Genomic DNA, 144,179 nt, shown 5'->3' on the forward strand with positions numbered 1-144,179 from the left:
GAACAGTGGCATAATGTGAAAAGTGTTGGTAATGGAAATTCACCTTGAGATTAAGAGTTAGAAGAGAAAAATATGCAGATTACCTAAATTCCCCCACATAGTATGTTAGGTAACACTCTTTTTACTATAGGTTTTACCAAAACAGACACAGAGCATGGCCAATAGAACCAGACTGTAGGACTGTAGAGCTCTTATGTGATAATTGCGTCTCTCAAAATATTATGAGTGCATACATTTTTGTTTTCAATCTGTAAACTGACGCTGGCTCAGACATCTCTTTGTTCAGAGTAGTGTGCAGGCAGGAAATCCCGGCTGTGTGGGTTGTAGCTGCTGAGGTAGTGGGCCCATCACACATCGCATTAAATCAAAGAACGCTTGCAGTGATTGGCGGCAAGCAAAACCATACAAACAGTCGGTTTTTTTCTAGATGTGGGCACAAAAAAAATCAATTGCAGCTATTCTTCGAATTGAAAAGTTTTCATATTACTTGGTACTGTTTTCATTTCGGTCGATATCTTAAAACTATACCCAGCCCTATACTGTGAAATTACACAAACCACACTAATACAACTATATGTGCTTATTAAACGGTGTTAGGTAAATGGAATCCTTAATTCACAGATCATCAATTTATTTTAATCCTATTTTAGCCATATTGAAAGACAAATATTTCCCTTTGAATGAATTTATGTCTAAAACATGTCTGTATCTTTACTACATAGCATACATTCTTTGTTAAGGGTACTGTTACAGTACTCTATAGTAGTATTTGTATTGTTATTTGTCATTGAATAAAACACATTTTCAAAAAGGCTTGGTGTTTTATGCATGTTTGTAAGAAATCTGAGTCCAAAAATGACAAACCAAATACCTATCAACAAACGAGTAGTCAAACAGTTGGGTCCAGCCCTAATAGTTTCTGAATCATCTCCATACATTGTTACATTATTACATTCTCTGCTCGTGGTATATAGGATTTGTATTCTCCCGTCATGCACATGAACACAAAATGTCAGTCAAGCCTCCAGAATGGAAATTTGAGGTAGTAAAAGTAGCTCTCCCTGAGTGTGCATGAAAAGCAATGAGGATACTTTAATTTGCTCCTTATCTTCTTGAATCTCACTCTCTCCTCTCCCTCTCTTTGCAGGTGCAGGTGTGCAGACTGGGAAAAGGATAGATTCATTAGAAGTTTCTAACCTGGAGGTCGAATCCAGGGATGTAATTTGAAAGATTTGTCACAGTTTTTTTGACACCACAGATAAAGAATGTATCCTCTTCTGGATATTTCTAGCACACTGTTCTAAGCAGGGTTGGATGGTGTACTAATATTGTACTCAAGTAAAAAAAGAAAAAGTACTCAAATATAAGTACAAATTGTAAAAATGTAATCAGAAGTAAAACAAATAGGTAAGTTAAACTGTAAACTGCTAACATAAAAAAAGGAAATGGGGAGAATATATATATATATATATATATATATATATATATATATACATATATATATATAAACACACACACACACACACACACACACAAATACGTCCTCCTTTAACTCCTTTATACAGCTGGGTCATGACACAAACGGGTCACACTAAAACACTAAAACAGACAATGCTGTCAAAGTAACTAAGTGATTTCATAGCTGTTTTGTTATTTCAGTTATTTTTGGCATAGGTTTGTTTTATTAATTACTTAATTCAAAACCAATCAAGGCTATTAGGACACAGGATTAAAAACAAGTCCCCCCTTAAAATAAACTTGTTTACTTCCGTTGAATAACAGTGCATTTTAGTTTATAGTAAAACAATACATTAATCACCATTGGGACATGTCTTGATAAATCTTACACTGTCAATAAATAAGGTCTAAGGATCTAAATTACTAAAGTTCTGATTAGTCAGGTATAGGCTTGGTTTTAAATATTACTTGATCTGTAAAGACTATGACTAAAATGCAAGCAAAATTATCCTAATATTTCACTACAAACAGCTTTACAATCAGGTAGGCAAGCTCATTAAATTATGCACAAATTAAGAACAGTTTATATGATGGGATAGTTGCATTAGAATGTGACACCAAATGTGGGTGTTTACAGCCAATATTACAGGCGCTATTCTTTATAGATGGCTAAAGAGCATAACATCACAATAAAGAAAACTACAAATACAAGCAAATGAAAAATATTCAATATATCAAATTAAAATGATTTGTTGATTGTTGTTCTGCTAAAATAATGGTATATGGTCGCAGAGAGAGATAGAGAGGAGAGGGCGAGACTACTGGAAAAGTCATAACTTTACTTCTAATTGGTGGGCGTGTTTAAAGTCAGTAACGTTAAAGCGCCAGTTAACGTTAGCGTGTTGCTGCAACGTACCTGTCTGCACTTGATTCTGTGAGCCTCCTCAGTCTGCTCCAGGTTCAGCTTCTGTGCAGGTTTACTCTCAAAGCATCACGTAAACAACACAACCAGTCCGGTCAGCCTGTCTGTCCCTCACAAAGGCCCCGCACTCCTCACTGAAGGCATAAGTCACCCAGTGAACCGCAGAAGTCTCCCCACCGTGAGCACGTTAGCATTTGACCATACTGTTGGCTAGACCCAGAATGCACCTGTTGGGTGTGTTTGATTTGGGTCACCTAGCATGCTTGTCAGGTGGTGCTTAAAATCACTGATAACGTAAAATATACTTCTATTCTATTCAATAATGTGCAGTGGTAGCATGTACATTTACATATACTCAAGTACTGTACTTAAGTACAATTCGGAGGTACTTGGAGGATACTTTTTTTACAACTATTTTAGATTATTTTATAGCCTACTTCTACTCCATTACATCTCAGAGGCAAATAGCCTATTGTTCATTTTGTCTGACAGCTTTAGTTACTTTTCAGCCTACAATTGTCCTGTCCAGTGAAAACCATGTATGTCAGAACTTGGCGCTTTTTTTTTTTACTGAATTTAATGAAGTGTTTATTTGTGCGTTTAGAAAATGCCCCAACTGTAGGCTAGGTTGCTTCTTAAAAATTGCTTCCACTACTAAAAAATGCATCTTCACAAAGCTGTAAACAGGGCTGTTTGCTTACTTTTATATAAGTAAGGTGTTAAATGCAGGACTTTTACTTGTAGTGGAGTATTTTCACAGTAAGGTTTTTGTACTATCTGAATACTTTCTCCACCACTGACAATGCGAACCATAAACCATAATGACATAATTCTTCATTATATTGCATTGTTGTACTTTTTTCAACTTGCTAGACCGAAGCTTTATGAGTACTTTTTAAACTTTTTATTTTTACTCAGTAAGGTTAATACCTACTTTAAGATTAGACTACTTTAGGGTTAGCCTACTTCAGAAAATCTACTTGTACTTCAAAAACTACAAGTAGACTACACAAAAAACAACTTTGTGACAGTAACAAGAGCAAGATGTAACATGCTACTTCTACCCTTCCGTGATAATTGGATTTATGCCTCATAAATTCAGTTTTAAGCTGTCAGTTTCCCCCAGAGTGACCCTCTAGACGTGTTAGGCACTCCTTGCATTACATCAGGACGCAAGATGTCAAAGTGTCAATGTTATACAAACACAGTGATATTTGATCGTGTAATCTCATTTGCTAATACAAAGTCTGTCCCTAGCATCCATAATGCATCAAGTACAATTATTCCACAAGGTAGAAAACCCAACACCCCAGAGGAAGAGAACATCAAGACAGAGCTAACACCTCCTCTTACATCATGTTCTCTGTGCTCACGACATTGGGTGATCATTAGCATTCACATGTAAAACCTGAAAACCACGTGTGCTGACAGAGTATGTAAAATAACCAACTGTGAAATGTTTGTACAGTAGATGTGAGATTGTTATTTTCATATGTGATGCATTCAATTCACAGGAGATTTGCCACATTTTCCTATATGGAGAACTTGATCACATATGAAAAGTCTGATAAACACATGCATGACATTATATACACTTAAAATGTATATACACTTGAAACAAATCTATTTATATATATATATATATATATATATATATATATACTGTATATATATATATGTATATATATATATATATATATATATATACTGTATATATATATATATACTGTATATATATATATCATCAGAACATTTGAATCCTCTGTAGCAGGATCTTGGCCTCTTCTCCCATGAAAAGGTTAGGATCAGCTATTAGGAGCGATTCTTCGGTATGGACGAGACTTGCTGTGATGGAGGCTTAAAGCTTGATCCATCCACTGAAGGGAAATCTCTCTAATCACTCCAACCGCCTTCTGCTCCAATTTAAGGGAACAGGCAATCAACAGAACTGGTAATGTGTCTGACTTCTGTTACTACCAGGCAATCCAGTGAAAAGATTATATTGTGTTGTTCACTCTCTGGGCAGAGTGAAAGGTCTGCAGAATTTTACATCAATCTGTGTGTATTAATTGCAAGTTATAAGCTCAGTAAGGTGGGTGGCTGGTGATGTACACAAGAGAGATTCATTCATTATAATGATGTGTTTTGATAAACAAAAGGAAAATGATGAAAAGGGAGAGAGACGTGGTTGCAGATAAATCGTGTATCACTTCCCCACTCTGTGCAAAATATTACTGTATGAGAGTTTATGATTTATGTATACCTAGTCTGCTCCCAGTCTGCTTTCTGTGTTGTATATTACAGATGGGCTATAAGAGATCACAGATATATCTATAAAGCATCATAAATGATGATGCTGCCACCGGGGGAAAGTCTTACTCTCTGTATTCACGAGCCAATGCATGCTAGCTGCTGTGATTAAACAGGCCATTATTTGATAATGGAGATCTCAAATAAATGATTTTATGTAATGTCCCACAATATATCACAAGAACAGCAGATATTGTGGCTTTACCCATATGTGGGCAGTTTGTGTCCTCCCGTTTAGCATTGTTGAACAAATGTCAGTGAATTAGTCTGTAAATGCTCAAGATATTTGTTGTTTTGCTTTGAAAAACGGTTAAATGGTAGATGGGTTAAGACCTCTGTTACCAACAGACATACAATAAAACATTGTAATCTTTTCAGGCGAGTCAAATTTATTGATCTATGTTTGTAAGCACATTATCCAGGTTTTTTTTTTTAGAAAACAAAGGACAAATAGAAGTGTTGTACTTCGCTTCTATTTGTCCTTTAGGGACCACCACACATTAGGTTATGGCTCTCAAAATCTATCAGACAGAACAGGTAATGTTTCATCACAAAGACATTTTTATCCAGCGCCCCAACATTGCCAATGGTGATTCTGATCACCGTTCTTGAAAACTTCTTTTCCTTAAAGTCCTACTTTTACCCGTCCAAAGTTGTGGTGTGGCTGGTCATCGTGTTAATTTGGGAGTTACATTTCTATCATTTTTGGGTGTGTGTTTTTCCTCCCTTTACCATTAAATATTGTACAATGTTGTCATTTTATGCTATATCCCCCTAAATTGTTAAGTTTTATTAAGCTTTTGTTTGTATTGTTTTTAGGGATTTCTTTGACAACTTTGTTACTCTGCTCCCTGTAAAAGTTGTTTTCATATTGTATCATATACCAAACAGCTAATCAATGCTGATACTGTATGTTGAAGATACAGTACATGCTTTGAATTCCTTAGATATAGTGTTCTGAGTAGTCCAGATGGCATGCAGCACATCATAAAACACGCATTGCACCCATAAGAGACTTGACTTGGACTCTAACTCAAAGACTGACTTGACTTGGACTTGCAAAAAAGGACTTGTGAACATCTCTGCTGTGGGGGGAAGGTCTCTTTTTTTTAGAAACAAACATTAGTAGTCTATTTGTATGCGCTGTGGCACCTTATTTACATTCAAAGTACAAAAAAAGTGAATTTTTTTTTTCATTGTGAATTAGAAAATGGTCTGCAGACCACCCCGGGCACTCGATCCAGATTTGTCCCGTAGGCCGTATATTGAGTATCACTGCTGTAGCTCCTGTGGGACAAGGGAGGCCAGCAACAGTTCTGTGACCCAATTTTGCCTCACTTTGGCTCCCTTGTGGAATACTGAGTGAGAATGAGAGCTGAAATGACAAAGCTCAGTTTTAACTTCAGCATGGTTGGCAGATTATTAAGTGAGAGAGAGAGAGAGAGAGAGAGAGAGAGAGAGAGATGAAAAATAGGGAGACTGGAGACTCATGTTCCTCTTCTCATCCCAGAAATAGGCATTAGATGGCTGATGGGACTTTTTGACCAGGCTGCTGATAAGCCACACAGCCATTCAGTCTGCTTTTTAGTTTAGAGTGTGAGGCTATCTAACATAATAAGACAAAATAATGGAAATGCCAGCACAAAGATAGGTACAGCGGCATGGATAGTGTGGCTGTAATGGTCTGGGGTTGCTTGTTCTGGCATGACTTTGGGCCACCGACACCTTAGAGGATGTGGTCAGTGCTTTCAACTGCTAACACTGATTTTGATCGAGCATCTCTGCCTTGCAGCATACGGATAGTGGTGAAAAAGAAAATGTCGGCAGCCACTGCAGAACAGCCTAGGTTCAGCTCATATCTGAACTTAACTTTGTTACTAAATTGTTTTCAAAAAGGTAAATTGGTAACTCCACCTACAGCCATCTGCAAACACAAGTAAAATCAAAAATGATGTGGTTACTATTGTTTTATGTTAGCGTGTAATGGATTGATGTAATCCTGGTACAATAGATGCTGATGTCACGGACAAAACTGCAGATGATTATTAAGCGTGGAAAACTATTAATGTACAACAGTTTACTATTAGGGTAATATTTAATTCCTTTTCTGTTAAATTATCCTGAAATGGCACGCTACGAAACATTGTGGTTGATTGCAGTTGTAATGACTAGGAATTATGCAGCGTGTTGCATTTGTTTTTATTGTCACGTTTCATTTCATTTTCAAGCTGGGATCACACAAACTAACATTCCTAACCTACTGTGAAAACACATCAACCATTTAAGGAATGACTTTCACACATTACAGTCACAGACGTTGTGGTTAGAATTAAGATGCTGATCCAAATACCAGGGGCATTTAGATTTGTCCAGATTACTGCCATAAAAATTTAAAATTATAAGATGACGCTTCTGGCTGATCTGAGGCTTGGTGAAGAGGCAAGAGAAGGAATCCTTAACTGCAAGAGAACATAAGGTTGCTGTCTGACCTTCACTACCTTTAATTCAACTTTATTTCCAGACACATGAGTCCATATATTTTATAGAGTTGCTTGGTTTAATCATCGTCATCATCATTGTGGACATTTCGGGGTTAAGCTGATATGGTAATCCTGTGTTAATACCCCAATACAAAAAAACAACAACTTTCAAACAGCAGTTGCTGGATAAAATAAAAAGAGGCATTGATTAATTACGTGTTTTATTTCATTCATATACCAAAACTGTGTGGGTAAAAATTTGAAAACAAATAACTTGAGAATGAGATTATTAATTAAAAAATTACCCAAAGTCAATATTTTGTATTTAAAATGTGGCTTTATAAAGTGTGTAAGTTATTTCCTCACTAACACCATTAGCTTAAAACTCAAAATGCCAAAGACTGCTATTGTGTCATCATATCACCCTCCTTAAAGGAAGAGTGCATTTCACAATTATTGGGGGTGTAATGCACTGGAATCGTTGATCAAACAAGTTATTTTGTTACCTTTTATGCAACTGTCTCCTTTTGAATCACTTACTCATCTTTCATGCTGGCTGTACTATTCTCTCTTTCCATCTCCCAGTCTCTTTTTACCCCCATTTTGAAAAAAAAGAAAGCATCAGTTACCCTCTAACAATACAACATGTTGGGATATACAATCTGTTATTCTCTCTGGTGAATAGAGAGGGGAGATATGAACAGGGCAGCATTCCCAGTAGATAAAACTAAAAGGCAAAATGTTTGCATCATTTTAATAAAACTGATAACTGCCATGGAACGCGGTTTTATCAGGAAGAAGGCCATAGATGCGAAATAATGTAACAACACAAAAGTGATTATGTGTTTGTGTTATCGCGAGCCATGTTCACTGCACACAGTAATTGTATTTTATAATTTTGTGCCCGCTGCACAGTTCATAATTCCCCTTTCCAATGATGGCTTATGTTTCCTAGTAGTGCCTCGAAACACCCCACCAAGAACACTTTGGATTATAGCAATATTGCCGCTGAGACAATTGTGACAAACCCACAGCACACCGGGCCTACACTCACTCACAGCTACACACTCTCATTCACTCACTCACTCACTCACTCACTCACTCACTCACTCACTCTCTCTCAGCCAGACATGGGTGTCAGCCAAACGGTGCTATTTGCTGGAGCAGGACTGGCACTTCTCCAGACCATGGGGGTAGCAGGCTTGGCAACGCAGATCACTGATGGACTCATTGAAGCGGTTCGCCAGCATGGACAGCTTGCTGCCGTGACACAGAGAGCAGGGAGCGCAGCCCGAACCGCGACAATGCTGGCAGCTGTCGGCCTCCTGGAGACAGAAGAAACACATTAGCGGCGAGAAGAGGAGGAGCGAGAGGAGGTGAAACCGAGGAACTGTAATAGGCAAAGGGTAAAGAAAAGGGAGACAGAGGTTGGAAAAGGTGAGAAAGACAAGGAACATATGGATAGAGAATTAACTGAAAAAGAAAGTTTTTTTTATTTGTATATAAAAAACTGATTCGTATAATTTATCTAAATGTGTCACATGCATCAATATTTAGAATAAACCACAATCTTACATTAAAACATATTACTAATATTTACACTGCAACTGTTTAAAAGCGTATTATCTTGCAACACCTTTAGCCAGTTCATAAACAGCGACAATCAACACAGCTATCTAGTTTAACTGGCTGGCCTACTGGCAAACACTAAACAACCTTAACGACATTCCGATATTATTTATAATTAAATGCCTATGGTAAGTAGCTGTGTCATTTATACAGCCAGCTGGTCATTACAATTAAATGCTTAATAACAAGCAGCTGCCTGCAGATTATAGGTGACATGAGGCAGGATACTAACAGAAGACGTAAATCTATACAAACTACTGCCTGTCGTAAATCAGTAGAAATTGTTTTTAGTGACAACTTTGCACAATGAGGGCTGCTGGGAATTGTCCCGTGCAACCAGGATGTTATTGCTATGGAGGTTTCAAATGTATTTAAAAGAACAGCATGTAGGATTCAGGGGGATTTATTGGCAGAATTGGAATATAATATTCCTAGCTCCTGAAACTAAGAGTCGTATTTTTTTTACCTTCGAATGAGCCGTTAATAAAATCTACATACGGAGCTGTCGTCTTCACAGAGTTGCACCGACATGTTTCTACAGTAGCCCTGAATAGATAAACCAAACACCTGCTCTAGGAAGCTTTTTTACAATACCTGAAGGGCACCGTAGTTCTCTGATACACTTGAGAGGGGTGAGCGGATGGATATTCACTTGGTTGCAGTCTGTAATGTCACTACTAGATACCACTAAATCCTACACACTGCTCCTTTACGTATTTAAGTGCCACAAACTAGATGCCATTCACATCTGACCCTTTAGGGGGGTTTTTTTGGGACTCCTGAAGTAAAGTAAAACAAATAGATAGATGGCTTAGCAATGTATGCTAGAGTGGCCAGGAAAATGCCCCCATTAATCTAAAAATCATAAACATTTTTCTAACAATTTTATTTTCAAAAAGTAAAATAAAAAATTGTGGAAAGTAAGGAAGATATTATTGAGTTGATAACCCTTTAGCTACACTACTGGTTATACTTTGAATCAGATCATCAGTAACCAATGTACCATCATTGCAGTAATAATCTACCCAACGAGCAAATGTTTGCGGTTGAAATGCACAACAAACTATTTTTCTTTTAACAAAGGTTTATTTCACGTAAGAGCTTTGGTGCATATAAATAGTTTAAGCTGCATGCACATAGCATTTAGTGGTATATTTCATGCATTGCACTGGGATGATCAGCTGTTGTAGCGGTAGTGAAATCTGCGCCCAGATTGTGTAAACAGTTGCAAAATTGCGGGTACAGTGTATAAATCTAAGCCTGTGTAGAAATACAGAAACAAAGACAGTGAAACATTAACTACCTTTGAGGCAGGGCTACAAAGACAAAGATGATAAAGAAAAGAAATTAACATAGAGGAGTGAGAGTGCCAAATAATGGAGAAAAAAAAGCTGAGAGTGAACTTTTTCTCTTACAGAGGCAGAGAAAATGAGAAAATAACGAGATCGGTGAGAAAACAATGGAGGGAGTGAGGGGAAAAGAGCAGTAATCAGCCAAGGAGGTGAGAGAAGGGGGGGGAATAATAGCAAGTTAGGTATCCTTGCGGGCTGGCAAGTGGCAAGCAAATGCTGCAAGGGCAGAGTGAAACTGTGGACTCATCAGTATGTGTTCACAGTTGACAGATAGCACTAGGACAATGGGGTGGTGATTGTTGCAGCGGGAGAGAGGGGGGGAGAGAGAGAGAAAGGGGGCAAAATTTGGTGGCAGTTACAAGGAAAAAGAGAAGATTGTAGGATGAGAATGAACAGCCCTCTGTGAACAGTTTCAAATTCAAACAATATGGCTGCACAGACAATCCCACAGTTACACTCTTGAAATTGCTGATAAAGTGAAGAAAGGGTGCTGAAGACATATGCAGAGATGGAGGGGGGGGGGTATGGATAAGTACATGGTGAGACAGAATACCAAGAAACAGAAGCAGGGTGATAAAACCCCTACCACACCGCTGAGAATAATTTAGCCAAGGATCATTACCTTGGTCTCTGTGTCGCTGGTCCGTTTCTCCTCCTTCTCCTCCCCGTCCAGTGTACAAAGAGCTTTAGCCCTCCTCCTGCTCCCCCTCTCCCTGGCCTTTGGGTATCCCTCCAAGTCCACAGGAGGCACTGTGTGCCGCAACGCTTCAGGCTTCCTCTGTGGTGCTCTGATGATGCGCAGATTGCTGGTGTAGATGATTATCTTGCCAAAGTCCAACACTGAGGACTGACGAAAACAGAAAACGCCAGATATAATCCTACATCAGTTACAACAACTGGTGCATCCTATGATTAAATATTTGCATTAGCATGTTGTGTTAGAGATTTCTGACAACTCCCAGATTCCACCCTTGGAACTGAGAGAGAGTGCCCACATTTAGCTGTGGGCTTTATGTGTGGGTGAGAAGAGGTTTTCTAGTTGAATGCAGATGAAGAGTCACACCCCTTGTGCAAAGCACAACATGCTTTGTAGCTGTGTTCTGGCTTCTGGTGGGGGAGAAATTGGAGACTACAGTTCTTTCTCTTTTAACACAGATTTTCTTCTGAGTATTATCTAAATCTGGAGAGAAATATTTGATAGTGGCAATATATGTATTGCATTAAACTCAAACTATATAAACTACACTTGGAAACATATATCACTGCAACATACTGTACATTTCAATTGAAGGATGCAGAATGTGCTGACCATGAAGTTGCTTAGATTGAAGAGTTGCTAGTTGCCCATTTTGTATTACCATTTTATATACTTTCTCTAAACAACATCTTCAATTCTACTTGACATATAAACACTGGAGTCTCCTGGATAGTGTAATGAGCCGATAGGTTTATGTAATGATATATGTCAGTTTGGCATGATGGACAGCTAACAATACTACAATGCCCATGAGCTTCAGCTGCCATTGCCATGGAGAAAAAGTCAGTCAGAGGTGCGAAATATAGCAAATTCAGAATGCAAAACACAACAACACGGTTGTTGAATTAATCCAAAATTGAGCCAGAACATAACAGAATTGGATGCTCTGTGACTGGATGTTTCTTGCCAAAATGCACTGTGCATGAGTGTCTTGGTTAACTACAGTCTATGTCCACATGCTTGTTCCTTCAACTTTATTTCAAAGAACCAGATATTCTTTAGAACAGTTTGTGTATCTTTTGCATTGTTGATTTAACTGGAAGAGTTTCATATCGATCCAAGCCGTGGAAGTGCTCCAATGGTGGATCAATTAATATCGTCCAGAAAAATGAATGCTTATGGAAAAAATGAATCAGATTGTTACTTCCACATCCATATCAGCACGGCTCCATTGTTGATTACCAATCACTCAGTGATTACTTTGCTAAGTCCTGATATTTCTGACTTTCCAAACTCACTTTTTTGGCCCACTTTAAAAAAAAAAAAGAATCGGATAGGTTTTATTTTTTCAAACATTCAGAAATTAAAATCAGATAAAGACCTTTTTTTTGTCAGTGAATCTCCCTTATTATGAAACACAGAGAGAAAGCATTGGAGTCATATACATTAGGGAGGAACTCATTAGACTTTGCACAGGGTGCTCCTCTGACCACCGTGCCATTCTTTCAATAATGGCCTAAAAGGATAAACTAAATCCAGATTGCTGTTTTCAACTGATAAATGTGATAAATACTGGCCTTGGTCACCAGGGCCAGGCATGCCTTTGTTTAGAGGATAAAAGAATGAAACTGACACTAAGCCAGCAGGCGATGTAGCTGACCTCCGCCTGCTGCACTAATGAAGCCGCTGCCACAGCAGCTCAGCAAGGCTTTTTCCTTTCAGATGAACAATTTTGTAGTTCAACTTAAATTGCTGTACAATTTTATCACAGAAAAGCAAACAGTTGGTGCTTTAATTACCCAAGGATTCTTCTCATATTCTATTTTAAAGTGTTGATTGCTTGTTCTGTTCTAAAGATGCATGAATTAATTATTAAATTACTTTGCGTCAGCTGGTAATTGCATATGTGTTTATTTTGTCGTGTTTGTTTGATTTTCAGAATATGTACCATTCAAAGCTCTGTGGGGTTTAAAAAAAAAAAAAAACTCTTCCAAGGAGCTGCGATACTTTCTTATTATAATTCCCTCTATACAAGTATACCCACAGAGACGTCGCATAGTGATCATGCTTCACAATTAGTAACTTACCATTGTGTCAGAACACAAAATCATAATTTGAAAGGTGTTAACCGGCTTTTTCTGTAGGTGTTGTTTGAAATAGCAGACAATTGTAAACATCACATCCATAAATAATATGTTGAACTGACAATTTTTCGGGTTCTACATCACAATCTCCAATACCAAACTGTGGGTTTTTTTAAGATCACAATTAAGTAAACTGTTGTCATGATGAACATTGTAATCAGCATCAACAGAATCGTTTCTGATTTCTGCTTTACTGTACTGGCGAATGAATTAGGACTATAAAGATAGGTCTCACTACTTGACATTCAGACAAAACACTGCTAGTGGGAAATCTAATCTAAGATAATCTTAATTAATATATATATTTTTTAAATCAGTATTATTGCTTACTTTAGCATCTCCCTCTACTCCCTCAGTCTGGCCTGCAGCAGGCTTGTAGATTCCCATTCCTCTGTACACGTTTATTCTCTGGGCAATGAGCCCCGTTGGAGGGTACACACCTGGGTATACAGAACAAAACATGTTGTCAGGATAGAGCGATAACTTGTTCTAGAAATTTGAGACTAGGGTCCAGGTTTCATCCACAAACAGCATGCATTTCCCATACTTTTGATATGCTGAGAGAGAACAGCCTCTCAATTCTACTAACTGTGACCATCAAGGCTAGCTGTGTTAGCATAGCATCCTAGCCTTACCAAATCCTCCAGTTTAACAACATTCAATGTCCAATCATGTATTTGAGTAAGTGGTGCATTCTCACTAGAAATTACTAAATATAATTATTACACTTCAGTTAGATATCTTAACTAGTGAGCTTTAGAGGTGCTGGTAGGCTGATTGTGTTGCCTTTGGAAAGCAGTTTCCCCATTTTTAGTCTCTATGCTAAGCTAAGCTAAGTGGCTGCTGTCTGCTGCTGTACAAATATGAGGGTGGTATCAAACGTCTCATCTAACTCTCTGCAACAAAGCAAATAAGCTTACCCTTAATGTCAAACTAAACTATTAACTATACACTATTTCTAACAATGTTTTGAATATGTGCATTCTCACTACAGTATAAACTTACTAAAATAGCTCAGCATTTCATCTTTGAAATTGGTAGTGTTCCAACTGACAAAGTGGTGATCTGTTGTATCATTTCCACTCAGGAATCAGCTAGATATTATATTTGGCTAGATTTACTCCATCATCAAAGCAGAGAAAATGTCTTTCTTGTACAACTGGGTGAGAAAAACAACAGGTTTCAGCTCAGTATGTAATTCTTCGCCCATAGAACATGCCTTACTGATTGCAGATCACAATATGATAAGTGCACGCAGGTGGGCTATTGAGCCTTTAATTGCGTGGCTTTTGAGATGTGTCCCATCATCATCACAAAGATTGCTGCAACACTTTGTACTTGAGATGTTTGTAAGCATACTGACAGTTCTACTGTGCACACATGATTACAAACCCACTGTACAGCAAAGTCTCAATCACAAACAGCCATCATATTACTATGAAAGCAAAAACATGCCAGAACAATTTTATAGAAACCCCTCCAACACATAGGCTGAAGTACCATACACAAATGGAATATACACATCTTGTTGGTCTCCCTGGTTACAGGCTTACAGCCCACACAGACAAACCTCAGTGCAGTCACGCATATACAATCAGACACAGTGGTAGTGTGTTACACAAATGAGAAAAACCCACCCGGTTGGTCCCCATGAGCCTCCTCAAACCCACAGAGCTGCTCCACCTCCAAGTGGCTGGGAGGGATCTTGCGGTGAACGAAGCTGTGAGGGTATTTCTCCTCTGGACTGTCCAGCTCTTGACCGTCCTCATACACGTGCTTCAGCACCCGACCGCTGTAGGATGACGCCAGCTTGAACCTCACCTGTTGTTTTGAGTTGAAGGTGACATGTTTATACTCCAAGGTTTTACGTGCTGAAAAGATGCAGTGGCATGTAAACTGCTGTTAAGATACTTATTTGCATAGCTTGCTAGCATACAAAAGAATATTTATGGGTAGAAAAAAAGCAGCTGGGGGGTGCATACATTTACAGCATGTCAACATACAAGCTACCATCCTGCTTTATTCAGTTTGCAGTTTGACAGCAGGTGCAATTAGAAGCTGATAAACATCTTCAAGCACACCAGCCACATGCCTCTGATATTAAAGCAAAAATAATTTAACAAGAAAGCTCGGTAAAGACCTCAATGTGCAGAAAGTGTTGCTGTAAATAACTCACCTTTTTGGGCTTGGCGCCTTCATAGCGTTGATTCAGTTTTCTCTGGAGTTCCTCCATGGTGGCTGATTGAGGAGGGGACGTCGAGAGAGATTGTCAGTCTATCCAAGGAGTTCCTTACCTGGGGTGGACACCGTGGTCCCTGGTGCGATGAAAGAATGTGAGGATGGATGGATGAAAGAATGGATTGATATACAGCTTGATTGAAGCACGGTGTACAAGAGCACGACAGAAGAGCTGCGTGTAAGGAGTGGGTGGACGACTAGATGAGATAAAGCTCTCTCCGTGTGCCCTGCCTCCTGAGTTTGGAAGTACCTGCTGTTTTAAGGGACCACCTTTTCTAACTCCCTGTGCTAAATTATTCAAAGATGGATCGTGTGTACAAAAGGGGGGTTGAGAAACCAGAAGCTCCGGCATCAAATAATTATGATCCCCAGAATAGAAGGTAGTTGGAACTGTGTGTGTGTGTGTGAATAGAAGGTAGTTGGAACTGTGTGTGTGTGTGTGTGTGTGTGTGTGTGTGTGTGTGTGTGTGTGTGTGTGTGTGTGTGTGGGGGAGTTGTTGTTAGATGTTGTAGGAATGCTTGTTATTGGACTGGAGCCGAGTGCATCAGTGTGGAGAAGTAAACACAACATTTGATGTCTTTTGCCGTCAAACTGAAAACCTTCACCAAAATATATTTATGATTACTGTGTTTACAGTTGTATCACATTGACTTAACACCTTGCTTTTAGTGTATTTCTCTGTTTTGTCTGTACATGGGTTTCTGTACTGGATGTGTTTGGGTAGGGTAGGGTAAGGTGAGCAGTCTAGTTCTTAGTTGAGCATGAAAACTTCCGTGTTTCATATAGAGCATTACTTTATGACTCAGTCTGAGTCGGCCTCTTTAAAAGTCTAATCTAAAGAAGCATCTCAGGTGAAACTGAAAAAAAGTTTTCTCCAGCAGGTAACGCTCAGGGACATCATCTAGAATCTAATATATATATATATATATATATATATATATATATATATATATATATATATATATATATATATATATATATATACACACATCAAACAGACTTATATCAAGTACAAGTCCTTCAGACAAAACATGAGAAGGTTTCTTCAATCCAAACATTAAACTGAAGTGAACCATATCAAAACGTATGTTACTTACATTATATTCTACCTCTGCTTCTGGAGAAGATGCTCTCAAAAAATGTAAAAGTAGCATGATTGATATTTGCTATATCTCCCCTTAAAACCAAAGTACTTGGTGAGAATAAGACTAGATAGATGGAAAGAATAGATAGAAATAATTGAATTGCTTGACTTTGAAGAAAAAATACAATTTAATCTATTATTTTAATTTAAGGAAAAGCCTTGGAAGTATACGATTAAACAGTTTTTCCCTCCTAATCCTACATTGTAATTACTCGAACTGATGAGTCATACAATTAGTTTAGAACAAAATCACCATGTGCTAAGTGTTTTCCTGTCTAGTGTAATGGCTTCAATTATTTGGTATTTGTGTTTAACTTTAAATTACCCACTACTTAGTGTGACTAATAGAAAGGGTTACCATGCATTAGACACTGTAAAGACTCACATTCACCATTTTCCAATATAGATTGTAAGAAATTTCAGACTTGAAAAAATGCGAACCAAATTTTTAACTTACCTTTCATCATTACTAAATTACATACGAAGTTCCAGTAAGTAATCATCATCATATTCATACTAAAATTATGAAATTTCTGTCTCTTATCACTATACTTTCCCTGCACTTTATTATACTATGTTTAAGAAAGCCAAAGGATAGAGGCAGTTCATGTACGTATATATTTTAGTACTTTAGGACAAAACCAGAGATAACAAGTAATACCAGGACCCCTGAAACTGAAGCAGCTAAATGGAATTCAGCCATTGATTACAGGAGTTTACTTTATCAGTGAGCTGTACATTAATAGAATTCATCATTTTGACTCACATCTTGTATATTACAGTCAAATGAACCATGTTGGGGAATCTTTTATTTTGAAAATGTAATCAAGGAGTGACTCACTGCCCCAATGTACGACCTTATACTGAGTAATGAGCAGCTCCCTGAATTGAAAGTTTATACAGAATGTGAAGCAGGACAAACAAAGTTTTACAATATTGCCAAAATAAAAAAAAGTTTCAAATAGTGGCTGAGATTGGTTATCTATATTCAAAATAAAGCAACAGTAGTCTAATAATAAGCCTTTGTTTCTTTTTATTTAATGTCCCCTTCATATCAAAGTATTGCCAACATCTCATCTAATTTAGCTCTTTGTCATTTCCAGAATTGTCCTGTCTGACTCTTATTAAGCCTAATAGGGTATAACTTATGCTGTCAGCTTCCTTTAACATTCATTTCATCACCAGTTTGGAGAATAATTCAAGATTTCAATCACATCCGAGTGCCAGTACTGCAATCTGCATCACTTTCTCCTGAGTCAGTGTCGGGTCACATTCTGGCATCATGTGTTGTACCTTGGTGTGCAGGCAATGCCCAATGCATAAATGCATACATACGGGATTTGAATGATTCACTTTACAGGTTTGGAAAGTGGTATCTATATTTTGAAACTGCTGATGGCAGTGGCAACTGTTTCTGCAAATAAACAGACACTAATCTAACAAATGGATGCCATTAGCCCCAGGCATGTCGCGATCAATCTTACAGTTATCCTTATAGATGACTGTTATTAAGCGGCGAGTGGACGGATGGTTGAAAAAGAGAGAGAGAAGACAGAGAACCTCCCTTGTCTCTTCTCCGACCGAGAGTCAGCTTAATCAGATTGCAGAACAAGCAAGTACGGTCACTCGAGCGAGAAATTGTTTTGGGTGCATCGCAGTCAAGGAATCGTTTAATGTGCCAGGATTCTTGCTGCTTTCAGTTTAAATGATTGCCACTGTAAATCTGTCTCCCTGTGTCTCCACATTAACAGTTCATGTACATTCCATCATCCCCATTATCGTTCGTAAATACAATAAGCAATATGAGCTGCAATGTTCAGGTACGGTACACACACTCTGCTAGCCATAGATCCTCATCTAATCCATTTTCAGTGCTCTGATGGTACAGATTGAAACTGAGAAATAATAGTTTTGGTTTCACCATGCGGGTTGATAATGCATTTGGACCCGAGTGCGCAAAGACAAGCCTCATTGAGCCACAAATTTAAACACAAACGGAAGTCTGTTCCCCAGATGGCCTGATGCTACCTCTACGTGCTAACTGTGTAGATGAGTGAATTATAATCACAATGCTGTATCCATGAACCAGGTATGAGCATGATGAGTGCATGCTGCTCCTCTCTGAATCATTTTAATCTGGTTGTGCTTCCAGTTGTTTATGCCTCAAACCCTCCGGAGTTACCGTACCACATCATACCTTACCCTGGCACCAGTGGATGTTCATTATTACAGTTGTTTTGCCTTCATAGGAGCATATGGGTGTTGATTATGCCCCCCCCCCCCCCCCTGGAGGTGTGTGTGTGTCATACTTGGCAAGTCTCGCTGTGTGGGCCTGGGGGCAACATATATATTCTTGCCACCCATTTCTGTAATGTACTCCGTTGTACTTCCCCCCTGTTCTCTCTGAACTTTTTCCCTGTATAGGTAAATTTAAAAAAAGGAAGGTGAAAGTTTCACTTTTAAAAAAGACACTTACTCATTATTTCTGCACTACTATTTCTGACTCCCTCCCGAGGGGAATAGTATTGACTGACTCATATCGGCAGCACCTATTTTTAGGCCACAACGGAGCAGAGATTGTTCGGAAACACTGGTTTAAATTTCTCCATAGCGGTCATTAATCTGATGTCACACGGGACCTAGATATTTGGGGAAAGGTGGAATTACTCAGCCTGTCATACAAAGGGTTTCTAACGAACTGTCCCCTCAGGTCAGCAGACTTTGGCGAGGAGTTAATGATCACTTGTTGTTTTGCTGTTTTAAATGGAAGCCACAATTATTCGACACCTTCTCTTTCTCTCTCTCTGTCTCTCTCTGTCTCTCTCTCTCTCTCTCTCTCTCTCTCTCTCTCTCTGCCCATTTCAGCACCAAACTCACATTGTATTTCTTTCACTCCCTTGCTCTGCCCTCAGGTGGCTGACAGGCAGGAGGGAGGAGGAACATGGGAGGAAGACAGAGATGGAGGGAGGGCGAAAGTGAAAGGCTGGAAATCAGAGATGGATGAGACTATGAGAGGGAACCGATGAGGGATGAGCGAGGAGCCGCGAAGCTACTGATGAATGTCAAAGACCATATTTGTCTTAAATCATATCTGAAGACACTAATGTCACATCCTCTCTAAAGGTTACAGACGAAAAAGAGAAACGATTGGCAGCTCAGACAAAGGCTGTGGTCCATCGTACTCACAAGTGTCTTTCTCACTGTAGTTTTATTACCTCTGTTCCAGCTAAAACCAAATGGAATAGAATTATCCAGATGTTCTTCATGGACAGGGCCCAAGTTACAAGCAGTTCATAGGGGTTGATATAAGATGCTGTATAAGAGAGAGCTTGATTTATTGTTTTGAGTATATTTAACTTGTTTCCTTTTTGCTTTGGATTAAAAATTACATATTTGTTTTTACATTGGTATGTAGTGTTGGACCCCATGAAGACTAGTTTTTACCTTGGTAGTAACTAGTAGAGATTCCAGGTAATTAAATAAATAAATAGTACCATGTTGGGCAACATTCAACTTCAAATTAAATAACAAATGATGTTGTTTGCATCCCCCAAATTAAGATTTGCTTTTACCACTAAAGACTATAACATGATGTGTGCAGCACGGTTTAAACATGGGGAGACTTTTTTTCTGAAACACAAATGAGCTATTAAAAGTGCAGGTTATAAATTTATCACAATTATTTAATTAAGTAAATTGTGTTTATTTATTTAAATGTGTTCCCCCAATGTTGAAATGAAACCTACGCCCTTGTACGAGAGAACCCAAGCTGATGCAGCTTCGAAGTGGTTTTCTGTTTAGCCTTGATTATACAAGGATCCAACATGTCTAGTTTAAAAACATTTTAACACTACACTAAGAAGAATGTGACTATCAGGTGATGTGGCTTCAATCTTTTAAGTGGTTTGACTTTGACAAGTTACTTTATTTGCCTACATGCCCAGGACTAGATCAAAAAGCATGTAGCTTAATTAAAATACAAACTGATACAGCACAAGTTCACTTAAATGATGACAAAGCACACACCTCCAACACTGACTTAGATTAGATTTTTAAAAAAGAATTGTGCAAAAGCAGCTTTGGAACAAATGTTTGAAATAGCATTTAAACATCCTTATCTTAATTGCAGTGTCTATCAAATGATAGATATTGCATGTCACAGTCAAGTTAATATTTAATATTTCACTGGGACCAGTTTTCTCTCTTTTCTTTTTAATTAGCTGTATGGTGGTGGTGATGTGTTCGGCTCTCATGAATCCTTAAGCACATGCAGCAACTTGTGGCTGGGATGCTACACAAGCTTCTACCTGTGACTTCTCCACCACACCACAAAAGGTCCCTCTCTCAAAGATGATGCATGAGTGTTTCCTCCAACTACGATCACAGACAAAATGAGAACAGCAGCAAGGGAATCAGCGCAGCAAACTGGCAGGAATCAGCATGTACTCCAACTGTAGTTACATTATCTAAATAATAAATCCAAGTTGGGGTGCTAACAAACACAATTCTACTGTTGAGTTTTAAAGGTCATATTGTCAGCATTTTTATGTAGACAAATCATTAAAAAAAAACATCCTCAGAGCTTTTATAAAGCTGCCGAATAAACTATGAATTAATCATTACAATTTGTTTTGACAGGGCCAAAATCAATGTTTTTTTGTATCCCTGTGGAAGATGCCTGATGTTTGGTTGCCATTTTTAAAAAGGCTAGTGAGCCAATAGTATAATGATGTTGGTCAGTAATCAAGTTGTATGGAGTAGTTAGTATGGAAAAAAAACTTCCCTTCACTTGGTACCAAAGTGCTCAGCGACAAAAGGAGGCTGCCTCTGCTATGCCGGGCCACACTGGTGTCTGACTCCTCTCCATCACACCGCAGAATGTCAGAATTCTTAAGGTGCATGAGCACATATTAGCTATCAGAGCTTCATCTTCTATACATACACACACACACACACACACATATATATATATATATGAAGTATATTTAATACTGACAGGAAATATTTGTATCTTTTCATTCCAATCCGCTGTGCCGGTCATGTCACAATGTATCAGGCAAACTAGAGACAGGCAAACCTGTCCTATTAGCATAATAAAGGTTATCATAGACAAACGCATAATCAATCATTGTTGAACCCAGGTATTAAAAATGTCACACTACTTCTGTAGGCCAATTATGACAATTTTTGGAAGCAATGTTAATGTGCAGTGACATACTTCTGAATTGACATTGGACTACTTGACGGTTCTAATCGATTCAGGCAGAAAATTTAGGCAGAGCCAACAATCTATTCAAATAATTGAAAAATTGTTTGATTAAAGGATGAATGGCATTCCTTGCAAGACCCACTATACTACAGTCTTACTGAATATATTAGTGTATTATAGCGTGTGTGTTTTTTACTTTAAATTGGACTAAATAACTATGGGCTAACTAACAATATTGTTACAAACAGTAACCTGAGCTGAAGTTCAATGAGGTGAAGCTCAAGTTTTAGATTTTTTCAGAATTTTGAATGTCAGTGTGCTCTTGTTTGTTTTGGGCTGTGCCATATTCCAGAGTTTTACTGTTTGTTTCCAAAAATAACCACAGGAGAAAAGGAAATTGAGGCAGCCAAATGCTCTACATCTCTTTTTCTTTTTCTTGGCTTGTATAGGAGGCCCTTATTTCAAGAGGGTCTGGCTGCATTTCAAAGAGAGAAACGGCCGTGGCAGATGTCACTCGAGAAAGAGTTTACTCTGGAGTGAAATCAAGTGAACAGACAATTGTTAATCCGATATAATCACAATGGCAGCCCACACAGAGCTGATGATTAGAATGGAGGATGTCCAGTACCACAAAGGCATTAATTCGAAATACCAGAGGAGATGTCTGCATTTGTACATATTTTGATATAATGACGTCAATAAATACTTTTTGTATGATATTACTGGATTAACATTTTTTGCATCATGTCGTGTTTGTCTCCTATTTCTAATGTGCATTTTGGCAGCTGGTGAAAACTCTACATCCATGTTTTGAAGTGGCTTGAAAACAGTCCTCAGAAGCTTAGTATCATGTATGAACATGAGTCATTCTGTTTCAAAGAGAATGTTTCACATTCATTTGTGAATTCATCTCTAAACGTGTGCGCAAAGTCCTTTTTCTTGAAACCGAGAAACACCAGATAAGGACATGTTCAATAATTGCTACCCCAATGTCTTTACATTTTTCAGTTGATTCGCCCACGCTCCCCTTTGGATGAAAACCAAGCAGTAAAAATGACTGGAACCCTATGACATTGTTAGCTAACATATACCGGTTGGTAACTTTTAATTCAAACCTGAGTCAAAACCAATGAAATGTTTAACCCCTTCCAAATTTGATGGTTAAACCAATCAAATCATGGTGGTTGGGATTAAACGTTTAACGTTGAACACCGCCCCGTTTTGCAGGCTGGAGATTGGTACTCCTTAACAAATGAATCCTAACACCTGTGTCTCGAACTCAATGTTTTTTTGGTTAGATGCCTGCAAAAAGTTCTGTGGTTAACACAAGCTTGAGAGATTTTAACAAATTATCTTCAATATGTATCAAATATGTACAATAGGTCAGTAAATTCCCCACTCGTGAAGGTTTTATGGGTCCTAAAAAAGGTGGTTGAGCAAGTGACTAAATGATCACACCTACTAGTTTGCCTTTACAGCCTCGTTGTGTATACTCCTATGCACATACTACCATACTATTCAGTACAGTTATTTAGTATGTCCCAATACATGGCATGTCAAATGCAGTAAGCCAAAAATACCAGGATGGCCTACTGCATCTGGTCGCATTTTGCAGTCTGCAAGCCAGTTTGCCTTTGTGGCTATTCTGTCTCACAATCCTATGCACTGGATATATGAAAGTTCATGGTGCAATGTTATGATAAAGTAGAATGTCCCAGTTGAATCAAAAGTGCATTCGACAGTACTTAAATAAAATTAAGAGTTTTACAGTTGCCGGAGAAAAAATATCAAAAGGCATAGATGGTACCCAAATGTACCCAAACGGCCAATTTGAGATTCCACCAAAACATGCCTCTACTTAAACCTCTCCATCTTTGCTCTGCTTCACTTTATTAGCATCAGTCTGTACAGGTTGTTCAGATAATGTGATATGGTCCATTAGAGGTTTTGGGCTGCAACTGCATTATTCCAAAGGAACATTCAGTCTAAAAGTGTACAGTTTTGTAAGGCGGTGTATGCATCTCCTTTTTATCATCATAATACCCAGTAACATATATACTGATGCTTACACCTCTGCAGACATCTCACAAGTGTCAACTTTATTACCATAAAAAGATTATTCAAATAGACCTTGTAGAGATACATTGTTCGTCTTGAGCAGGGGCATGAGCCAGAGGCCTATGGTTTAGAAGGATAAGTTCCCAAGTCTCTCTTAAAACAACAAAACCTACATGCTCACGTGTGCCGCAAAAGACTTTTTGGGCATAGTAATCTTTACTCCCGTCTACACTGACAATGTAGAGATCCCTTCCTAATGGGATTTTAATTAATGCAGGTAACTGGGGGCAAAATCATCAGTCCTCATCCTCTGCAAAATTACCTTTCAAACCAAAGCAAATACAAAGCTTCTGCAATCTGAGTTAATCAAATCAATGAATGAGTATTGAGACTATATCCCTCTACTGGATTTGCACTAAAGACTGTAACTTTAATGGTTACGAACAACTGGTAGAACTGACTCCTGATGAAGAGATCCATGGAATGGAAGTGTTACAGAATGAATCTCAAGGCACGAAGGAGGTCTGCACACCGTTAGGCTCCAAATGAATGGTTTATTTCTTTTATAAAGGCAATATTTCGATCTATAAGATCTTCTTCAGGCCCACAATGAAAGTCTGTAATTATTATCTTAAAAAAATGAAATCACACCTTTTGCAGATCCTGCTCTCCATTGCCATGCATTACCTGCCACAATAAGTCTGCAAAGTTCTGAAAATGTACTTTGTGATTATGCAATTTTTGCAAATGAATTCCCTGAGGTGTCACGTTTGTTTTTCACCTTCACTGTCTTTCCCAATCTCAATTCCCCTTTCCCATCTAGCATTATAATTGGTCTAATAATGGTTCAAATGACAGCCTGTGGCTGGGGCTGTGTGCTCAGTCTATCCATACTAACGCAGCACTTCAACCTGTCGTACATTGTCGTTATTCATCTTAGGGAGAACAGATAGCGCTCTCTCTGCAGGACCCCTCTTCAGAGATCACTTTTTACTTTGTTCACTGCCACAAGACCATTACACACATTTAAAGTTTGTATTTCAAGGAAAGCAATATTGATTATTAAAAGGTGGTGTTCATGGGAAATACATTTCTCTTATTGTTTTATTTTTCTAATTAAATTTGCTACATTTAAAACAAGTTCACAGCATGAGAAAAATAAAGTCTGAATGTTCTTACTCCTCTAAGCTGTGTTTACGTCCCATTGGTTATTACAGGATCCAAACAAATCCACTGATGACCTTTAGAAGGATATCACTGTACATTTATAATAACATGAGCATGCAAAATGGGATTATGCTAGAGAAATGACAAAATAATAAGCATCACCTCATATTTATTGAAGCGTAGGGTGCTGAATCTCTTCGCTGACGGTTTATTCAGTTTCAACTTCATCAGGAAATCTTACTTCACCTTCATAATCCTCAATAAAGAACAATACAAAATACGTGTACACACAATATGCAGGACTTAACACCATGGATACATGTTATCTTAAATTATATACATTAGATTAATTGTTGTGTAATAACTGGAACATTTGTCAATCCTTGAATCAAAAAACAGAGAGCAAGAGAGAGAGAGAAACACTGCTGCTGGTAAGCCTCTCAACTACCATGTGTGTGTGTGTGTGTGTACACTTGTACGTCTATCTTTGTGAGGGCCAATTTGACTTGTAGTCCTTCAGATTGAGGACATCTTTGTAAAGTGCAGCCATTTTGGTCGATCCTCACTTCCTTTTAAGGCCTGACTTGGATAGAGTTAGGGAAAGGGTTAGGCATTTTGTTGTGATGGTTAAGGTAAGGGTAAGTGGTTAGGGAGTGCATTATGTCAATGTGTGTCCTCACAAAGGTAGAAGAACAGGGATGTGTGTGTTTGTGAGCGTGTGTGTGTGTGTGTGTGTGTGTGTGTGTGTGTGTGTGTGTGTGTGTGTGTGTGTGTGTGTGTGTGTAGGTGTGTGTCCTTGTCCCTGTTCTTGTAGCTAATGTTTTTTCTGTGCAAAACAAAAAGCAGCTTACATCTCTTGGTTGGCTAGTTGGCTGCTTCCATATTTCATCTACTTTGCCTGTCCATCTCCTCCTGAATCCTGTACATAAACACAAAACAAGAAATGTCACCACACATGCACAAATACACACACACACACACACACACACACACACACACAAAAGAATAGACCAGCAACAGTGGAACCAATAGCTAAAGCGAAGCAAGTTTTGGTGTGCCGAAAAGAAATTGGTGAAAGGATAGTTTAAAAAGCTACTGCTTGCCTGTTGAAAGCATATTGAACAATATAAAAATGTAATAATAAAACATTGTATCTCAAAAGCTCTCGACTACATTTCAACAATGCTAACATATATGCTGTAAGTTGTGCTTCAAAATAGCAAATTATAAAAAAACACTGTGGAAGGGTGCGATGGACTCGTTTGGTATCAGCAGTGCAAAGGTGTTGACACTTTTCCAACAAGGCTCATTGACAGGAAATGAAAAAATACAAGACAAAGACAGAAGAGTGAGACATGCCAAGGCGGCATTTCGGTTGCCATTTTGGAACAAAACATCAGACTTAAATTTACAAGGTGAAAACCATTGATGAGAAATCCATCTTGTGTTAACCATAACCATGATATTACTTACAGAGGATATATCATGAAAAACTCACTTTTTCAGTCCTGTGTACATACATTTGGGTATCTGGAGTGCCGACCAGCCCACAAACTATGAAATAAGACAACCCAGTCTGTTACTTATGGAATGCCTAGTTAAGAAAACATTTGATTCAACAAGCAATTCACATTTGGCTCCCCTTTCTGTGTCACAAGCACTGTGTCTCCACCGACGGCTTGAGAACTGTACCTTTGCAAAGGTGCACCATACTTTTCTGTGTTAGGAGAAACCCAAAATACAACTATGTACGAACCTAAAAATGAGTGTCCCCTATAAAAAATATTCTATTTTTTTTGGAGCACGGGTCACTAAGGATGTAAGATGAAACTGACACCTACACTTCTTAAATATATAAAAACACTGTAGCAAAAGCTACCGTTTATCATCTTTCCAGTCCACTGATAAATTGTGACAGAGCGGAACACACTCATGCAACACCATGGCGGACGACGTTGTCTCTAAACTATCCCCCCCCCCCCCCCCCACTCCCTGACCTTCATTTCTGCTCTCCACCCTTCAGGCACCGAGCTGTCTCTCCTCGCCTCCCTCTAAACCCGATTTGCCTGTCACACCACCACATCCCCCTGCAGGTATCCCCCCCCCCTTCCTTACTCAGTCCTTTTCCATCTCTTTTTGTACTCTCAGTAACTGTGCTGCTTCTTCTGACTTCAACATTGATTAATTTGATACTCTGGGTCTTCCCTTTCAAAGCTGTTGCTCATGGGCCCAGGCTGAGTGTTGCACCAACCCTTTTCCCACACATGTAACTTCAATTACACATGGTTGTCTGCATGATTACCGAGCCACAGTGACAGAACACATTGTGGGGGAGAAATGAAAATAGGGTTGGTTAGAGGCAGAGAGGTGGAGGATGGACCAAGAGAGAGGTTTTTCCTGAGGTTCTTGAAAAGATCAGCCATGTTTTCATATAAGAAATTATGATAAACCACAGGGTTTGACAGTTACCATATCCAATTGATCCGTCCTAATCAGAGAATAATGTTTGTCAATTACAGGCCACCAACCTTTAGCACAACAGAAGACTGGAAGGTCACGTGGACTATGCCGGACAGTATTTGCTTCATGTTGTTAAGTAGAGGAGCAGCAAAAGTCATACTTGATTTTCAATATCATTTACAGTGGTTGCTTGCTTCATTTGGCCCATTTGCTCCTCAATAAATGGCACTATGCATCATGACCTGTACCAAGGGAAGCACTAAACTTAATACACTCTTCTACAGTGTTTGACTGAAAATGTACAACTTATGTAGAAAAAGTATGTTACCAGTTTTAAGTACAGGAGAAGGTTGTAAATAAACAACTTCTGACTGAGAACCAGATTCATTCTGACCAATTTGGAATTAGATAGAAGCATTCCTTTGAAATATTGTTTTAAGCTGTTACTAACATCATGCAATTAGATGAGGGTAACATGCAGTATTAGGTGATTTTAAAACAGTTTTTCTCAAAAAATGTCATAATTTTTAGACAGAGCAATAAACCTATTTTACTCATACTGAAAAAGTGCATGTGGTAAATGTATGCGTCAATAATATGAGATCTATTTTCCAAAGGATACATACAGGTATTGCAGTTCCATGCACTTAATATTGCCTTTGTTTCACCATTTAGTAATAGTCTGTCATTCAAAATGTAAGAGCCCAATTTGTTGTATTATGCTAATATTGTCAAACGTGTGTGAGCAGGAGGCAACAGATGAAGGACCCAAATCCAAAGAAGAATAGTTCAGGGATTTATTGACAAAGAAATAAAAATACATGAGCTTACTGGCAATGGTAGAAAAGTCCAATCAGAAGTCGCAGAGTCCATGGATGAACAGGAACAGGGGCAGAAAAACATTCAGGTAGAGACATACAGGGTTAAGGTGGCAAGCAAAGCAAAGCACAAAGAAAAATGAGAGATAAGGTGAAAAGAAAGGTGAGATAGTAGGCGGGTCAGGTCAGGTGACTGCAGGGCAGGAGGAAGTGGCTTGATGTGAGTCAGGTGACGGGACAAGTGAAAAAGTCCAAGGGCACCTGGTGGATGGAAAGAGAATGGCAATAATGGCAAGGACAAGCATGGGCATGGTGGGGAGACAGAGGTGACTGAAGGAAGAGACAGAGGGGAAATGAATATTTAATCCCTCTTGTGTTATATTGTGATTTACTGTGATGTGATTACCACATGAACCATTTCCTCCATCATCACCCCGAAGAGAAGGTGCAATACTTTCAGATTACCAGGACACACCCATAACACAGTGACTGTGTGTTTACAAAGGGTAACCAGAGATTGTTATTATTCAGGAAGATGATTGCATGGTTTGACAACTTGATACAAAATGCAGAAATATTTTGTTTTCAATATGAGCTCAGCTATGTTATACAGGCAGTATGTCATACTGGTTTGTCAGTTACTTCAGCAGTGGAACTGTAAGAGTTATTTTGTTTCATGGGTGAATGAAAGCAGTTTCATTTCAGTGTTAATATACATGATATTAATACCTTTATTGTGTTTAAACGTTATAACACACATATATATTGTGGCGTTATTGATAATGAAGAAGAATAATCATAATGGATTATTATCTCGTTTAAAAGAAACAAAAAAAATATTACTATAAATCAGAAAATGTCTTCACTTCAAGAGGAAACGTGGTTTGATCGTGGGTCAGAATCTGAGTCTGTACCGAAACTGGATGTCTTTCATGGGATGAAGTGCTCCAAAGCCAATTCAACTGACGTCAGGGTCAGGTATTTTTCCATGAGGATTCTTCAGCTCAAACTCAAAGTAGACCACCATGAGGAAAATGAACTGTTTCAGCTCATTGTTGGCAAAGAACCTCCCAGGACACATGGAGGTCCCTGCACTCCAGGGAACGTTGTAATACTTCACCTTCTTCCCTGCTTTGTAGAAATTAATCTTGCTCCCATCTGGCTGCAGAAAGCGATCATATTTGAATGAATGTGGATCAGGGTGAATCTCCGGGTCAGCCTGGATGACACTGTGAGGAAAGACTGCCAACCTGTTGTCCTTGCGGATATGGTATTTGCAACCGTCAGCCATGTTGTAAGTCATATCCTGTCGCACTGATCTGGTAAGGAGGGGTGTCACAATGAGTCGAAGGGTCTCCTCTACAGCGCTATCCATGATTGGTGTTTTCTTCAGCATGTCACAGGTCAGGTTGATCAACGGGCCACCAAGTAGCACTTCATGGCCAGATTCCTTCAGAACCTTATCTACCTCCACCTTCACAGCCGTCATGGCTTCAGGGTGCTTCACGAGGAAGAGGAGCAGCTAGAATGCAGAAGGCCCTGCGCTGCCTTGGGAAACCCAAAGAACCACAAGCATGTACCTGTCTATCATTGATTCCTTTATACCCATCTCCTGTCTGGCCTGTTGCATTTCCCACACACAAGGACTGATGTTGTCCTTGGTCTTCACCTTTTGCATTGACAGAGCTTTCCAGAAGAAAGCCTTTAGGCTCTCAGCCTCCGTCTTTTCCTTTGGGAGCAGGACTCCATAAGCCAGATTGGGAAGGAAGAGGTCAAATTTACAGAACTTGTAAAATGAGGCTTCTGATTCAGCTTTGTCTTTCTCTACATTTCCTTCAGACTTGTGTGACACATTGCCAAAAAGGGATAAGTAGCCAGCCCTAAAAATTGTATTGTAGCTGTACCTAAACAGACTGTCTTCTATCCAAGTCTTTTGAACCACAGATGAGCCAATATTGTCCAACATTACGTTCTGCAAATTGGACATCATGGATTGTGTCAACACTTCCAGTCCAGCATATGAAAACAAACTTTGTGGGTGTTCTTCTATACTGTGAAATGGGTGTCTATTAGAATTACAAGGCATTAACGCCAAATACTGTTAAGGAGTGTGAATAACTCCGCTGCATAAAAAATCCCCTTCAAAATAAAAGCACAGGATTTTTTTTTTTTTTAAATAATTCTTCAGGCAAAGGCCACTGAAAATGGGTTCCCACCAGTTGAGAATCACTGTGTTAAAGGATAGTTGGCCGTATCTGTAGACAGTAAGGGGAAGAAATTTATACTGGGACAGAGTACTCACACACACACACACACCAATTATGGGTGTGTGAAGCACAGGCGAGGAACTTAATCACCAAAACCCTCCACCCTCTGGATGACCACGCTCGTCATCAGTCCTATAGCACTCATTCAGAGACAAAAAAACACGTCCTAGGCTCCCAACATGAGTGCTGTTTGGCTGGAACAGTGTCTAACAAGCCACACGTCAGCTGGTACTACAGCGGTATGAATCCAAAATAATCTAATTTTGCCGTGATTTAATTGCAATAAATATATTTTGAAAAAGGTGCTAAACAAACTATTTAATGATGCTAACTTTTTTCAAAAGTCTAAATTTATGTTTTTTGTCAGTTTTAAAATGCTTGTTTTTTTAAATGAAGTTCAATTAATCAGTGCCAGGCTATGCTAACAATGTAGCTGCTCTATCAACACTTAAAATAGCACCATCTGGGTATTAATATGGCAACAACGTTATAGTTTATAGCATAGACAGTCTATGTTTTACACACAAACATGTATACAGTTTTGTCCAGCCACTATGTTAAATTTTTTCTTCAGAGCCTGGCGTTCATCCTCGGAGCTTGACTATCACCGAGAGCTCTTTTTTTAAATCCGGAGGATAACATATAGTTCAAGAGCGTCATCCGCCCACAAGTAGTAGGTTAGGTTACTTCCATTCATAATTTGAAATAAAGACAGACACTATGATAAATTGCCTTGAAATAGGCAATCTGAAACATTGCTCTGGGCAGAATTGTTCATGCAGCTTTGCAACCGCCCAATAAGGGGCCCAGGGTGTGAAAATATGGGTATCTCTACGCACTATTGGCAGATTAGATGGCAGAGCTATGGACATATTTCTTTTTAATATTAAAGGTTTTTTGTTCTCTATAAATATATAGATAGTATGTTTCCATTTTCAACTCCTCCAAAATGATCCAACTAGCTGCAGAAACTACATTATGTATGTATGAGTGTGTTTTGGAGTGAGCGGAATAAAGAGACAATTTCTTTAAAATCATAATAAGTGAAAGAACACATGAGTTTATCAAATTCCTCAATATTCAACATCTGTACTGGAAGAGTTTATATCCCATTATTTATGCATTCACACCATCAAATATCTTGAATAGAAGGAAGAACCTTTAATACTTGGGCACTGGTATAATGTCATTTAATTCTAAAACTCATAAAGAAAGTAAGGGAAGTACATAATAAAGCCTTTGGGAGCGGAAGTGGATGAACCAGCTTAAAGAAAAAATGGCCGTCAGGGAAGTGAACACACAAGCAAATGTGAAGGGATCATTTCACTGGGCAACGCTACACCTGGCATACTATTGGTTAGGGAATTTTGGCAGGGCTATTGCACTAAATAATCCAAGAGCAGAAGAGAAATCTGATAGCGGATGTTCCACAAACACTGAGATGTAGCCTGAGTGTGAGAAGAAGGGCTGAAGCTGGAATGCAGAAAAGCTGCGCAAGCAACAAAATATCTGCATGCAAGCACACAGTTTAAGCAGAAGCAGAGCAAATCTATGCGCAAGCAAGGGCTATTTGAGGGTTTTGAGGGAAAGCATTACAAAATCTGAAGTGAAATCAATTATCATGCTGTCAAATTAAAAGTCCATGCTCCTAAAAAAAAGATGAGAAAACATTTGTTTGCAAGTTTCCCAAATATATTTTTTATGTTTTTCTAATAATTGTAAAAAAAACTAGCTCAGCAGGTTGGGAAAATCATGTGGATGCTTATTTCATCTAAACTATTCTCAAGATATGGTCCTGTCAGAGAGCGAGAGAGACCAAAGGTGATGGATTATGCCATTATCTACAAACTTTGTCATATTCCTGACCTTGGCTGCTGGAACGAATAGTACCCTGAACTCGACTTGTCACCAAACTATTCTGCTCTATCTTCCTAACCGTCCTGTTACAACCATACACTTCCTCACATTAATCACAATCCCTGTAGTGTAAGAGTTGCATTTCAGTTGAATATATCAGTATGTAGTACTCGATGCGGTACAGCATATTGCACTGAAGCCCAATTGGATCAAGATAATGGATTTCTTATTGAATAAAACAAAACTGCCGTGCAGAAAATTAAATTACTCTTCCAAACTCTTAAAAGACATCATGTAATCAGTTGCTGTGGAAAACTTTGATTGTACTCACAGTATATCTGTCCTGTATCGTAAAGCTGACTTTATGTACTCTGATATTTAGTTTGAAAAAACAGAATCATTTAAGATGATGCTCTATAGCCATCACACACCCCAGATAACTAAGACACTGTAGCTTGTCCTTTTACACAGCAGCCTAATTTTATCCAGGGCAGCTATAACTACTTCGATTCCCTTTTACAGGGCTAATCAGGGTTAAACTGCTGCAGGGATGTGATCATGTTCAGACAGAAAGAGAGCAGATAAGGATGCACAAGGACAGTGGTTTTGAAAGGCACTATTTGAAGTTATAGATTTGCTTCCACGGTCGCTGCAAATTAATGACTTTGTAATTCTGCTGTTAAAATGTAACAGTTCCGTGACGTCAGAAGATCTGTCTCACTAACATTTTAGTGTAAACGTTAGATGTTACATAATGGCAAGAAAAGATTTAGCTTTTTTTAATTATACTTTTTGCCTTCCTTTTATTGTTCCTACCTCCCAACTTTATCTAATTCCTTGACCTTTCCTCCCCTCAACTTATTATTCTTCACACACCGTCTGTGGATCTTTCTCGACTTGGCATCACTATAGCATAGTGAAGAGAAAAAGCGGTGTCTTCGTTATAAATTATAGCATTGGGCATTTCATGGAGGCATTAGTGTAAATTGCCTTGCAGTACCAGGGCAAAATCCATATTTCTGGCACGGTTGTCTCCAGTGGAAAATTGCCTGCAAACCCTTTGGTGCCACATTCTCTCCATTCAGCTACATTTGTCATGCACAGTGCAGCAGGTAATGTGGTCTTTAAAGGCCATAATATGGGTATTTATATGTATATCTCGAGTCAACTGTGTGGGATTTTAGCTCAAATGTGGGTGGGAACAATCAAGTCAAATTTCACACATGGTGAAAGTGGTGCTCAAAACAAGAATGGACCCAATTCATCCTCAACCACAGATTTAAAGGATAGGTGTGTCTTAAAGCAATTATCAGAAGCCCATTGAAACATACAGACAGAGGAAATCCCTTCCTACCGAATTGAGGCTTTGAATTTCTGAGTTAGACAAATCAAGTGGGTATCTTCTAAAGTTACAGTCTTTTTAGTTACTGTCTCTCCATGTCATGCCTCAACGACTGCAGGTTTGGACCCAAAAGCATGACACAGAGACCAGGCAGATAAACATAAAAGTTTGTCTCTACTTGTAGTCAAAAACACAGACAGTGGTCAGGCAGGCAAACAACAAAAGGCAAACTTACAAAGGCAGAAGTCCAGCGTACAGGCAGAATATCATGCAGCCAGGCAACAGGCAGATGAATAGGCTGGAACACTTATTGGGGAATAAATAAGAAAACAACAGGTAAACAAGGGCTGGTATATACACTGCAAGGGTAATGAGGGGAATGGGAACAGGTGAGCAGGTGGGTGGGGCAGTCAGGTGATGAAGGAATGGAGGGAACAGGCATTATTGCAGGTCAGGAGGAAGCGGCAGGGTCTGAAATAACACTAAAGTTAGTATGCAGTATGCACCTTTAAACATTGTGGAGTTAACTTTTAAATTCATTCATGTCCTATTATTTCATGATATTTTGCCACATGTTTAAGTAGGTATTGTGAACAACAGTCTGTTATTAATTCTGTGTTATATATTATCTCATGCCGTTAGCATGTCTCAGATCACAGAGGTTCATACATACTAAGTTGTCTGTTTCAATATGAATCTTAGAGACCTGACCCATACAGCAGTGCACCATTCACCGCCACACATCATTATCTAGTCTTGTCATCTCAAAAGAACTGTTGTGTGTCTGGGCAAGACGAGAGTAAACAAGGCTGTTTTAAGAACAAGTTAGTCAGTTAGCCACACATCCTTATTTTAGCATTAACCCCAGTTGTAAAAAGAAACCAGTTGAGAGAAGGGACAAACTTTGAACAATTCGAAACAGAGGAAACGAAAAAACCACTGCTGTATTGTGTGATTGAATGAATACAACCAGTGCTATGAAGTGTGGTCAGACAGACTTTGTTCAAACTCAAAAGCAAGCATTGATTCAACATCATACAAGCAATGGGCTCAAAGTAGTCATATAATACACTTATTTGTAAAATCGTGCCAAAACACAAAGGTTAACTCATCAAGCTGTCTGGCAGTGTGTGTACTGGTAGTTCTTTTTGTCGATTACAGTGTGCAAACTGTTTTCCCACTGTGTCTCTGGCTACAAAGTATAGTGTCTGGGGGTTCGGCGATGCACTACACAAACACTCCTGGCAGAGATAAAAAAAATAAAAAATAAAAACTCACCACTAGGTCCATTAAGTAGAATTGCTGTTATTATCACGCAGAAGAGATGGACACAAATGCGTTAAATACACTAATATCCAGTGTTCCCACCTTCCTGTCTGTCATGTGTAAGATCTGAGGAGCTCCATACACTATGGCTGTCATTTGTTTTTCCTGCATTTGAGTCTCTGTTTCTCTGTGCCTCTCTTCTTGTCTTCTCTCTGTCTGATCCTCGCCTGCTCGTTCCCTTTTACACATTGTTCCACCAGATGTCTACTTTGAAATGTCAACGTTTCTTCCCTTTCAGATCGTCAATGAAACTCTGAGAAGAGGATATAGAGCAGGTCGGTGGCTTCATCTTCCTTTCCCCTCTCATCTGTTTTACATAAATATTTGTCAGTCTATCTTCGCCTCTATCTGTTTCTGTCCTGCTATTTTTATCCCGGTCTTTCTTCCTGTCTATTCTTTTGGTCTCTCCCGTCACTTTTTTGTCCTTTTACTTTGTCTCTCTCTATCCTCGCACAGCTCTCAGCTGTATTAACGAAAGGATGACTGATGTAGGTGTTGGCTGGGAGATGGAGCCAGTCATTTACTTTCCGGTTTTCTGCAGGGCAACCCTCGGGCCAGACACACTTCGACCACAGACATCACCATGAGTGCTTTTAGCCAAGCTGAAATAGCACTCATGCGTACGGTACTGCATCCATACATCTGCACGATTGGACTACACACATACTGCTATTGCCTCTGACAGACTGATGTTTGCTGGTGTCCCAGGGAGTCGGAGTCAAAACAATACCCTCTAATTGAATCCCCTGTGTTGCCACTTCAACATTCTCTCACAGTCAATTACTCTATTGAAGGACATGTGCTTCTTTGGTGCATTTGCTTGTCTGTCTGGTTTTCTTCTATATGTCTCTTTGCATGGCCCTCTGTCTTTTCTGACCCTCTTTTCAAACTTTGTGTCAAGAGGTTGCTTTTGTTAGCATTCACTATTTGCATGTGTGACTGGTATTGCACGCATGTATGAGTTGGCTATCTCTCCTGGGTAAAATTGTTTTAATCTTTGTGTCCAGTTCTCTGACGCCACGTGTGCAAATTTGTGCAAATACACACATTTCCATGTGTACGCATTTGTGTCTTGTATATGTGTGTGTGTCCTCTGTGTGTACTGAATGACACCTCAACCAGTCGGTCTCCTCCATGCCTCATCGCTCTTCTTTGTTTTCCTGTTCGTTTGACTGACATGTCATCCTCAAAAGATGTTTGCATCGCCTAAGAACTCTAGATTGGACACGCTTGCTCAATCCGAGCCTGGGCTGTGTTTGAAGACAGACAGGCAGTATTGTTCTGGTTTATTTATAGTCTTCCACACTTGTTCGCACTGTGGAGACTATGTTTTGATAAGACATCTCACACAGGGAGATCAGGCCCTCAGTAGTTACACATTATCTGTAGTATTTGTTTTAATGTCCTCGGATTGGAGAGGTGAGTCAAAGCTGGAGCTTAATGTTTGTTGTTAATGTTTGTTCTTGAACACAACCACTGCACGCCATATTGCATTGGGATATAACAAAATCAAATAGTAACTACTTCTCTTCTAAGTAGGCAGTTCCGTTTTTATAAGGTGGGTGGCAAAGTAATACATTTACATAGTCCAAAACAGGGGTATTTAATTAACATTCCAAAAGGTCCAGATAGAGAAAATCTCCTCGGGCAAAGGTCCGGAACATTAAAATAATATCTAACTTGCGCTATTTAGTGCCATATATATATATATATATATATATATATATATATATATATATATATATATATATATATATATATATTCAAGAAGCCTAGTAGTAGTAACAACGTCTCTGTGTAGCCAACAACTGTCAAATCAAATAAAGAAAGTACACATCAATTATATTTTAACAATTATTATTCTCAGTTTTCAAATTTAAGTGGATGGATTATAAATAATACATAAAAATACATAAATAAATGTTCTTCTCATTTCAAGTAAAATAAGGGCTGGATTAAAGAATAACTGACATAACAGAAAGCGTTTGAAAAATGTGCATCTTAATAGCAGACCATCTCAAGGTGTCACTCAGAGAGAACCAGGACATTCTGATGTAGCATTTAAAAATTAAAGCCCTTCCAAATCGCATGCATGAGCTAACTTCAAATCACATTCATGAGACAATTTGTCTAATTTCAGATTAGATTTTAGAGGAAATGGTGCATAGTTACAAAATCATTTCACCTCAGGTTAAAATGAAGTAATTCATTTTAGAAAAATGTATTTCACTGAATTGCCCTGCAACTTTAAATTCAGTTAATTCAGGTGTGAAGTGATGTCAATCAAAAAAGCCACATTATTATATTTTTTTCATCTTCTAACAAGAAAAATGTGTGTACATGGACTTTATCTGTGGTTATTAAACTACTTGTTTCAGCTCTATTATCTCTGTTAACATCATAGTTGGTCAGTGAATTAACATGTTAGGATTATGATCATATTGGGCTCTTAGGTTGTTTATTATCTGTGACTTCATTTCAGATGTGAGTGGGTACGTTTGCTCAAAAGAGTTGTGCTTTGTCTCGTAGCGACGCTTCACATTACCGCTTTCAATAATCGCCACGGTCTCTGAACATATGAGACACACTGGTTTTAAACTGTCCGTGGGAAGAATTAACCTATAAGAGTCTGTTCATTGTTGGTTAAAGACTCTGGTCACTTCTCTCTCTTTGGAGAACGTCATGTGAAATAACTTCTCTGACTCACGTAATAATTCTTCTACTCCTTGTTCTCTTTCCTCGTCTCCCCCGTGTGTGTACGTCTCACTCGAGTCAGGAAACTTGTCAGAATACCCATATTTGATTGGCTGCGCTGCATCACGTGATGTGATTTACGCCGCTGAACAAGTGCCGTAAAGGCTGGAAAAGCTGCGCCGGTTAAAATAAAAACGCTCCGTCAAAATGTAATAATTCTCAATTATCTATCGGTTTTAGGTCCTGGGTCCGGATACAACGGCATGTGGGTCCGGATCCGGACCGCGGTCCGCCTCTTAGTGACCCCTGGTCCAAAACAACAAATTAAACAATTCCATGTATAATGTCCATGTGACTCTTAAAGAACACTGTATATAATGTCTGATCATTTTGAAGCACGTGGGTGGGGGATGTGGACAGGTGAAAAAGAGCAGTTACCCGCCCGCCTGTAAGGCAAATCCTCTGGTCATATCTCTAAGTGACAACTGTGACAGGCGCACACACACTCATCTAGAGGTCTGCGATAAGGTAATCCATTTACTGGAGGTTTCCCGCTATCATGCTGAATGATGGAAACCAGCTTTCATCTTTCAACTCTCTCCCCCTGTATACGTATAACTGTCTCTCTTTCACACACAAACACAGTTTATCATTCAAAAGGATTAATCAGTTTACGAGTATATGTAGGTGGTGAGAAGAAAACTCAACCCCACAAAGATAAGCAGTTGAATATTTTAGCTTCAGCCAGTAGGCAGGTGTAATGTAATTCAATCACAGTAGTTCTCATTTAATTCTGTATATGGTTCTGTGGAGGTTGCACATTATTCAAGGACATTTCAAAATGAAGCAGAGGAACATTTACACACACACACACACACACACACACACACACACACACACACACACACACACACACACGCACACACATGACAGATGGACTTTAGCTAAATTCAAAGATTTCCAACTATAGACTAAATGTCAGAGGCCCCTCTTCTGTGACAGATGTGTGTTTGTGTGATAATGAGCTCCACAGAGCTATAGTTGTTTTGATGTTTCATTCTAGTGCATTTGACACCATGCAAAATTCTTCTTTTATGTCACACGCACACACACACATACACACAGGTAATTCTTTGAAAATCCCTAAAGAAGCAGTGAATCTGGTTTCAACCCACATCCGCAAACAAAAAGCAATGGTTGAAAGGGTCGCTTGAACATTGACTGACAACACTGGAGGTAAACAGAACAGAGATATGGACACGGGTTCTTCCTACATTAGATAATAATTACTTTAACCACATTGGCAGCTGTCACCTTGGAAATAGATGATTCACCAGACCACATTATTGTTTTTCATTGCTCATAGGTTCAGATTTGCACCCCTCACATCCATGGATGGATTTCTGAGCGGGCCAACGAGACACAGATCAGAGGCCCTGGAGGTGGGGGGGGGGGGGGGGGGGGGGGTCAAGGGGCCCCTACAAGCAAGAGTATCTGTGTGATGTGACTGCTATTATGATTTGTCATTGAACAGTGAAATGACATAAATATTTTTCAAGCAAACTAAAGGAATGACCTAAAAATTCACTTTAAAGTTGCCGCAAGAAAGAAGCCATCATGACACCTTCAGACAAAATGTTTATCCCCTCAGGTTTTCTGCTGGACGTTTAGAACTAGTGCTCCGTATGCTGAAAATATTGGTCGTCCAAGCCTGCAGGGAGAAATAAAAAGGGACCTTCTTCTGAAAAACACAGAACAGGCAGCCTGCAGCTTGATGGTAATTCTTAGGAAACCCAGCTATTTAATCGGGTTTCATTCTGGGTAAATACTTGATTAGGAGAATTCACATCAGCAATCACAAACCAATGGTTGAATGGGCTGCTTAAACATTATAAGCATTCTCAGAATGCACTTAAATTGGTTACTAATTATACTTTAATCAAATATGACCGCAATTGCGAAGGTCATGTCCCTTACATTGTTTATTTAAGAACACTGCCAATGCTACAAACTAGCATCGTCCAGTGGGGCTATGTGTCATTAAACAAGTGATGGTCTTTCTCTTTGTACATGTCCCACTAATTTGAAACTACTGCTAAAAAGAACAGCTCACTATTCATGAACGTAGCCACAAGGTTATGTCACTGAGGCATCCGGGGAGAAACATTGGGTTTGCGGTTGAACAGTTCAGAGAGACTGTGACATTTCGACATGACATGTAGGATGCATCTTTCACCATTAATCACAGTCTGCAGTATGGAAACAGGACTATTAATAGAACAGTCCACCCATGTAAACATCCTAATTGGAGTGACGCCTGGCTCTGATTATTGGCCACAATAGTTAGCCGACATGCAGCTGATATGTTTGTAGTCAAGATGAGGAATGTCTCTGGACGACGTCTGAAGCTGCTACAAAAGTCTAGCATGCGAGCGGTGAGGGAGGGGAGGACGGGTGGAGCGTGGGAGGGAGTGTGGAGTGGGCTAGAGGATGAAGAAGACGAACCCCAAAGACTTTGCATCACTCGTTCGCACACTCGCTCTCTTTTTCTCTCTGCATCATTTAAACTGACTTCGCAGCGCACACCTACAGATTTTTCCACACTTACTAAGGCACTGCAGACTTTTGACATGTAGTAATCACACACACGCATGCACACACACACACACACACACACACACACACACACACACACACACACACTTTGGATGTGCCAGATGAAAGAACACCTACATCAATGGCAGGACTGTGGAAGCGTGTGTTGTAGAGATAAAAGCATTATGCAACACATGCCAGCCTGTAACCACCCTTCATGTCATGTAAGCTATGAGGCGGTCGCAAACTACACAAACACACACACACATACAGCATACACACTTATAGGTCACATGACATTAGGTATGGAGAGACATATAGAAGACTTGCAGTACAGAACAGCTAATGTGACAGGGCTGACAGATGGAAGATGGCCTGTAGGAGTTGCCTAAGATGATGTGCAGAAACAGAGTTATTGACTAAGACTACATCATGATGCAACTAACGCATAATGTGGACTAAATATTAGCAAGTTTGCTTCCCATGCAAAATCAACGGTACATAAATCATTAACAATAGCGTAAATAGGGGTGTGAGACTGACAGGTAAGCAGGTATGAAGCCAGATAGGAAATTAAAATAATACATGATTTAAATATTTAGTGTTTCTATCAGGGATATCCATCACATATAAAATCCGTGATGTTATGCTGACACACTAAGTAAGATGCCACTTTCCATATAGCGTATTTCCTGGCATCATGTTGACTGACAGTTGTTTTTAAACCTTTATTTATCCCAGTCAATGCAGCACATTTGACCTTTTCCAGCAACCAGTGCTGCACTGATACCCACTGATTGTACAGAGATATTACAGGACACAAGCCCCAGAGCTTAAAGTGAAGCGTCATTCTGTCAGAGCATCTACCCTCCTATGTCACATCAGCCGGCAGTAAATAGAGTGGGTAATGAGAAGTTAATCTCCAGGGACAGTGTTAGGTCTCGTCTGCGACGACAGTTTCCACCAGCCTGTGCTGTTATGTGGAGCAACACAATATTTATTGAATAATTTTGTTTTATTTTTAGTTGTTTTGAGTTCCGTTTCCTATGCAAATGTGAAAAAAAACATAAAATATGAAAATTACAATAAGTCCAAAAATGCTGCCATGCCAGTTGTTATTTCCTAAAACTGCAGCCTTCTTTTACATTAACTTCATACTAATGACAACAAACAGTTCTTTTAACAGTGTTGTTGTTATTTGCTGCCAACATACTTTGACAGAATGAGTAGCAAAGAAATTCTAAAATAAGTCACTGCACAATTTAAAAACAAATGTTATGTTGAAAGCTCACTTAAATACCTTATAAGTTTCCACACATTTGCACCTTATATTCATAAATGATGTATTATGTGTAATGGAATTAGGATGATTGACAAGTAATACAAATGTAGGCTATGAAACAAAACAAGTTCATGGGACACTTTGGATATTGTTTCAGAGGAGACAACTCTCATGTATGCTAACAATGGAGATGAAGCCAGGATACAATTAGTTTAGCATAGTTTAGCATCAAGACTGGAAGTAAGTTTAAACCATACCAAAACAGAATTGTCAAAATGATAAGCTGTGATTTCACACACAGACTCCAAGAAGTCACTGCCACTGTTGACCAAGAAATAGCTTCACTTCATAACTTCCTGTAAGAGCAGTCCACATATTTCCCAAAATGTTGAACTATTCCTTTAAGAAAAGAATACGTGCATGAGACAAAATCACCTATCAAAAACCCCCAACGCATAAAGAAGTTGGACCTGCGTTTTCTTTGAGGACAACTTCAGTCCACTTGGATTTGCACTTTATCATACAAATCTTCATCTGTGGGTCTGATATTTGGCTTTCTTCATAGGGCAAAGAGGTCTTGGTCTTAGAGGAATGAAGGAGGGAGGAATCTAGTTCACAGATTTGAAATAGAAATTCTGTTTACATCTGGTGACGGGGGAGGCACCAGAGGACACCAGGCTTCACTCTGGTGTTTTTAAATCCATATTTGAAAGAATACTGTGTGTGGAAATATTATCAGCCAGGAGTTGACGGTCATCTACCTTGTTTAATAAGGTTCTTTAGCTATTATGCAGAACACTCAGACACATCACAACTGGCAGACAGTGTGCTGAAGATGTAAATGTGTCGAGTGGGAAACAGATGACTCATCAGATCACAAAACTGTTTTCCATTGCTCATGGGTTTAGGTTTGCACCCCACACATCCAGGGGTGGATTTCTGAGTGAGCCAATCAGACACAGATCAGAGACCCTGGGGGTCAAGGGGCCCCTACAAGAAGGGTCTCTGTGTGAAGTGACTTCTGTTAAGATTCCTCATTGCACAGCGAAATGCCAAAAAGACCTTCTGGCCTAAAGATTCACTTTGAAGTTGTCACAAGAAATAAGCCATCATGACACCTTCAAATGAAGTGTTCATCCCCTCAGGTTTTCTGTTGGACATTTAGGGCTCCGTACTGACATCATGCAATATTGGTCCTCTAAGCCTGCAGGGAGAAAACAAGGACCTGTCCTTTCAGAATCTATGCTCGCATCAAAAATATGCATGTTTTTGCAGGACGAAGATCCAAAAAGCCAGTGGCAGTGTGATAATTTGTGTGTATGTATTGGAGCTCCACAGGAGCTAAAAGATATGGTAGAAAATTACACCTCTACAAGAACAGCGAGACGTATATATAGCAGCGTCATGGCACAACTGTGAGTGGGAGGGGCAGGAATAAATCAAGAAAACTTTGCATCTGCCGACTTTAAGGCATTCCAACAAGAATGAGTGACATTCAACAGACAGGCCTCTCTGTTTGAACACCCTCAAAAATGCAAGTGTTTTATTATAGAGGTGTTTAATACTCACAATTGTAGGATGCCCTAGATAATTTTGCCACCCTCCATTTTTGGATATATTTTTTCCAATTACCTTGCGCACCAGTTAGATAATTTAACAGTTTTCCCGCAGTAAATTTTGAGGTATACTTCTGTGGAAGAAATTATCCTGATGATTATCTTTTTCTTTTCTTTTTTTATTCTGGAGGATTATTTGCAACGTTTTATTTTTTTCCTTCAAGAAACCTCATAAACTATTTGACCTGTTTCTTGCCTCATATTGCTTCAGCTCCCATATACATGTGGTCACATCAGACCTCCTTTGAAGTTGACACGTATACCCCTAATTGAAATTTTAACTTTGAAGTCGAATTTGGTGTTTCTGCTTCGTTACATATAAACGGTTTCATCATTTAGTTACAATGTATAAATCCATTCACCTCTGGGTACTATGTCCAAATTTAACATGGGACCAATACTAATCTGCAGCTATAAGCAATATCATGCTACTGAATTAATCATCAACTGCTTTAATGTTTTCAAACATACATTTTTCTAAAATACATCCAAATAATTCAGTACGATACATGACAAAATTGTAAACATTGCCCATATTTGTTTATTTCAATTAATGCTAGAGGAAAAGAAAGCCATCTGCCATATTTTCTAGTTCTGGTTACTGCCATGTTTTAATGACCTCAAAGGACTGACAGCTTACATGGTGGAAAAAAATTATCCTCCCTTTTCTTGTCATCCAAGGAATTTAAGGATAAATTCTTTAGCAGAGAGGAATATAGTCCTGGCGCGGAACAAAAACTACAAAAGCAAGCAAATCTCTAGTATTATAATCCTTGTGTATGACTGTGCTTTTTGAAGTCAAATCATTCCCACAATGAAATCCTCCTCCTGTCTGTCTTCGGGAAGAAAAAAATTCTATAAAACCGCCTGCTAAGTCTGAGGAGCGGAGCGGTGCCAACCAATTCCGAGCTTCCATCATCACACACCAACACATAACCCAAAACAGGACAACTCCACTCAGTGGCAGAGCACACCGACTCCCGTACAAACTGCCAAGGCTCCTACAACAGCAGCTGAATACCCCCCCCGCCTCCCTCTATGACGATGATGATGATGATGGTGTGTGTGTGTGTGTGTGTGTGTGTGTGTGTGTGTGTGTGTGTGTGTGTGTGTGTGTGTGTGTGTGTGTGTGAGAGAGAGAAAGACAAGAAAAACAGAGAGAGGCATGGGAAGGGCAAGGATTAAGCAAAAGAGTATCACGGAGAAAGTGATACGGAGAGAGAGTGTGTGAGGAAGTGTGTGTTATGTAAACCCCAGGTGGCGCTTGTTGTCCTGGATAGAAGTATCACCAGGGGGACAACTGCTCCAGCTTTGCAGGTCCCTCCACACCTCTCTCTTTCCTTCTCTCGCCTCTCTTTGTTCACAAACACACACACTAGCAGGAGTCGAGAAGAAGAGGAAATAAATAAAAGAGGGCAAAGGGAGGAGAAGAAATGAAATAATTGAGGAGAAAGGGGGGATGGAGGGAAGGCAAGAACGAAAAGACCGTCGAGAGGAAATGCATTCAGGAGGTAGAGACGACAGACGGGAAAAGAAAAGGGAAATCCATTAAAAAGCCATATCAGAAATGTCAGTGTGTAGTTTGGGGAAAGCAGAAACACTCACACCTTCAGCTGGTTGTTATTCAGTCACGTGTGTGGCTCTAGAGGGCATGGTAACACCGCGCAATGAGCACAATCATGGGGAAAGTCTTTTCGGATACATACATCACACACATTTCCACACCCACACAAACACAGCTCCCTGAAGGGCTGTTGTCGATAACAGCCTGTACTCTACACCTGATGCATCTGTGGGGATAGTCGTCTCCGATGCTAAAACAGCAGGAAAGAACATCAGCAGACGTGTTTTATGGTCCATGTCCGACTGCTGACTTAGGATGGGCTTCACTGTTCCAAATCTTGACCTCTACGACTGCTGTGGAAATCCCAACTCTGACCTCAGATCAACACTTAAGACTTAAGCAGCTGTGGGAATAGAAAACAGACAAGAGGGATCCAGATCTGGGACAACACTGCCCCCTAACGGTTCAGTCAGGGAAGTGTATCCGACAGATGACGTAAGGCCAGGCCGTGTCAGTGTGTGTGTGTGTGTGTGTGTGTGTGTGTGTGTGTGTGTGTGTGTGTGTGTGTGTGTGAGAGAGTACAGTAAACATGCAAGATGTAAATAGGTTTGAGGTTTTGTAAGCACACACAAGGGTTCCTTGTTTTGTTCGTTGTATTTTGGGTTTTGTTCCATGAAACAGCAGTAAATCCCACATGTGACATAATTGAAGGGTCAGTTTACCCCAAATTAGATAAGAAATTGCATGAACTGACCCTTTAAAAGTAGAAATGTGGGCCTTACTCTGGACACTGGAGGATGCATGATGCAGGTCATACATCATGTAATGCTTAGGGAGGCGAAAAACAGCTTTTTATGGGGGCTTGGGAGAATAGTTAAATGTCCCTTGTAAGGACAGTTAATACTTTGGAAGGAGCAATTTGAAAATAAATATAGACAAATGTATGTGTAAATATAGATATAAAATTTGAAAGAGCATGTAGGACATTTTAAGGGTGTATTTGATTTGCAAAGCAAATAGATTTCCAATTTAGCAACCCAATTTAAAGCTATCGATGCTGAGGCAATAACATTTGGACATTGCACAGGGAGGGAGAGCTGTTACCACGGTGCCTGAAGGCAGCTCTGCTCGAGGCAGATCCCGTTCACTAACAGCCCCCAGTAGGCAGAGAGCGGTGGAGAAGCAGGAAGATTTATCCAACCTGTGCTGCTCAGGAAACACTGGTGCCTAATGCAGACATAAGTAAGATACCGCTGACCTTATTACCGCCGTGGCCATGTGGAACTTACAGTATATCACAGCTGTCATGAAATGTACAACAGGTAAGTGAGGACTGAAATTAAAGCAACAGCACTTGTAAACAGTAACTGACATCGCAAGGATGGCAGCTATTGTTGCTTATAGGGGGCAGTTTTATTGATCTGTACCAGTAAATGCTCTATTTTAGTCTATAACTGGGTGAACATATTATTTTAAACATGTTTTTCAGCTGGGAATTTGAAAATAGAAATAATTAAATAAATAAAAAATGTAATGAAATAAAAAATAATAATCAGATAACAGATACATTTACACTTGCAATGATTTAAATATATGTATTTTCATGCAGCAGATTAACTGTACAGTAAGTAAAATACGATTAGATTTTATTATTCACATCACTCTCCATTTTGAGAGCAAATCCATTTTCTCTCTTTCCCCATTTTGTTTGAAGCAGCTGCCAGGTATGGGGACCATATCCGTAAGAGTTAACAAATTACATATTTGCCCTTTGAGGACCCATCTGCTTTGTGTAGAAATAACATTTTCCACACTCGTTCCCGCTGGTTGGCATTTCGGGTTCAGAGAACCACAGCAATCAGGACTGGATTGATAATATGACTGAATGCCTGAGGTGAACTAAAGAACAGAGGGATAAAAGAAAATCAGAAATATGGAAATACACTTTATTATCATCAGACTGTACTTGAACTGTTGACTGTAATTGGAGCAATGCTGCGGCCTGTTTGCCGGGTAATCAGACAAGTGGTTCTGCATACTGAATGGACTCGCACACTAGTTTTCATTCCACACTCTCAAATTAGGAAAACAACTCTCAAAATCAATGAGGTCTCCTTAAGAAACCAAATGGCTGAGCACACTCGGCTTTTAAGTGGTTCTCCTGCTTTACTTGGATTTAGTTTTAAATGTGATGCTGAAAATTAGATTTAGTAGTCTGATTTGTGGATAGTGTCCCTAATGTTGAGTCATGTCTCAAGTTCACAATTTGTCCATCAAGGTCTAGAAAGTCATATGTTTCCTCACTTCATCTCCCCCCTCATGCCTGAGAGAACACGACGTCTGGCGAACTTTGGAATGCGAGGCAAAATTAAAGGGTCGGTTCACCCAAATCCCATTTCTCACTTCATTTGTATAAGTTTCTATGAGAGAAATTGTCGCTGTGAACTGTTCCCAATGATCTTAATTGAAGTACTGCCTTTTTTGAGTTGAGATGGAATAAATTGCATGCATTTAGAATTAAAGACAGTTGGCTGCTTTTTGAAGTCTCTGTTGTATGACAGACTTGTACCAGATGTTTAGTGCTATTTGGTGACAGCGACAGCTACTGAAACCAAAAAAGAGTGTGCGTCTTGCCACCTGCTTTTCATCCAGCTCAAAATGTAGTTGATGAGTTTTTGCATTTGCAAGGAAAGCAGAATATTGCTACCAAGTTTATTAATAATATCCTCTCTAAAAAGAGGCCCAACAGCAGTATAAAGGTAGGTTTCAATTACAGGCCCTACACAATGATTCTGTTTGCTGTTTATTGTTAAATGACAGTGCATCTTTTGCAGACTTCTTTGAAAGTTGCAGGATAGGCTTGATCCACTGTCCAAGGCATTTAAAAACCTTATGGTATTGATCCTTGGTGCTACAGTACGTCTTAGATGTCCCTCACTCGTCTCTGTTGCATTGTGAAAGGACAGGCCTCATTTACTGGCTAGAGTTTCTTCATTAGCATTCGAGGGCAGTGGACACATGATAGGTCAGTGTCTTCATCCTCCGCTTCATCTCCCTTATCATCTGACATACAGCCAGAGGGTAACAGCAATACACTGTGGTCCAGTCCTCACACACACTTCCCTGCGGATAAAAATGCGGACAAGCACACACACACACGTACATGCAAACACACAGAAAAGAAGCACACGTGTAGAAACAACAACACAGCAGGAACACATCCAGGACCATTAGGTGCATTACATGAAAAGACATGAAAAAAACAAAATTCACTTGCACAACTTAAAAGTGAGTCCAAAAAACTTTTTTTTTTTAAGTCTTCTTATTGGTGTGTTCAAGGACGCACACTCACCCGTATCTTGTACCGCTCCCTGATCCCAACCCGCATGGCAAAAGTGGATCCCGGTAGCAGAGGCATGCATAGACATTCTCCATACTGGTGAGCTAAACTCAGGTCTAAACAGCACGGCACCAGAGCCCCGAGGACACCTGCAAGCACAAGGTAAGCACAATGTGTGTGTGAGTGATGTGTGTTTGCTTGTGACGGACACAAATCCCTCTTAAATCTTTTCTGAGATGCAAGACAACACTGTTTTCGTGTTACATGTAGTCTTGTCTCCGCAGATGTCAAACAGGCCAGTGCTCCAGTCTCCTCCCGTCTGTGTGATGGTGGTGATGGTCGTCGTCGTGATGCCGAGGCCGGGCTGTGTGAGTGCTGGGTCTGTCACTGCAGGGACATTGTTTGACCTCAAGTCATCTTTACTTCCTGTGGTGAAGCCCCCAACTTCCTCCTCTTGAAACGCTGCCGCTGAGCCCCGGGTGACTGACAGCCTTGGTCTGAAATTAGATTTTTTTTTTAATCATATTTGTCTTTAGATGGAAGGCTGATAAATTCATCATGGCTTGTCAAGCCTCTAACTGATAGCTTGCTGTAGGCTTAATGTTAAATGAGTCTTAAATTAGAAATTAATTTTCCTGTAAGCAGAAATTGCTTTTGTTTCATTAATTTTTTCTAGAGCAGCATGTTTTGTACTCAGCTGGCCTAATATAAAATGATTCACTATTATCCCACTAATATTATCCTACCACTATTTATGATACATGATTTATTCTTGCATTCAAGTGTTTAAGGCCTTCAGCAACACTTAAATCACCACCACATTTTTGTGAAGGCAAAATAAGTTAGAATGCAGCAATAATGGATTCAAGAAATGTTAGTGTTTAATTTGTATCATTTATCATAGAGACATAACAGGAGAAAAAGATTAAGAGGAAATGAAGCAATACAAAAAGAAAAAAAAAAGAAACAGAATAAGATAAGTGAGCTGTTTGCTGTGATTCCATTGTGCTCAGTGGTGACAACAATGTGTACCGGTAGTGACAAGAAAATGCACTTACTGGTGTGTGACTGTCATCTGCTCCATTACTAGGAGCTACTGGCATCCAGAGAGGGCTGAGGCGAGAGAGGACAGGGTGAGCAGAGAGTCAGCAGGAATGAGGAGGTGGAGGGGGAGTGACACTTCCCCAGTGAGAGGGTGTGTGTTGGAACAGATAAACCAGCAGTCGAATGGCTCGGCCTAGAAGCTGTGCGACAGAGATAAGTCTTGTAGTTGCCTTCTGTCTGTGACTTTACTGCGTGCCCCCCGCTAATGCAGCGAATGCAAACGGGGCAGATGCACATCGGGCCGCATGAACATGAATGTCTGGCATAAAATAATCAGATGTGAATACATTCAAACACTTTAACACGAACCCAGCAGCAGGTCGGAACAAGCCGGAGTCTTGTAATGATTACAAGAATTGTAATTTACTTATTTAGAGGAGTAGGCTGAAACAGCACATCTTAAACGTGCACAAATATATGAGAATTTAAGTAAAAATGATGGATGTCAAATAAAAGCTCAAACACATTACATCAATTCTAACAGTTTGTTTGACCTATGATATTTAAAGATTAGCTTAATTTACCAAGAAAACAACAACATACGATCACACTTACCAGCAGACAGAGGCAGAAACACAGACTCGCGCAGTAGAGAGCTAGGAAGTGAAAGATGCATTTTTAGAACCAAATAAATACACTCATGCATTTCCTGCTCTGACTTTGACCTTTAAATTTAGACTGATGGTGTGTGTGTGTGTGTGTGTGTGTGTGTGTGTGGGGGGGGGTAACAGAAGAAAGAAGTGAGGAGAGCTTTACGTGGTGGAAGGACATGTAGTGCAACCATCGTGGGTTGAGAGGCCCAGACAGTTCACTCACATTCACAATGGGTGTTAAAATTGGGAGAAACATAATTTACTGCATGAAAGCGGACGCCTTTCTAACCCTTCTCAGGATAAAAAAGGTAGCCTATTATGGTGTCATTAATTTGTAGGCGATGCATCAAAGAAAGAAGCATCAAAAGGATTACAGTTGAATGGAATCCTTGAAATAAAAAGAAACGCCTTTCTGAAAATGTTGCTGATTTGCATTTGATTATCGGCAGATGTTTAACTGACAGTGATCCCTGTTGGAAAGTCGTTCTACCAAAAGCCGTAGAAGCAGTGAACCGCAGAGCCAAACCCCTGGAACAGTTCTGAAATCAAAAAAGATGTGATAGATACCTTAAAAGTATATTCAGGAAGAATTGCCTTTTAAAACACAGGAGCATCATCAGTGAAACATGACTGACCTGGATTCAATCACTTGCAAGTTGAGCTCCAACACGGTATCCTTTTTCATGTAAGTCGGTTTTACGGTATTTCGGTTTCAGCTCTTAGGGTTGTTGCCTTCAGGTCAATGAAACGCTCCACATATGCTTTCCTGCTGGGACTTGTTGCCAGGCAACCAGCGGAGACAGAAGGTATGCGGGCCCCAAATCAAAAAAAAGAGCAGGTTTTCACACGCTGGTTTCTGCCCGAATTAACAAACTATACATCCAACTTATCAATTTTTATTGAGCTTTAGAGGTGCTGGTAGGCAAATGTTGTGACCTTTGGAGAGCTGGGCTAGCTATTTCCAGTCTGCATGCTAAGCTCATCAGAAGACTGCGCACATTACAAGATTATCCGATTCCTCACCATCTACACTACAGGGACAAACATCCAATGGCTTCAGCAAAGCCATGACTCACACAAGCCCTATTCTTGTGGGAAACAGTCGTCCTATTTATTTCCTGCGAAAAAATTAAACCGCATGGAGAGGGTAGCGAGAAACAATAAACAAGGAGCCTGAATATTTCATAGGTTTTTATTATTTCTCTGGAAAGCACAAGTGAGACAAGCACCATCCACCGCTAGAAAATAGGAAAGCTGTCTGACAGGATGACAAAACATGAGGGAATGATATGCCTCACCTTCAATGTAAAACACAGCAGGCACATTACCATCTATATGAAAAAAATAAAAATAAACAGGCATTGAGGAGGATGCAGGAGCAGTCGCACCATATGCTGTTGGCTAGGACATGGTGGTAGATTTTTGTTTCGTCCCCTTCAGAAAAAGCAAAGAGTGTAATTATATAGATTATTTATTGGGCATCATATCAAACAGGAAAAAGAGTGACTCATTGAGAAAAATAACGAGATTCTACTTAAACAGACGATGAAAAGACGGAATAGAATAATCCTGGTGTTATCCTCAGATACAAAATCCTTAAGGGAAAGTATAGGATATTTTCAAAATTGCTTATTTTTTCACACCATTAAAGAACCCTAATTTTAGTACCACAGATCCAATATCCTCTGACTTTCCGGGGGATAGGGTTGACCCTGAACCATCATTTTGTGCAGACCAAAACCAGATCCGGATATACTAAGATTGTACATGTTTTTGTAGGAGGACAGAAGCACTCTTGAGGTCCCATTAGTTTCAGATGCTCACTGAGGTCGCCTTCAGCAATGAAAAAGGTGCACAACAATCTGTCACATCCACAGAAACTGAAAATGAATTATAAAACACAGATAAATGTTTGAGTCACTGTTCTATGGCTTTGGGTCAAAATTACCCTTTTTGTTGCAACAATTAATGATGCATTTGAACCTTTCACAAATAATCCACTGCTGAATGTGCCAACATACGCTTGTGTGTGTGTATGAGAGATAGAGAGCGAATGTAACTCTAAAGAACCAGATAAACCAGAGAGTTCCCGATGTCCACAGTGAGGCCGTTGTCGGCCAGAGTGACCCTCTTCTCCTCCAGGTTGACGTTGAACACCGACTTGTTGGAGATGGCCTGTTTGCCTTGTTCCTCGTGTCCCAGGACGGGCACCCGGCGGGGCCCCAGCACAGGGTCCTCGTACCTCATCAGCTTGACTCTGGACAGATCTGGTGGAGGGGAGGCAGGCAGAGTTAGAAAGGTGTGAGTGAGTGAGTGAGTGAGTGAGTGAGTGAGTGAGTGAGTGAGTGAGTGAGTGAGTGAGTGAGAGAGAGAGTGAGAGAGAGAGTGTGTGTGTGTGTGTGTGTGTGTGTGTGTGTGTGTGTGTGTGTGTGTGTGTGTGTGTGTGTGTGTGTGTGTGTGTGTGTGTGTGTGTGTGTGTGTGTGTGTGTGTGTGTGTGTGTGAGAGACAAAAGACGGAGAAAGAAAGAGGGTAAGGGATGGAAGAATTACACAATGAGAGGGCAAGTGTTGGAGGTGAGACACATAGGAGGTATGAAATGATGGCAGGGAAAGAGTACAGAGACTGTTAAAGGTGATCGGGGTAGTGAGTGATGGAGGAAATGGAGAATCAGAGCAGAGAGGGAAGATGTGGAGGAGGACAAGAGAGGGAGGATGGAGGATCGGTTTGAGTAATGCCGTTTTGAACCCTCGATACAATACAAGTTTGAGACACTTCTACATTGTCTCACTTTTCAGAACTGGAGGTTGATGAGAGGCTTCCAAACAAAAACCCACAAAATGATAATAAATTCAAATGAAGTTATGCGAAAGTTGATGAGATGGAAAGCTGCTAAATTCATGAAGATTAAGAGTAGAAAGCACTGCGTTGTGTCGAAGTGATGTTTGTGAAGAGAATGTCACAATTTTGCAATCACATTGCTTGGTTTTGGATATAATGATGGTTAAAGTCAAATTGCAAACTGCATTATGTAAAGAACCGGTGCCTGTCGACATTGCTCGAAGAGTTGGCTTTAAGACAACGGGGGAAACATTGGATTCACGGTCTGGAAGTACACAGTTAATTGATCATCATTTAAACTGCAAGCAGCCACTCCCTTTCCCAGTGGTGCACAATGATGGCAGATGGGAAAGACTGGAAAAAGGTTGGTAGGCACAACACGGGTCAATCGCGCCAGATTCGTCTGTTGGACATCAGTAACATAATATGTTAGCTGAGCCACCAAGACGTGAACTAATTTATTCCACGAAAAATGTGAAAACTTTGTGCACAACTTTGACTCAACGGTTCAAAGAAATGTTTTCATCGAAACAAGATTAAATGTTTCCATCCTATTTAGATTATCACCTTCATTCTTGTTTAAACAGACCTACTTTGGGTTCCTAACCATAGTTTGTGAATTTGTGCTGTATATCCATTTATCTTACTCACCTTTAATGAGTCTGTTGACCTTAGCTAGCCTACGGATGATGCTGTCTCCGCTGTCTCCCTGTCGGATGTCAACCTTTGTAGAAAACTGCCCGTTGCACGGCTGAGGGTTGACCAGGGACACACACACGCCAGGCTGGGGAGATGGAGGCACAATACAAATGCACAAACACTCAATTTAATTGTTGATTTGAGTGTGCAAACACATATTTTGTTCATCTGGGAAACACAAACCCTCCTGCAGAAGGGATGCACACAGGTAAACAAGCACCTACAGAGATAAACACATAAAAAGAGGAACATGTTGCCTCTAACAGAGACTCACACACATGCAACCTGCTTTAAGAGCAGCCAACACAGCCAAAAGCATTTACCTCTGATCTGAAAACACAGAATGGTTTCCCCGGGCAACAGTCCTCCTTCACTTTGTCGTCAGCCTCAGACGCAAACAAGATGTCGATCTGTTCCAACTGTAGAGGATGTGAAAAAGAAAGATTATCAGCCGAGATCAATCCGCTAACGGATAGTGTGTGTGCAGGTGTGTTTGGTGGACTGACAATCAGAGGTGGCGTTAATCTGGCTCCCGCAGAGATCAGAGACACAACATCTGGCTTTGTCGCTCACACATTCCAAATCGGGGAAGGTATTTCAGTTTGAGACGGCACAGAGTAACAGTATTGTAAACTAGTTAAACACAGGAAAGAAAGAAGTAACAAAGTGGCCATAGGAACGTCCTCATCCACATCCGCAGCATAAACAACCACAGACCATCCACAAGACAGGTTTCAAGACTGCAGTGTTAGTTTCTCAAAATACAGTTTTAAGGTTCAAATCAGTTGAGCCACATTCGTAGAGTTATGTTTGAGAGGTAAGTAATACATCACTCTTTTTCAGTCCTACATCATAAAGCATATTTTCTCCATCAGTTTTTCTTCTCTGTGGCAGCTTATTTTTTAGCTATGATCTATGCGAAACATTGGAAATGGATTCAGGGCATTAGTTTGACGTAGATTATGTGGACTTTTCTTTCTGTGGTTAAATGTGTGCGGGTTTGACAAAAGTATCTTAGGGACTCAGGTTTTACTTTCAACTCGGCTAAGCCTCTTTGCAGACAAAAGTATTAAGAGCTTTCCTGACTGACAACTGAGCTCAGGACGGTCTCGATTGACTTTTGAAAAAGTAGCAAAAACTCAGCTTTAAAGCGGAGGTATTTTTGAGGAAACCAAAAATGCTGCAACTGCAGCATTTGCAGTTCGACATTGTGACGACAAACAGAACCTAATCGAGTGAACGTGTTCCGTTTATTGCTCACATTTGAGAGCATAGTGAATAACAATGTACTGCTAGAGAAGATTGTTGCTGCTTATAGACGTAGACCTGTCAGGCGTGTTTTTAGGTTGGACAGACACTTTTATGTCATGTCTGATTTTAGAAATGATCCCCAAACATACCTCTAGAGAATTGGTTAAGTAGACCAGATTTTCCATCAAAACCACCCGCTCATCAAACTCCAGCTCCAGATCCAAGACCCTTGGCCCGTTCTTCTCCAGGTTCTCCTGCAGAACCCAAATAGTCAGAATCAATCATACAACATGAGCACGAATGATGGACGTGAACCTTTCCTGAGGAACCAACAGGAAGTTAACGTTGCTAAATAGAACAAAAACTAAAACAAACAAGCCCACATTATGGAGATAAGATAGTCATGCTAATGCTGCCATCATGAGACAATTAAAGAAAAATAAAGTTTTTCTAATATTTACCAACTTGTCATGCCCAAATGTATTTAGTGAAGCTGGTATTTGATCAACAGAGACACCTTAACTAGACGTGATGGAGTTTGCAATATGATAAGAAAGAAAAATTGTGGACAAAGACAGACGTGCTGCCAAGCTGAATAGAAATATAAAAACATTTTCAAATGTTTATGAATGTAGCAAACATACATAATAACAAGCAGAGACAGCCTCTCAAAAGCATGTTTTGTACTCTTTCAATCAATAGACCAAGAATCCCAGACATTTCTTTGGAGTTTCAATGCAACACTGTAGTTCAGACAATATTGGCTACAGTGTGGTCATTGTTCAACACAAAGAGGAATAAGAAAAGAAAAGAAAACGGCATTTGATACTTCAAGTACCAGGACCACAAAAACCAAACGAAAGATAAGCCACTGTGAGCAGTTTCTTAGGTGGTAAACAAAGTCAACTTGAACAAGGCAGAGAAAAAAAAAATACAACACAAAAAGGAGCTAAAAAGGCAAATATGTGTAGAATACTGACATTAAATGAATAATAATAAAAAAGATGAATATGCACTAATAAATTGTCCACGTTAGACTTTTCAGAACGGACAGTATGTGCCTTAACACAGACACATAAATGCTCCTGCCTCGCCCAGATTTACCTTGATCATCGCTACAAAAGGCATGACTCTCTTCATGTATTTCTTCAGGTCAGGCAGGGCTCCCAACTCACTCGCGATCACTTTGTTGTCTGGAAGGGCTCCGTTGTTGCTCTGGAAAGACAAAAAACAAAGCTGGGTAAAACATACAGCCGACCAGGAACATAGACACAGAGAGCTGTACGAGGTGAACTACATGGAATACCTCAAGTGATCATTTCAAATACAAGGGCAAGTATTTCAGTGCATCGCTGTGACATGGACCATTGTGCTTTCAAATGTATAAAATTGCAAAAGTATGTCTGAATGTTGTTTGTTAGTTTGTCACCTTGTAGTGCTTGCCGAGCAGAGATAAGGCACTGTGCTGCCATGGAGGGTAGCTCTTGGCAACATAGATGGTGCAGTGGGAAGGCTTGGCTGGGGGCTTTGAGTCGCCTTTCTGTTGGGAAGAAAACAGCAGAAAAAGAGGAGCATTTCAGATTCATCTCGTGAAACCATAGTCAGGTACAGGACTTTGGTTTTGTCGGAGGCCTCAATCAGACGTTTGGATGGCTCCAGCCTGGGAGAGGTTAGGGTAAGAGGCCCAATTGCCAATAAAATCTATCTGCCCCCTTGACAGAAATGTATGAAAACAATATTATTATTATGATAAAAAGTGCCTTTTCCTTCTCCCCCCCACCTCTTATCCTTCCATCTTGCCTCCATGGCAACAAAACATTTACAGTAAATCAATAACCGCGGTCTGGAAGTCTGAGATATCGGCTTTTATCGGTTTTAAATCTTGTCAATACTTGTTTCGCATATTTTTCCCCAGCTGCCTAGAGACACTTATCGAAGATCCAAACTGTTAACAAACAACAGACTAACTTTCCTGCTGTGAGCAGAACACAGACTAAGGTATAGTTTGGATTTTTTGAAGAAGAGCTATATAAAAAAAAAGGTACTTTGAGTATTTAAAGGGATAGTAAAGATAATTGTAGTCATATAGCCCAATATAACAAATAACCTTAGACCTGCCATATACAACACCGATAATCAATAAATGGAATGTGTCAAACTGTGAAGTACAGACTATTGAAAAGGGGATTCCTACATATGTTGTATGCATGGTTAAAACAGGGTCAGTGAAACTGGCCTGGGAATAGAAAATACATAGAGCAGGATTCAAACAGACCTCATTTATGTTCAAAACATAATCTATATGCACAGTCTTCCAAATGAAAATGTATGATAGTCAGTAGTAACAAACTCTTTTATACTGTTTTTTTTTTATAATCCAGTTCCATGTAGATAAAATGCATAGATCTGTTAAGCTCCAAGTCAAATTAATTAATCAAATTAAAGCTTTTGATTCATGATTCAGAGTAAAGAAGCAGATTGTAAGCAGATAAGATTAAAAGCTATTGAATCTCACCTCTACTCGCTGCCTGATATTTTCAAGCTGTTTTATTGTTTTCTGCCTCATTGTGCTCTTCAAACAACCATGAAACTGTTTAACAACACTTGAGGCAGAAAAGATTTAATGACCAAACTTAATGCACTTTGAGATGAAGTGTTGGATTTTATAATAACTATAAAAAAAGAAAGCAATCAATTGTGAAATCAATATTCATTTTCAGAATTACTTTAAAAAGCCATTGCAGCAGTGAAGTACAGTGAAGCGTGTGAAACATCACGGACCCCATTTCTTACTTTGTTTTTGGGAGGCTGCATGTAAGCTTTCAGTCTCAGCCGTAGGTCGTGTGCGGTCTCCATCAGGTACTGAGAAGACCGGATCAGAATCTCATCCACTGGACCGGCCACAGGCCATGACGCCTTCATCAGAGAACTGGTCTGTTGGGAGAGAAGACGCACGTCAACAAGTGTTTTTTCTGGCGGCGAACAGGTGTGTGCCACCGTGTCCACAGAGTGCCTGTTAGCTCTTTAGCTAACAGTGCTGAACACATGATTGGAGAAAACACCATCGCTTAGCAACAACAAAAGCCCCACAACCAACCGAATTAAAAAAATAATCTCCAGAGCAGCAGCAGCACTCTTTCATATTCATAAAATCCAGTGTTAAAAATATTCTCGTCTCTCTGCTGTGCTGTTGGGAGTGAAAAGCCCAAAGTGTGAAGACGCCAACAGAGGGAATGTGTGTGCGTTAGTAGTTTCACACGAGAGTCAGTGATGAGTGGATAAAGTGCAATTTCAGACCTACAGCACATGAAGTATGGTATCTTTTCTTGTTGATCCCAGGTGTATCCATGATTGTAAATGAACACAGGAAGATAACTGCTTCTTTCACACAGCATTTCGGTTTTACTTGCAAGTACAAAGGGGCGATAAAAACAAGGGACCGATGGGACGAGAGGATGGAAGACACATTTGAACCCACAGTCAAAGCAAACAACTCGGAACATGAAACCCACATTATGAGGCCAAATCCATATTTCCTTACCTTGCCAAGCAGACCCCAAGTGTATTCACAAAGGTGTGGGCAGATGGGGGCCAGCAGCAGAGTTTGCATCTCTATGAACTGGAACACCAGGTCCTTGTGCATGCCTTCTATGGCAAGCTCACGATACTTATCTTTGGCTGCCTGCACACATAAACAGTTTTACGCTCTTTGTCACGTTATGGTGTTTCTAAACTATCCTAGACACCATCATTATTCCAGTGAATTCACCACATGGTCAGGATGAAATTTGAACCATCAGTCATGTTGTGTTCTCTCTACTGCAGTATTTTTGATATTATAAAATGCTTACGGAGCATGCTTGTCTTTAAACGTGCATTAGAGAGCAGTTTTATACAATGGATATTTTATTTACCTGGAACTCAAAAAAGCCACTCTTCAGAGCCTCCTTGTACATCATCCTGTCATAGTGCTGCTCCGTCTTCAAGATGCCGGCATTCATCTCGCTAGACAGACGGGACATAAAATCCTTACAATCAGTTTGCCGAGCTAGTAAACCATTCACTTATTCAGCGCTGGAAAGTACACAGTCAAAAAGGGCAGGATGCTCCGAGGGAACCATGCAAACTCTGAAGGACTTGCCTGGTTTCATTGAGTGTATCTTAACTATACACTAAAGTGGATATAGACTCCAGATGAAATTGAGTAGTTCATTATAAATGAAACAAACACAATAGATTATTCTCTTAATTGATAGTTGTAATAACAATTTCTTAAGATTGGCATTTTCTCTTTCAGACAATTTATAGATTTAACAATTGAAAAAAGGCCATTATTTCAAGGCCATAAATCCATTTATTTAGCCCTGTTTAATGCGATGTCCTAAGTAATTTATGAGAGCTCTGCAGTATATCTTGGTACCTGCAATACCACGCCGTCTCAATGAATACTTGCATCTACCTGTCAAAGACCCGATCGTTGAAAGTGTCTGCGGGTCCCGTCCTCAGGTTGTTCTGGTTGGCGATCATCTCCTTCACCCACTCCACCCAGGTGTAGAGGCGCAGGATGCCAGCGTCAGCCATGGTCTCCACGAAGTTGGCGTCCTCCACCGTGTCCCCAGCATCGGCTATAGCCAGACGCATACCTGACAGAGGAAAACGCACAGGTGTGTTAAAAAGACAGACCCGGTGCAATAGAACTGAGAAATTAACTATGAATCATCTTCACACCAGAGCAAAAACCTAACATGGCCAATGCCTCCATTCTCATCAATGCTTTTGTAATTTTAAGAAATTAAAAAATTAAATATTTAACTGTATAGGTCCCTTTAAAATCATACACATTCAAACACTAAACATAGTACTTCTTTTCTCTTCTGCAAAATACTTCCGAGTTCAGAGGATTTGCGGAAAAGTCCACAGTCTGAGAAAACTTCAAATACCCAGCATACATCACTCCAAGCTCTTAGACAGGAAGTCAACTGAATGCATCTATCTGCTGTCACTCTATGTCGTTTCTTTTACTTCCACAGCAAGGCGGCTTCTAGAGACACAACAGACACATCTATCTATTATTCAGCTCGTTCACAACATAAAAAACACGCAGAGTAGAAATAAAAAAAAAAAGGATGAATCAAGTAATCCTGAGGCATACTGAGGGCAGGAGGGATACCGGGGTTAATCAATGTCTCTACCAGGTATAGATGAAAACACGGCTACAACCAAATAAATCTATGGAGATGAACAACACTAGACTCAAATTCTCCGAGATGGATTATCATGAATCATGCCTCACGAGACCCCCCCCCCCCTCCCAAACATAGGGGTTTTGTTTTAAGATACATTTTCACTGAGCATCAAGTCTCATTCTTGGTCTCATGTCGTCCTCTCAAGTTCCTATAAATATTTGATTCTATATTTTTCTCCTCTGTATCTCGTCCTGTGGAGAGAGCATCAGAAGGTACTGACTTTCTAGAACGACGATCATGCAAATACATCATTAATCTCGATCGATTGGGACATTTCTATTGAAATAATATAAAGCTGCTGGACCTCAATAACTTGCTTTTGATGGGGAGATAATGTTGAATATGAACTGCCTTACCATTACACCTTGACGTAAGCATCCACCCAACTCACAAAGCAAGTAATCTCCGTCTGTCTGTCCTTCACATATCTCTGGAGAACAGCTCATCTGATCTGCATCACCTCCACTAATTAAATCCATGCTCCACTTGATAACCACAGAGGATACGTCAAAGCAAGTGACTATAAAACGGCTATTTGGTAATGAGTGGATTTCACGACAATGGTTTCCTCTGAAGTAGAAGTACACTGTAATTTAGTAGTATACAGATGAACTGCATATTTGTGACGTGCTTTGGTGGCCTTTGTAAGTGATTTCAGGGTACAATGAGTTAGAATAGTGGATATTTGGGCCCCGGGCAGTTGCCTTCCTTGCCTAACAGCAAAGTTTGACACTGAGTGTTTTTCCAACGATGTTTCTGACTGTAAACTTTAGTCTATTCTTGCCGTAGTGAAGCTGGCGCGAGCAGGTAAAGCACAATGTCGAGTGTGAAGTTGATTGTATGTGCAAGCTGCAACTAGCAACACCAAATGCCAAGCATTCGGCCCCATCTGAACCGGCATATTTTAAACGAGCACTGCATTCATTATACATTATTGCAGAAACTCATTACTTAAAGTGCAATAAAAGGGGTCTGATGTTTACTATAGCTCATAGCACCCAATAACAACACCTCAACTATCTTATGAAGATTGGGCGTTTTCTAATTATCTTCAGAACAGGATAATAGATGCTCATATTATAACCAAGAGTAACGGTCCATGCACGAAGAAAACACTTTGAAATTTGCTCAAAACGTACACCTGATGTGCTTTGTCTCCCGCGTTTCAGTGAAACATGACACGAGAGAGTAAATGATCGCAAACAGAACACAGGAGGGAGATCACTCAAGAATAAAGTAAAGTGTACCATCGGCTGAGAACTTGTCAATGGCTTGACAGAGAGTGAGGAAGTTTCCAGTTGATTTGGACATCTGGCAAATAGAAAACAGATGTTAACAGCCAGAATCTTTCAAGCATGCCCACCCACACAAGTTCATTACAACACTTAGTGGAATAAACCATCAAGTCACAGACTGTTGGTGTTTAAATTAACAAAGAAAAAATCAACAGCACGTACAGTAATTTAAATTCTTAACAGCATCAAACACTAGTTAATTACCGGCACATAAGAAGGGATGTGTTTAAATACAATTTACAGCAAAATAGAATATTAATATTGTCATTCAATGTATCAATACCCCAGTCAAAATACCACATTATTTCTCCTGAGATTATAATCCTAATATCAAATTAAGAGATTCATATTAAACTTTACAGATTCATATTGCCCTCCATTCATATTTGACACACCTTTTCAGAGTTGAGGAGCAGATGTCCGTTGGCTCGCACTGCTTGTGGCCACTTACCACTGTGGACGGGAGAGAATGTTCTCATTCGTGTCATCTTCACCCTCAATATAATCAAGTTCACCCTAATCCAACGCCCACGTTTTAAAATCATTTGTTTTCCTTTCCAACACTGAATAAATGCACATTAAGGCTGGACCATTAAAATCATGACCATGATATCAATATGGTGTCAATATCAATTAAATGCATAATGCAATAAATCATTTTGATTTATACTTTTATTTTTTAAAAAGTTATAAAAATGATAGTGGCTTGAATATATTGTAAAACTGCTTCGTCCATCCGTCAATCGAGCGGGCACACTCACTTGTCTTTGGGCCACATAGCCACGTGGTTGTACAGGTAGTAAGACAGGTGGTTGGGCACCAGGTCTTTGCCGGACACACGGACGTCCACAGGGTACCAGTACTCAAACTCCCTCCTGAGCCTCTGGAGATGCTCTTTAGGGATCTCTGTCTTTGGGAAAGGAGACGTCTTGAAGAATATGAAGTCCCACACCTCTCTGGTCATCTGCTCCGGCCTGTGGAGCAAAAAATAAATAAATAAATAAGAGACAAAACGGTCATAGGTAAAAAGAGGGATGTATTGGGCGGAAGCAAGAGAAAGAATTAAATGTAGCATTTGACAGCGTTACCATTTTACCTCGGTTTTGAGAATACTTGAACGAACATCGAGCTATGAATTGATTTTTCTAAACCGTTTCTGAAATGCTGCATTTGTCATCGAGTGGACATTTTTTCTATTCCTTTCAGTTCATGGATGAACACCAAGCAACACATCGAACTCGTCTGCAAAGCAACGCCTTTCGTTTGAAAATATTACGTTTAGTTATTAAATTGGAGACTTTTCTCTCTCAGCCGACCCATCTCTATGGCTGTTTGAAGGCAGAAAGACGAGGGAAGGAGAGGAGGAGAGTGAATCAGTTAGGGCTTAATCCTTGTTTAATCTAGTGTGTGTGTGTGTGTGTGTGTGTGTTGTGTCCGTACTTGATGCCCAGTGGTGAGGCTCCCTGTCCATTGAGCACACCTCCCTGGAGGAGGTGTGCTACGGTGTAGTAAGCCATGTAGATGGTGGAGTCTGATAGTGACTCAATCAGCCACTGCTCGTCCCAAGGCAGCCGCGTTCCTATAGTAACCAGGAGGTGTACACACACACACACACACACACACACACACACACACACACACACACACACACAAAAAGGCAAAAAGAGAGACACAAAATGATTAAGAAGGACAATTGTCTCCTCTGAGCTGACACAATCTCTTGTTGCGTTTGCCATCTCGTCAAGCCGGTTAAATTCTGGTGCCAAGAAAAACACCAACAGAACGGAATAAGTCACGAAGGCGTCACTCTGTAAGTCTTGGCAAACAAGCAGAGAAGTAAATCTTTTTATTGTCAAATAAACTCAACTACACTCAACCTGCTGCTTTGACAAGATAGCAGCAACAATTCCTCACTCGCTGATTTGCAGCCATTCCTCAAATTACAATTTTGGGAACTTTAAGGAGTGTATGGAGGGTGTGGGGGGGACACATTACTCAGCCAGCCTTATATGCACTCAAGTTTTAGTTTTTCCAGCGAGCTCCTATTGAGATCTTTCACCAGCTTTCGATGGTTAAAAACAAAATTACTGCAAGCTTGAGCTGTAATTTAATTTTTGCAAGCGAGAGCAACATTATTATGAGACCTGAACAACATTAAATATCAAATCTAAACGTAATCAAATAGAAAATAAACGCACCTACACTTGCACACATTCACTTCTCTGTGATCACTTTATCAAAATACAAACTTGCGTCTTTACTTTTGAGCTTTCAGTGTATGAACCAGGTTTGTTGAAATTGAAGTATGTTTTGCTTCCACAAGTGAGACAGAATTGAAAGAAACAAAAACAGCAAATCACCAACTATTTTTGCGAATCTTTGAGTTGTGGACAAAGCAAGACATTTGAGGACTTCATTTTGGGCATTTTAACATTTGTCATAGTTTTCTGACATTATATAGACCAAACAACTAATTCTTCAGATTAATTGACAATGACAACAATTGTTAGTTGCAGCCCTAAAAGAAATCTGCACAACCTGCACCATGTAGTACAGTCATGTAGCATACCAGTCTGTCTGGTTGGTGAAACGTTACGCTTCATAATCTGAAAATGTGTGGGGAGATTTCTACAGTAGGAGTCTACAACAGGCCAAGACTACTGCACAGCGTGCCAGCTGGCCCCCAGTCTGCATCTATTCCTGCATGAACAGAAAGGCAGACTGTTGCTAGGAGCTTTATCATTGGTCCTCTGTCTCCATCTATAGACCAAAAACATCAGTCCTACACTACTTACATAAAGTCCTGTTCATCTTTGGCTGGTACAATACAAGAAACAATATTACATTTGAAATAACAGAGTTGTATATGTTATATTAATATTAACAGTGGCTGCAGTCATGACCCAATCATGACCCAATCATTCACACACAAAAACCCAAGAGATGAACGCTCACCGAGTCCGTAGGTACGAGAGCAGGCGTGCTCCTGTAGCCAGGCCAGAGTTGCCTCAAAGTTTCTCCTGGTCTCTTCACAAAATCTGTGTAGTGTAAAATAAGAGCATAAAACCACAGCATATCTAGGTTTTTAGACTTTGGCACGACTAGATTTGTTTTCATTTGTTTTGTACACTCCATACTAGATTGTCTAGACCTTCACAAGAGGCCCTCACAAGCATGGACAAACAGTGCACAGAGCAAAATAAGATAGGGAAGGGAATTCGGTACGTCAGAGCAAAGGTCGGTGTCTTACGTCTCCAAAGGTTTGAGGGCTTCATTAGCCTTCTGCTTCCACTCTGCATCCCCGTAGTCCAAATACCTGGAAGACACATTAGCATGCTGCTAAACAAAGAAAGCCCAAATCGCATGACTTTCTACGCTTGAAAATGCAAACCATCTCTGATCAGTCATATTTTGTCATAAATTAAAAGTTTTGTTACCAGAATTGACCAAAAAAGCCTAAAAAAACCCCCCAACTAGTTCTATCACACTACCATGCAGCTTCAGATCCACGCTAATGATTCCGTCCCGTAACAAATGAACGCACCTTAAGCTTTAAAGTATAAAGATTTTTGTGTTCAGAATTCACGAGGCACTCACCACTGATCACAGAGAGCCACCACACACTCATCAGCGGAACGCGACATGACCTGTTTTTCTGGCTCCATGTAGATCATGGCCTCGCCCTGTGATAAAGTGGTACAGAGCCAACATCATTACAGGTAAATACAGATCAAACCTCTACCATACAATGAACTCTAAATCAGAATGTAAAGCTGTTGAATCACATGTTATTTCAATGTACTTTATCTTGATTTCTTTTTGCATAATAAACAAAGCGTCTTACCCTCTCTACCATCATCTTCTGGATGGGTTTTTTGACGTCCTGGACCTTCTGCCCCTTGTAGCCATCAACCAGCATGATCTAAGACAGGAATTCAGTCACAAACATTTCATCCACGGTGATGCAATTCTTTCACAAGTTTTGACAGTTTAGTCCACAAGAAGTGGGTCATGTCTCTGCAGTGCACTCAACAATCACACGTTATCATTAACTGCTCAGCGCGATGACACATAATCAGTGTATACTGTGTGTGTGTGTATATATATATATATATATATATATATATATATATATATATATATATGAGATGTACTGCTGAGTGGCCCCCTGCAGTGTCTACATTTAAATTCTTATTTTGTTTAAATGCACAATCAGATGACAGCAAAGGTTTGACTGGACTAATGTCATGATATTGTGACAGGAAAAATGGGTTTAGCAAAAAAAAGAATTAAAAATTCTATGCCCATATCTGTGTCTGTGTGTGTGTGTGTGTGTGTGTGTGTGATCTACAAATTCAGCTTGCGGTTATGCAGAGTTTTTCACAGTAGACAGAACAAAACTCTCTGAGGGCAAGACGTAGCTGATAGCCAGTCAATTAATAATTGAGTCTACCCTACCCTTAAGTTGTGAATCACTTGTTTTGTGTCTTGGAGATAAATCATGCACGCTTCAAACCTAGTTAAATCTAATTCATTTTGCTGACCTATGGATGTACCCACTAAGTGGACTCACCCCTTCATAGAATCCCTTCAGGTAGACTTTCTCCTTGGCCTCGGCCAGCTTCTCCTTATCATTCTGGCTCTGGATCTTCAGCTCATCACACACCAAAGGAGCCGATAGGTTACCATAGCCTGGTATGTCTATGATGGGGATCTGACATGTGCACACACACATATATATAAAACACACACATTAAGGCTCCATCGACCATCTTGGACTGAATTTGTTCAATGCAACGATCAAAGAGATCAGCTCACCGGCTCAAAAGGCAACACCATCTTGTCCTCGATTCCATACTTCTCCCGCAGAGCCTGTTGGAAATGCAAACATTAAGAGCAACCTTAATCAAATGCAAAAGGTGGTGCATGCTTAAACAATGGATGCATCTTTAATGAGTTTCTTCCTTAAGAATTAGGGATTTAGTCCACCTGAAACATGTCAAAATCTGTGTTTCCAATTTACACTTTAAGTTTTAGATGTGCTCTGTCTTTTGTGCTTCTCTGCATCAGACTGCACCTGAGGTATAAAGGCCTCCTGAATGGCAGCATAGTAGATATTTCCTCACCTGTTTCTTCTTGATGTCTCTGAGAGCAGCGATGTCATCAGGAGCGTCAGAAGGCACGCTGGTAACTATCCCCGTACCTGAGAGAAACGTTGACAAGGCAAAAAAAGGCCAATACTTAAAATGTATTTATGAGCAGCAATCTCACTGTGAGGAGGGGAAGAACAGATAAACCTGATCTGAAAACTGAAAAATGTCACCGGCCTCTCGCATTGCTCTCCATAACCCTTAAAACCATCACACACTGGGCACTTATTCAGGCTATTTTATAAAACAAACCTCAACAGGACACATGAAGACACTCAGACAAACTACAGCCCTCGAGCACCACAGACCAGAAAAACAGAAAGTACTGACTTCTAACAGAACAGAGGCCCTCTGGGTGCAATTAGATTGATTTAATACATTTACAAATGTTCTCCCTCAGGTCAAAAAAGCAGCCATCCTTTGACATCACAGCACAACACCGAATACATTCTATGGTGACCGTGGGACTTTTCTAAAAAGCTCCTCTAATTATATCGAAGACAAGGAAGGTTAAGGGATAAAGCTCAGTGCAGATTGTCTGCAGAAAGTAAGCACCTTAAGCAACAAATTATCTTTATTTAAAACGCAGACACATATAAATACATTGGCACATTTAAAGCAGCTGTTGAACTATTCACCAACTGTCGGATACATTTCACTCAAATTTAAGTTGGCACATAAAAAACAGAAAGAAAAGTGCCTCCACCCGAGGGTATTCTGACTGCTGTGAGTGACGCTGGCAAAGAAACCTTTTAACGACGAAGCCACTTTAACCAATGTGAAAAATGTCTGCCTGCTATTTTTTCCCCTAACTTCTTGACTCCTACCTTTGTCCTCCTTGATGGTGAGCATGGGCAGAGCGTAGATGATCTTATAGGAGGTCAGAGGAGCACTCAGGGCACAGCCAAGGACGTCCTAGACAGAGAAAAAATGATGCAGAGTCTGGTTACATTTCCACTGTATGTTGTCCCAGGTAAAAGGAAAAGGTAGAGCATAAGCAATTCAAAAGGAATCAATTTTGCAAGTTGTTTGCGCCATGGCCTTGTGCCTGATATGAATTAGAATCATGTATTAGCAGCTGAAGTTAGTACCTGTCCCAGTATTTCCATGACAACGGGCACCACTCCATTCTCTTTGGTGAAGCCCTGGTAAGACATGTTCCTGGCAGACCTGCTGGTGCAGATGAAGATGTCCCCGCTGGTCGTCTCAAAGGCAACATACTTCATGTCGGGCCTGACCCAGCAGTTGGTCTGACCGAACATGGTCTCTGGTCTCAGAGTGGCAGCAACCAGGTAGATGTTTTTGCCTTTCATGGCGCTGTGGAGGAGGATAGCATTAGCGCTTTAGTTCAGCCTCAAATTACGAGTTGGTAGTATTGCGTTTATCAAAATGAGGATTATAGTTAAGCGCATGTAGTTGTCTGTGGTGTATACTGTCTGTTAAAAGTCAGTGTTTGTTATTTGTTACCTGCTATAAAAGACTTTGGACTTGAATTTTGCCGTGTAGGGTTCAACTATTTTCATCTTGATGAGAGAGTACTCCTGAGGTCCAACTCCCTGCAGGTGGAGAAAAATGGTAGTTGAAAGACAAAGAATAAAATACAGCTCTCAAATCATCAAAAATCTAAGTGAAAGACCATTTTAAAGGATTTGTTTTTTGTGCTATCGTCAGTAAAACAAACATTCGCAAAATGAAATATGTGGAATTTTCTACATCCCCAGTAAACTGCAGTAAGAGGCAAACATGGTGAGTCAAATAAAAGCACTAGTGATCCCACGGTCAAGTGTTTTGGATGTGAGGTGTAAGGTAGTGTGGTAAATTTACAGTACATTAAAGAACGATAATATAAAATTGTGAGAACACAGTTCCTTTTAATCTTTGCTGTAGGATTCACAATTGATCACATATAATCATATCACAGTTTTGTTTTTCACAACCGATACAATCTTTCATTGAGCCAGCTAAGTTTACCTCTCCTGTCTGCCTGTCATGGTCCATGCATGGCTGTCCATCCTTGGGGGAGAAGATGGTATATCTGCAGAGTAGTCGGGGACAATCACAATATATTACTGATCCCCTTTGCTTTTCCCCCATAGAAAGAAAATACATCGGTACAGGACATAGTTTTAGGCAAAACAGTTCAACTGATCCTGAACGCAACAAGGAGTACGACATTTACATCCCACATATTAGGGCACTTCCTACTTTCCTTATCTCTTTATTACCACCAAGACAGTGCTACAGAGCAAGTTAAACAGTCACATGGTAACTCCTAAACCACCTCACCTTTTGCCAAACGCAATCTTTTTTCTCTCCTTAAGTGTGATGAACTGCCACCTGACGAATGAGTCATAAAAGGGGTTGACATCGGTGGTGATGAATGAACGCCTCCAGTCCACCTGTGAAGTGATGACATGACACCAGGATTTAGGCACAATCCACTGAATGAATAAGGTGATTATCCTCAGAGTCAATTCATTCTGGTGAACTCTAGGTATCAAACAAAAAGATGACTCACTTTTATACCTCTTGACACATATGCTTAGATAATTTAGCCCAATGACAGTCAATTGTACACAATTATGTAAAAATAGTGTAGAATCAAAGCATATTGAGGAGTCATAGGTACAGAAACAAAACAAACTCAGATGTTTGCTAGAGTTACAATTAGTCACCTTGACTCCCATCAGTTTGAGATCTTTAACAGCCATCGGAGGAAAGTATTCCAGCCAGTGTTCAGCATGGGCAAACTTGGATATCTCCTGGTCATTGAGGCCCAGAGATCTCATAATGTCCCACTGGAAAGTGGCCGATCCGGATTTGGCCATTGCTTTACTCTAACAGAGGAATAAAATATAAAAAAATAAATAAGAGATGAAAAATATTGCAAACTGACACACCCTTTGTGAATCCTGAACTAAAAGAAAAAAACACTTGGCGTAATGAGCCATAGTTGTTAGTGGCAAAAACATTAAATGTATTGTTTTCCATCCCTATGTGGAAGTTGGCATCAGTCGGGTCCCTGTGATCCTTACCTTCTTGCCCTTTGCTTTGTCCTTGATGATGATTTCATCAGATGGCTTCTCCTTCTCCTCCTCATCCTCATCCGGAAACTGCGGAGGGTTTCCATAAAGCTCCATCTCTCTCTTCAGCTTGTCTGCACAGGCCTGGTGGAAACAATATGAATGTATGAATACCAGAAAGAAGGAAAAGGCAGTGTTTGTGAGGGGGTTGAAAATGCAGTAGTAATTGTTGAAATGATCAGCTCTATTTGCCTTCGCAACTACACTGAAAAGAAAACAACAACACTAACTTTGATTGGCATTCCTGTGCAGTGCAGCCCGAATGGGAAGAGGCATTTCTTCCCTTTCATGGACTGGTAACCAACAGCAAACTACGAGAAGAAAGTACAGCAGTGAGTCAGTGATCATAATCATCAATAATATGTCATAGGTGCAGACTAAATAAGGTCACTTTACTTGCTTTTGTATGAAAACTTACCTCACACTTTGACAAGCTGAACGTGTGACCGAGGTGCAATCGGCCATTCATGTAAGGGTAGGGGAAGGTAACGAAGAACTTGTTTTTGCTGGAAGGAAGAAAAAAAAGTTTCAGAAATATATGTAAAGGATTTCAAATCTGGTATCTTTTTATGAGCACAGTGCTGTAAATTGGGAAATAACACAGGGCAACCATTCAATGGCTCACTCTTGGTATGTTAACTGCACCAAACGACTGAATCTCAGAGCGTCACCTACACTTGCATAGCTAGTTTTTTTACATTCCTATTATAATACCTGTTAGGCATGCATCAGGAAGAGATCAGTTGAAGGAAGTACACCTGCAAAAAATGCTCTGGCATTCCCATGTACAGCAAGCTATGAATATTGCTTTCTTAAAAGATGGTCTTGCATTTCTGGCTATTCCTCGGTCAAGAGTGTAAAAGAGAGTGCCTGACACTTCTTGGAAATGAACATATGGTCCTTCCTCATGATAACAGATACTCACTTTGTGCTTTCCCCAACTGTTGTCGGTGCATCTCGTTCAAATGCCTTCTCCTTCTCCCATTTCTCCTGGATCTCTATCTCAATCTTTCTCAAGAAGTCCAACTTTGCTGTTCCCTTCCGCTCCTGGAACACAATGAAGTGCAAGATTATAGATCATTACAGAAAATTCAGTACAGTAATAGCTGCAATTCAACTGAATAAACATTATTTGATAACAACAAATACACTTTAAGGAAACTCTTAAGTGCCCGTGAACAAAATACAATATATTAGAATAAAAAACAGTGATTATATAAAAACTGTTCAACACATGTGTTCAAAAAGAAAAGAGCTGTAATCTCTGGTCAAGCTCAGACAGTTGACTCGACAACTAACGTTAGCTAGCTTATGTTAGCCAACTTAGCTACTTGCTACAGTAAGTTAACGAAACCACTTCTCACAAACCAGCATTAACCATTTTAAACTGTAAATAAATGGAGCATAAGACCTACCGTCATTTTGACCCAAATTATGAGCAATTAAGATAATTATTCTATTATTTAGACAGACGAAACAGTAGACGTAGTATCCAGTTTGACAAGACAAACCCACGCCACCGGTGCCTGGCTGACGACACTCACAATCAGCTTCTCGCAAAGCGTTCTGGGAAATGGAGTCCGAATAACTTTTCACGAGTGTTATTGTTACATATCTTGTAAACTAGGACTTTTATTCACGTGGTATTTGTTTGCTTGATATTACATATTGTATTACACAACTGGTCGCTGATATTGAATTTCATGAACGCCGTTGAATAATCACACGACATGATTTCAACGTCCGTCGTACCGGCACTGCGTTTACGACATCTCAACTTGTGTTGCCATGCCGTAAAGCACTTTTGTCCGACCTGCCAGTGAAGAGAGAGACAGAAGGCCTTAAAGCTTATAAATTGTATAGACGATGAAAGCAGGATTATCGCAACGCACTTTCATTTTATAGACAGTATTATAGTCTTTCCTCACAATGATCATAGATAATGTTGAAGCCCTGAAGTCGTGGCTGGCAAAACTCCTGGAACCAATGTGAGTGTTGAATTGAAATGGCATATTTAGCTTGCATGGTACGTAGCTACGCTAGCTAGCTAGCCAAGTGGGTTAGCCAGGCATCAATGGGGGACTTGCTAGAATCTGATGGCGAATTCTTGCACGAGTTAGCAAACCACCATTGCTCGCTAGCTGGCTTTCCATAGAAAAGAGAGACTGTAGGACTTCTCATTACATAACGTTTAAGACGTTAACATTGGTGCACGGTGTAAAGCGTTTTGTCGCACAGTTATTTTAGGGTAAGTTAGGCACGAAGCGCCAGTTGGCCCACGATAATGTGACTTTATCACAGCTCGGTAAGCAAGCTATCAAAAGCTGCGACAGATAACTTGCATGCTGTTGACTTGATTTAAGATTAAAACAAAGTGCTGACTGTTTTTTTTGACTTATATCTTGCGTTACGTTATGGAGTTGTTGTTGTTGTTGTTGTTATATGTGAGGTTTTATAAATAAGAGCCGTTTGAATTACCATAGCTACACACACTCCTGGTGCGTCTCTTTCACATGTAAATCAATAAATTACATCGTAATGAAGAGGACACGCGCTTAAAACATTGGAAATGGAAGTCACGGTAGTTTTTGAGAGTATATCGTTCGCCATTTAGTTAGGTCAGTTAGTTATATATTAGCTTGGAGTTGTCAAGAGTGTTTTCCTGTGGCTTTGTATGTTAGTGATGTTTTTGTAAATAGCCCCACCAGGACTTTTAAATGTAACGATTTTGTGAAATAGAATGTATAATGGGTCATTTTCTGGCCGTTTTTTGGATGTTTATGTAGCAATGTTGAACCCTGCAGGTGTGGTTAGGGGTTCACTTGGTACTGACTACGTTTAGGTTTGTTTAGAACATGTCTGCATGCATGGTAGGGCACCAGTGGATGACAGATCTCACTGACATTACATTACATTACAGTAATTTAGCAGACGCTTTTATCCAAAGTGACTTACAGTAAGTGCATTCAACATTGGTAATCAAAAGAACTACTAGTCACCAGAAGTCATAAGTACATTTCCTTTTCCAAAGGAACATATGACATATTACAGTTAGTTTAATTATGAATTTGAATTCAGTTTTCTCTCTGTCTTGTCTCCTGTGTTTGTCTAAGTAGTTTTTGGCAAACGCTTCATTATTAAAGTACTCATTAAGTAAAATACTGCATAGCTGAATTTGAGATATTTTATCCTCCAGATGTGACGCTGACCCCTCTGCATTGGCCAACTATGTGGTGGCTCTTGTGAAGAAGGACAAATCGGAGAAAGATCTGAAAGCACTGTGTGCTGATCAGCTTGATGTCTTCCTACAAAAAGGTATGAATGCCGTGTCACACGTAGCTTCCTTGTCAATGTGACTGAATGCAACATTTAGTTTTTACCCCTCAGCTCTGGCTGGTCAAGAGAGTTGTGCAGAAGGTTTTCATTAAGCTAACAAGCGAATTTAATTTTAGTTACTCCAAGTTATACACTTAAAGGTGCAATAAGCTGTAAATGATCACCATCTACTACCCGTGGATCCGAATGTCCACCAGAGCATGAGTTGCATCATCTGAAAGTACTTTTCTCCTCTCTAATCTCTCCAGCTTGTATTACAGGAACCTAAACTTGTTTTTCTTAAGAGATCCTCTTTTTTTAAATGGCTAAAATTATCTAATCACGTTACTTTGAATTGCACAGCACAATCACCAAATTAGTTTGGCTTAGTGGTGATAAATACATGTCTCAGCAATAACTTTATTTCGTGTTGAGAGGGTTTAAAATTACAGTTTGGTTCTGTGCTCTGCAACATCATCTTGCTTTGAGATTGCACTCAAATACATGGTTCAAATGGTTCCTCTTTTATTGATTTATTTTTGTGGATTGCATTTTCATCTTTATGTTCTGTGTAACGTTTTTTATGAAGCAGCTTTTGCAGCTTTTCCCTTGTTAATCTCTGTGCTGTTTCTGTGTTGTGATTTGGGGTTTGTTAGACTTTGGATATATTTAGTTTAGCCAGGAGCAGAGAATCCTTCGGGCGGGATGTCGGTACATTTCATGCCTGAGGGCCAATAGGCCCTTTTCACAACAGCCTTTTTGTCATGCCATAACAAGGTAAACACAAGGGCAGTAGATCAAATTAATTGCGGTCCCATTCTATTTAGTGTGTCTCAGCCATTCATTCCAGTGAGCCAGCATGCACAGTCCAAGGCCCTTTGCCCACCTAAATGCAACCGGACCATAATTAATGTTATAAATGCACATAATTCAGCAAATTATTAAATCTATTTGCATGATTCGTGTTGTTTTTGCAGAGACAACAGGCTTTGTCGATAAACTTTTTGAAAGTCTGACAACCAAGAACTACCTGGGAAATCCTGTTGCCAAGGAAGTACCGAAAGAAGAAGTCAAACCACCTGCAGTCAAAGCTGATGGTGTGGAGGTAAGAAGAGTCTGGGCCTGTGTCCATACAACATCTTCTTCTGGCAGACAAGCCTCCGCAGGGCGCTCCGAACTGCTCCCATATATGGACTTCAGTCTTTGCTATTCAATTCATTTTGTAGCGCCCACAATCACAAATTTGCCTCAGGGCTTTACAATCTGTACACATACGACATCCTCTGTCCTAGGACCCTCGTATTGGCTCAGGAAAAACTCCCCCCTCCAAAAAAAACCTTTTAACAAGAAGGAAAAAAAGGAATGACAGCATCTGTCTGACATATAAAGCTCAGGATAGACAAATGTGGCCAAAACAGGCCTCCGTTTTCTATAGTAACATGTATTGGCTACAATAAGTCTTTGAAAAAGAATAACTTGCCTGTGAAATATAGCTTGCCACACATCAAAGAGTCTTTTAAGTACTTTTGTAGATAAGTTGGTAGAGCATATCACAGCAATGGTGATTCCATATTTTGGACTTTGGATCAACACATTTGATGAATATCTCATTGTATATTATAGGACACTGTATATAAATCTTCTGTTTTAAAAACACAAAATTAAGAGGAGTTTAAGTCAAATAACTGTTTTTTGTTTTTTCCTCAAGGCTGAAACTCTAGAAGAAGAGAGAGAAAACAGGCGGAGAAGAAGTCCTCTGAGAAACCGCCCCGACTTCAACGATGCCAGGTACGGCTGTGCCTGTGAGAACGGCTTAATGTCGAAGCGGAGCAGATGCAGATACTATTCTGGCATGAGACATGTAGCCTCTTAAATCCAGTCAGTCAGGCTAAACACTCTGATGAAGTTAAGGTCCTTCATTTCTTGCTGCCGATAAAAGCAGTAAGAACTAAAACATTGTTTTGCATCATCTAGTTGTGTACAGATCTGAACATGTTGATATCTTTGTATGGTTATTTTGAAACCCCGTGAGTCCTGCCTTTAGCTTGATGAAGGCCCTGGTGTCCAGTAGCCTGTCCCTTGACTGTTGCACATCTCGTCAGTGACGGAGAGGACAAAACAATGACTGTCGTGCTAACATTCAGAGCAACAGTCATCAAAAGAACACAGCGCGTTTGCGCAGATCAGAAAGAAGGGAGGCTTTTCACTTTTTAAGATATGCTTGAATAGACATAAATAAAAATAAAATAAAAGCATCTTTCGAGTAAAAACTTCTCAACTCAAAACAGGCAAACAGATAATTATTGAAATAAATTCCTCTCCAACTCATCAACCAAACAGGGGCCGCGATGACAGGAGGCGAGACGAGCGCAAGCGCCGCGACTTCGATCGGCACGGGAAAAGCGGAAACGAGTCCAACCGCGAGCGGGAGCGTCACGAGCGGCGCAGGGGCAGCCCCCGTGGGAGGAGCTACAGCCGGAGCCTCAGCCGGAGCAGGAGTGGCAGCCGAGGGAAGAGCAGGGACAGGGAGCACAGAGGAGGCAGAGGTGAGAAAGTACACACACACACACACACACACACACACACACACACACACACACACACACACACAGCCAGTGACAACAGCACAGGGAGGGGATCAGACCCAGGAGAAGTTCCTGAAGCTCCTGTCGGCACGGTTGAACTGTGCAGTAGTGATGCAGAAGTGCTGCTGGATGAAAATGCACAGAGGAGCTTAAGGTTTTTGAGAGTAGGCTGAACAGAGCTCTGGATGTAGCTGCTTGTATTATATTCTACTGGATTGTTGGTCAGTGTTTATCGATAAGAAACAATGTGGACAGCTTTGAAATTACATCAGTGGGGATTCAACAACACGGCCTGGAACTGGCCATATCACTCACAGGGTTACGGTAATCTACATTAGCTTAAGCTTCAAATTGTTCAGGGTTTGAATTTCTGCTGTGGTCCACGACTCTGCTGTTATACTTATTTGTGTTTGTCTTTAACAGACTTCAAATCAAAGTTTGAGTTGGAAAGGAAGGATACAGACTGCTACAACTCTTCCAACACATCTGGCTCCCAGCAGCAGCAGCAGCACCCATCACCTCTCCTGCCGCTGCCCACACCTCCGCACCCGTTTTCTTCCTCGTCGTCCGCTGGCGTCTCCGTGGCCGGAGGCGTTCCCGTAGTAACACCGGCCCACCTGCCCGACAGCACCACAGACAGCTGGTCCGGCTACTATAGCGCCCAGAGGCAGGATGGTGTCATCAAGCCATTCAGCAACAAGAGCGTTTCGCTCAAACAGCGCTGCAGGGATTACGACGGTAGGAATCACTCAAAGCCTTTGATTTCTGCTATCTATCACTTTAAATTCCTCCCTCCCATCTCGGTGCCTATTGATGTTTAGAACTATTTCCCAAGAAAATGAAGAGGTCATTGTGTGAAGTTTGCTGTGTACCTGCTACCATTTTCTTCCCGTGAGGGTTATTGATTGCCTTGTTTAGTCTCATCACTAATGACCACTGTTAGACACTCCCGTACTTCTTTCTCCCCCGTCACCCCAGAGACACACAAGGGTTTAAACTTACCCACTGTCCCTGAAGCACACTGCTATCTGTCACAGTGCTCAAACACTGCCTCTAGGGACCCAGTTCCTTAATGAGACTGTGGGGTAAATGCATGCACTCTATGTCTTAGCTGCGGTGAATTTGGACAAGCTTTCATCTTGTTGTCTTTTTTTATTCTCATTGCCCTTTTTATTTGTTCTCATTTACCTTTCGGTCATATTTTCGTGAATTAGTTTGACTTCCAGGGGCCAAAGCCCTTAGAAGGAATACCTTAGGTTATCTTGGTGCCTAGAGCATGTTTGTTATTCTCTCCTGGACTTGTAATACTCCTACATGTGTGTAAATCTGTTTCTCCGTCTCACGCAGAAAAGGGATTTTGTGTACGTGGTGACCTTTGTCTGTTCGACCACGGAAACGACCCTCTCATCGTCGATGACGTCAATCTGCCGAACATGATCCCGTTCCCTCCTCCGCCCGTCATGCCCCCTGCTGGCCTGCCCATGCCCCCGATCACTGAGCCACCCCCTCCCCTCAGGATGCCTGTGATGCCGCCCTATGGCCAGCCTCCACCACCAGGTGTCTTCCCTATGAGTGGTAAGTAGTACCGCCACACCGCTGCATGAAATTGCAACTTCTAGAAATCATGTTTGTGGTGCCGTTTGATGTGAACAGCAACATTTTCACTGCAGCTAGTTACAGTGCCCGTCATTATTCACCCTCCATGGTGGTTTTTCTATTTTGTTGCACTACAACCTGGACTCAAAATGGATTTTTATTTGAATTTTATATAATGGGCTGACACAAAATAGTCATAATGGTGAAGTGAAATAGGAAAAAATAAATAAAAAATGTGTGTGCATTTATATTCACCCCCTTTTCTGTAAAGCCTCTAATTAAGTTCTGGTGTTACTTCTTTTCAGTTTTTTTCATCTTCACCAATTTTGACTATTTTGTGTCAATCCATTACATAACATCTAAATAAAAAAACAACTCTGTAAGGCACTGTATTCTCCACCTAAGCAATTGTTTGCACGATGAGACACATTTTTCCTCGATCTCTGCTAATGTGCTCCCTCATCAATTTCTCAAAGTTGATATAAGTGACCACAATCTTTCTGGCTTCGACCACCACTGACGTAAATATGATTGATTATATGTGGCGTTATTTGTCATAACTGCTGTGAACAGAAATCTGTTCTTGGAGTGTAGCCTTTCATGTTATATAGCTTATTCAGAGGCATCTGACAAACAATTCGTTAGATAAACAGGTACACATTCACTACCTTGTTTATTTATTTCTTGTATGTTGAAATTTTTATCCTGGAAATTCAGCTTTGCTTTATTCAGTATCAGTTTTCTGTAGAGACTACGATATGTGTGAAAACACACTTAACATAGACTTCACACTCAGCCGCAGAGAGGGTTTTGTTTTCACCTGGTGGGAGGAAAATACTTTCACTGCTTTTTTTCTTACATGCCATCCTGTCTCATGATACTGATTCTGATGTTAAAGTTGGAGCATTGCATTGAACAGTTGTCATCACTTCCTGCCATATTAAAGCAAAGGTTTCAGTAGCACAAACCAGAGACTCGCTGTCATACCTGAGACTTAAGCTTGAGCTTGTATCTCCCTCAGGACCCCCAATGATACCAACCAGTGGCATCGATACCCCCAACCACCAAACGGCAATCACTTCTTCTCCTCCTATCCGACCACCTGGTGTGGGGCTGCCGCCTACTCTTCCTCCTCCTCCACCTCCGCCCTCCTCGTCCTCATCGGTGTCTCTTCGTCCCCAATATGTCCAGTCTGAATGTAAGCATTGGTGCTTTTTGTGTTCAGATTAGGAAGTTGTGTTTGTGATGCACGATGTGTTTCTTCAGGCTGCAGTGGCGGCGGTTGACCAGAGGGTAGCACTGTTAATTAACCGAAGACAGAGGAGCTCTGAGCAATTTACATGAACTCTGCCACATCCTATTGTGCTGTGTTCTTTCCCCATACTTCAGCTCATGAATAATTCCAATTACACACAAAATGGAGTTTTTCTTTTTTAGTTAGTTAAGTTTTTGACCTTAATTCAACTCATTACTGTCATGAAAGGTCCCATTTTGTTAAATTTAGTGTTACAGTAAACAGTCTCAGGATAAGAATTATTATTTTATGCTTCTTTTTTTTTTTTTCACCATGTGAGTTTTTGTAAATAGTTTTCTCAATTTAACCTTTTTTATTTTAATTAGTACTCGGAGCTGTATTTACCATAGACTGTCACAGTTTGCTGTAACTTCTCTGCACACATTTAAACTCATCACAATATTTATGAGATTGGTTTTGTGCTGGCTAAGTCACTAAATGCCAGGCAATACTTGTTTATTCATGCAGTACTGCTTGATTTCATTGTGTAATTTCCATCTTCCTCGGTTGTTTTTTTGTATTTTAAGTTCTTTTTTTTCATATTTTTATGGCTGTTAAAAATGTCCTCAACCTGTGTGTTTGTGTTGATTTTTACACATTAGATAACTATGATCCAGAGGGCTATAACCCAGAATCTCCAGGCCTGACTGCAGCAGGTCGTAACTCGTATCGTCAGTTCATTCCCCGGGTGCAGACCCAGCGCTCCAACCTTATCGGCCTCACCTCCAACGAAGGACAAGGATCCAGAGGTAGCCAGTATATGCCTTCTTAGTACTCGCACTCTTTCCCCAACCTAATCCTGGGTAATGGGTACTGTTGGGCTGATATTTGATTGGGAAAGTGTGAATGCTTGTCCAAACTAAAGTTCTGTAGACGATTACAAAAGCTCCCTTGTGTTATTTACGGTTTCTCTTTGTTTTTATTTTATGTGTTTGTCTTCTAGCTGCCAACATAGTGATACAGACGGAGCCTGCCACTGCAGCCAGCACTCCTGGAAACAACGTGTGCCGTTTCAACACAGAGCAGGACAGCAGGAAGAGACCCATGGGACCCAATACAGCGGAGGGACCAGTAGTTAAAAAACCCTGGATGGAGAAGTACGGATTTTAAAGACACTCTCGATTAAATAAAATTCACTCCAAAATAAAATGTTACAATTTGAAAGGTAGAACGTTCTTAATCTTGGATCGCATGTAAACTGTGCCGCATCAGGGTGGTGTGCAAAGATCCCATCACACAAACTACCCACCCCCGCTTTTTCTTGTAAAAGTAATGGGAGCCTTGTTTCAAGCCAAGGTGACTCATAGTTCAGGAGCCCATCTTTTGTGTCAGGTGTGGGAAGAAGGCGCACACAAACCACATCCCCATGACTATGTTGCTTCATTTGCAACGGGTCTACTTGTAATCTATCCTAAGTGTCAACCAGGTTGACATGTGTTACTAGTAACTAGTATAGGCTTAGGATCTTCAATATGAAGGCAGGAACTCGATCCTCAGGCCTTGAAACCGAGTTGCATTTCACTCTTCACATTCTTCTCGTTTCAGGCCAAGCTTTAACAACCAACATAAGAACACTTTTCCCAAGAGGTATTATTATGTGAACACCAAGTTGGAGGTGCGCAAGATCCCACGTGAGCTCAACAACATCACCAAGCTCAATGAGCACTTCAGCAAGTTTGGAACCATCGTCAATATCCAGGTAAAATGCACCATTTGTCAGTTGACCAAAATAGGCCATTGCCACTATACCTACCTGCTCGCAATCTGACATTTGCAAAATGCACTTCCTCTCAAAAAATCTGACCTATCAAGGAAACAAGACTTTTTATTGGTTGTAGTCAGATAATTGAAACGGCTTCATTGACTGCTATTCACTGGATGATCCTGTGTGGACCTAGGTCCACCCAAAGCTACTCTGCGGCTTTGTATTGACGTTCCGCTCTGCAGAAGAATTTGTTTCTTCATGTACAGATACCTAATCTGTGCGCTCTGCTCTAAATCCAGGTGGTGTTTGGCGGAGACCCAGAGGCGGCGTTAATCCAGTACACAAAGAACGAAGAAGCCAGGCGGGCCATATCCAGCACCGAGGCGGTCCTCAACAACCGCTTCATCCGCGTGTACTGGCACCGCGAGCCCGGCACCAACGCAACAGGGCTTCAGCAGCAGGAGCAGAGTTCGGGCAGCCAGGTGGCCGGATCGGCACCCAGCCAGGCGCTGCAGCACGGCAACATGCATAAGGTTAGTATCAAGAGCCGAAACATACGGAAGTCCTTTATCTATTAGTGCAGATCTCTTAGTCTCACCACACTTCTGCCACCCTTCATCCAATTAACTTTACTCCTCCTCTTTTCTTTTATCAGCAGGGGATAAAGCAGCATAGCCCGGCCGCCTATGTGTTGAACAAGACTGTACCAAAGCATCGCATGCCAGCGCTGCCTGGGATCACAGCTGCAGTCAAGCCAGACAGCCTGAACCCAAACACAGACGCTCTCACTGTACGTGTGTGTGTGTGTGTGTGTGTGTGTGTGTGTGTGTGTGTGTGTGTTGGTCTACCACACTTGTTAATATCTTCAGCAGAATACAGATGATATCAGGCTGGTAGTTTCTCTGTGAAAAGTTGATTAAGTTGACCAAAGCCTGCTGATATGCTCACAATGCTAACATGCTAATGTTGAAACGGGTATAATGTCAACTCTCTTAGTTTGGCATATTGGTATGCTCGGTATATTATCAGTACTATAAGTTAGTGTGTCCTGTCTGGAGGCTTTCCGAATAACGGGGAGAGACTTATCTGCCAGCTGTCTGTCCTATGTGCTATTGCACTAAGCAGTGAAGATGGAATATTCATAACAGCCCAGACAGCTTTACAGGATACAACATTAGGAGCAATTCAGGAGAATAACTTCAATTTTCTTGACACTGAGAATGCATTCTTGCTCGTTTCTATTGCAGCTGTAGATGAGCTCATTCTGGAGACCTAAATGTGTTGCTCACTCTCTCTCTCTCTCTTTGTGACACTTAGGTCTTGCCTGCCCTGACGAACACCCAGAAGGGCCCTTACACTTCCACACCCCTCAAGTCATCCTCGAAGAGCTTTGGGAAAACGGGAAAAGCACTAGAAGCACAGGAAGTCCTCAAGAAGAAACAGGCATGCAGCTTCACTTTTTAATACGTATTTTGACGGGTACAAGAATAGCAAAGCTGGGAGTAACCTTTAATTTGTTTCTCTGAGGCCACTAGTGGGTAGAAGGCTACCATTGACAAATTACATTTCACCAACAGCAAATGGCATATTTTTCACCTCAGTGACAGTATTAGTTTTTTTTCCTTTTTAGGAGGCTTTAAAACTCCAGCAGGACATGAGAAAGAAGAAGCAAGAGATGTTGAAGACACAGATTGAGTGCCAGAAGGTAAGTCCGGCCTTTATGTCCCTTCCTATCCTTTTGTCCTAATTTTTTACTATATTCTCCCTCCACTTTATCTCTACTACTGTCGTTCACACCTTCTTCTCTCACCCCTTCTGTCTCCAGGCCTTGATAAACCGCCTGGAGAAGAACCGAGGGACCAAACCTGAGGAGCGAGCCAACATCATGAAGACGCTAAAGGAGCTGACCGAGAAGATCGCACAGCTGCAGAATGAAATGAACCCCGCCTCCCAGGTAGCCAGTGCTAAACCAAACCACGGCCAGTCCAAGACAAAGACTGATGTAAGTTTGGGCCCTTTTGGTCGGGAGCTTGCTGGGAATGCTTCATTTCCTTTACACAGAGACAGGAGTGAAGTTCTGTCCTGCCACTGTAGATCTAATATGAAGCTCTTTATTAGTCTTTCATTACTTTTATGTATTCTTTTCTGAATTATGTGTACTTTTATTTGACATGGTACGTGACCAGGCCCAGAAGGAATTGCTGGATGCTGAGCTGGACTTTCACAAGAAGATGAGCTCTGGAGAGGATACAACAGACCTCAAGAGAAAACTGGGACAGTTACAGGTGGAGGTAATGCACACACACACACACACACACACACACACACACACACACACACACACAGTACATAACCACAGGCCAACGATCTGAGAAGATAACTAGCACTGCCACAAACAGGTCTATAAAGACACCACACACAAAGAGATAGACAGTGACAGCAGCTTGCATCAGCAGCATTTTTCTTGAGTGCAGAATTTGAGGCCATGTGACACTAAGAAACTAGAGGAAGTCAGCCAATAAGATAGTTGTCACATATATCACACAACACTGCCTGATTAAGTAAAATATAAGTAGAAAAGAAAAAAGTAACATGCGCAGATTTAGATTCAATGGGAGTGAATGGGAGCTATAAAACACTTCTGATTTGGACTTTAATGTATTACAGTACATAAACTGTACAGGTCGTTATAATGACCATATTTACAGTTGATCTGTATGCAGTTACTACTAGTAAGAATTGTGAGATTTAAATGGAGTTTGTACTGTGTATAGGTGTGAGCCACAAATGCAATGGGACTGAATGCGACTTCATAGACGTAACGCGTTATATAACTCATAAACTGTATCGATATTATAATGAGCTTTTGTTTATTTAGTCAGTGCGTAATACTTAGCATTTTAAGATGAATTGAGGTAGTAGTGTATACAATGTCTGAAATACAATCAATGTCTATAAGATTGTTTTAAAATATAATAACTAAACAACAAAAAAAGTCAAAAGGTCACTTTTATAAATACAGTTCATGAGTTATATGAATTCATTATTTTGGTAGCTTTAAAACTAACTTATTTTGCAAATCATGCTTTCAGGGATATCTAAAGTACACTGGTATTAATTTATGATTGGTATGTGAGTTACAAATTTAAACAGAATGTTAAGAAGTAAGTATGTGAGACAATCCCCAGATGTCCTGTTTGTGTAATACGGTTTGACACAAATTTTGAAGCGCATTGATATTAACATATCTTCTTATTTATTCTGTAATATTTGAGTTGATGATTGTTCCGTACATGTCACACATCCATAAAGTACTTGAATCTGTGAATGTGTTTGCTGAGGCTGCTCATCACAATATTAATTAGAAGAAAGAAAAAGAAAACGTGTCTCAAAGCTGCATCCACAGCTGTTCGTCAGCTCAGACTTCTGGAGCACACAAACACAGACGAGGTCGGCTGTGTCACAAGATCAGCCGAACAAGAACATGGCTTTTGTTAGCAACTCCCTGCCTAGCATGTTTTTTTCCTTTTTCTCTACCCCTGTGGGTCTTAAATTAGCTAGTTATTAAAAATGCATATGCCACCCCCACCCCCATCCAAACCCAACGCTCCTTCTGCACATTAAACTGCAGCCACTTAAGCAAGCCCAGAGGACCAGCCGCTAACGAAGCCAAATCAGACACCGGCCCTACTCTGATGGAGCCTGCTTCATTAAAGTTTGAGCTGCTGGTCCTTGTAAGAAAATTGTGGGGTGACAATTAGAGGGAGAGAAGTGAGCACGGGACAAATGGATGAGAGAGTGGTTGTGAGGTTGTGGGATGGTTAGGAAGCAAGGAGATGTCACTTTAAAAATGTAGGAGTGACAACTAATGGTAAAGGGCAGAGAGTGACAGAGGAGGAGGCCAGAGTCAAGTCAAGACAATGTTTAAAATACGTTTTTTCGATTTTCCATGAAGTTATTTATTATATGAATTAAGATTTCGTAAGTTGGACTCAATGTGGTTTCCTGGTATGTGTTTTTTTCATTGAAAAGCACAACACGTCTACGCAAGTTTTCCACATCTGTTCGTAATGATTATTTTAAGACAGCCAGGTGGCGCCTATTCACTCTCGTCAGTTGTTTCATAACATTAAACCTCGACGAACTGTCCTCCTCTAGGCGACTCGGTTGGGTCTGATCCGGCCCCCAGCGGGTCGAGGCCGGGGCCGAGGGAAGATGGCGCTGGAGCCCGGTTCGATGCACGTGGGCCGCGGCAGGGGACGGAGCCGGGAGATGATGGGTCGAAGCGGGACCGTGAACCGCATGGTGGTGGACCACAGACCCAGGGCCCTGTCTATTTTGGGGGTGACTCAGGAGGAGAAGGAAGAGCTAATGCCACACTTTGTGGTGAGGACGATGTTACACCGTTTATTTGTATAACAGCTTCAGGAGTTGCACTAATAACTGTTACATTGATGACTTGATTATTGAAAAATTACACTAACATGAATACTCGTTTTTCTTTTTGTTAGAATTTTGGTGAGATCGAAGATTTCCGTGACCAAGACGCAAACAGTGTTGTCATGACCTTTAAAACGCGAAGCGAAGCCGAGAATGTAAGTCACATCACTGTGGACCAGACCCGTTCTTTCTTCTTTTCCTTATCACCTACAATACTAAATAAATACATAATATTAAAGCTTTTTTTCTGGTTTAACTGGTACGAAAAGTATTACTTGCAACCGTGCTCCTGTTTTGTTTTCTAGGCAGCTAACCAGGGAGCTAAGTTCAAAGGCCGTGTGCTGCAGATTTCCTGGTACAAGCCTAAGACGCCTTCTGTTACAACAGAGCCGGAGGAGGAAGAGGCTAAAGATGAGGACAATACGGTACGACACACACACACACACACACACCTATGGCTTCATGTGTTATCATCAGTAACCTATAGCCACCCAGAAACCATCAAAGGAAGTCCGTTTACAACACATCTTGAGATCCTAAGCGGGAGAAGTTTTGAAAGTTTTAGTTATATTCACAGATTTTACTTGAACATTTCTTTCCGGTGCTTCTAAATCTTTCACTGCTGCTCCCAATGGAGAATCAGGGCAAGCCTCTCAGTACTAAGAGCATCTTAGCCCTTTGAGTAAGACTGCATTACTGTCAGGTGAAATCCTCGTACTGTATTTTCATGTTTTTTGGTTTGGTTTTTTGAGGTCGCATTCTTCCTCGTGTGCAAGTAAGTTTTGTGACGTAGGGGCTAACTGTTTGTGTTACAGAAGGAAGCTAGCGCTTATTTGCCCGGTGAAGAAGAAGAGGAGGAGGAGGAAGACGACGATGAAGATGATGAGTATGAGAGCCGGTCTTGGAGACGATGAGGGATGTTGGGATTCGTCTCCAGCAGAATGCGGCGTTCCTCCTCCCCACCTGCAGATAGAATCAATACAATAGACTTTTTTTTTCCTTTCCAGTATTTTCAAACTAAATAATTTTAGACTCTAATCAAAGTAAAAACGTCTTTTACTTTACTGTACATCAAAAGAAGTTTAGAGGGCAGAGGTTTTGTATCCCTCGAACTGAACAATTATTTAAAACCTCTCACTTTTGCTGAGAAAGATAAATGTTAAGTTGTTCTTATAGATAGTAAAACCTATGTAAGTTTCAGTGTGCATACCAGATGATTAATATCAGTAATGCACAACATTTGTGTCTACTGTGAATAGGTATTTTTATACATACTGTATTTAAGCTCTTTTCTCACCAATTTTTTGGAAAAATCTTGTCCTCAGTTCAGGGTCAGCCATTCCTCCACCAATAGAACGTTCTCTGTTGCTACCAGAGAGATATTTATTTATTTTTCCACTGCATAAATGCCCTGTGCCGTACCTATATTGGCACGGTATGGTTTACCATTTCACTTTGGTCTGTTTGTTTCGGTATGGGTAAATACAATCCAAATATGTATGACAGTGACTCACTGTGGTGGCATGAATGCATACTAGTTTGCGCATGTTGTACTCTAAACAAACAAACTGCTTAGCACCCAAAGGTGGCGATGCCCTAACCATATTAGAGCCAGTGCAGGTACAGAAGGATACTAGTGCAATAGAAAAATCTAAACTATGTTTACAAATTGCCGTGTCCATGCACGTCAGATACAGTCTTGTAGTAAATCTTTGAATTTTCCCCGCTTGCGTGTTGTTGCTCACTAAATGTCCGGTGCCACTCTGTGTAAATATAAACTCCCTCCCAGGAGTTCTACATTTCCTAAGAGTGTAACATTTTTCACTTGTTGTATTCTGTCTCCTGGTCACCCAAATGGCCGGGCAGGACACGAATCAGATCACCCATTTCAAAAATGTGAGATCCCGAGACAGGTGTTTGAATGTAATACTGAACAGTTGATTTTAATATATATATATATATATATATATATATATATATATATATATATATATATAATTTCTTTGCCTTACACAATCAGCGGATGGCTGAACTTTTACAAGATATGTGATTTACTTTTGTAAATTTTGTAAATGCTTGAAAGAGAAATTACTGTTTTTTTGTTTCTGTTTTCTTTGAGTTTCTTTTTCTGTCATTTTTTAACAAATGATGAGGTTCAGTCAGGTAGAAAAGGTCAAGCAAGAGTGCTTAGTGTCTCTGCTTATCTGCAAGGATTTTTCATCCGTGTTAAACCAGTCCATGTTGTTATTTCACTTAATTCTTAATATCTGAGTAGGACATTTCTTTTCTTTTTTTAAATGAGCTTTCTGAGCTGTGGAGAACACTCACACTATTATTTTTACACCGGTGCAGCTTTGGCTGCATCTGAACATTGTCAGCCAGTTCTCTAAACCCACTCTACAAGTGCACGTGTACACCTTTTCATGATAACAACATTGTATTTTGCCTTCTTTGCAAATACTGTATTTTAAAAATCCTTACGGTGGGAGGAATGAAATTCATTAAAGGTTTATATGAAAATGTGTGTAATGCAGGAACAGAAGTTTTTACTTTAGGTGCTTACCTTGAAACAAATAACTGTGTTTACATGCAGTACAATGAAGTGTTGTTTGGCGTATGCTTATCATAATGCAACTAATCCTATCCAATAACAGTCAGATTGAAGCACCAAAACAAAGGATAGCAACTTATTAGTTAACTGTAGCAGTCTGACTACTTTACACAAATGTGCAGGTAGAGATCGTCCTGTATATGGAAGTCTGCATGTAAATATACATGCAGACTTCTTCCTGCATGGGAGTAGTCGGCAACAGAATTTATTACAGCAATGGTCTGCATTGTTCCCTAACTTTAACTAGCACCACAAGGAATCTGTTTGCAACACATTAAGTGATTTCCTCCCACCTACAATGTTGGTAGCGCTCTTGTTTGGATTGCATATCTCACTGTTTACTAATAACTCAGAAGCCTCCTGCGGGTGACCTCATTGTCCCATTCAAACCATCGAGTTCTGTGGCATCAAATAGGTTCAGGTGTGCAATGGAAAGCACTCGATATGATTTGCCTGTGTGATATTTTTATTTATAGGAGGTCACTGGCATTTGTATAGGACAGACCTATACAGGCAGGGTTCTTGCTTGTGTAGGTGAGGATACAGTGAAGGCCTCTCCCCCCACTTTTTGTACTATCTTCTGTATGCTACTATCACAATGGTGTAAAAAAAAAATTGTAAATGTTTATTGGATAATAGTTTTGGATTTGTTACTGTTTATATTTGCAGGATGTGGATGTATTTTCTTCATGTATTTTGTTTGTAAAAATAATGGATTTCTAATTTACTAGCATGTTTGCTTTTGCCAATAAAGATGGAGGAATGGGGTGCTTGGAAAATGATCAAAACAGAAGAAAGAAAAAAAGAAAAAAAAGAGGGAAAATACAATTTAAATTGGATCTGGGAAAGAAAAAAACATTTTGAGATAAAAGAAGAAAATTGACCAAAAAATGTCAATATTGGCGAGGGGAAAAAAATGCAAGCAAAAGCATTCCAGAAAATATTACCTGAAACTCTTGTGTGGTCTCCTTCATTTTGCATGTTGTGATAGAAATGTGAATGCATCAATTAGCTGACCTGAAGTACCACGGACAGCTACAGAGAAGCCTTTGAAACAAGGTGTCCTTAATTATAAAATAAATAATGGCTTCTGCCTTATTCACTATTTAATATTACAGGGCACCTTGGAGTGCCCAGGGCTCTGTATATTACTCAAAAAACACAATTATTGCTGCAGGTTTTAGAATTAGTCTAGAGTTGCATGTTGAGCACATATAAAGAACATGTAACTGGATGGTCAATATATTTCAGTACCTTCCATTGTGTCTTATCATACTAATAATGTTGGCATGTTTAAGAATAACCTCCACTTTGTCACCCACACCCCCAAACAAATCCCACCACATCACAGTACTGTGTCCTTTGACACTCAGTTTAATTATACCATTGATTATTAATTATGACCCATTGAAATATCTGTGAATAGTGCAAAAGTGTTTCTTACGTTCGGATGTCAAGTGAGTCTGTTGAGTTTAATGTAAGCGCTTCTGGCTCTTCAAGGGGAAAGAATTACAAAGTAGGCTGTGAGCGCTGCACTGTTCTGGACAGATCCAGCAGCTGCCTGGTAACTGGTGACGGAACCAGAACTTGTAGCCTAACTGTGCTCAATGGTAGCCAAATACCAGTACAGTATTTGATATTACAAATAAAAAAAATTTACAAAGATTTGAATAAAAGTTTTTATAATATTATGGCATTACATAGTATAGTAATAAAAGGACATGTTCAAATTGCTAGACAACATCTAAGGAATAATACCTTAGTATTAATACCTAAGTCAAGTTATATATATTTTACATTTACATGTTTTATATTGTTTGAATATACTATATATATATATATATATATATATATATATATATATATATATATATATATATATATTAACAATTAAACTCAGATCTGACATGTCTACAAAATCCCATGTATCAATTAGAATGACAAAACAATGTTTTTTGATTAAATTAAGTTGCAAAACATAACCATATCAGTGATGATTAATTGAGAAACATCAAAAAAGGCTGCTGAATTGTAGCTAAAATTAGTAGCCTCCTAAAACTACTCACCACATAAATGAATGCGTGGTGTGACGGTAGTTAGGTCATCTGGTGGAGTGCATGCTGGTCAGATGGGGGCGTGAAAAGAAAAGAGCCTCTATTACATTTGGCCCCAATATGACAGCACTCTTCATAAAACATGTCATATTCAATCTTCAGAAGATGAAAAGGCACAGATATGACAGAGACGTAAACATTGGCCTGTAAATTATGAATGCTCCCAGCTATATAACAGCTATTGAGGGTGAAGAGAAAGGGAAGGGTGTGAAAAGGGACTTCAGGGCTTTATTCAGACTAACATCTCATACATTCCATAGGATCCCTGACAGCTTCCTCTGTTTTAAGAGCTTACATTATCTTTCTCTCACTTTTACTGTTTTATACTAAAAAAGAGATGACTTGTATTAATGCTATATTGTAACATTTCAATATGTACAGTAGGTACAAAATCAAAACGCTCAGTCTGTGATCAAAGTTCTCAACTTCTCTTTTTTAATTATTTAAATCTATCTCCAACTGCAAAACGCAAGTTAAGTCTTTTCTCTCCCCTATCCTCGTGCAATAGCCAGCCTACACGCAGCTCTTAGCGTTTGGCTCTACGGACTGCAACAGGTCTGCATGGTGAGAAAAGAGCTCGGCTGTTTTAATCTGTGTAATGAATAAGAACATGCCAGCGTGGTAATGGATGCCTGCCATCGTGCAGCTAAATTATTCAGAGTCTGGGGAACCAGAGAGGCGGCGAGGAGGATCGGATGGACTCCGCTGGTGTCATCGGTCTGCCTCGGGCCGCCTGGCTCCTCTTTCGGTCCGTCCACCCCGACTCCGCGAGTTACCAAGCAGCCACACGAGACGGCTGTAAAGCAGCCCGGAGGATGGGCGTTCACAGGCCAAGGCCCTCGGGTCAACTGGTCAGCAACCATGCGGGCCTTATTACTCAGATACACATTTGTTAAATGTATTAGCCAAACTATGGGTCAATTATGGTGGACTTTCATGGACTTTCATCTAGCTGTCAGCACCCACGGACAGCGCCGGAGCAGCCGGCACTATTCTCAGCGACGCTGCGCTGTCCACGGTGCTGAAATAATGGACCATTGTAGTTCACTGGTTTCATTTTTGCTACGCCCAATATCATCATCATCATCATCATCATCATCATCATCATCATCATCATCAGTAAAACCTAATAAACTGATTCAACATAATAACGATATGACCACAAAACAGCGTTTTATTAGAATATCATTAGTGATTTTGTTTGGGTTCATTTGACGCTTGCGCACAGAGGCCAACATGTTTCAACTTGTAAGCTGAGCAGGTGGGAGGGAAGGAGGAGAGGGAAGCTGAAAGAAGAGGAGGGGGGGAGGGGGGAGGACGAGGGAGAGAGGGATGCCGGGAGGCGCTGTCGATGTTAACAGCTCAGTCTGGTGTAGGAGAGCAGAGGAGCTCCGTATAGCTGTCCGCTCCCCGGCTTTCATGTCAGGGGCCACACTGCTGGCGAGGTGCTTGAAGGGAGGAGGATGATGACCATGAACGGCAAACAGCATTTCTCCATGCACCCGGCTCTGCACGAGCCCAAGTATCCCGGCCTGCACTCAGGCTCGGAGGGCATGCGCAGAGTCTGTCTGCCCGCCCCGCAGGTACGTTCGGGTCAGGGGAGAATGGCTGTGGAGTATACTGGGGGAGAGGAGGGAAAATATCACACTGGGAATGTCTGTAAAGTTGATTTGACAGGACTTTGTTCTATCCACTATCTCTCTCCCTCTCTCTCTCTCCCCTGTCTGTGTCCCCCGTCTCTCCCCCCCACCCCCTTCTCATCCACATGTCTTTTCAAGCAATGCTCTTGCTTTCATATTAATTTTTATGACCTGCGCTTTGAGGAGGGTTCTCTCCTCTCCTCGGCGCTGCTTGCCTTTGGAAAATGTTTTTTAGATCCTGAGAGCTGCCTGACAGAATTCCCCACTGACTCCAGTATGCGCACTCTTGCTTGCAGCTGCAGGGCAATATATTCGGAGGCTTTGATGAGAGCCTGCTGGCACGGGCAGAGGCTCTGGCAGCTGCTGACAGCATTGTCTCTCACGGCAAGAGTCACCCGTTCAAACCAGACGTGACTTACCATACCATGAGCAGTGTCCCCTGCACCTCAGCATCCTCTTCTTCCTCCACCACCGTGCCCATCTCCCACGTCCCCTCCGCCATCGCCTCCCACCACCATCACCACCACCTCGGACAGAGCCTGGAGGCCGGGGACCTCCTGGACCACCTCTCCACCAGCCTGTCCATGACCGGGATGGGCGCTCCGGAGCCTCCCGGGATGACCGCGTCGGCGCACCACCACCAGCACCCTCACCACCACCTGCAGACCATGGGGCAGCTGCACCAGGCGATGGCCAACATGGCCCACCCTCACTCGCTGTCGGTGCACGGCGGCATGGCGTGCGTCAACGACGTGGAGTCGGATCCCAGGGAGCTGGAAGCCTTCGCCGAGCGGTTCAAGCAGAGGCGGATCAAACTCGGAGTGACCCAGGCTGACGTCGGGTCGGCACTGGCCAACCTCAAGATCCCCGGCGTGGGGTCCTTGAGCCAGAGCACCATCTGCAGGTTCGAGTCCCTCACCTTGTCCCACAACAACATGATAGCGCTCAAGCCGGTTCTCCAGGCCTGGCTGGAGGAAGCGGAGGCTGCGTATCGAGAGAAGAGCACCAAGCCGGACCTTTTCAGCGGGAACGAGAGGAAAAGAAAGCGCACCTCCATCGCCGCGCCGGAGAAGCGCTCTTTGGAGGCGTACTTTGCCATCCAGCCCCGGCCCTCCTCGGAAAAAATTGCGGCCATCGCCGAAAAACTGGACCTGAAAAAGAATGTGGTCCGAGTGTGGTTTTGTAACCAGCGGCAGAAACAGAAACGAATGAAGTACTCTGCGGTGCACTGAGTTTCACACATCATGAATAAAATAGCCTACTACATTTTTGATCGAGTGATTAATAATAGCCTAAGTAGCCTAACTAACAAGGATTTATCAACAGCTCTTCACGTCTCGTCTGGGATTATCTCCTGAAAGACTTTTTTTTTCCTCCTTTTTTTTCAGTTCGTGTCACTCACTCTTCGTTGTTGCACTTTTCTTTCGATTTAGTTATTAATATGGGACTCATAAATGATTGCGTTATGGATCTGTGAGGAGGGTGATTTTATATTGTTGATCATGTATCTTGCACACACTAAATATGAACTTTCAGCAAATCCACCCTGACAGTTTGTCACATTCAGGGATATAAACTCACTGTTTTTTAATAATGAAGTGGAGATTAGAGGCTATAGATGTATGGGCTGTTTATTTGTAAAACGGATGTTGTATGAAGCTTTTAAAAGAGAAAGAGATGATGATGATGGATTGTTTTGTAATGTTGGTTGAGTTCATCCTCCACATCACTGGCTCACACGTGCATCATATCTTGAACTGTGTTCTCACTTATTTTTTTAATCTAATTCAGACTAATGTGAATTAAAGATGAGGGGTTAAAACATTCCACATATCTAAACCACGATTTTCTTTTTTTAATTTGCAAAACAATCTGTTCTCGTGAACTGTTCGATGGTCATTTACGCACAACTATTAATAATTACAGTAATGTAATTTCACAAGCTATGACACACTGAGTCTGTTTATCTTGAATTATTTAGAAATGGAAATGACACCTTCTTATGAGGCACATATATGTGGCTTTGGCTGCTGCTATATTTTAGTATTTTGATGTGAACATGTTTTTGAGCTATAATTATTATGTAGCCCAGATATATACAGTATCACTTAATTTAAGTATTTATTTTTCCTCACTCTTGATTTCACTTTTAAAAATGTGTGAAGTTTAAACTTAATAAATTATTGGTTATTTTTAAAAAAGAAATTCACATGGGGCAGCGACTTTTTGTGTTTTATTTAGTTGTATTACTCTAATATTTAGGCATATAAATGCGGCACACAAATAGTTTAACTATAGACTCAGAAAAGGTGATGAACTGTCTAACAAACTCTCCGAGCTGCAGTGGGCGATACAATCTTTGTTTGTTTAATGGGAATTCGCCCGATTGTTTTATTTATGACTCCCCAAACCTCTGCTGGGATTAAAAATGTATTGTCGTACATGATATAAACGCCGCAGAAAAATAAAGGGCCTCGATTGTCACAGTCATTTTCACACCGCGGAGCGCTGAATGCGCGCCCTCCACGCGCTGCTAAAGGCCCTTCTGATTAGTGCGCTTTTAATTATGGATGCCCTCGTGTCACTGGGTTATCTCCTGCACGGGGTTTGAAATTATTAAGTAATGACGATGCAATATTAATTATATATTGGTATAAAACAAAGTAATGTGGAGGCGTTGGGAGTAGAAGTCGGACTGGAAACTCTAGGGAGAGACGAACTGGATACACAACAGGTTTACCGAGGAAAGGAGGACGTTAACGTATTGTTTTTTTAATTGTTTTTTACTCTTTTGACTAAGTAAGTATTTTCCCCTTTATTTTTCTTTAAATCATTTTACTTCAGAGGATCGGTGCACAATTTCAATATGCTACCTCTGTATCCATTTAGGCCAGCATTGCTCTATTATGAATTGCTAATATTATTATTGTTAAAAGTAATCACAACTCGTATGACTTTATTCATGTTAAGAGTAATGTTACGCACAATTCCGCATTTATTCTAGGTCTACTGTATGTGTCTCCGCTCACAACAATGGCCACTGTCTCCTAATATTAACCAAACACTTTGTGATAAATAATTACAAGAATAAAAAGCTTCCACCGGAATCCTCCAAGCCACCATGGCCAGCGGTTGTGTGGTTTTCCCAGTGAGACTGTCGGCGGGTTGTTTCAGCCAGGGGATCAATACTTCGCAATTAGGCGGAAACGTTTGTGGCTCTTATTAATATTCTCTTTGATGCTGAGAGGTGATTAAACACAGTCTTTAATTTATGGCTTTATATATGATTTTTTTTTCTTTTTAAAGGGGAGGGCAGAATAAAATGTTTATTGTTGTCATTATAAGCCTCTTTCTTCTACATTTGGAAATACTTTACATGTTTCACGAGATGTTTCGCCATTAAAACATCATCGAACCCTCTCAGAATGATAACGATTAGGCCTCAAACGCCCCACATCTTTGTGTGTTTCTGACGCAATGCAAAGGTTAAAATAGGAGCTTCGCCGTGTGAATTATTGATCTTTGTAATACCCGTATTGATATCATAACGTACTCGCTATGTGGTAAGTTGAGCTGAAGGGCTTGTAAGCGTTAGCGGCATGTGGCGACTGAGGGCACGTGAATTATTCAGCAGCAGCTCAAAGGTGTGTTGCATATTCTCATGCATTAACGGAGGTGTGTTGGGTCCAATTTATGCATTCTGTTTAGTAGGAGAACTCGTTTTGCATCAAGCCTTAATATGCAAGTTGATTAGTTCAAACTGTAAGCAGAATTAAAGAGCCGAGTTAAGACTGGTGTTTGACACAGAGACAATAATGAGGAGAGAGAGAGAGAGAGAGAGAGAGAGAGAGAGAGAGAGAGAGAGAGAGAGAGAGAGGTTGTTTGAGATGTTTTCATGCAGGGAAGACCTTTTTTGACAGAATGAGGATGAAAGCTATGTTTAATTGCTGAAGAATGCATGCACATACACACACACACACACACACACACACACACACACACACACACACACACACACACACACACACACACACAGGGTGGCTGTCATCTTTGGGAGCAGAGTGAGGGAATGCAACGAGGGGAGGGGTCGGAGCCAAGACACCCCAAACTCAATAATTCATCCAGTGCCAGTAGCAACAAATGAGAATGTGACCAGAGTGAAGGGAGACAGCTACCTCTGCGCTCTCTATTAGTCACCTTCTATTATCATCAGAAGACAAACCAGCTGGGGACTCAACTACTGCTGAAGTCTACACGCACACCTGTGTGCAGTACAAGTATGGACACACACATACACACACACACACACACACACAGTGAGATTGTGTTACCCTCTAGAAACTTGAGGCCGTGGTGATGGGTGTCTTTTAAAAGGTATAGAAGAAGGAGATGCTGTCCATCTGTAGCTCCCTTCTCTACGCTTTAGTGTGTGAATGCACATTATACGATTGATTCTAGTCAGATCACTGTGGCTAAAGATGCCAGTGATGTAAAATATTGAATTACATTCACTCAAGTATACTGATGTATTTTCATTTCAATGCTTTATATTTCTGCTTTTTTACTTGTCACTTTGCAGACTAATATCTTAGAAAACCTATGATAAGCGAATACAATACAAGCCATTGTTATTAGCAGAAAATAAAACTAACCAAAAGTATATGAAATCAGCTCCACCGAGGCCATCCGCTATTGCAATAATCATATAATAACTCTGACTCTGAGGTCATTTTGCCTGCAAAGTCTGTACTTTTAGTTGTATACTTGGTAGTTTAAATTATGCTGATTATACCTTAGTACAAATACTTTTAAGTACTTTTACTTTTATTTTAAATGAATGCAATCTTTTACTTATAATGGAGTATTTTCTGAATACATACTGGTATTAGGATCTGAATACACATATTTAGATATGATGCAACAGGCAGACTGGAATGATTGGCACGATGGTGTAACGTATTAATGAAACAATGAGTCAATCAATCAAGGTGTCTATCAGCATAAAATTAATCAATAATCTGATGAGTACTGCTTTACTCTGTTATATAAATGAATCATTTTGGACTGTTTAGACATCACTTTGGTGTAGCACCTGCCTGTGATTGACATTTTTCGTTTTTTTCAAACGAATGAATACAAAATCAACATATAATGAAAATAGTGCCACAACTAAAATGAAATTGCTTACAGTACATGTTCAGTGATTGAAATGATTTTGTGACTTTTCCTCGCTGAATTCTGACAAACGACAAAGTGGATTTGAAGCAAAAACTTTCCCCCATCGGTCGCTATATTTCATCAAATAAACCACATCAGTGATTATACGTTAACGGAACAATCGTCTACGAAATGAAAGATCAACACTCCCTCCTCACACAGGATCATTGCTCTTAAACTGCACTCAGCCTCAGCTCTGCAGAGAGACCAGTGAACCTCTGTGACAGAGAAACACTATTATGGTCTGTCTGTGTGAGGTCAAATTGTCTCCTAACTAACACACATGCATTATTCAGAGACTACTGAGATGTGCACACACACACATGTAGAGATGTGAGGACACACACACACACACACACACACACACACACACACACACACACACACACACACACACACACACACACACACACCGAGAGACCCTTCTAGATAAGGATTAATAGAGACAATTGTGTGATCTACATTCCAGCGAGCATTAACAGTGTTCTGACATCTTTCTCTGCTGAAGTGTAGATTTTTGCTCTAATTTAAAAAATACTAAATAAGAACATGGAATTGAAAGGACAAAGGAGGACGCAGGGCACTATATTAGAGACACTCACAGAAACTCACTTATAGGTACTTGCTTAATTCATTCAGTGGGCCTGAAGAACAGTATTATATACTACATTCATTATTCAACTCCTCTCCATTATCAAAGTGCCCTGAGAAATAAGATTAACCCAGCCAGAAATAACTCACTGTGGCGTGATTTCTTTTTCTACAAAGCACTTAGCTGGTCGGGTGCAGGTCTGCACACAAACTCAGATTAGACTAGATGAACATATAATCACCATACAGTCTGCTGAACATAATAACCCTCTCCAAGAAAATGTGGCTGTAGTGTATAGTAGATACGGGAGAAATGGGTGAGACGGGGAGAGGAGACGAGTGAGGAAAAGAAGGAAAGAATTGTTAGAGGGAGGCATGAGTTGATGGACAGAAGAGGGAAGGAGAGCGATCACAGTCAGGAAGAGAATATGAGAGAAAAAGACAAAGAACAAAGAAAGACAGCAAATGATGGAAGGAAGGAGGGAAGGAAATGAAATAGGAAGGAATATGGTGAAGGAAGACTGAAAAGATGGACGGAAGGAGGAAAAGGAAGAAGGAAGGTGGGTAAAGGGAAGCCAGAGAGAAATTACATGTGAAGGAAAGAGGGAAAGAGAGAAGAAAGAATAAGACCAACTCCCTGGTCGACATATCTGTCATTCTGACTGTCTGGATTTGGTTCTTTTCATTTCCAAGTTGCTCATGTCAAGGTGAGTGCGTCCCCGCCGGTCCGAACGGTCTGACACTAAACTTCTGTGACAGCAGGAGCACCCAGAGGACACACAGCCGAGATACGAGGAGGCCATTTACACGGCCTGTTAATGAGCTAGTCACTCCTGTTTTACGTTGATTTTCAATTTGTGCACCAGAGAAACTGAATATGAATACCGAATATTGCAGTTTTACATGAGCACGTGATCGTGTACAAAAGAGAGATGGAATGGCCCTTTTAAAATAAACATGCTGAGAGCTGCTTCTTCTTCCTTTTTGTTTTATTTACAAATATGGAGATGCAACCTTGGTTGCAGAGGAAAGGAATCATTTTGTATAACTAAAAATAAATACAATGTTAGGTAGGACAATGTGTTGCAAATGAAAGTACAGTAGGCCATGGAAACATGCAGTACTTTCTGTATTTTGTATGGCAATACATTCATTTATACAAACGCTTTACGAATAATAATCCTGCTCCTTATAACGTGTCAAATAATTTGAATGCCTCAAACAAATCATAACGTTGGTTGGAAACATATCCTTTGATAGCACTGCGTACATTCTGTATTTCTGATAGCCTCGAGGGGGAAAATCATGTAAACAAGGAAGTGAAAAGCAGCTCGGTTGACATGCTCCGCCACCTCAGACCCGTATACAGACTGAGGGCACATGGGAAAACTACGATGGCAGCGCCACTGATGGCATACTCTCTCTCTCTCTCTCTCTCTCTCTCTCTCTCTCTCTCTCTTTTTCTCAACCCCCCCCCCCCCCCCCCCCCCCCTCCCTCCATGGGGCTGTGCTTTTGAAGACAGACATGAAAACCAAGCCAGGCCACAGTGGGGCCCCTGAAGGCGGTCCCCCAGCAGATCCAGCCACCCGCCCCTCGTCTACTCCCACTGGCCCCAGGCCCTGAAGACAGCCCCGAGGCTAATCGACCAGGAACACAATGAAGCAGCAGCAGAGTCAGCCGGTGCTGAGTGCATATGTCTGAGCGTGCACTGATCAAGGAAAAGAAATGTAACGTTACGATATGTATCAAGCCGCTCGAAATACAAGTAATGATCCTGATCAGCTTGGCCTTTTGCAGACCAAAAGAGATTCATGCATATGATGCGGCTCAATGAGACGCTTGATGCAGAGAGTGTCCTTCAGTCGGCAGAATAATACCCATCAGATCAGGTAGAGGAGCAAAGATAGTGTGATATGGTTCGGTTCAAGTTAAATTGCCTTGGGGTGATTCAAGCTCATTTGCATTCTTTCAAACATTCCCACATGGGGTTTGGATTGGTAGCCACGATAACAGTTCTAAACAAATCTTATTTTACCCTTTAATGAGGCGACAGGATACCACTGGTAACTCCGATTACTTTAAAAGACTTGCGTGCATGTCGGCACATGTGGTCCTCGGATTCAACAAGCAACATCAAAGTATCTTCTTTCTCCTACACATGCATTCAACAAACATTTATCAGCAGTGGTGGAATGTATCCAAGTACATTTAGCCAATTTAAACCCTACCGGAGTGCATTTTTGAGGTATCTGCATTTTAAAAAAAATCCAAAATGGATGATTGCTTTAGGGGTGTTGCGATATACTGGTATTGACGATAATCGTGATATTGTAAAAAAAAAAAAAAATGACATATTGATGTCATTAGTTTTACCATATATATAAAATACTTGTGTTTTTTTCTTCATAAGATTGTGAATGCATAACATTTACTTGTAATGATGTATGTCTCCATCATTGCACTGCGGCTTTTACTTAAGTAAAGGCTCAACATGCTGATCAGTCTATGGTGAATGAAAATGACCATGCAGTGCGGTGGCCACGTAAAGGTTTACCTTCTCATTACACAAAGCTGACCCGACCTGAGAGTTTATTTGTCCTTTGAAGCCCTTTATAAAATGCACGGGAGCAAAAGTATTGGGAATATTCCAACAGTTCTATAAAAAGAACTGTTAAAAAGGAGAGTGATTCTCTTTACTTAGTAATGAGGGAGCCACGGTTCAGTGGCCCACATACACACAGCTGAGCGCCACACAGAGACCCAACCAGCACCAAGAGCACGCCTCCCCACAGCTCTCACATTGCATCAAGTCACTGAGCGACGGGTACATTGTCCCAGGCAAGCGGGAAAAGAGTGGGGAAAAATGTTTCTCCCAGAGAGCTCCTCAGTCAGGCAACCAGCTCACCACAGCCAAGGCTCGGAGCATCTACACACAAAAATGTATTTCTGGGGCGCGCCGATAGGTTGAGTGCACTCTACGAAAACAGGGTTCTTCAGAAGTTCTTTGGGGGCTGAATGGTTTACAGAGTCATTAATGTTTGAGCGATCACTTGAACTCCTAAACGGTTCTGCATTGCTATTTCTGCACACATAAATAAAGTAATACTGTTATTGTGTGGTTCTCCCCATGGTCCTATTGAAAAGTAAATAATCAAAAGATTACAATTTCAAGTATCATTTGACTTGTTCTTGTTTGTAATTGTGTGTTGACTATTCATGATCAACTTTGCAAAATCTATTTTGAACTCAATAAAACTTGAGACCTCTTAAGATTATTTTTTTTTACCATTTAAAATACAACAAGGCAAATATTCCACATGTCTTTGTTTCTGTAACATTTGATGCAATGACACGCAGCAAAAAACATATCCATACACACTCAAGAGTAATGAATAAATGAATAAATGAGTAATTTATTTCACCGTTTCACCCTACAATGTATTTCAATGCTGTATGATATCATTACAATACATGATATTCAAGTATATTCCACAGTCATAGCTTAATAATTCATGTTAAATACAGTAAAAAAAACTAATAAACCAGCAGGTGTATTTGATAGCATTCAGACCAGACCACAACAACTTCCATGTTGTATTTCTCTACTTGTTCACATATGTGTTGGGTCTGGGTGGTATTCAGAGGCTGCTATTATGTGCTCCCACTGTCCACTCTGCTGTTCCAAAGGTCTGTCCCCACCTTTTCACACTTTACCTGAAAAACAAGAAATCTGCAGGTCAGTGCTTTTTTACACAAAATATTTTTGAAAGATAATGCATCAATAAACGGAGAAGATCACAAAACAAGAATACAGTTCTTACCTTACCAACAGCTGCGTTGACCGACCGAGCGCCAGCAGATACCAGGAGAAGCATCAATATCTTCATGATCGATCTAGTCGTTGACCTCTAGAAGAAGCTATTTCAACAAGTCTTTAAACTGATTACTCAGTTGTTTCTGAGGCCTCGGCTGAGAACACAGGATTTATACATGCTTTGCCCTTTGCCACGTTTGTCCACTCATTAGAGTTAGGGGTTAGAAAAAGAAGATGCCCTCACTCTATAGTGGAAGATAAGATGTGACTGAATATGGCATGGGTGATGAGAAACTCCACTAAAACTAAGAGGTATGATTCTCTGAACTCTATCGATAAGGCGTTCGCCATACTAGAAACAAAACCATTCAAGCAAACCACCGCCTATCGGTCAGAGATTCAGGAAATCAGTAATAAGTGAATAAATGGCTTTCTTTTGGCATAAAAAAAAACCCCTTTAAATTTTCACTGTTTGCCCTAAAACAGGGAGGTTTATGAGAAAGTCGCCAACAGTGATCTATGCCACAAAAAAAATACACACACACACACAGACACAGACACACACACACACACACACACACACACACACACACACACACACACACACACACACACACACACACACACACACACACACACACACACGTGTTTCAAATTAGCGTGGACTTAATTAGCAGAGGTATTTTGCAGGTGTTTGTTGTGGGTCTGTTCCCTGTTGAACACCAGCGGTAAGGTTATAGGTTAATATGGCAAAAACTTACTTAATTTGAGTTCCAATTGCAGAGTGGCGCTGTTCCAGTATGCGCTCGTGCAGTTTGGCCCCGGGGGGAAGTGAAGAAGAGTGGCCCGCAGTCAGTGGGCCGCGAGGACGTTTGCGGATGACATGCTCGACTCGAGCTTGATTTGTGCTCGCCGCAGCTGTGAGGGTCACGAGAGCGCGCTCATGGACAAAGTGACGTCAGCTACGGAGCTTCGCTGGGGTGCGCGAAGCCACGCCCACGCTACTGCACAGAGAGTCTTGTTTATTCAGGTTTCTTTTTACATACTAAACATGTAGCCTGTTCACATTTGGGACAACTTCCATACTGCAAGCCCTTGGGTACCTAGTAATACACCCGCTAAGTGTCACGTGGATGAACCTTTCCCGAGATGTCACAGCTTCATTGTGTTTACAGTTAAATAGATATCAGGGAGTATAATCACTACTCAGCAGAATCGCAGCTTTATTGGATGAATGCGGAAACGTCCTGTATTCATTTTGTATTGTTGTCCAAGGCAAGTGGTAAACAGTCAGGTCAGCAAACAAAAAACCCCCAAATGTTTCACTAGTCATACAAAGGAAATGATCAATCAATCAACTAGACTAGCAGCCTATAGTGCTCTACTTATCTGCAGTCATTTGGCCTATATTTCTTAAATGATGCAATGCTCTATATAAATAGATTACAAACATCTAGGTTGAATCCATCTTGAAATCAACAAATATCTAGTTCAATGTGAGAGTACCAAATGTCACTTAAGGTCAATATGCTGCATTCATAGTAGGCAGTTTAAATGTGATTCAACACATTTCAAGGCTTTTTTAAAGATGTCAAAGGTGTGAAGTAAGTAGATTGAAGAACTGAATGAGAAAAGATGACTTGTCCAAAGTACAGCATCCTCAAAAATCAATGAAATACATCAAAATAATCGTGATGAAAAGTATTTTTCTGTAAGTGTTTATTAACATATAGAACAAAGCATTTCCATACACACTCCACTCATAGGCAATACCATTGATTTTTCTGTTTACACTTATTTCAACGCTGTATGACATTATTACAATAAATATGTAATTCATATATTTAAGAGCCTTAACTTATTAACTTATGTTAAATACAATGGAAACAATGAAATAAATATGCAGGTGTATTTGGAGACCTGGATCTGGGTCATAACAATGCCCATGTTTCATTTTCTACTTGGAAAGCTGTTTGAGCCCAGACCCTTTTATCAAGTCGCTACAGTGACCGCTGTGCTAAATAAAAACAGCTAACTGGATGGTAAATACCTGTTAAATGACTAATTGGCATACTGAATTGTAGTCTAAGTATGGTCTTGAACTGTGCATTGTGCCAAGGGACTGCAGAAATACTTTTGCTTGAAAAATAACTCAATGACAGTGAATCTTTGTAAATGTACTATATGTAGTAAACAACTTCCTTGTAAACTACCACAATTAATAATATATGAAGACAACTTATTTGACCTGTTAAGTTAAAAAATAAACAAACAATAAAATAAACTGACAAAAATCATTCAATGTCTCTAGAATCACATCCCTCAATAATTCGCTCCTTATCATTATCAATATCAACTTCTTGAAAATAAAAATATCAAATTGTTTTAATTAAGTACTTATTAGGAAAATAAATCAAACACTTAAGGACTCAACACTGACAGTGGGCTGGCCGGTCTGGGAGGCATTCAGGCGTTGCTTTTCAGGGTCCATTGACGTTTCTAGCTTTGATACATTTGACGAGGCAAGTCAAAAGTTGGGGAATCGGTCTGAGGATGTCTGCAGATGGCATGTCCTTTAGTAACACGGTACAGTTTGCCTGAAAGAAAAAGAAATCAAGTTGGTTCAGGGCACTAGACCTTGCATTGTCTCTCAACAATGCCGCTGCATTTGCTTTGTTCATCTCAAGGTAGGAAACAGAGTGTGTGTGGTACTCTTATCCTTTGTAACACAGATTTGACCGTCTCATTTTGCAAAATTCGGACGTTGAAGGGAGATTCTTACGTTTGTGCCGTTGATAAACATCTTCAAGTTGTTCTCAATCTCATGCTCCATCTTCCTTTTACCAAAGTGTTCATTCTTGTGCAGGATGTCGTACACTTTGCAGAACAACTTGTTCTGTATGGAACATAAGCACAAAATACATTAGCTGTTAAAAATGAACCAGGCACACACGTTCAGGTTAAATTATGGCCATAGCGATTTGTCTTCTTCAGTTGCTGCGTTTGGTGCCAATTAGAAAACAGATATTAGACGAACACAAATAATTCAAAAATACTGGTGCTACTGTCGAACTGCAAAAGTTATATTAGTTTTGCCAAAAATCACTTGAACTACAAGCAACGATGTTTCAAAGATGCAACACTCACATTACATCCAGCCTCAGCCAGCAGGGAGACATCATCCACGAAGAATTTCTGCAACACATGGAACAATTTGACACTTTATTATTTTAGGCAGATTGTTTAAGGTTTAAACAAGATCACGCGCCAATAAATTGTTTGAAAAATAACGTAAACAGGAAAAAAGCTTATCAGATGATTGTTTACCTCAATCAGAGATGTATTGTATTTGTCAACCAGGTCAATTATACGGTTCAGGTTTCTGTTTAGGTTTCTTTCAGGCTTGCGATGCGTAGGACTTGGCACAGCTGAGCTGAACAGCAGTGCCACAGCAGAGACCAGCAGAAAAATCATCTTCTTCATGATACTAGCTCGTTGACTCTCGACCTCTAGAAGAAGCTATTTCAAGAAAAGTCTATGACTTGATCACTCAGTTGTCAGCTTGCAGCTCGTTCTGAGGTCTTGGCTTGAGAACACAAGATTTATACTTGCTCTGCCCACGCCTTTGACACATCTTTCCTCTCATTAGAGACACACAAAAAAAAATGCTGAGTCTGCAGTATGTGAGATAAGATTTGTTTGATTAAGCTGTGGCTGATGAGCAACTTCACTAACAGTTATGTTTCTTAGAACTGAATCTTTGGGGTTGGTAACCTAAAAAGCATTCATTTACTCCAGTGAAAAAAAATCACAACTAACAACCCAAGTCCATCACCAGAGGTTTAATGAAAGTGGCAAACATAATAATATTACAAACATTTAGGTTGAATCTATCAAATATCTAGGTAAATGTGAGAGTACCAAATGTCACTCAGATGCTGCATTCATAATAGGCAGTTTAAATGTGATTCAACACATTTCAAGGCTATTTTTAAAAATATGTCATGTTAAAAAAAGAGGCGTGAAGTAGATTGAAGAACTTAATGAGAAAAGATGACTTGTCCCAAGTACAGCATCCTCAAAAATCAATGAAATACATCAAAAATAATCATGATGAAAAGTATTTTTCTAAGTGTTTAATAAGCTATAGAACAAAACATTTCCATACACACTCATGGGCAATACAATTGATTTTTCTGTTTACACTTACTTTAACCCTTCACATGAGGTTTAATGGCAAAGTGTCAAACATGGAAATATAACGCAGAACTCATCCTTCTGTTGCCACTGCTGGCCAGCAGATGGCTACTGGACACTTTGTAGACTACAAGACTACAAACATCAGTGCAAGACTAAATAAATAAGTCAAGATCAATAGAATGGAAACTGTTCATGCTATTGATTAGCATCATAACTGTCAATGTCAGTTTGTTTTTAAATGTTTTTAATTTGTGATGTCATCCAAATGAACTTTTAAGCAAGAGACAGATCACCAGATAAAGGACCTAATGTAGTGTAGACAAGTTTAGGTACTACTATCAACACAGAATGCTTCCAAAGAGTTCCTGGATTGTATTTCCAGCTGGAGGAAGAACAAGAGAGGAAGGAGATCGCCCTTTGTGTTGAAACAAAAATGTTACATACATGTTTTACGGGTATTTGTTGGTCTCTTTTGTTTGGCAGGTTAAGTGTGCAGATGAATTCACTTTCCAACCAGTTAACAAGCTTTAAACTAAATCAACTGAACATTGACTTTGCCCAAAAAAAATGAAAACAAGGATGAGAGTGACTCTTTTGTCTGCTCAGTGGAGATAGGAAGAGAGGGAGGTGATGCTGCACTTTGTGATCTCAGAGTTCTGGTCCTGGTTCTTGCGGATGCGGTAGAAGTGCTCAATGTAGCTGGACCGCCCCAGCAGCTCCACGAAGTCCTCGTCGTGGGTGATGATCAGCAGCTGGAAGTTGCGCTGGCGCGAGCGACTCTTGATGATTCTGGGGAGAGCGAGCAAGAGGAGATCGTCATATAGCACAAAGCACATCAAAGGAGCCTTTTGTATTTTGTTGATGCAGAGCTTCGGTTAAAAGGGCACTAAAGCCAAAGCAAGGCTGGCGACGTGGGTTAAGAGGCTTATAAATTACAGCCAGCATGTGGCACAGTGACTGTGTGTGTATTTTGTTGCACTTCCATCCTTGTGAGGACATAACTGAGTTCATAACCTATTGTTGACACATTGATAGACCAAGATTTAGGTCAATTCTCTGTTCTTCAAAGGTTTGTTAGAAGATGTCAAAGAGGGTTCTCATAAGTTTTGTGTGTGTGTGTGTGTGTGTGTGTGTGTGTGTGTGTGTGTGTGTGTGTGTGCGTGCGTGCGTGCGTGCGTGCGTGCGTACTGACTCTACGAGGGCATGTGCCAGTGACTCAATGTTGTCTCGGTCCAAGTTGGTGGTGGGCTCGTCCAGGGCCAGGATCCCACAGTTCAGACAGAAGGTCTCGGCCAGAGCTAGACGAATGATCAGGGACGCCAACACCTAGACACACGAAGCCACAGTTTTGAGAAAATAAAAAAAACACATGAACTCTACAGTAGATCTCTGACTTTGTTTTGTACTTCACTTGCTTACAGAATCATTCACTGGAAAATATTGTATTTTTTTTTATAACTTGCATGCAGAGAGTTTTATGTGATAGATGGTTAATAAAAAAAACCCTTTTCTGGTACCTTCTGTCCGGCACTGCAGCGTCCTCTCATATCCAATGCCGTGTCTCCTTTAACCATAACCACTCTGTAGTTGTAAACCCTCCGCTTGACTCCAGCCGACGCGTTTTCGTCCACATCAGACCTGATCTCCACGTACTCGATGTCTGGAGAGGGGGGCAAGAGGGAGGAGAGCGATGTGCATACAAGTACACATCAAAAAAATCATCTAAAAGTCTAAAATCTAAAAGTGAGACGCACCTTGACCCCTGTAGGTGTTGCGCCATAGATCTCTGATAATCTTGTTGATCTCGTCCATCTTCATGCTGTGGAATTTCATGATGGTTCTGAGGAAAACAAACAGAAGACAAAGCTTTAAACCGAATAGTGGACTAGATACTATGTTTACCTTCCCCCAAACAGCCAGGCATCTACAAAACGTTGTTTGAGTCACTTTACCCAAGTGTCCTTTCTGTTGTGACAATCAGGTGACAAACACAAGACAGAAGCAGACTCATGATTGTGATTTATGTACATTAAATAATATAAAAAAAAAAGATTAAACTCTGGGCTGGTTCAAAGGTGAACATACTGCAGACCACACCACAGTGTGTGCACACAAGCATCAAGCATGCTGTTTGAACTCAAACGGACAGATGGGGATAACCACCATGAAGCATTTAGCTTTAAGAACTGTGCTGTTGCACACAGGAACCTAACTGCAAGCTATTTTCTGATTATTTGGCTACAAAATGATAGCGACAGCAAATTCTTTATTTTGTATTTGTATTAATATCATATTGATACAGGAAAAACATACATGCTGATCTAAAAGATATGAAGGCAGGCAACTGGAAGCTGCTTTCCGGCATACTAGGAATCCGTTTGTCAACTTTCTACCAAACTAATGAGAAACTCTAATGTGGTTTGAAAACACCAGAGTGATAACAGTTTAACCAGCCGTGCTTCTTCTGAAGACCATATTTGGTGGATAAACCGAAAACCAAAGAGGGAGTAGAGCAGTCCTAAAGCATCCATCTGACCTAGTGCAGCTTTTATGTATTTACAGTATTTATGCAACAGAAGAAAGTCATGGCAACGTGACTTGGCCATGATGAGAAGAACAGAATGATTTTATATGTGAGATATATCACATCGCTGACAGGGACGATTAAAAGTACTCTTTGGACTTTTCATGTAATATTGTTTAAGATGAATTAGAGTTAAATGACATGTTCAATCATTCTCCCACTCATGCTGGCTATTAAAATGTCTCTTCCTGACATGCTTCCAATGTTAGACAAGTGAGACAAAATACATAGTCCTTTATAATGGAATAAAATAATTTATCAGAAGTTGAGTTTTAGTCTGAGTTGATCAAATTAAAGCGTGTATCATCCAAAGTTACGTCCGGTTTAGAAACAGGTTTCTTTCCTTGTTTTTTTCCTTAAACAGTGTTTCCTCGCTCAGCTGTGGTGGAAGAGTAGTTACATTAAGTTGGTGTTTTGTACTAAAAAGACTTCCGATGATATGTATAATCCCGCTTCAAGATAAATACATTTTTAACACATTGCTCCTGAGACATCTTGCTAAATATTTGTACTTTTACTGCTAAATCTGCTGGTAGCCTTCTTTAAGATACTTTTTTTCTGTTTCAATACCATGTGGAATTCATAAATAGCTGTACACTTGATGCATCAAACAACACTTTTCCCACTGAAATGAGTCCAATAACATATGATGAAAAGATGGTGGCTACTGTTGCTTGAGTTTTAACAGAAATAATTGTTTTATGGAGTAATTTCTCTGAAGTCACCAGGGCAGCTACAACATATAGTAATTTAATAATATGGTAGAATTCTGTTTAGGTTTATCTCCAGATCATTGAAAATAAGACAATATACAGCGATATTTTCAAAATGCCAACGGACATTAATGTGCTCAGTGTAAATAAACAAACATACACACACTTACATAATCAGTCTAGACTCAAAGTCATTTTTACAACAACGAAACAGAGATTAGAGGTACATGACAGTCAGAGCGTTGTCTTCAGGTGGTTGAGTGATTATGCACACACAACAAGTTGTTGCAAAGTGAGTGACAGAGTTTTCTCCGCTTCCAAATCAAAACATCTCACCATGACACCACTTTCTGTGTATTAATACAGAAACTGTGACCTGGATGTATGGTCTGCTGGAAAGCTGCTCAAGGCCTGCTTTCAATCTTGATAACAGACGCTGCATCAGAGCAGACTCCAAGGCCTGAACCCACACACATGGGTAAAGGCTTCTGCTCTCTTCTCAGATGGTATCTGGGACCTTGAGCTCACACTTCCTCACTGAGGCTTACTTTCACACTCAGTTAGGGTCTCTGTCAAACTTATCCATATATCCAAAAAAATGTGACTACACAAATTGATTTTGATTATAACTTGGATGAAATGCAAAAGTGTTTTGGGGAAAGGAAACCACTGAAAAAGCACAATGATCTGTGTCCTTATAAAACAATAAACTTATTGGTGCATCATTTGCAATTAAACTAGCGCAAAAAAAAAAAAAACCCCTCCTCCGATACAGTTTTTCATCATTTTAGGATGACAATCACTGGCAGTTTTTTTATCACGGACATCAACACTGCAAAACGCTAACCTGATGCCACATTACAATGATGCCACCGATAGTGATGCAGTCATATTCTAGGAAACAACTCAATAGTTTGTGATAAGGTTTGTGCTCGTAAGCATTGGGGGGTTTTCTTGGACCATTTCTACAAGCAAATAAAGACATTTTCACACTTAATAATTAATGTATCAGTTGTATTTCATAAATTCTATTGCTGACCTCTTATTGCATATATATATATATACTGTATGTATGTATGTGTGTGTGTGTGTGTGTGTGTGTGTGTGTGTGTGTGTGTGTGTGTGTGTGTGTGTGTGAATGTGTGTTTGCGTGTGTGTGTGTGATTGTTGAAAATAATCATGAATTGTTATTTCAAATGTCCAATTAAATAACTTTTTCTTTACTTTTGATACAATAATAAACAATAGAATATAGAATAATAAACTAAATGCATTAGGGCTGCAACTAAATATTATTTTCTTTGTCAATTAATATGCCGATTATTTTTTCAGTGAATCAACTAATTGTTTAGTCAGTAAATAGTGTCGGTCGATAGTGAATAAGAATCACTGCCTAGCAGTTGTATGCTGAGGCCAGCTAGTCCTTTTGAATTTTACGTCCATGTCTGTCCAAAATGTCCTCGCTTCATCATTTTATCCTATTAAGATATTTGGGTGAAATTGTCAAAGTTGGATTTCTTGAGTTACAGCCTTTGAGACTTTTGATCACCAAATTCTAATCAGTTCATCATTGAGTCCAAGTGGATGTTTGCACCAGATGTAATGAATTTCCCTAAAGGTGTTCTTGAGGCATCACATTCACAAGAATGGGACAGACATGAGCTCACATTAACCTTGACCTTTGACACTAAAACGACTTATATATACGACCAGTTTCTCATGAATGATAAGATCACAATGAATATTAAACATAGCGGGGAAAATGATCAGAATCGGAGCAAAGTTTTGTACAATGCCAAAATAATTAAAAAATCAGACAAATCACACAATACACAATATAACGCAGTGACTCCTGAAATACAAAGTAAATATGATGATTCATGTTCTGCAGCATGCGGGAAGAGCAAAAAACTATTTTTAATTTATTTTCATCTAATGTGGTTATGTCCATTGATCAGAATATTCCGGTCTTCGGTTCTAGTAGAGATTAAAAAATGCATTGGCGTTAAAATGGTAATGGATCCAAAACTACGTATTCTTAGTGTTAGCTCCATATCTGGTCAGAAGGCAAAATTGCTAAATATCATGCTAAATGCTGCTCACCTTTCATCTAACCACACATGTCTGGTTAGATGTACATCCACCTACATTATCAATGTGATATGATGAATTATTATCAATTCTTCCCTATGAAAGGTTAGTCAATGTATTGCAAGGAACGCTGGGAGAGTTTGTAAACCGGTGGTCCCCCCTCAGTACATATTCTGGTTATGAATGGCCAGCAAGAACCTGTGTTGGAGTAGATGGTGCTTGATTAGCTCGTAAGCGTTTTCTGTAATTGTAAATCTCTCCCCCAAAGGTTTTGTTTGTTTCTTTGTCTTTGTCAAGTACATATGTGTTTATCCTGGGACAACATTCCAAGAAAATCTTTGTTGTTCAATTTGAACATATGTGTCCGTTGATTTGTTCTGTTTTGTTGTTTAAAAATAAAAAAAGAAATGTGATGATGAAAAGCAGTAGCATGTTAGCAGCTGGAATCAGCAAATACTTGGCACTTTTGCTTGAAAAATTACTTTAAAAACTATTAAATTGATTATCATTACAGTTGTCTCTTGATTGACTTATTGATTAATCGCTAGATCGTTCAAAACACTGCAGCTAAACAGCCCTCATGTATTGACTTTGTCCACCTACACAAACTGCTGCACCATGTAATCCCTTTGTCACAGATGTCGTCACTGCTTTGCTTTGTTTGCTGTGAATGATGATTGTGATTTAGATTAACTCAGTACAAGCCAAGTCGGTTCAGAATCCAAGAGTAACGCAGAATGATCACTTTTTGAATGCATATATTCATCCAAACCACTGACTGTGCTGCATTAATCTGTCAACATAACCGATAGATTTGCACAGAACATACATAGAGCAGTATTTTGCATTATATTTAATACATTAAACTGAACTTTAACTCCCACTGTAAGTTCAATTGTGTGCTTTTGGTATATTTGTATACTAACAAATAATGTTCATAAGTATTTATATTTGTTTTTTTATAACATTTTTTATAACTATTTTTACAATTAAGTTTAAGAAAAGTTTTCCGTAATGAAATGACTTAATTTGGCTCAAATCTATTAAATTATTGGTTAGTGGTATACTGGAAATGATGCAATATAATCATTATAATATAATAATATTTTATTGTATCATGATTGTATTTATTGATCATAGCTGCATTGTTCCAGCAATAATGACAAGCTGCTGGAGACGCACGTCTCACTATTTTTTGATATCCAACTGATTATATCCAATGAAGATAAGTTAGCATTAAGTTGATGCTACTGCTGACAGCTGTGCACCGCAGCTGCTTGAGGTGACATTAGCTTCACACACTGACATGACGAGCTGCATCACTGGACATCTGATATCAGAACTTTAAGGTGATGAGCATCAAACGATGGAAGTTTAACACAAAAAGGAGAATATCAAAAACTCAAATCAGGAAGGCCGTCGGCAAGTTCGAAACCCAGAACGTTCTTGCCGTGACGTGACACTGCATCACCATGCCACCGTCATTTTTAATTATTAGCGACAGTCAATGTCTAAAGCCCCCCGGTGCTACTGTCTGGAAATGTTACAAAAAGGAAGTGACATCACTGTTCAAACTAAATTCCCCCACCATGAGACAACTGACTTCCTGGCTAACAATCTAAAAGCGTTGCGGTGGGTTTGATAACTTTACTTCAAAGGTGCCTTATAGGGAGAACACAGACAGACTTCTCATAACAGGAAAACTACAAGAGGGGGTTCAACAAAGGAAGCACTACCTACTAAGCACTAAGTCACTTTCATGAACAAACTCAAACACTTATTAGATCTTATTGTGTTGTTCTTTTTATATAAACAATTCTTCTGCAGTGTTCTTCTTATTTATACATTCTAGAGCTGAAGTTGATGCCACCATGGTATGTTACATTCTTCATACCCCCCCCAGCATTTTAACATATGATGACATTCATCTCTGCAGTTCCACGCTGAAATCATTCGTTCAGATCTGTTTCCATTTGCGTCATTGTATAAACACATATACGAGATCCCAGGATGAGTCAACGTCTGACAGTTGCTTCTACTAGTACCATCCCCCTCGTGGGAAATCACAATAACCACGAGATACTATTGTGATATTAATACAAGGTACAGGAATTAGTAGTAATTTGTCTGGGAGAAATATCTCTTAGTAATTGATTTGTATTCGTTAGTTCAGACGACAAAATAATTGATTATAACATTAAAAAACCTAGGCAATCCATTGCAGTCTCTGATTAGATAAACTTGAATTGAATTGAGAGATACTTTGTGGTGAGCTCCTACTTTAAGTGTATTTGTACATGTTTGGGCAACACTCACTGATCAAGGGCCTTGTAGTAGAGATCCAGGTCTTTAATCACCATCTCCGTTGTCCTCATGGTTATCATCTTGTTTTTGTGGCGCTCATCAGCTTTGTCATACTGATCTTCTCGCAGCTCTTTTCTGTAAGCAATCAGTTCAAATAGGAAGTTGAATTCATGAAAGACACCATATTATGAATATAAAGCAGGAACCATCAGTAGTGACGAACACTAAAGTAGCCAAATGGTTGGACAGAAACCAGCAAAACAAGTTGCTTAGTTTTTAAGTAATGTAAAATGTTAACGGTGAAACACTTATTTCCTCGTCACTATAGGAGCACTGACAACGCTCTGCCTTAGACTATAGATTGGTATTTCAACATCTCAGCGGAATAGATCTGCGTATCTCACCTGTGATGCAGTATCTCCTCCTCGAACCCCTTTTGACGACCCAGTGCAATACTGCGGTTCTTCTTCATCTCTTCCAACTTGCGTTCTGTTTCACGTCGTTCTCTGGACAAAAACAGAAAGTGATGAGGTCAAAACATTGTGGGCCACCTCTAATGTTACTACTAGTAAGTGTGATACCACCATGGTTAAAGAGATTGGGCATGTCTTGAACAGTTAGCACATTTATAAACCTTACAGATGATGAATAACGGCGTAGTGCTCTTACTGGCGTAGCTGCAACACTTGCATGTTGCCCATGTCTTTCATTAGAGCCTCGTGTTTAGCCACAACCTCCTTCAACTCCTCAACACGCTTCCTCAAAGTCAAGTTGTCCTGCAACCAGCGCTCCTGGACCTAAATACAACAACAACAAAAAAAGTTACCCGTTCAGACTGCTTCCCTTCGTGGTGCATCCTCTGAATAGGTGAAGTCGTGCCAAAAAAAGAAAAAAAAGTACAAGAAACGAGACGGAAAGACGAGAATGAAGACGATAGTGACTTGGGAGGCCGTACCTTTTGAGTGTCTATGTCCTGACGGACGTTTCCCATCTCCTTGTTGATCTTCTCTTTGTGCTTCTCCGCCTCATGGAGCTGAGTGTTGGTTTCTTGAAGCTCAGCCTCTTTTTGCTTCAGCAGAAACAACAGACAACGTCAACTAACTCGTTCAGTACTTCTTCAAAAAAAGCTTCTACAGCTAACGTCAAAAGAAAAAGGGAAGCTGGTGTTTCAGAGTGAATGAAGACGGAGTAAATGTACCCTTATGATGAACATGCGTACGTAATGTGACACACGGATGCATCATGTATGATAGTAGCAAACAGGTTACCTCTTTGTATTCATCTTTGCCGTCATCAACATATTTGGTGATGTCTCTTTCCAAGGTGGTGATCGCCTTCACTCTCTCTTTAATGGTACCGATCTGTCAGAGGCAAAGTGTTAGAACAGGGACTAGATTAATCAAATATAGCAGAAGAAGCTAAAAACTGCTTTTATTCCAGCTTTTCCCTTTTTTGTGGCAACTAACTTGTTGTAGAAACTCAACATTTTACTTCAGTCTTTATCAGGAAATGTGACTTGTTTGACTATTTTTGTTTCAACTATAGAGCCACAACAACAGGTATTTGCACAACTATCAAGGCTTTTTAAAATAATGCTAACTCACTTTTGAATATTCATTTTCACTATAAAATATATTGAGGTGTGAAATGTATCAGGAAACACCGAAAAGGCTCATCTTCAGCTGTTCCTGTTAAATCTAAAATAGGAGTAACACCAAAACAGGAAAAGACATAACAAGAAGAGGAGGATACAATCTAGCTCGTCGGGTCCCATGTGAGTGAATTAACAGTTCGATGCTGACTTTTCAGAAATAGAGAAAGAGAGCACAGTGAATAAGAGACAAAAGTGAGAATGTGTCCACCTTCTCCTGCCCCTCTTCCTGCCTCTGCCTCTTGCGCTCCACCAGCTCCTGCTTCTCCTGTTGCAGCTTTTCCAGAGCAGCAGACAAAGGGGACAGCTGCTCTTTCGCCTCCTGGTTTGACACAAGGTGAGAGGAAAAGTGACAACATGAAAAAAACAAAACAAAGGAAGCAAACATGTCAAATAGAAATGTGTGTGCGCCTCTACATCAACATCTTCCGAGAAGTAGCTCACATAAACAAAAGCAATAAACTGTACCCTGATGTCCCTGGTTAAGGACTGTATTTCAGTGGTGAACTCAACACACTGCTCCTCCAGCTGCTGCTGTTTCTGCAGATCACTGCTCAGCTGGAGTTTCTCTGCTCTGGTCTCATTCACAGCACTTTTCAGCATCTGAATCTGGTCCTGCTGGTCCTGGATCAGCTTCCGTTTCAGCTCCATCTTGCTAGAGGCTGCAAGTACAAAAAAAAAAAAAAAAAGTTACAAAAAGCAAAATAATGCTTACACTCCATTCTCTTTACCATCTGACTCAGTCAACAATCTGCAGACCAGCAAGGGGTCTTTAGTGTTGAAGTTGTACAGAAGTTGAACAGGTTTTTAGATTAATTGTGGCTTTAATGATGCAAACATCATCACTTTGATTGATTACCTATTTTAAGCATGCTTCAAGTCTCTAAAGATATTATTTTTGGGCATTTCTGCTTTATTGGATAGCGATAGCTTGGAGACAGACAGGAAAGGCAGGAAAAAAAAAAAAAAAAAAGGGAAAATTTAACTTTGAGGTGTATTGTAAGTACAGTACATCTACATTGTTGAGATATTTAGTCAATTTTTAAAGAAAGACTTACTCTCAGTCACCAATTTATTAGGTACAGCTAGCTAAAACGAATGCAGTATAATACAGCAGTCCTGTAATAAATCATATTTCATGAAGGTTATAATGTTCAGTTATAGTTTAAAGTGTTCTAGAAAACTCTACGATAACCTCTCAGACTGTAGTTTGTGGTGATAGGAATTATACAGAGAAATGTTTCTGTTATATAGAATACCCTCATCGACATACATGAGGCGGTGTCGATATCCAGTGTTGATATATTTTGGAACCGTTAACTTCAAATGAGGAAATGTAGACCAGTCTTAAAATTTCTACCCAAACAAGCAAATCAAAATAAATCATTATATAATGGATCATTTGAGTGCGTTCACATTCATTCTGCACTTCAAGTTTAGAGGTTAAGATAATTAAGTTAAAGTGGACTTGTTTAAAATTGTTGTTCATGTAGTTGCCGTGTGTAAGAGGATTAAAATAACTGGTGGCAAAACTACATTAGAACCTAGACTGTAGAAAAATTGCCTGTATGATGTCATCTTACTGGTGTCTAGCTTGTGCTGAGTCTCTTGTTTCTCCTGACTGACTTGCTGGATGGTTCTGGTCAGGTCCAATCCCTGGAGTTTGGCTGCCTGCTGAGCTATTTTCCTCTCCAACTCTTTAAGGTCCATCTGGAAAGAAACAAATATTTAGTAAGGTGAAGAAAGACACAAGGGAGAAGGGTGTGTGTGTGTGTGTGTGTGTGTGTGTGTGTGTGTGTGTGTGTGTGTGTGTGTGTGTGTATACACATTAGCAATGTCTTACAGCGATGTTTCTTAAATTACCAAGATGTATCTGTGTCACTAAAAATGCCAATTTGATCACTTTTCTCGTCCCACACTGCTGTTATTTGTAACTTTGATATCCAAAAAATAGGGACACTGAGCTAAGAAGAACGACTCTCATGAGCCTTGCAGTAGGGTTAGGAATCACCGGAGGCCCCACGACAGGTTTTCACTCTGTAGGAAGAGTGTACAGGAGGGAAAGGGACAGAGGGGGTCAGAACGAGTGAGACAAGCAGGAGGATGGTACCAGGTATCTGTCCATGAGAGATATGTCCTGCAGGCAGGCCTTGGCTGTTTCCTCCTGTGACATCCGGGTACCAAGCAGACTCTCCTGCTCCTCCACGTCGCCCTTCAGCCTCTCGATTTCTCTGTTTACAGTCTGCAGGCGGTTTCTCAACTCAGGCAACTCCTTCTCCTGAAACTGTACAATGGACTGCCTGAGAGGCAAGAAAGAGAAGAGATAATAAAAGTTTATTTATTTAGATACTATCATCCAACAGTCTATCTCCTTTGACTCCCTGCTGTTATTCGGGGAACAGTTATCTCTCAAGCCTCCTGTGGATGGATGATAATATATATATATATATATATATATATATATATATATATATATATATATATATATATATATATATATATATATATATATAAAGCAGCTGTTTAGCATACAGCAATGCACCATAACCAAAAAACATGATTTTGTTGTAGTCATTTTTAGGAGAGTTTATCAATGAAACCCATATTTAAGCGTTGTACTTTGTATATTTGTTTTTCTCTAAATGGGCTTTCCTCTGCAATTTCAATAGGTTCAATTGCTGAATATCAATTCAATTGTTGAAATCAATTCAAATTGTATTTTATTGTTTTAAATAAAGGGAGGGGCGGCTGAGTCTATTCGCTCTTAATGGTAGTGTTCTTCTCAGGCCATGAAAAGACAGCGGAGAGAAACAAGAGGTAAAATCCCAATCATGTGAGAGTATGGCTCCATCTAGTGGGGAACAGGTCATTAAACCTCCTGCGCTCTAGTCTCTGTACCGCCACACAGGTGTCAGTTAGTCTGGCTGATTAGACCTCTTCACAGGAAAACTGCTCCTTTATCATTGTTATTGGTCGATGAACATTTGTGCCTGAAAAATTCTCATCAAAGCTCCGGCTCAATCTTCAACCCGAGCAGAAATCTAATCAGCCAGAATAAGTGAAAACAAAAGCACCTGTGGATACTTCGTATTAACAGTCCATTCTTTTTGTTCTTCATGGTGTAAACATACAGTGTGTGTGTGTGTGTGTGTGTGTATATATATATATATATATATATATATAAATAAAATCAAAACAAGGGGAATACAAGTACCTGAATAAAAACAGTTATGGAAATAAAAACAGTTATGGAAAACTATGAAAATAAATTCTGAATATTGACATATTTAGATGCCATACGCAACTCTAGTTATTCAAACTTTGTCAAGGTAATTTATTTCATGACTCAAATTTGGTAGAACAATCTCTTGCTCTGCAGCCTATCCTCCTTTCTCTACATGTCATACTGCTTGAATGAACACAGCTGATTATCTAGTTTTAGTGTGACAAGCAAGTCTACAGTCTGATTGGATAAATACATCAGGGATTTGTGTTTACCCTATTAAATTGTCTTGATCATGGGTAATTAATGTACCCTAGTGCAAGACACTTAAATGGGGAACCGTATCCACTGATGAAGATGATCCTCGAGCTGATCTAAAAAGTACAATGTAATTCTGCCCTTTACTGGCACATCAAGTTTTAAATCAGTTCAAGTCAGTTTTAAAATGCTGCAATCATTCAACTTGCCACATTCAAAGCCAGGCGGAAAAGCCAGCAGTCACAGAGAAGGGAGGTACTTGGCAGTTGCTAAAATAAAAAAGATATACTTTTTTTTTTTGTATATTTCCCGAGAGTCCAGTACACTTTTTGCACTATCACACATTCTCTGTCTTCATACCTGACAGGTCTGAGAGCCATCATCTCATCTCTCTTCTGCTCCTTCCTGTTCAGGTCATGCTCTGTGTTTTTCAGCTTGTCTGGCACCAGGCGTAGTTTGGACTGCATGTCACTGATGACGTCGTGCAGATCGGAGTCTGAGGGGAAGGTCCGCTGGCACACGGGGCAGCAGGGCTCTCTCTCCTCCGTCAGCTGGCTGATGAACTGGGTGTACACCGCTGTGGCTCCAGCTAGCATGGCTGTAAAAACACAGATGGAGGAAGAAAGAATACTGTTATTATTATTTAATTGTACCGTGTCTGCTACACATTAGAGTAATCTGCTCTTTCGTTGTTTTATTCTAAGCATAGAGATCAACGCTACCAATACTAAAACTAGTGTCACATAAATGTATCTCACATATCTGCCAAATGGCAAGCGTAGGATGTTGAGTAAAAGGTGGTGCACATGCTATGGACATCACATTTTCCATTTCATTGTGAGAATTCGGTGTGCACTGCATCGTGCATAATTCTCACACTTCAAATTCTGACGTGAACAGAGAGAGCCACAAGTTTAGCCTGTAACAAAGGGAAGGTTTTAATTGAATCCACTCACCTCTTTGTTTGGAGATCTTCTCCAGATCTTCTCGTAGTTTGCCCAGGTCCTGCTCCAGATCCTGACTGCCGCACACGTTGAAGAACTTCTCTTCATCGCTGGCTAACTGCTGCTCCTTCTTACGCACCTCAGCAGCGATGTGGCTTTTATTCTGCTCACTCGATGCCAGGTCCTTACTGAGAAATTATCAAAATCATGACATAATTCGGAGTGATAATATTCACATTTTTTCGTTTATTATGTGTGAGCTTTGATGTAAATAAATCTTGCTAACTTGAGTTTGGCAAGTCTGTTCCTGGTACTGTTGATTTCCTTAGATTTGCCATAGATCCAGTCCTCCAGTTCTCTCTTGTTGGGAAAGTGGCCCAGCAACGACACCAGCTCCTCGCTGTGACGAGACTTGATCTTACGAACCTGCTCCTCCTTCTCTGTCTGGAGGAAAGAATCAGAGGAAAGAGGAGAGGGGACCCAACAGGGAAAGGAAAGACGGTAAGGAAGAAGGATGAAATGTTGTATGTTTCCAGTTTTTGGTTAACATGCGAGTGCGAGAGCAGAATGTTCAACACCAGTTGCCTTCCAATGAATTTAGGTTACATATTACCTTGTCCTTTTTCAGCATGTCCATCTGGGTGCGTGCAGTAGTGTGTGTGTTGAGCATCTCCATCTCTTGGTCGAGCTTTCTCTGTGTGCAGTCAAGTTCAGCCTTTTCTCTCTGCAGCTCCACCACCTCTGCCTTCAGCTCCTCCACGTTGGAGCTCTGAAGTACACTTTGTAGCTCACGCTCCTGAAGATGAGAAAAAAAAAAAAACACACACACAAAGTTTTTGCAACTTCATAAAAATAATGAATAACTTCACACCATCTAAGAAAACCTCATCGTAGCGTGTGTGTGTGTGTGTGTGTGTGTGTGTGTGTGTGTGTGTGTGTGTGTGTGTGTGTATATATGTGTGTATGTGTGTGTGTGTGTGTGTATACTCACCACTTTAGCCAGTTCGTTCTCCAGTTCCTGCAGACGGCTAGACGAACCCTCCAGCCTCTGCAGCTCTGCCCTGATGTTCCTCAGTTCTTGCTGCTTCTTTCCCTGCATGTCTCTCTTCAACTCCACGGTTCTCTCCAGGCCAGTCTTCTTATCCCTCATTTCATCGATGGACTGCTGCTTCTGCTGCTCCTTTTCCTGCAGGTCCGCCTGAGCGTGCAGAATAATGAGAGGAGGAATCAGGCGTTACATTAACAGGACATTTATTCATGATCTGGCTGAATGTTACTGAACAGATTTCTTGCAGGTAGAATTTACTTCTTTTTTAAAAGTGAAATAACACAGCTATTATAATGCCACGGCTGCAAAGAAAAACCCCAGTAGATATACGTATTGTGATCAGGGCATTTCTTACCAGAACCTGACTGACTGTCGCTTTTTCCTGCTCAAGTCTCTGCGTGACGTGACGGTGGAAGCTCTCCAGCTGAAGGGAAGTGAAGGGTGGTCGGTCGTAACCCTCCATCTCCAGGTAGGACGACAAAGAGCGGACCTGACAGAGAGAAATTATATCAAACAAGTGTTTTATTTTTAGGTACAACCTACGCACTGAATTACAATAATGGTGCTTTCAATTCTTAATCTCATTGTTAAGTAATTTCCAACACATTGCAAACCACTCACAGTTTCTGTGTCTTTGTATATAGAACAATATTAGTGTTTAGTGTAGTTACTGTACATAGATTTTGTCCCCTCTCACCTGAGTGTCTCGGTTCTTGATGTTTTGAGTGTGGCGGTCAGCCTCCAGCTGTAGACGACCTGGGACAAGAGAAGGGAGATTTCAGCAGCCAGTTTAGACTTCGGGAGCTATCTCTATTGATCCATCCTTCCTTGTATACATCAGGAAAGAACAGCAGAGTGTTTCAAGTCCTCCTTGGACGTGTTTCTAGGATTTATTCTGACATTCTGCAAGATGTATGCCATCAACTAATGCTGCACCAAAAAGAGCTCTAGAATAGGGGTGTATGGTGTGCTTGACGATTCAAGCATAATGCTACTTTGGACAAAACGTTTACCCCCGGTACTTAGACCGTGTGTGCAGGTGTGTGTACCTTGTTCTACCAGGAGATCGGCCTTGACTCTGTTGAGTCTCTGACACTCCCGTCCAGCTCTCTCCAGCTCCTTCTGGCAGTCCGTCAGCCTCCGCTCCTTCTCTCTCACAGTCCTCTGGTGGTTCTGGTAAATCTCCTGCAGCTGCTCGTCTGAACCCTGGAACACCTGCCGCATACACATCTCACTGGCTTAGAGGTGCTCTGAAGCTCAATTTAGGAGAGCTTAGCAAACTGTCAGGGGCAAAGAGTTGACTCCATGATAAAAACATATGCACCAATGGATCTTTGAACGTTTTGATTCCCGCCAGGGACCTTTGTAGCATGTCATACCGTCTCTCTCCTGTCCGCCTCTTCACTGGCAACTGTCCACTAATGACGAAATTATGCCAAAACTTTGGTTGGTGATGCTTTCACTCTCTCAAACAAAAACAATCGCTCTTCAAATGCAGACATATACACAACGGAGAGGCAACAAACAGATGGGAGGAAGAAATTCCTGGCTCCCGAAAGGCAGCGGAGTAGAAACGCTCAACAGTCGTAAAAAGACGTTCTTATCGATGTTGAGCAGTGATGAACTGGCTATGAACACAGAACCAACAACAAACCTCATTCACCATCTGCAGTCTTTCTGGTAGTTTCCCATTTAGGCTAATGACACTTGCGGAGTGGAGTCTGGAGTATTATTAAGCAGGTGTCTTCAGTCAGAGAGACAGATAAGGAGGACTTGCTTCATTTTCCTCTTTTGAAGCTCAGCATCTTCGTTCATGCATTTCATTTTCTACCTCAGTTTTTTCTATCCATCCTTAATTACCTTTGAAGCATCTTGTCAAGTTTCCAAAAACAGTTGTCTGTGGAGCGTGAGCACTGCTTTTAGTGCTGGAACCAGTCAAATGATTCATTTTCCCTTTTTACATCATAACAATAAATAACTTGAGTTTGTTTTCGAGTTTGTTTTCGTGTGTGTGTGTGTGTGTGTGTGTGTGTGTGTGTGTGTGTGTGTGTGTGTGTGTGTGTGTGTGTGTATATTGCTATGTTACCTGTTCCATGGTTTCCTCCAGCTCCTTGTTATCCACCTCCATCTGTTTCTTCCTGCTGTCTAAAGCTTTGATGTCGTTGTCCAGCTTCATCACTTTCCCCAGTTTTATGTCAATATCATTCATTCGATTCTGAAAAATACCATTGAGAAAGTTCATTATTAACTTACACTACAGTTACCGTTCAGATGTGTCTACACCTGTAAACATGTAACAACCCTCCTCTGCTTACTGTACGTTTCGCTTAAATCATGTGATTTTAGCCAGTTGACCAAATGCCTTCATCTCTCCTCTACAGCATACAGAGCGTCTAACATAACTGTAGATCTCTTTCAGAGTGATATCACATCTAGTGCAGAAAGTCGTACTTGATTAATCAATTAGTTGATTACAAAGTGTGTAATTAATTGCTTTAGTCAAATATCTAGCAATCTTGTTTCTCTCCGTCTCTGTCGATCATTAACTTGACTAGTGATGGCGATCTGGCATTCGTTTTTGACATTCAATAGTGAAAATGACTCAATAAAAACAAGTAGTCTTACAGTAGATTCATCAGAGCAAGTCTAAATGTGTTTTATTCAAAGAAACACAGCTTACACTACTTTACGTATATAAGTAATCTTAAAATGATCATAAGATCTGGGCAAACTAATAGTGAGGAAGCTCATTAAATCAATCTTGCATTTGAGAACAGAACCACGTGAAAATGATCTGACCATCTGTTGGCTTTGTCTTTACACACACACACACACACACACACACACACACACACACACACACACACACACACACACACACACACACACACACACACACCTCCAGTGGATCAATCTGGCCCTCTATCTGCTGGATGCTGTCTCTAGAGGCCATCAGCTGGGCCTCCTTGGTGGCCACCGTCTCTCTGATCTGCTGGGCTTTCTCCTTGTTCTGCTTCAGGTAGCGTAACTCCACTTGACACTCTTTGACCGTGTGAGTCTGTTTCAGACGCAGCTGGCGCATCGTCTCCAGAGCTTTGATATACCTGAGAGAAACACAAAAAAGAGACAGTAATACCGAGTTCCCCCCTCTTATTGCAGCATCTGAATGGAAAATGCAGGTTAATATTTAAAAGAAATGACAAAAGTGTAAGAATGAGTGGCGTTTACTTGGTTGCAGCGAAGATGGAGTCGAACTTGTCTTTGAGTGCTTTGCCCTCGCTGAGTGGCCAGTTGGACTCTTCTTGGTGACAAAAGATGACATGATTGAGCACGGGCTTCGACACACCCAGTGAAGAAATCATCTCCCGATCCAGTTCTCCACACTTTGATGACAAGCTCACCTTCTCACCGTCCCTGAGGGAATGATGATGAAGAAGGAGGAGGTCATATGTAAAGAAAAGTAACATAAATATCAGGGTTAGGGTCAGGCCATCAAAAGGTGAGTAAAGACCCTCGTGACTGTGGCTTACTTTATCCTGGTAATGACCTGCTCCAGGCTTTTGAAGGTGTAGTTCTTGGCCTTCTGAGTGCAGGACATGGAGCGATGGATCGTCACTTTCTCTGCGTTGACGTCGGTGAATAAGAGTCGAATCTGCGCTCGCACGTCCGTCTCATGGGCGTCCTGGAATTCACACAGCAAGAATTTACTTTAACAAAAGGTAGCCTTTTATTAGGATTCAAATAGTAAGGGCAATATAAAAACACTTAAATGAGCTTGTTGTAATGATATAGCCATCACAAATTGTCCCGATCAATACAATAAGTCGTATTCAGTCTTAGAAGTCAAACATTGCTTCATCTGAAGAAGGTACTCTGTCTCTGGTATGAGTCACTGATTTAGTTAAATACATAAACTTTACAGCCAAAACATCAGAATGTATAATCTGGCTATTGAATGTAAGGATAGCCGGGTAGATTCGGCTTTGTTCTTCTTATTACATACTTTTCAGTGTTACTTGAACACACGAGACTTCTCAATAAAGTGAGAAACTTTAAACGTTTTTAACGTAAGAATGGAGCACTGTGGAAACTGTACCATTCCTGCATAATAAGCAGTGACGCACAAATGAGCAAGCTCACCTTTGGATCATGAACAAATGCACCTCCTTTAGATCCGGGGGGAAGTTCTCCTGCTGTTGCGTACTTCAGGCACTCAATAATAGTCTGGAAACAGAGAAGGAAAAATGTTCATGTCGTGAAAACTTGAGAGTTGCAGTTATCATTTTGCTGTGGCTTTATGCAAAATATTTAAAAACCAGTACAAATCACCAGACCAGTTAGTCTAATCGCAATGCTTAAAGTCCACTTTCTTGTTGCTTCTTCACAGGTCATGCTTCACAGTCAACCTTCTCTCTTCACAACATGCTCTCGTACCGTTTTCCCTGCTCCGTTGGGTCCCACCAGCACGGTCAGCGGAGTGAAGAAGGAAATGACCTGCTTGTCTTTATCCTCAATCCCAAAGCTCCTCACCCCTAGGATGCTCATCTTATCTATCTTTGACATGTTTGCTTTCTGAGAGAGAGAGAGAGAGAGAGAGAGAGAGAGAGAGAGAGAGAGAGAGAGAGAGAGAGAGAGAGAGAGAGAGAGAAAACAAGACAAAGCATTTCACTACTAAAAAGCGTATGCAACAGCAGGAAGAATAGTGACGCCACCTAAAAATGCATCTGTAGCTACACTGATTAACAGGATTATAATGGTCTCCAGTGATATCAGTCAATCTGCTGACTGTGAAGTTGCTGCCAGTTTGCAGATACTAACATATGTATGTATTTGTGCTAAATTGGCCTTAAATATGATGCACTTTATCAAAAAGTACTGTGATGAAAAAGTGTACAACACGTTCAACGTGTCATCAAAAAGATTTACAATACATTTTTACATTTGAGACTATTGGGTTGAATCCTACTCAACCTGTGTAACGTTAGCTTACTGCCTGTCAACTCAGCAGGCTAGCTCATTTAGTTGTATGCTAAGTTGCAGGATTGTATAGTTAGCGACTCACTGTCCAACAACGTGCTCCTCCGAATGATTTCCGTTGGTAGTAGTAGTGTCCAGCCGTATGTGTGCCCTGAATTTCAGCCCACCTCGCGGTTGTTGTTGTGGTTCACACGTGAAAGTATAGTTTTCGCGCTATGAGGAATGTGACGCGTGCGGCGACTTCTTACTTCCGGGACTGGGAGCATGAGCATAGAATACCAACATGTAGAACGGTAATGCACATACTCAAATCAGAGCCGGATAATGAGAGTCACATCGTCTCCTTTCACTCCAATGGACCATTTTGGTGGTTAATGGCGGATCATGGAGTCTCTCAATGGTTCCCACAATTTAAATATGATCAAATAGTAATCTTTGACCTATAACGTTTTTCTTTTGTTGGCTTTCAGTGAATTCCTGTTCAGGATGACTCACAGATGACCCGACTATTCCCATGTCAAATTTCATAATTTCATGGGACAGTCACCTTGAATGGCATTATGATTTTCATAATAAATTCATCACATTTGAACCTTAGTTTAAAAAAAAGATTAGAATAAACTTTCAATGGATTCCTGTTTAAATAAGTAAATGAGTAAATGTGACGGCCCTATTTTTTATGAATTTAACATTTCAAATAAATTCCAATATCAGACTACTCAGCAAGTTTATAATAATTTAATTTGTATCTCCTGTTCTAAATGTTATTCATGTTTTCTTCATATCTTGCAATATGTTAGCACACCATAATTATACAATTTTATTCTATGCATTAGGGCACCACAGTTAATAGGGGTCTAATTTATACGTAAGAAGTTGAGTTATGATTAATTATTATAAATATAAGTAGTGTACAGATGAAGACATCCATTTTGGCCCCCAACCAAAAGTTTTTGAAAAATGTTCTGCCGTTTCATCTGCTTGTAATACGTATATCTTATCCCTAATAAACCTATTCCATCCCCTATTCTGACAGAAGAAATATAATATATTTTCAGCTGCGAGCAGTGGAATAATTATGGAACTGTGGTACAAATGAAAACCAAATGTTCCTAAAATCTTTAAAAAAAAATGTAAAAGTAGAGCTGGTGTTATTCTATTGTATTTTTATTATTATTAACAAATCCCATGAACACATGACCGCAAACAATGCATTATTTCCATACACACTGTGGCACTCAGCCCCAAGTCCATTGTTTCCTAGTGAAGATGCTCTTAACTCTTAAACAAATCATCACAGATATGGAGTTTAATTGTATTTGTTTATTAAGGCTAAATCATTTTCTAAAACAGAATGATCCTGACGAGTGATCCTACCTAAATATCTGTTGCCAATCAAGTAGGTCTATTCTTATATGTTTCTAACAATCTCTCATCTTAGAACATTATTCCACAAGAGGACAGTGTTTCCCTGTGGAAAAGCCATAGCTGCCAAATCCCACAGATCACACCATGGTCTGCTCTCTCCTCTCCGCATATTGCTCAGCACTCATTTGTTAAGAGTATTGCTGTGACAGTTCTAGGCTGTTGGCCATTGCAGTAGCTCAGAAGCCACTTAGATACAAATGAGATGCCTATATTTCAAGCCCAAATGTAAACACTGTACAATACAGAGTAGTATGATATTATGGAGAAGAAGATCTTAAAAATTGTACATAGAAAAGCAATAATGTTCCAGAGCTCTTCTTACACATTTCATCAAAACTGAATAAAAAAAGAGTATACAACTTCCAAGACAGCTGAGAAACTGTGTGTGTTTGTGAGAAATGAAGGGAGAGAAGAAATCTAATTTGGATAAAGGGACATGAGTTATTTTGAGCCTGTGTTTGGGGTATGAAGAACATCCACAGGGACCTACAGGACTGGTGTTCCACCACCTGCAGCTAACCCCCTAAAGACCTGAGAACATCATATCTCTGACTTCCTCTCGGTTCTATCCCCCTTGAAAGAATTCACACACACACACACACACACACACACACACACACACACACACACACACATGCACACACGCACACACACACACACACACACACACACACACACACACACACACACTCCCACAAACCGCCTTCTGCTTTCGGCCCACTGATTCAGTCTGTCTGTGTTATCAGCCCACTGACTCATTGTGCCTCAGTCCGTCCAGCTCATGGCCCTTTTTCTATTTTCATCCTGTCCCGTCATGAAAATGCCATGACCTTGTGTCTTGTGTTGGACCACTGGAGGTATATGTGTATGTGAGTGTTATTATGTTTATGTGCTTGAGTGTGAAAGCCTAATCCCACATGCCCACGGTCACCCTCCCCGTCTAAATGGCTAATGGAATTGGTTGACTTGGCATTTTTTTGAAAATCACACGGACGAATCGGGAACCAGCTGGTTCTCTCCAGAGCAAGTAAGAATAGAGGAGGGAAAAGATGAGGGAGCTCAAAGGAGGAGGTGGGGAAAGCTAGGAATACAATGTGGATGAATTAACTACAGAAAGTGGTTGAAAGACATTATTTTCTTCAGAATAAATAAATCAGATGTTGTGGACTGACAGCAGTCATCAGTGGTAGACGCAGAAGCGTTCTGCCTCTCAGTGAACCGTCTGTTATTTGACATTTTATAAACTCAAAAATTGCAGCGTCAATATTTCATTAAATCCTGAGGGACTTGTTTTAATGGCAAATTGGACTCGCTGTGTCCGCACAATGGGAAACGTGAGAGAGAGAGAGAGAGAGAGAGAGAGAGAGAGAGAGAGAGAGAGAGAGAGAGAGATGATATGAAAGAGGATGAACAGCTCATTGATTTGATCCATTAGAAGGTGCTCTCTGGGTGCAGGAAGGATTGGAATTATACATGACGTGGCAAATTTCCTGGCAAAGTAACCAACAATAATTCTTGAAAGCAAATCTTATTTTTCTCAGAAAAAACTGTTCAAAAAACTTCCCCACTGAGTGCTCAGAGTAGGGACACTTTTGGCCAGTGGCTTTAAGATGGTTGTAAGTTTAAAATAAAGACGGATTGAGTTCTGAAAAGCAACATTTCCCCCTCATATCCAGCACCCAATGAATAGTGACATGACCTCTTCTTGCCACATTCAGCTCTGCTCTCTTTGCTGTTTCTTTTTACATCCATTTCCTGCGTTATATCCTTTTATTTACACATTAGACTAAAAACAAAGAATCACTGTTTCAATTTAACGAGAATGGTGCAATGCCTGGGAAACAAGCACACATACATCTATGTATGAATCATTTCCCAGCAAGCTATCAGTACGTTCTTTCACAAGGAGTTATTTCTTTTGGTGTGGCTTTGTATCAACAGAAACACTCCCTTGGTTTATACCAGGCATGTTTTTTAAACCACTTTCGCCATGCTCTTCAATAAAGACCCTGCTCTTTGTCTTCACGCATGGCACCACATTTATTCGCTCAGTTTGGGTCAAAGAGGCAGCCAAGGACATGACTGATGACAGTATTAAATATTATGTAAGATAAAGACAGGATACATCTTGACCGTCCCTATAGCTGAATATGCCTTCATCAGGAGGTTAGATGTTGCTGGCTGTGATGCGATAAAAATGTAGTGAATGTTATCACAGTAAAATCTGAAACCCCCTTTCCCTACAACTTTTATTGCCCTTAATTACATCCATTTCAAGCAACAATTGCAGATGTGCGAAGGTGATAATGTAGGCAGGGTTTAAACTTCTCTCTCAAGCTCTTAGTTTTTATTCTCCACACAATTATTTTTGTCACTTTTAATATGTCCAACACTTTGGAAGGATCGTCAATAAGATTGTTCCGTTATCCCATATCTGTCACACTCTCCAGACACATTTCTAGTTTTCCAAACCAAACCATTGCCACTTTCCATGCAACCAGATGCCCTCGGACTCTCCCTCCTTTCCCCATTGCATGGTTGCCACACCCATCCACACACCTGTTCCCTCGTCCCTAATCAGCTGTCCGCCTTTCCCGATCCGCCTCTTCACCTGCATCTCATTTCCCTCGTCAGCCACTCTCCGGCGATGCACTTCCTTTGCTCCATTGTCGGTTCATCGGGGGTTGCAATGCCGTTGCGTGCCTGTCCGAGGGCGTCTGGTGGAAGGATGGAAAATGGCAGTAGTTTGGAGAACTAGAAAACAGAAATGTGTCAAGAGAGGAGGGACAGAGAGAGACCACGTGTAACAATAACCGAAAGATTATCTCTCTCTTAATACCTCTATAGCTGCTGGCTTTTCAATCTGCCTTGGACTGTGGCTAACTAAGCAGCTGCTTATCAGAGAGTGAAGCTATAGAACCAGGCAATTATGAGAAAGTGGAGAGAAAGAGTTAGGTGGATATGAGCAAGTAAACCGGGTAAAGATTCGGAGGGGGATAATGAATACACACCTCCTGGTTGTGAATGGCATTAATGAGGTCATTTAAGGGACCTCTGTGTTTGTGTCTCTGCGTGTCCAACAGCCAGTCTGTCTTTATTTCACTCTCTGCGCAATGTCCTACATAGGATTAATGACAGTTTAACCTGAAATCCACGTAAACTGTATAATAGGCAGCTGCAAGCAATTAATGATGGGTATTTTTGATTTAAGTGAGCCCATTACCAATATTTGCCTGACAATACAATCAAATATTGTTTGTGTTTGCATATTGGCACACCTGAATCACATGGGCCCATTATTCATCTCATTAGCTGCAGCTGTGCTTATGACACTTCTGTGAAAGGGTCTGTTTATAAGCCATTCTGTGGTCGTGCAGCAGGTTTTCAATATGACCCTGGTGCCAAAGCTGCTGACTTTACTGTCACTCTTGTTTACTTTGCATGCATAAACTCTCAAATGCTATTCCAACTTTATAACATTGGAGGTTGTATAAAACAGCCAGCAGTCCAATTTCTATTGCATGTGCCTGGGTTCATTACTTTCTAGAAATATTTGGACAATTTGGGAAATGCACTTATTTGCTTTACTGCCAAAAATGGATGAGAAGCTCCATATACCACGTGTGACACTGCGGCCCGGCAATTGTCAGCTTATGTAGCATAAAGACAGGAAACAGGAGGAAACAGCTAGCCTGGCTCCGTGTCAACCACCACTTCTAAAGCTCATTAAGCACCGTTACTTGTTGTATCTCGAGTCGGGTGTTTCCCCACCAGCGGTCTTCATGATAAGCTAGCTGCTTCATACCTAGCATACAGACAACTCGGGGTAAGAAAGCAGATAGGTGTATTCCCCAAAATGCTGAAACTAACAAGCAACACAAAAAAAGACAAAAACAATACTTAATTATAACAAGGCTTCTGTGAGCGGCTTCCTTCAGCATGAATACCTCTAAATGATGACGCCGACTAAAAGAATAGTCACCAAGTTTTTTTCCAACCACTAGTATAGCTACAGGCATTATTAGATCTAGATTTGACATCCAGCTTATTAATGCACTCAACTCATTATCTAACGTTAGTAGAATGACATCCTCTTGTGGATTTGGTTGCTGGGGTTTGTTTGATTATTAGCTGGCGGCTCATGTTGACATTTGTCTTCTGTGTACTATTACTGACAAAACTGGCAAAAAAATATGTCATGATAGTTATTTGGAAAAATAACAAAACAAATTTAATTAAGAAATTTATTTTAGAAATTAAAAAAAAAGTTTTAATTTCTTTTTATTTTCAGACAGTGAATACGGTGAATAGGTCTTTTATCAGACAGACAGTACGAATCACATATTCAGTTTGCACTATCTCACAGAAATAACACTAAACACAAAAATGACTCAATAAACCTGCTTTTCAGCCCAAACCTGACCTCTAAAGCCTGTCTTAATTGGACCCACTTGATATTAAATGGGAGGCTAAACAAGCATCTGGGAGCATTGTTTAATTTGACGAACTTGGCAGGCACTGGCTGTCGAGTTGAAAACACTTCATCACTCATCAAAGATGCTTCATCACTTCTGCTGATGAAGGGGAAGCTAATGAGAATGAGTGGCACTCTATACAGCTGGGTGGATAGTTTTAAAAAAAATGAACTTACAGTCTGTTAGCTGCCTGCAAACCAGACTTGTAGAACCAAACACATGCTATTCTAAATCATAACTTGTATTTAAAAAAACTTTAACAGCGACAGAAGCAAAAGCACCACCGAGCAGAATGGTCACAGATACCTTCCTCCACTTCTCTTCTAATAACAGAAAAGGTGGAGGTGACAAAAGTGGCTGCTGGTTAGCAGGAGAGAAGATTATATATATTATAAGGACAGCCTCAGCACACTATCACCAACACAAGAGTGTAAAGTATAGATGTATCCTGTCTTAGCACATGTGTCATTGATGCAGGCTGGTTTCATCCAGCATTTCGTAGTGATACCTGCGAAAAAGTATAATGTGACAATTATTCCATATATTATCCACTTAATCATGAACGAGGAAGTTTAAATACTTTGACCGCTGTTCGCTTTGACCACGTGAAAAGATTTAGTTGTCACGTAACTTGCACTTCAGTGCCGGCACTTCTGAGTTATTCTAACCTAAACAACGATCTTTTCGAAAAGGCTGTATGCATGGAACGAGCGGAAATTGACACGTGTTGCTGATTTTCGTAGGAAAACGCACAAAAATTTGAGGAGTAACTTTTCCTAAGATATCATACGTTGCATTATTGACTATTACCAAAGGCCCTGCTTTATTGTCCAACATGCACAATAGGCCTTTTTCACAAAAGCACAGGAGGTACTAATAACATGAACCATGCCTCCATCATAAGAGTCCCAGTTAGACATGACAGCACACACTGAAATCGCAACATTGAAATATAATTCAGCTCTCATTAATTACATTATTCAAGTCTATGTTTTTCCGATGTCAAAATTTGTTCCGTGAGAAATTGCTGGAAGTGGTACAGCCAAATGGAATGCGGCCATTATTAATGTTGTTAGTCACACCTGAGTTAACATGTCCTCCATGATAAAGGCCTATTGCACGGGGATATGGAAGGCACACAGCACCTGATTGAATTATGGGTCTGCCAAATGTATCATGCAGTCAATTTATGCGTGGCAAACTGCCCAAAAGATAAAGGTCAGTAATTATGATAATATACACATTACTTGTTGAATAATAAAACCAAGGGGGACAACCAACAGATAGACACACATATTACACAGGCAAACATATCCACACACACACACACACACACACACACACACACACACACACACACACACACACACACACACACACACACACACACACACACACACACACACACTGCTATCTCAGCCTTTATGGCACCAAATACTCAAACAGAGACAGAGACCACTGCAGAAAGAGATAGAGACACGACCACACAAAGCCGGTGAGAGAAGGGGGAAATGGGCTGGACCTGGTAATGGGAGATAAATTAGCTTCTCTCTGCTGAGGCGTAGTGGTGTCCGGAGATACACAGCATCGATGGCACAAAAGCGAACAACTGGACCACCGCAACAAAGAGAGGGAGGGGGAAGAGGGGGGTGGAAGACAGATGGAGGAAAAAATATGAATCTGCTGCCAATTAATCTGCTCTGAAGGTGTTTTTACATTATGAGAACTCATCATCATAGTTTTTTACCTTGTTGCTGCTGTACTCACTGATGAGTCGCCAACTTAATTACGTTGTATCTTTTTATAATGACAATAAACATCCTTATCCTTATCAGTAAAGTGTTTATCCCTTTTACGTCTAATACTAATTTCAAAAAACATACCATTACCATTTTTTACAAAGTGTCTTAAGGTTTTGATAGTTTTGAAAGGTCTACCATACATTTCAGGCAGCTGTTGGCCTCCATTGGTTTCAGTGCATTTTGAAAATTTACTTAAAAACACTTGAAATGTGCTTGAGTGAAGAAATCTGTCTCTGTACATGATATCCACCCCATCATTCGTACAGTTTCAGCTGTGGGGTGATTGAATCCTTTTGAAAACGTTGATCAAAACTTGTGAGCCCTGTGGATACACCATATATATCATAGAGGTTTGCTTGAAACTGTCATGGGGTGTAAGCCGAACAGAGGTGGACTCAAATGCTGGATTCAATTGTATGAAAATAAGATTTATATTTCTCTTTTAGAGAAGTGGAACGAGATAGGAACGCTGGATCATGAGCCGGAGAAACGTTGGGGAAACCAGGAGAACGCAGGGGTCCGAACGACAGGTGCAATGTGAGCTGGTGAAAACACAACTGGAGGGTGAGGCAGAGACTGACTGGCTGGAGGGTGTTTTCCATTGTGGCGGCGGGTGAGCAGGCAGGTGGTGAGGCAGATCCAGGTAATGCAGAGATGTGGGAGAGATGCAAAAGGAAGCCAGGGGATCCGTCAGACTCAGGAGGAATGAGACTGGAACGAGGAGACAGGTTAAACACACAACAACTTCTTTAGTCAAAGAAAACTCGAGAGACAAGAGCTGGCCTGATTACCACGGGAATGGTAAAACAATCTGGTGATGACTGGTGCTCCTGCTGCTCCTTAAGTAGGGTTCTTGATGATGGTGGATGAAGAACAGGTGTGACAGCAGGCAGCAACCAGACTCCGCCCTGGTTTCCACGGAAACCTGCTCACCCAGCCTGAAACTCAGAAGACACACCTCCCAGCCAAGTCAGATCATGACAGAGACCTACTGTATATTTGCCTATACCTGCCACCTGCTTGTGGACATGTGTGCTGTTATGTTTTCTGAAGTCTGTTGTCTGTTTTCTTTTGGTGAAACGTTCACGCTGCCATCTTGTCCAGGCCTCCCTTGTAAAAGAGATTCAAAATCTCAACGGGATTATCCAGGATAAATAAAGGTTAAATTCAATATTTAAATAAATTATTGATTGCCTATGACAGCTGAGCTGAACTGCCATGGTGTCTGTTCATATTATTCTGGATTTCAACTCCTGCAGACATGAACCGTTTGAAAAGAAATGCGGGTTTATTGAGCAGATGCTTCATGATGTTGGATTCTCTCGCCATGTTTTTTGTTCCTGCCATCTTATCTCAGCTTCGGGCTCGATGCCCCACTTTGATGGAACTTGCATGATGGAAAATGAGCTGGTGCGTGAAATCAGCGGAGGTAAAGTTGCCAAGTGAGTTCATCCAAGACAACCAGCTTGAAAGGGAGCAATTATTTTGAACAAGAGAGGTGACTATGCTGTCTGGCTTTCACTGTTGCTGATCTGAGGCACTCAGCTGTTCTTTGTCATTCACTGAATGAAATTATACATTTGGTCTCCTAGAAACTGCACTTTGTGGGGAGAGGACACTTTGACATGCGGACTGGAGGAACCTGTAGCAGACATCTGAAAAATGGAATCATTTTGAAATAAGAAATTCAAGGAGATAGAAGTTTTTCTAAGTTTTGCCTGGAAAGAGGAGTAAAAATGTAAACAAAAACAGAACTATACAGAATAAATAAACCTTCACTAACAGTAAAAAAAAAAAACATTTGTGAAGTAGAAGATAATGTATATTTGTATCTGCCATGCTTCCTCCTTATTAAATAATTATTTCTCATCATCTCTCTTGCACGCATTAATTATCTCATGGTGAGGACATGCATTTGTCATGTTCCAACACTGAGCGTGATATTTAAGTCTACTTATTCAAGTGATTACAATGATTATTGTAATTTGTGAAACCAGGCTGTCAGCCAGCTGAAGCCTAACATGATTCATTAATGTCACTCTTTGTATCCAGCATCCCACATTTCAAATCACTAACACATTTTCAGTGATTTTCACCAACATATCTGTTTGTTATTTGTATCAATCTTTCTGAGAATGCAGGCTGTTGACAGTATCTCTGAAGCTTTATTAAAGACATTACTCCAGGACACACTGTGACGGCTGTATCTGAGTGGCACCAGCATTGATGAAAGTCTGGCTTTCACAGCAGTGGATGAAAACAGCTGTATTGATGTCTTTCTGAGTGATGTTTTGATCTTCAGAGCCCAGCCAGGTTCACCTCTTTCCCTGAAGTCAATTCAGACCAGATGAAAAACAATACTACCATTGAGACTGTGATGGAGGAATTGGAAGTGTAGATAGCAGGAGAATGACCCAAAAACTGATACAGATGACGAGATGAGCCAGTCCTGCGCAGAATCGATCGCCAGTGATTGCCGCACAATGTGAGCCGGTTAGATTTGCTCTTTAATCTGGCAACAGCCAGGCGTTTCCCATCATGCCCTGGGTCATGCAGATGGTGGAGAGCAAAAGCGGCACCTGGCTCTAAAAACTGCAGCCACCTCGCTCTCGTGAGGTTATCGTTGACCACGTGTGCATGACGCCAGAGCAAGTCGGCATCAGGTCGGACATTGGCTCTTAGATTTAACAACAAACCACAAACACCCGGTTTTGTAGAAAATCCAAATTTTCTGTGTAATTGTAATACTTAACACTAGATTGTAGGCTAATAGTCTCAGGTTTGAACTAAAAACATATCTTGTGTGATTAATAATAATGAAGCTTATTTATACAACACATATTAAAATGAGCAGGCAGGCATAAAAATACCAAAAGATAACATACAATGCAGATATATGCACATTTTCATATAAATCTATAATTACAAACACGCATGAATGAATGCGAACTAAAGTCTGCAAACTACAAATAGCCTACAGATCGGATCTAACAGGAAGTCACTGTTTCTGTGACTTCCTGTTCATTCTTTGAAGGCAGCTGAAAACTGTCTGACTTGAGAGGTGAGGAAACAGGAAACACTTAACATGAATGATATAAATGAAACAATGAATGTTGGAGCAGGGCAGGCCATGACAAGTCATAGAGAGTCCACATTTTTTACTTTACACGTTACTTGACCAAATCACTTAAAAATGAGATCAAAGCTTAACTCATGCTCTTTTTTTAACATTTAGAATACACATGAATAGAAAGCTGTACAACTTGTTTAGAAGTGGTTTTGTGCCCTGTTATACAGTTATTTTTTCTTTGATACATATCACTCTCTGTGGTCTTTCTGAATCTTTATTTGTCCAACCCAAACATTCTCCCTTCCAACTCGTCAAATACCGAGGCTTGGTCAGTGGACCTATGCTTCAAATAATGACGCTCTTGGTCCCCTGTAGCGTCCGTTTTGGACGCAACAGGGACGGCATGTCAATTTCCACTTGTTACATAATAGCATATTGTCTTTTCAAAAATAAACTTCCATCTTCAGAGAAAGTTAGGGTTAGGCAACAAAATCACTTGAGAGCTGCTTTCCAAATCGCATATTTGTACTTTTAGAATACACTGCAGCTGCCCTCACAAAGTATGTATTCATGACATGCAGTATGCTTTAAATTGGGACATACTACTTCTTCATAACATGGCACTAACAACGTTGACCCCCTTGCTCATATCTGCTGCGCAAGGGATTGTGGGTCAGAATAGCCAGAATAGCATGCTGGCTTGATTACCGCAAAATGTGACCCGATGTAGTAGAACATCCTGGTATTTTTGGCATACTGCATTTGACATACCATGTAATGAGACATACTAAATATTGTTCTGACATACAAAAAAATATGGTAGATGGGGTGTTGGAACGTATAATTGGTTAGGTTTAGGAAAAGAGTGTAGTTATCTTTCCCGACTTGACTAGCGAGCGACGAACGAGTCATGTTGCTAGTGACTCCCGTGACTGTAAGTGTTTACTTTTAATACTGCACCAGACACGAACAGCACTCTCCTGGATGAAAGTCCTGTGTTTGTTTACCCACCACACCTCCTGTGTGGACTATCTCGCTATTTGTAGCACAACTAATGGTGACGACCATGGGCCTACATTGGAGTTAGTTGAAATTGCAGTTCGTCTGTGTCAGACGCAGGGTGCCACTGACCAACCGTCGCTATTTGACGAGTTGGCAGTGACAGAAGGTGTGTCCGACTGTGTCCGTCTGTGTGAGCAATGACAGCATACAGATGTGTGCTGTGGTCCTGCGAAAGAGTAGATCACAGCTTGTTTCTAAAGCTCATCCAGCTAGCAGCCCAGACTCTCAAATAGAGCAATTAATCTAATGGTAGAAGCCACTTCCATTTTGTAATTGTATTAAAATATCATCCGGGGTAATCATCTTTGGAAAAGTTATTCTCATTCTGTGCCACTTCCAATTCAGCATTTCTTCCCATGAAATGACTGCCCAATGTTGCTTATTCTCCTTTCATTGCTCATTGCTGATTATGCCCTGTAGCTGCTTCTCCCAGCCCATGAGAGGCACAGATTTCATACATTTTAGTGTTACAGCCAGAGGCCACACTGCAAGATCTTTATTAGAAAGAAACGTATTAAGCTTGTCAACAATGAAAGGTTTCAACAGACTAGGGGCTTAAGATGCTTCATTCATCATCGTTTTCTGGTTTTATACCTTGTTTCACGCCACTGCTACCTTGTCTCCTTCATTACTTATGCTTGAACCAAAACATACGCACATACCACCAAAAGCAGAACATCCCTAGCTTTGAATTAAGTGAGGTTAAACTTTTTGCGTTCAATCCACAGCAGAATGTAAGCTGCACTAGCCTGGATTTAAAGCTGTGCACACTAAAGCTGAGCTGCAAAGCTGTCTTGATAAAAAGGATGCAATGCTTAGTAAAGCGTCTGATGGGAAGCAATCCAACTGTGCGGTGTGTGTGTGTGTGTGTGTGTGTGTGTGTGTGTGTGTGTGTGTGTGTGTGTGTGTATGTGTGTGTGTGTGTGTGTGTGTGTGTGTGTGTGTGTGAATGTCAGACAAAGAGCGAGAGAAAAAAAATAAAATGATAAAATGTGCCGGAATGAAATGAATGAATTCCCTTTAGCAATTACATTTTATAAAGGAGGCAATGACATTTTCAAACAATCTCAAAACAGGCAATGGTGTCCTGCCAGGCCGCCACAGCAAGATCAAGAGAAAAAAAGCTGTTGCTCAGTTTTCTGATCCCTTTTGAGACATCTCAGAGACTAACTGATTGAAGAGTTGTTTTAAAGATACAAAACACATTCGGTCAGAGCAATCATGGGAAAGCAAATGAAAAATAAGAAGTTTGTATTCATATATTCGATGTCTTTGGGCTTGTGACACAAACAGCTTATATCTGAACAAAGTAGTGCCAACAAGGGAAGGTCCCTTGTCTTTGATTTGCCAGAAGAAAATACTGAAAAGACAAGTACTGAGAATCATTACTTTAAGCACAATCGAATGTGACATTTTAAGGAGAAGAAATGTTCTGTTTCTGTAGCACTTGAGAATAAAATGGTTAGGAAGTTGAAACCGCTAGAAAGTGATAGTATAATCTCATTTTGCTGTAATGCTTTCTTGTAGGTTGTAGGCAGCAAATACTTTTGCAAGGCAATGTTTATACCGACCATAACAAGGAAATTTGCTGTCCAAGAATAATATCACTAACCCCACTGCAGTAAATAATCTCACTGCAATGCTGCAAACATATGCGTGAAACCTGCCACTGCATGAAAGGAGGTAAAAACAGATGGGTAAACTCCAGCAGACACATCTGACAGAATCTGCCATAACTTTATTACGAAATTCATTATTGCACTAAACAAACATGCTATATAATTTTGATAGATAGATGTTTGGATAGATAGAGTGTGTGTGTGCACACATTATGTTAAGAGATTGACCTTTCCCGTGACAGTTGCCTCCACTTCTTTGTAAACCTACTTTATCAAATGAAACTCCTGACAGATGGTCCAAATATCATCAACTGCTCTGAATTTATTATCCTCAGATACAAGAGGAAGAGACGAGAGAGGATGAGAAGAAGAAAGGGAGATAAGAAGATAAATGCTTGCCAGTGTGTGTACGTGCATAACTGGAATCTGCAGAGATTAAACACACAAATATTACAAAGGTACCACGTATTTATTGGTTCCGCCAAAGTAATGGCATTTTTTTAAAAGATGTGAAGCTTTTACATGTAATGTCTCTAAATGTACATATTATAAAGTAGACTTTTTAATGACCAAACTGATCCATTTTAATGCTAAAATGAATGATGAAAAAGACCTTTTTTATCCTGCTCATTCCCTGTCATCTCCTCTGTTTTATCTCCTGTCTTAAGTAATACAATAAATACCCTTTTAGCTCTGAGGGATTTCAAGCAAAGCACTAATTAAGGGCCTAATAAGTGAAAGAGATCAAAATAGAAGTCCCTTTGGAAGCAGCATAGAGCTTCCATCACACGAAAAGCTACCAAATACATGTGTGGACACACACACACATGTCATGAATGCTGTTGTGTGTGTATGTGTGTCAGATGTTGAATCTCAGTCATGGGATTAGCGCTCCGCATTTCCTTCTTGCTGGGTGTCTGGTGGTGAGAAGCTCCATGACGACAACCTGGGACCTGATGGATGGCACACTGACAAAGAGGATTTGGAAGAGGGGACAGAGAGAGAGAGAGAGAGAGAGAGAGAGAGAGAGAGAGAGAGAGAGAGAGAGAGAGAGAGAGAGAGAAAGAGTGTATGTACTGTACCGTACATGTGTGTGTGGGGGACATCTTTGCTGCAGATTAGTCTCCTGTTCATCCCTGGCCCTTTTTCTCTTTCACACACACACACACACACACACACACACACACACACACACACACACACGCACACACATACACACAGATACACTCATAACATCTGACAGGTCTTGTTTTTTAATGATATTCTTATTTGCTCATTTTACAGAGAGTAATCTAAAGGTGACGACAGGCTTGAAAAACGCTGTAATTTCGCAGCGATCACTTTGATAGAAGTCTCATAAATTTCCACTGATGTTTTATTATTGTTGTTCACTGTAAATGAGATTTCTTGTACTACACAGAAAAATCAATGTGCCTTTAAAAAGCAATCTGTTCTGTCAGCAAACATCAAGTCTTATAAGAGGCATTAACATTGTTGCTATTTATTATTTTTTACTACATTGTTGACCTAAGGTGTCGCTTCTGATTGTGTTTTGGGTTGTTTTACTCTCTTGACTTTGGTTACAGATGTCAAACATCCTGATGAGGCCTTTTCACCTCAATACTTTCAAACACTAAGTTAAGTAAACAAACATTTCATTGATACAGCTGATTGAATATTTACATTGACTAAATATTTGCTGTGTCATCTCTGATCACTTCAAGATTATGCCAATTTTTTAATAAAATTTCTGAACAAATCTGTATCACAGGAAGCTAAGTATTCACTGTTGTTTTAAGGTAATTGCCTGACTTATTGTTGAAGAAAATAAATAGACTCCAGCTAATGAGTAATGAAGGCTGCCTCTGGTAAATGTCATGAAAAAAGCTATAATTTTAATTGGTTGCTACAATAACTGCTGTAAATGTACTGCACCAGATGTGATTTTCAAATGAAGGCAGACACCTAACATTTGGTAGACAAACTCGGGAACGTCCCTTAAATACACAAAACCAGCTTTGTTTTGATTTAAGAAACGCACTTTAGAGCATGAATAACAATTGTCATACACATGCATCTGTGTGCTGCTGAATGATGCATGTTGGCTGCACACACCCCTTCTGACTGCAGTTATCCTTTATGATAGCTTTGATATAAAAGTATATGCATGTAAATCATTGTCGTGGGAACCTTATTCAGTAGTCACGTTTTTGATGAAAGCTGTGGTGAGTACCAAGAGTTAATCTCTAAACTGTCCCCTGCAGTTTCTGCCCCCCCCCCCAACAGCCTTAAATGTTCGGTGTTTGGTTTCTTTGCTTGTGGTAATATTTTAAAATTGGACTGGGTTTAGGCTGAATCCTTGAAAAATGAAAGTAAGGGATGACACTTTTCCCCCCACAGAGATTAACGCGTACAATACAGGCACGGTGAGAAACCTTTCTGGAGAGTTTCAGGTACATCTCTTCCCATTCATTGCCTGTAGAAATGACTGAGGGTCAGCCGAACGGCAAATGGAGTCACTTGATTAACTTCCTGTCAGAAGGCGAGCCGACACCCTCTCTCTCACGAAAAGTTACACAAAGTTTTGTGACTCCGGTTCATTAGCAAACTAGCTACATTCATTTGAATTAAATCAGCAGATGTGTATCAGAAGACTGCTCATTTCAAATGCATCAAGGCCATTCAATGAATCATAATAGACATACGCTGATGTGAATGTTGATGCACAGAGCCTAACGACTAGAGGGTAGGCTTTTGTTTTTAATTCTAGCGGTTTTAATGTAGGCTGCCACATGGGAAAGCACAGAGACAGAAAATACTATAAAGTCGTGTTTGGAAAGATTGAAAGACAAATGAAACATTTGACCCATATATGTATGAGGCAAAAAGTCATCCCAAAAAGATATTTCTACTCTATTCCATTTTATTCTATTTTGTTTGCTTTTTGGAGCAGACATAAATTACCCTGCATGGCTGGTTGTGTGTGCGTGCGTGAGTGAGTGAGCGACTCTGTGTGTGTGTTTTTGTGTGTGACGTGGTCTTGGTTTGAACTTTGTCGGCTGCACGCACACCCTGGCTCTGTGCTACAGGGAAATGTGGGCGTTGTGTCTGCCAGGCCTCTTACACTTGGCTTGTCTACATGCATTACTCACACACACACACACACACACACACACACACACACACACACACACACACACACACACACACACACACACACACACGCACAACACACAACACACATACACACAAATACATGTACACTGATCCGCAAACACACACAGACATGCTCAGTCATAGGTGCACACGTACAAAGTCCGAAACACATGCATAACAACAGTCACAAACAGACACAGGAGGACGGAGTCCATTGAGGATTTCTGCCAGGCAGCAGCTAACGGCATAATAGCATTAGCCTCTGTAATTCACATCTACACTCCTTCACACATACACGCACACACACACACACACACACACACACACACACACACACACACACACAAACACATATCTCAACAGTCGCTGTCTCTCTTACTTCATGGGTCTTCCTGCTGCAGTGGCTCATGGGACTCTAATCTAATTCAGAGTTGTTCAGTCATGTTTATTGAGGTGACGTTAATGCAACGACGCTGCAGCTCACTCTCTCGGCTCCCACTCTCACTTAATCTCCCACAATCTTGCATCCAGTAGATGGCCTCATTGTGCCTCTGTGTGCATGCCTGCTGGCTACAAGTTCATCTCAGGACATCAAGACACCTTCATTTTTAGCCCTTCTTTTCTTTTTGGGACTTTACAGCAGTGATATATACCCCAGTTGTTGTCAGTGGAGGTCAAGTGTAAAATAAAGTGCAAGCCAATAAAGAGGATACAATCATTATTGGTACTATAAAACATGTAACAGTGAGTTTGTGATGTAGCCTATTTATGAGTCAGAAATATCGAATATGACACCCACCATGTTTCAGGCAGAAATTTACATAATTTGATAAACTAAAAAAAGTAAGCTAATGTTTTCCCTCTGTATTGTCCGATAATCCTTTTTTGTCGTAAATTTAGGTCAAAAAGGTTTTTGTCATTATGTGCCTTAACTCTCTTGAGCAAACAAAAAAGGGCTCTATGGTGTGCATTTGGGTGGCTTTACCCATCGCAGCCTCCCTGGATAGCTGGAGCAGTTGTGGCAAAGACCGTGGCGCACAGCAGCAGGCTGCAGCTGAGCGGAGAGAGAGGAGCGCGCATGAAAACGGGTCTTGGAGAGACCGAGTCATTCCCATCACTCTCCGCCGGCCAGCCAGACCGCAGACACATCACAGGGTAACAGAATTTCGCACAACAGAGGACGAACCTATAAAGAGACGCATATGGACTGATAAACACACCTGAGGACCGTCGCAACAGGGGAGCGTGACTGACTTCCCACGGAGGAGTGCGCAGAGAGGGTGAGCTCCTTCTCCTTCACTTGGTTCCAAGATACAAGTTGGATGTATACCGAGGAGATGTGGATTTTTGCGGGACTGAATTATTTTTGTTAGTCAGTTCAATTAACAGAGTTGATTTTGGATTCAATTATTTTTTCAAGTGGGTCCTGAGCTGACTACATCCACAGAGCGGAGCGCACGCCGTCTAAAGATTTAGAAATTAAGAAAAACAAACTGCGACTCTGTTTCTAAGACGCCAACCCAGGGATTTCATTGCCAGAGATACTTTAGGTTGGGTGGCCCGAATAACTCTTGAATGTTTATGAAAGCTGAGCGGTCGTTTTGCTGTGTCCACACAAATGGGCTCGCGAACTAAAGCCAAAGGGGAAAGAAAACGGCCTCGCATCTGGATTACAGCGACATGTCAGCATAAAAAAGAGCGGTGAGATTGATGTGCTTCCCTACATGTGATGAATTAGACGTTTAATCTCGAATCTCGAAATGGACTGTTGAGACTTTTGAATGCAGTTTTCAACCTAATTTATGGCTCATTTTTGGAAATGCTGTGCCATGCATTAACAGGGAGCTGGATTCAATAAATAATAATAATTTAAAAATAACGACGTCTAGCTGGGGTGGATCAGCTTCTATACAGGCACCAACCTAATCACACGGACACGCCTAGAGGATCATTAAACAAATCAAATAAACGCAGCACGAAAACCATCGATAGAAGTTATTGATGAGGTGGTATATAAGGCTAATGATTGGCCAAGCCTCTGTTTACTCAACAGCTCGGCTACAATATGGTGTGAAACTTTGAGGCATCCAGAGAGAGCAGGCAAATGAACAAGGACTTTACTTTTTATTTAACTTAATTTTTACTGCTGCTTTATACAATTTCATGACGACTGTGCTTGAAAAAAGAACTGCAATCATCAGCTGGAATATCCCTCCTCCTTTTCCGTCTAGAATGTCTGCTGCAGCAGGGATTTTTGAACCAGGTATTTCTGGGCGTCAAGAGATATTTTTGAAATATTTTTAGCAGTTTTCGTGCAAAGATGGTGGTTGTGACACGGAGCTTATGGATGACCCAGTCTGTGGGAGAGCTGGTGCCGAGACAATTGACCTCTCCACCAGCCACGCCGTCCGTCTAAAACTCCTCCCCAGAGAGGCACAGCTGCTGCGGGCTGGGGATGTGATGGGGTGACTGTTGACACCCCCCTCACCCACCCCCTATCTCACTTTATTAGCAGTGTAATATAAACAATGGATCAGAATTTCTCAACGGTTCGAGATGGAAAGCAGCTGCTGCCAGACCGAGACTCGTCTAAACGTGTGCTGACAGGGTGCTTCCTCTTCCTCCTCATCTTCACCACGCTGCTAGGCAACACGCTTGTGTGCGTTGCCGTCACCAAGTTCCGACACCTGAGGTCGAAGGTCACCAACTTCTTTGTTATCTCGCTGGCCATCTCTGACCTCCTGGTCGCTATCCTGGTAATGCCGTGGAAGGCGGCGACTGAGATCGTGGGCTTCTGGCCGTTTGGCGCGTTCTGCAACGTCTGGGTGGCGTTCGACATCATGTGCTCCACTGCCTCCATCTTGAACCTGTGTGTGATTAGTGTAGACCGTTACTGGGCCATCTCGAGCCCGTTCCGCTATGAACGCAAGATGACCCCTAAAGTGGCATGTCTGATGATCAGTGTGGCGTGGACCCTGTCAGTCCTCATCTCCTTCATTCCTGTTCAGCTAAACTGGCACAAAGCTCAGACCACCAGCTACGCAGAGCTGAATGGAACATACACCGGCGATCTGCCCCCTGACAACTGCGACTCCAGCCTTAACAGGACCTACGCCATCTCCTCCTCCCTTATCAGCTTCTACATTCCCGTGGCTATCATGATCGTCACCTACACCCGGATCTACCGCATCGCCCAGAAACAGATACGGAGAATATCTGCCCTGGAGCGGGCAGCAGAGAGTGCCAAAAACCGCCACAGCAGCATGGGGAATAGTTCAAGCATTGAGAGCGAGAGCTCATTCAAAATGTCGTTCAAGCGAGAAACCAAAGTCTTAAAGACGCTCTCAGTCATCATGGGAGTGTTTGTGTGCTGCTGGTTGCCCTTCTTCATCCTTAACTGCATGGTTCCGTTCTGCGAGCC

The 144,179-nt window shown here is 40.5% G+C and overlaps 7 protein-coding genes and 1 pseudogene across 13 annotated transcripts in view; 3 read left to right on the forward strand and 5 right to left on the reverse strand.

Annotated features, from left to right (window-relative positions):
* Positions 1-6,872: 6,872 nt before the first annotated feature.
* On the reverse strand, positions 6,873-37,624 carry LOC137876675 (glutaredoxin domain-containing cysteine-rich protein 2). Of its 3 annotated transcripts, XM_068716451.1 has the most exons (9): positions 37,587-37,624; positions 33,789-33,859; positions 25,661-25,728; positions 24,972-25,065; positions 15,169-15,307; positions 14,630-14,813; positions 13,323-13,432; positions 10,774-10,998; positions 6,873-8,495 (listed from the first exon to the last, which is right to left on the reverse strand). In XM_068716451.1, exons 5-9 carry the CDS (start codon positions 15,223-15,225, stop codon positions 8,322-8,324), a joined length of 750 nt encoding a protein of 249 aa, XP_068572552.1. In that variant the 5' UTR covers positions 15,226-15,307; positions 24,972-25,065; positions 25,661-25,728; positions 33,789-33,859; positions 37,587-37,624; the 3' UTR covers positions 6,873-8,321. The 3 variants fall into 3 exon arrangements, with proteins under 3 accessions (XP_068572552.1, XP_068572551.1, XP_068572550.1); XM_068716450.1 differs by lacking the exons at positions 33,789-33,859; positions 37,587-37,624 and adding an exon at positions 28,101-28,279; XM_068716449.1 differs by lacking the exons at positions 24,972-25,065; positions 25,661-25,728; positions 33,789-33,859; positions 37,587-37,624 and having other exon boundaries at positions 15,169-15,523.
* LOC137876803 (7-alpha-hydroxycholest-4-en-3-one 12-alpha-hydroxylase-like) lies at positions 28,983-30,173 on the reverse strand (annotated as a pseudogene).
* Positions 37,625-46,210: 8,586 nt separating the features above from the next.
* On the reverse strand, positions 46,211-49,681 carry plac8l1 (PLAC8 like 1). 2 transcript variants are annotated; one of them, XM_068716453.1, is made up of 5 exons: positions 49,630-49,681; positions 49,029-49,083; positions 48,235-48,467; positions 47,983-48,119; positions 46,211-47,753 (listed from the first exon to the last, which is right to left on the reverse strand). In XM_068716453.1, exons 2-5 carry the CDS (start codon positions 49,052-49,054, stop codon positions 47,625-47,627), a joined length of 525 nt encoding a protein of 174 aa, XP_068572554.1. In that variant the 5' UTR covers positions 49,055-49,083; positions 49,630-49,681; the 3' UTR covers positions 46,211-47,624. The 2 variants fall into 2 exon arrangements, with proteins under 2 accessions (XP_068572554.1, XP_068572553.1); XM_068716452.1 differs by having other exon boundaries at positions 49,029-49,214; positions 49,630-49,659.
* A 1,164-nt stretch (positions 49,682-50,845) lies between these two features.
* LOC137876288 (leucine--tRNA ligase, cytoplasmic-like) lies at positions 50,846-70,751 on the reverse strand. Its single transcript, XM_068715730.1, has 32 exons — positions 70,646-70,751; positions 70,156-70,277; positions 69,649-69,736; positions 69,461-69,541; positions 69,183-69,314; positions 68,823-68,984; positions 68,434-68,546; positions 68,119-68,182; positions 67,615-67,703; positions 67,239-67,464; positions 66,975-67,062; positions 66,124-66,200; positions 65,816-65,869; positions 65,571-65,711; positions 64,842-64,919; positions 64,595-64,680; positions 64,248-64,313; positions 63,953-64,035; positions 62,438-62,576; positions 61,759-61,971; positions 61,393-61,450; positions 60,950-61,013; positions 58,916-59,099; positions 58,371-58,461; positions 57,998-58,138; positions 57,250-57,390; positions 55,886-55,996; positions 55,561-55,671; positions 54,606-54,710; positions 53,529-53,624; positions 53,158-53,290; positions 50,846-51,934 (listed from the first exon to the last, which is right to left on the reverse strand). The coding sequence occupies exons 1-32, from the start codon at positions 70,649-70,651 to the stop codon at positions 51,729-51,731; spliced, it is 3,549 nt and encodes a 1,182-aa protein (XP_068571831.1). The 5' UTR covers positions 70,652-70,751; the 3' UTR covers positions 50,846-51,728.
* A 306-nt stretch (positions 70,752-71,057) lies between these two features.
* On the forward strand, positions 71,058-86,099 carry rbm27 (RNA binding motif protein 27). 3 transcript variants are annotated; one of them, XM_068715731.1, is made up of 21 exons: positions 71,058-71,218; positions 72,427-72,545; positions 73,523-73,650; positions 74,254-74,333; positions 74,886-75,091; positions 75,554-75,868; positions 76,478-76,705; positions 77,748-77,924; positions 78,623-78,769; positions 78,964-79,117; positions 79,566-79,719; positions 80,025-80,258; positions 80,381-80,515; positions 81,043-81,168; positions 81,356-81,430; positions 81,551-81,727; positions 81,912-82,016; positions 83,884-84,111; positions 84,237-84,320; positions 84,471-84,590; positions 84,981-86,099. In XM_068715731.1, exons 1-21 carry the CDS (start codon positions 71,160-71,162, stop codon positions 85,077-85,079), a joined length of 3,150 nt encoding a protein of 1,049 aa, XP_068571832.1. In that variant the 5' UTR covers positions 71,058-71,159; the 3' UTR covers positions 85,080-86,099. The 3 variants fall into 3 exon arrangements, with proteins under 3 accessions (XP_068571832.1, XP_068571835.1, XP_068571833.1); XM_068715734.1 differs by having other exon boundaries at positions 81,551-81,679; XM_068715732.1 differs by having other exon boundaries at positions 80,384-80,515.
* Positions 86,100-90,353: 4,254 nt separating this feature from the next.
* On the forward strand, positions 90,354-91,762 carry pou4f3 (POU class 4 homeobox 3). Its single transcript, XM_068715735.1, has 2 exons — positions 90,354-90,473; positions 90,827-91,762. Exons 1-2 carry the CDS (start codon positions 90,354-90,356, stop codon positions 91,760-91,762), a joined length of 1,056 nt encoding a protein of 351 aa, XP_068571836.1.
* A 12,220-nt stretch (positions 91,763-103,982) lies between these two features.
* On the reverse strand, positions 103,983-124,382 carry rad50 (RAD50 homolog, double strand break repair protein). 2 transcript variants are annotated; one of them, XM_068715736.1, is made up of 28 exons: positions 124,232-124,382; positions 123,604-123,741; positions 123,310-123,393; positions 122,700-122,851; positions 122,398-122,583; positions 122,069-122,273; positions 121,256-121,384; positions 120,219-120,384; positions 119,867-119,925; positions 119,525-119,659; positions 119,113-119,319; positions 118,735-118,917; positions 118,408-118,565; positions 118,134-118,309; positions 117,538-117,775; positions 115,807-115,996; positions 115,280-115,406; positions 114,165-114,358; positions 113,908-114,018; positions 113,314-113,406; positions 113,001-113,114; positions 112,715-112,842; positions 112,450-112,551; positions 112,058-112,180; positions 106,108-106,193; positions 105,871-106,013; positions 105,546-105,679; positions 103,983-105,142 (listed from the first exon to the last, which is right to left on the reverse strand). In XM_068715736.1, exons 2-28 carry the CDS (start codon positions 123,730-123,732, stop codon positions 104,956-104,958), a joined length of 3,939 nt encoding a protein of 1,312 aa, XP_068571837.1. In that variant the 5' UTR covers positions 123,733-123,741; positions 124,232-124,382; the 3' UTR covers positions 103,983-104,955. The 2 variants fall into 2 exon arrangements, with proteins under 2 accessions (XP_068571837.1, XP_068571838.1); XM_068715737.1 differs by having other exon boundaries at positions 104,956-105,142; positions 105,542-105,679.
* Positions 124,383-142,931: 18,549 nt separating this feature from the next.
* The window catches only part of drd1b (dopamine receptor D1b), a 5,657-nt gene continuing 4,409 nt past the window's right edge, over positions 142,932-144,179 (forward strand). Inside the window, exon 1 of the mRNA XM_068715738.1 lies at positions 142,932-144,179. This exon is cut by the window's right edge and continues 4,409 nt beyond it. Coding sequence (XP_068571839.1) covers positions 143,287-144,179 — 893 coding nt within the window. The 5' untranslated portion in view covers positions 142,932-143,286.

Source organism: Cebidichthys violaceus, unplaced genomic scaffold, assembly GCF_023349555.1.
Source record: "Cebidichthys violaceus isolate CVI_PGR_0920_01 unplaced genomic scaffold, fCebVio1.0.p SCAF_20, whole genome shotgun sequence".
NCBI lineage: Eukaryota > Metazoa > Chordata > Actinopteri > Perciformes > Stichaeidae > Cebidichthys > Cebidichthys violaceus.

What these genes read in the sequence shown, in the direction of transcription:
- LOC137876675 (XM_068716451.1), bottom strand. Translation starts at nt 15,225, where the DNA reads ATGGAGGAACTCCAGAGAAAACTGAATCAACGCTATGAAGGCGCCAAG. An exon ending in AAGGCGCCAAGCCCAAAAAG is followed by an intron (nt 14,814 to 15,168) that starts GTGAGTTATTTA and finishes TCAAAACAACAG; the next exon opens with GTGAGGTTCAAGCTGGCGTC. An exon ending in CCAGCGACACAGAGACCAAG is followed by an intron (nt 8,496 to 10,773) that starts GTAATGATCCTT and finishes TTCTGTCTCCAG; the next exon opens with GAGGCCGACAGCTGCCAGCA.
- plac8l1 (XM_068716453.1), bottom strand. Translation starts at nt 49,054, where the DNA reads ATGGAGCAGATGACAGTCACACACCA. An exon ending in CTGCGGAGACAAGACTACAT is followed by an intron (nt 48,120 to 48,234) that starts GTAACACGAAAA and finishes TTGTGCTTGCAG; the next exon opens with GTGTCCTCGGGGCTCTGGTG. An exon ending in GGGAGCGGTACAAGATACGG is followed by an intron (nt 47,754 to 47,982) that starts GTGAGTGTGCGT and finishes TTTTATCCGCAG; the next exon opens with GGAAGTGTGTGTGAGGACTG.
- LOC137876288 (XM_068715730.1), bottom strand. An exon ending in GCCCTCAAACCTTTGGAGAC is followed by an intron (nt 64,036 to 64,247) that starts GTAAGACACCGA and finishes TACACTACACAG; the next exon opens with ATTTTGTGAAGAGACCAGGA. An exon ending in AACGATCGGGTCTTTGACAG is followed by an intron (nt 58,462 to 58,915) that starts GTAGATGCAAGT and finishes CCGTCTGTCTAG; the next exon opens with CGAGATGAATGCCGGCATCT.
- rbm27 (XM_068715731.1), top strand. Translation starts at nt 71,160, where the DNA reads ATGATCATAGATAATGTTGAAGCCCTGAAGTCGTGGCTGGCAAAACTC. An exon ending in TGATGTCTTCCTACAAAAAG is followed by an intron (nt 72,546 to 73,522) that starts GTATGAATGCCG and finishes TTGTTTTTGCAG; the next exon opens with AGACAACAGGCTTTGTCGAT. An exon ending in GGAGCACAGAGGAGGCAGAG is followed by an intron (nt 75,092 to 75,553) that starts GTGAGAAAGTAC and finishes TGTCTTTAACAG; the next exon opens with ACTTCAAATCAAAGTTTGAG.
- pou4f3 (XM_068715735.1), top strand. Translation starts at nt 90,354, where the DNA reads ATGATGACCATGAACGGCAAACAGCATTTCTCCATGCACCCGGCTCTG. An exon ending in TCTGTCTGCCCGCCCCGCAG is followed by an intron (nt 90,474 to 90,826) that starts GTACGTTCGGGT and finishes TCTTGCTTGCAG; the next exon opens with CTGCAGGGCAATATATTCGG.
- rad50 (XM_068715736.1), bottom strand. Translation starts at nt 123,732, where the DNA reads ATGTCAAAGATAGATAAGATGAGCATCCTAGGGGTGAGGAGCTTTGGG. An exon ending in AGAACGAACTGGCTAAAGTG is followed by an intron (nt 118,918 to 119,112) that starts GTGAGTATACAC and finishes TCTCATCTTCAG; the next exon opens with GAGCGTGAGCTACAAAGTGT. An exon ending in TACTACAAGGCCCTTGATCA is followed by an intron (nt 106,194 to 112,057) that starts GTGAGTGTTGCC and finishes TGTTTTCCTCAG; the next exon opens with AACCATCATGAAATTCCACA.